The sequence below is a fragment of the Microchirus variegatus genome (assembly GCF_963457635.1).
Source record: "Microchirus variegatus genome assembly, chromosome: 4".
NCBI classification, from domain to species: domain Eukaryota; kingdom Metazoa; phylum Chordata; class Actinopteri; order Pleuronectiformes; family Soleidae; genus Microchirus; species Microchirus variegatus.
In genome coordinates this window covers 7,559,855-7,666,583 of record NC_139805.1, presented here as the reverse complement: position 1 = coordinate 7,666,583, position 106,729 = coordinate 7,559,855, and the positions used below count along the sequence as shown (strand labels likewise).

Genomic DNA, 106,729 nt, shown 5'->3' with positions numbered 1-106,729 from the left:
TAAGAGCAGCAGCTACTCCTTTAGGTCAAGGCAACAAAAATAAAAAATAAAAACTGCATGTTTATCTAGAGAGTAAAGCTACAATAGAATCCATGATATAATCCCATATTAGATCCAGGGTTAAGTGTTGGAAAGTTAATAATTTCACTCTTCAGGGAGCAAATTTTCACAGATGCACGGAGTTTGGAGACGACAGAGGTCCACAGATCCGGTGAGGGTCGGCTCTGGCCTTCCATGTATCATGTGTTTAGGTTCCAGTTCCTCGTTTAAGGTTGAGATGGAGATGTTGGCACAAAGCAACCGTGAGCGAAAAAATACCCACACAATCTGACACGGAGGTCCCAGTGTCTCAGCTGCAGTGTGGGTTTAAGTCCAGCTGTGGAATATCTCCTCCTCCCTCCTCCATCCTTAACAGTACCCACTGTGTAAACAAGCCCAACGCTCTTTTTTAAAAATAGTCTTTTTTTCGTAAAAAAATAATAAAAGTCCTGCCATGCCCCGGGGGGGGGGGGGGGGGGGATCAGCACTCTGCATCCACACTGTGCACGGTGACCGCGGCCTGTAGGTGGTGCGTGTGCAGGGGGTGGTGGTGCGAGTGCGTGTGTCGGTACGGGTGGAACTTGTGGCTGAGCAACGCAGCCGTTTGCGGGGGCGTGTCCAGGTCCAGGTCGTCGTCGTGGTTGCCGACGTCCACGCCGGCGGACAGCGGATCGTTGTTTCCCGGTGGATTCTCGCTGTCCTCCTGTGGACTCATGGTGCTATAACCTGGACACACACACACACACACACACACACACACACACACACACACAAAAACATTGTAAAAACCACAGAATACAGCCTCGGTTTAAACCACAGTGTGTCTCATTCTTGGGCTACATTCAGATTTCAAGCCACACTGTTCACATCTGACTCATCGCAGATCAGATTTGATTTTAAGTACCTTACAGTAACAACAGAAAATATCACATTTATGAAGCCACTCTGTATTAAAGCGGGACATTTTATAAGAAGAATGAGATATAGATCTAGAGAAAGCAAACACTCCACCACCATGTCAAATACAACAATGCTCATACAGCATATCTGACCTTGACCCACATTCTGTGGTGATCTGTGTCAGTTATAGTCCAAAACATTGGACATGAGTCACTTAAGCCTTGTAATCAAAAACAATCTTATAATCTATTTGACTAACTGATGAGACTCATTTGACTCATCATCAAGTCTAGTGTACAATCTTAAATTATATTATTCACAGTACAAATTGGGTCATGATATTTTTAAAGCATGAAAGTTGGGACATAATGCAGAAATTAGTTGAGAAACCCTTCCTTTTTGTATTCGTTTATGTATTTGTTTGTTATATTTTTTAAGAGAGGGTTACTGCATATTCAATCCAGGTTGTAAATAGCGACTAATGTATTTCCATTAGGGCTGTATCAATTAAATCGACAACTATTTTGACTAGTTTTCAGATTTTTTTAGCGTCTTAAATGTGATTATGTTCTGGTTTCTTTGCTCCATTTGACAAAGAAATCATTAAAACCGAAAGACGTCTGAGAACATCATCATTTCCAGGTATGTTTCAACATTTTCTGACATTTTCACGGGACCAAACTAAGAAACTACTCAACATATTAATCAATTCTCAAAATAATTGTTAGTTGCAGCTGTAATTTTCAACTGATCCATTTGTGTTCGATGGCAAATAAAGCTTTAATCCTTGCATTAAACTATAGTAGTTATTGTGTTGATGCTGTCATTTGGTAATCCACCTCCTTGTTTTTCAAATACAACACAGTAAATAAATAAACTGAAACAGTTTCAATAGGCCTATCTGTCAGAAAAACTACGATGAGTACGATGAGCCTGCTCTAGTTCATGGAAAACATGTCAGAAAAACAAACAGAAGGATACAATCGCGTTACTTCTATTCCTAGATGATGCATCAGAACATTTTTCTGAACAGTTAAGGAATGTAAATCAACAACACTGTGCATTGTAGTTTTTCAAGCAGGAGATAAAGACTATTTACAAATGTGCCAGTTTGTCACAGGCCTCAGTGCCAAGAAATGGGCGAAGACGAAGAAAAGGATCTACTTAGTGAAATAAAACCCTGGAGCCGTAGACGTTGAACACATCTGAAGCATCTGAATTCAAAGCTCACGCAGTGTTTCTAAAAGGTACTACATGAACACTGACAACTAAATATCCCCGCTGAGATTATCTTCTCCGTATGTTTTCGGCTTTCACGCTACTAATTTGAAAAGGACGCATTCCATATTTATGGCACTTTCCTACACATACGTGGAGCCTGGAGGAGGCAGCGTCAGAAGCCAACATGGCTGTTGGTGTCGCCTACATCGGCGTAAGTGGAGCTGAAGCTGCTGTCACGCATTAATTACTGGGTCAAAGAATAATTAAATGACAGATTGAGCATAAGGACACCGATATATCATGATTCTGCACTCAATCACTCCTTTAAACCAGGCTAATTAATAACCTCCAAACTTTATTTGATGACTGAGGTCACCCACGCTCCTCTGCTAACTGCATTAATTAACAAAGTTAGCTAGCGTTCAACAGCCCTGGTAGTTCATCTAATGGAGTATTAGAAAAGGGGAAATGTGTGGTTAGAAGCTCAGTAGTGAGTGCATTAATGTTTCAGTTCACGACGCCGTCACAGTACTGAGGCCAAAACAACTTAAAGGTGAAGTAAGTAGTTTATAGTGCCATCTAGAGGAGAGGCTGAAATTTACAACAAAGAACTGCTCCTCTGCTCACCCCCTCCCTTCCCTGAGCGCTACAGTATCCTCAGCTGGTCAAATGTCGTCCTCGTCGTCTTTCTCCGTGTCAGCAGATGAGGTTCGTGAGGCGAGGGAGAGGGCGAGCTACCGCGGCCGTAGCAGACGAAAGCGGAGAGAGAGGAGGCGGGACTTCCGCTACAAGTAAAGCGACGCTTGATTTGTTCTCTCGCGTTTGTCCTTACAGGCTCCGGTAGAAAAATGGCGTCTCGCTGCTAACAGTGGCTATGCAACCGCAGTCCGCGGTCATGTTATTTTACATGATTTTTAGAAACACTACGAAAATGAAACAAAAACTATTATACAGCGACTAGACAATGCAGGAGCACATAATATGTATAAAAGAGTGGATTTTGGGTTATATAAACCCATAAATACTACATTTTGTACCTTTAACTGTCGGTATCACCCAATTTTTCTGTGTTAGCCACAAAGCTAATATGCTAACTCCAGCTGACAACACGTCACCACTAGGGATGTGAATCTTTAGGTGGCTCACGATTCGATTCCGATTCTTAGAATCATGATTCGATTCAAAAACGGATACAATGCATAGTGTGTTAAGGCAAATTATGGCATCAAAACAATACAGTTTGTATTAGATATTGTGATAATGATATCACACAAAGGCAAACTTAAGACAAAAGTTAACATTTATTACTTCAAAGCAAATAAAAACTTACTTACTGGACAAAAATAATAATTTGAATAAATAAAAGCTTAGGCTAGCTGCCTTTTTCTCCCAGAAGTTACAAAAAAAACTGTACACAAATAACACAAATTGGTGTTTTGTGTGGTTTTTCAAAATAGAAAAAAAAATCAAAATTCAAAAATCAATTTTTGAATCGATTCAGAATCGTGGATGATTAGAATTGCGATTCCTATCTGAATCAATTTTTTCCCCACCACAGTCAACATTTGCTAATGGCTTAAATGTCCTTCTTCCACAGAGTAATTTATTGAGTTGGATTAATTACCGTGACCCGCAGGACCATGAAATAACCACCATTTGGTTATAAACAACAAGGAGGGGAAATGATTTTCCTTTATTTATTGCGGTTCAGCTTCTGAAGTGACACCAACAATGTATCTGTTAATAATGTTCCAGCGAATAATGATTTGCATGTGTGTATAGACTTAAAAAAAAACTTATTGACCATAGGAAGTACTAGACCACACAACTTTGAAAGTTCATTTCAGTGTTAAGACTTGGTTTTGGCTAAGTTAAGGGTAAGGGTTAGGCAGTGGATTGTGACGGCTAAGTTAAGGGTAAGGGGCTTAATGCATTATGTCTGTGAATGTGTATGTGGGGCATATTGAGTGAAGGTGATTACTGCATTTTTTGCCAAATTTGCCCAAACAACCTTACTATTTATCCTCCAGACAGAGCTTTGCATTGATATTTTAAAGTCAAAAAGCTTGCTTTTTATTGACGGTCCCCAGGCAAATACTCAGTAGAACCACGTTCCTGACACATTATAACGATGTTGCTGTTGTTAAAATGTTGTAAAAGAGTCAACCTGAGGCAGGTTCTGCAAAGACTAACCTGGGTTCAAAAGAATGGTTAAACAGAAAAATTAGAAAAGGGAAAAGAGCGAATGTGGGGACGAGGGAGGGATAGAGAGAGGAGGAGTGGAGGATTATAAGAAAGACAGGGAGACATACTTCAAAGATGTTTCAGACTTGGTAGATGCCAACTTTGGCAAAGTTTATCCTTCTTTTTTTTCCAGAAGCGAGAGCCAAGAGTTCAGGCTTATTTTTGTCCTGTTGACAACTTTCAGCAGCAGCAGCAGATAAGACAAGCAAATCCCTCTTAAAGTCGAGAGATAAAGAGACAGACAAACCAAAGGACTCCAAATGTCTCATTAGGACTGGACCTTTGAAATTTTTGAACACTAGAAGACTTTTAACAGCTGGAGACAGATATAAGGTAAAAGGTTCACTGACATTTGAGAGTTATTAGGTGAGAGAAACACTCTTATTCGTCTTCTTGCTGAGCTTTAGACAGGGTGATTTAAAACACACACACTGTATTTCTATGTCGGGCATGATACCAGCAGCTGGTTGGTTTAGCCTTAACAAAGTAAAATAACAATAACAGCTGTCCTGGCTCCGTCAAAATCCACTTACAAGCATCTGTAGTACTCAGCTGGTCAGGAGTTTTCAGAGTCCACAGGGTTACAGATACATGCTTCAGCTCCTATTATGCTATTATGCTATCTGACTCCAGATGTGAAAAAAAGTTACACTTGTTCACTCCTGTGTGGCTTAGATTTGCCATTTAAAAATGATATGCTCCATTTGTATGCAACTCTTACCGTTTTACTTGTGTTTGGTTAGAAGTAGCAGACTTCTAAAAAGAAATGCACAAAAGGACGTTTTTTTTCTACATGATACAATTGATACGTTTGAAATGATACATTTGGCATATGTGACGTGTGTTCTCACTGTGAACTAGGCCGTCGTCTCCTGGAGGCTAAAAGCCTCGAGTACACTCGCGCGTGAGGCCGTGGCACGGGGGGACGGAGTGCGACCATAGAACTACATAAGTGGGCGTTTATAAGGGGCCGCGTTCAGTGCATTGGTTGTTGCAGAATTCGCCGCAACACCCAAAATATTCAACTTGTACCGCCAGTAAACGTCAACTTTCCGCATATCACATACGTTGGTCAGTCTCTGTGTTTCACGTATTTCGACAAACATCCCATAATCCACCAGAATCACCGGCAGGGCTTTCCCCACCTGGGTCACCACTCTATGGGCTCGTCTTTTGCCCTTCACAAAACGATCTCCCTCTTTTTTTTTCACGTCCTACGGCAAAAAACATCGTCTTTTTGTAACGTGGTAAAAACCTCCTTCCATGAACATAAGGTCATGTGACTGTGTCAGTGCTCTCGGACAGAAGAGTCATACAAATGCGTGTACAAGCGGACCTGCTCGGCCAGCCTTCCATTGAAAATGAAGAGTTGGCGTGCGCCGTAGCGGCCAACTTTGGTGTAACCCACACTACGCCGAGTAAACTGAAGGCTTAACGCTGCTGAGCAGAGAAAGGATTCAACTCAGTTGCATCAATGTATAAATTGAATTTCATACCCAACTTTTTCCTCTCCACCCTTGTCCTCTTGCCCTTCCATTTCTACACGTTTACACCAGTATTCAAAGTTCTTTTTCTCTCCTGCCTCAGGTGACACATAGCATATTAGCCTTTGTCACTGATCTCTATTTTATGACACGAGAGAAATAATCCACACTTTTCTTGCACCGACCTCATGCAATCGTCCTTCATTTAAAAAGTGTAGCTCTTAGATATTTAGGATTAAATTGAATTACTGACTCTTGAATAGGGCTGAACGATATATCGTTATCGTATCGATATCGAAATATGAACATTCAAGATATTAATATCGAAAAAGCGACGATATAAACGATATAGATTTCCCCCGCGCTCGCCCTGCATGTACAGCTCCGGCAGTCGAAATAAACATCTTTTTTTACGATTGCCCTTGAATGCACCACTACGGCCAGCCAATCACAAACCTTATTTCATGCTTGCTGTGGATTGACAGCTGAAGCAAACCAATGACAAACATAGGAGGGCGGGGGGGAGACGGAGACTGAGACGCACACTCACACACACGACATACAGTGGGAAAATCAAAAAAGAAGAAAGAAAAGTGACATGAGTGCGGAAAATGTTGTGCCAAAACATAAATCATCGATCATTTCGCCACAACCACAGACCTGTGGTCAAGCCGGACAACCGTACCTTACATCAGTTTAACGATCCATTTTATTGGATCGTTAAACTGCTTTATTTATAAAGCACGAGTTTAAACAAACAAACCAGTACAAGTGCTGCACAGTAGGAAAAACAGAAATAAAATAGAAAGATAAAATCTTTCTATGACTGATAACGCATCTAACAATAAATAAAGCGGAGCTGCAGTAAAAAAATGTGATGATGAAAAATTATTTTTTATTTATTCTTTGGTAACTTTATGTTAATGTTGATGACTGGCAGTGATCAATAAAACTGCACTTTCCATGTGGAAAGTTTCCACAGTCTTTTGTATAATGTTTTCATTTTTCTGAAAAATGCTTGGTTTTCACCGAACCTGTAGTCATATCGTATCGTATCGATATCGAGATATCTGGCATGAATTTCGAGATATGAAATTTTGTCCATATCGTTCAGCCCTACTCTTGAATGAGACACAGAGAAAATAACACTAACCTCACAAATCAATGTTAAACTATTTCCCCCCGGCTTTATCGAACATTCACACATCTTTATCCCGTCGCGGGTTGAGTCAACGTGTCTCGCGTCCCTCTGTAGCCCACACTCTCCTCTCTTCACATTCATCCTCTCTTGTCACGTGCAGTTACGCAACAAGTAACAGAGACACTCGCTGCCAGGAGGTGGAGTGATGGCGTCCACATGTAGGTGGTGAGAGCCCGTGTGGGTGAAAACTATCCGCCCACGCCTCATCGAGTGTCAGACCTGCAAGTTCTACACATGACTGTTCTCCAAAATGATGTTCTGAGCTGTGATGAACAGAACACGCCAGGAGCTGAAACCTGGCAATAATATGCATTTCAAAAACTGAACTACAAGATGCAAATTTAGTTATTTGACAGTGCTATGATTATTAGTGTATTAAACCCCTGGTTGTATTCATATTAGATATTATATGTGGTGTCAAATACAACCTGATAATAATTACAGTCACCATGTTTATGCATATACTTGCATGTCCAACAGAGGATATTCAGAAACCTGCAGAACTGTTTAAAGAAACTTGAAAAGGAATACTATAATCTGTGATTTTGAAACCATGAAAATATCTGTACATAAAGTATTTATTGTGATGTCACTTTCTTTAAATAAATAAAGGTTCACTTCACACTTCACTCTCAGTTCTTTCCTTAAGAATCTCTGTGGACTCCACCTCCTAATCCAGGAGTTTAGCTGCTGCGTGCAGAGTGTGCTGCTGATCCCACATTTTAAAAATCACTATTGTAAATGCACATCTGCAGGTTTGTTTGTGACATCTCTGGCTTAAGGGAGTGTTTTTTTCACGCTTATTTTGTGGTTTTGTAAGAAATAAATGACTGAGACGATTCTTTTACGCTAAACTCTGTACACGGCTTTGTGACACCATGACTAAAGCGAGGAAATATTGCAAAGAGACAGAGATAATCATGAATCATGGGTGATTATGTGTATTTATGTTCGACCTTCACAGGGTGGAACACCTGTCAAAGTAACTGTTGGTGAATCTCAAGCTACACGACAACAGTAACTTGGTGAGTGGTTATTTTAGTGTGTTTCGTTCTGTTGGAGACAAATAGTCCAGAAAGAGACAATTTCACCGACTACCACGTTGCCATGGTTATTGTGGAGAACCGAGCATCTATTGGCTAGGAAAAATGACTCTACAAGCAGTTGCTTCTGCCATGACAGAGCATTACAAATCATTACGTGCAACCGACTCATTCCCTGCTCCAGAGCTAGAAGTTTGGATTGTTGTTTTGTTAATCGATAAATGCATGTGGCGCAGAAGAAAAACAAACGTCTTACCATGGTCACTCTCCGTCCCAGATCGTCCCCAGTACCGCCGTCTCCGTTCAGGAGTGTGCGTGTGTCTCTCAATCACCGCAGCTATAAATCGAGTATTACTGACTGGAAGAGAGAGAGAGAAGGGCACACGGGTCAGAACAAAGGCCGAGCTAAGTGGCACTCAAAATACGACAAAGTCGAGACCTGGCCAACTTGAAAAACTCTAATCACTTCAGAAAATAATGATAAAAAAAGCTTTCAAAGCCTCTGAAGCACAACTCACTGATTCCTCTGTCCTCGTGGCTGTCTTCATCCCTCTCGTCTCTTTCATTATCCAGGTTCGACATTCTCACTGACATTTCTGGAGCCAATGTGAAGGTTAAGAGAGCATGAGGAGAGAAGCACAGGAGGCTGAGATGAGATACAGTCGCTGCTACTATTCTGAAAACTGTGAAGTGTTTCACGCATGGTGAGTAGGCAGGACGTGTGGACAGGCTTTCTATATCCAAACAAAGCCAAAAAAACACATTTGGGAGTTGAATTACAGACACACTGTGAGGCAACATTTTAGCACCTTTGCTCCAGATAATAAACGGCATATTCAAGGATTAGCCAGAAGGAAGGCTAAGTGGTGTATGATTCTGTTGTCAGGACTTGCCAGGCTCTTTGTTATTCATGCTGCTTTAAAACGTTGTGTGTGGTGGTGAAATAATAACAATCATTTCAGGGAGGACATTTCAGAGTTCCTTTGTTGTTGTTTTTGGGCCATCACTAAAAGAAAAGTGAAGGATAATCCACTACAAACACCTCGTGTTCACCGTCTCCACGCAGCTGAAATGTGTATTTCACTGAATACAAGCTGCAATTTTACATTCATTTCAATGTCACTGACCAATAAGGTGCAAGGTTCAACATAAATACCTGTATAAATATGTATATAGCCCCTTTTCCGCTGCGGGGACTTCTCTCATTTAGCCAGGATTTTGAAAAAACCTTGGTGCGTTTCCACCAAAATCACCCAAACTTTCAATGAAAGAAAAACCCACGTGGGAGTTTTCAGATTATCAGGAACTCTACAGAGGCGGAGCCGTGTACTGACGAACGCTGATTGGTGGAACACATTTTGCAACCCACATTTAAACAAGACGAAAGAAGGAGAACAGGTGGTGTTATCTGTACGTACCCTGAGCTGCCAGTGGTGACATGTGCTGATGCGATCGCCTGTGGATTTGGTGTCTGTACGCATACACAGCCAGCACCAACACCATGATACATCCCATAATGCCCCCAGCAACTGGACCCACGGGGGCGCTCTTGATCATGTTCAGAGATGCAACCTCCTCATCTGAAGAAAAGAGACAATGAAAGGGTTAATATAGGGATAAGCAGAGATGCAAACCTGCATATGTCATTTTACCAAGACAAATTACTCAAATTGCTCTTTTTCACAATAATGCACTTTATGAATATGACATTCTCACATTTTGTGGACATTAAAGTGTTTGAAATTATTATTTCATGTTTTAACTCTGACTTAGTTTTGAATCATACATTTCCTTGAACATTATGGTCATGAACAGCCTTTTAATTATGATTTACAACTATCCAGGGCTGTCCATTTCAGATTATCAATGTCAATTTGAACGATTGCTTCACGTCTTTTAAGAGAATACAACAACACATTCTTATATATGGAAGTATAAAGTGTTATAGTAGCATAAAAAATCATAATAAAAGACTCTTGAATCTCACCGATGAGCCCAAGGCCGTCCGCGTATGGACTCTTTGCACCAACGATGCCTCCAAAACACTCTTTCTGCAGGGCACAGTAGGGCTTGTCCAGGTGAGTCTTTCCATCGCTGTCCACCATGCACCACTCACAGTCCAACACACCGAAACAGTCACTGAAACGAGGCACAGAACACAGCAATCAGAACATTTCTATACCAGCCACCTTGAAGAAGGCAAAAGCTCAATGTGTCGTCCCTCTGTTTGCTTTGTTTGTACATCCTTGTCCTATTGTTGATTTTGATGAGTTTAGACAGAAATAAACATAGTATCAATGATTTTGTAGTGAAAAAAGGGTGCTTTAGTTTCTTTTTTTGCCAGCACACTTGTGTGTATTAAGTACACCAGTCATTCTCAGAGACTGGATCGGGAAATGTAACAAACATATAAAGGTGTCACACAAATGACAGAAATGTTATATGATGACCAAATCTGCTCTTGTCAGAATTTATACTATAAATTGGATTGAAAGAGTAACACTGCCTTGGTAATACACACAAAAGCAACCTCGTACACTTCCAATTTATTACCACTGGGTGGCACTAATCTATACCAGTAATCCCCTCACCCTATAAGTCATTTTTATATACTGTACAGTCTGTGCTCATGGCAGATTTATGCGTCTCTGGTGCACGTGTTATATCTCTGTAGGCATACGCTTCATGCTGACTGTGCACGTGTGGAGTATAGTGTGTACCTGCTGGTGTATCTCTGGCTACAGCGCGTGTTGATGCACTGAGGCAGGGTTTCATGCAGACTGGGATCAATCACATTCAGACTGACCGGCTCCTGATGCACTTCACAACTGGGATTCCTTTGCAACACAAACACACACAGACACACACAGACAATCGTAAGAAAAACAAACAAGAAGCTACTGACTGGCAGAGAGGCAGTGCATATTGATCAAAAATCCCTATATGAAACATGATTAGGTTAGAGAACAAAAAGAGAATATATGAATAAAGGAAATCTTAAAAAAAAAAAACATCCACTACAGCCTTTGACAGCTCGTCAGCGTATGCAAATCAGCTCGGAGAAAAGGACAAACCTCTGCGCTGCCTGACACAAAACATAGAAAAGTCTGACAGCCAAACATGATAATTGCACGTTTCCCCTGAAATAAAAACAGGAATTGGCATTTTAAACATTGACATGCTGTCAAAAAAAAAAAGCTGCTGATGGTTGAGGAGGAGAGGAAGTGGTGAATGATGGACAGACGGAACGGCAGGAACAAGCAAACAAGAAAAAAAAAACAGCGAGAGTGTAGACGTTAATGTGAAGAAAATCCCACAAACACTTACAAAGCACTGACATTCTCTATTGTTTGAGGAAGAGGAATGTGACGCAGGACACATTCAGGTACACAGACGTACTGTAACACTCAATTCTATACGACAGTTTACATAATGGTAAAACAGTTTGTTGATATTTAACGAGACATTACAAAACCAGCATTTTAACCAATAACTACAAAGAAAGCAATACTGGTGATGGTTAAAGGAAAAATCAGATTAACAAGGATAAATAGAAGAAAGTGTAATGTAAAATGGGGCTGAATGATTTGAATTAATTAATTTATTAATCATCTAATTGTGATTATTTTGAAAATTTGAAATTGCGATTACAGTAGGATTGACAATATTAGAGGAAACAACTATTTTTTATTGCATAAACTCATTTAAAATGACTGTGTGTAACTCATAATGATAGAATATGATGTGGAAGTGAGGACAATATTTCATCTAAAATATTATTTTGACATGCGTTTTGCCTTAAACAAATGTTGCGCCGCTTGTGATTGGAAAATTGCAGGAGGCTGTAGTGATTTTATCTATATTTAATGTGAAATCGATATTTTTCTTCTGCTTTTCATTGGCCTCTGTTATTATGTAAACTGCTTTTACATGTTTTGAAAAATAACAACCACTGAACATCTCCATACACTTAAGAGACAAAGGAGAAATAACTACACACTCACACAGCCAGTTACATTACTGCTAAGCAATACATTTCATAATAAGAGGATCAAGATAATCAGAAAACTAAGTGCTCTCTGTAGCAGTGCTCATGAAATTTGTTTTTCCTTTTAGTTCTTTTTACTAACATAATTAGAAAGCACGGCAGAATGTGTGCACATGAATGTAGCAGCATGTGTCCGTGAGGCTCAGACAAAAACGTCCACTGACCTGTTTTCAGCATTGGTGAGGTTGCCCGTGCACTCGTTGACCTCTAGAGGGCACTCACATGGACACTCGCACTCATTCTGCTCCATTCTGAAAAACACTCATGATGGTTACCCATAATAATCTACAACAATGAGCTTCACTGACCATGTCCCTGGTGTGGATTGTTACTAAACCTCTCAGCTTTGCTGCACTGCACAGATGAAGCTTTTACCTGTGGCAGTTGAGGCAAAGTCGGTCCACGGTGCTGCAGGCGCAGAACGCCAGAGAGTCACACGTCTCATTGACGATGCCAGCGAAGGCGTTAGTGCCGGGGATTCGGATCAGGCGGTACTTTGAACAATGGCTACCATGGACCAGGTTAGTGAGATCGCCCTGAAAATAAAATATAACAGTGAGATTTCAGCCCAATGAGAATCTGGGAGTTTTTAATATATTCCTTTATTTTTAATGGTGCAAAAAACCTTTGATGCTACAGACTTTAAATTGCATTCTCAGGGTAGGTACTGTAAATAAATATAATAATACAGAATGGCAGAACCAATGATCACCACTAGATAGCAGCACTGTACTGACAAATATGAATAAGGTGCACTCTTCACTGATGCTTACCATGATGCTGGTGTTGAACTTGTAGAAGCGCTGCACAGTGCGGTCGCTGAAGCTGTTGCACAGGTTTTTCTTGACAAAATTGGGATGATTGAGGATGTCGTTGGCCACCAGCGGCTCCTGTTATAGGAACAATTGTGGAATGAAACACAAAAGGATCAGTTTTTGGATGAAAATGAGTGCGTTTTTGAGTATTTTCTCTACGTTGTACACAGCAATGAAATGCGATAATCCCAAAAATGAAGCATTTTTCCTCGAAAAGCATCCACACATTTGGTCAGGAGTTTTGATGTAACTGTGTGTGCATTGTTCGTATATGTATATGTCTGTTTTTTTTTTTACCTTGTGTGTGATGTGCTGTTGCTCAGCAGGGGCATGACCTTTTGGGTCAATGAGAGTGGGATGAGCTACCAAGTATCCTCTGTCCTCCATAATGAAACACCTGGAATGTGCCGACACAAATGAAAGAGGGTTAATAACAAAAACGGTTCATAACAGCAAGTTCAGTAACGTGATTAAATATCTATTGTATGATGATGTCCCTCTTTTTCCCCCCAGTGCTATGTTCGGCTTCATTCATCTGCATAATAGCGCTCCATTCTGCTTCCCTTTGTTCCTTCACCATTCCTCTGCGCCCCCACGTCTCCCCTTTGAGCTAATCCTGTTTTATATGACCTCTAAAACACCAACAGAGAGAGCGCGGAGGAAGTGCAGCGATAGAGGACGTAGTGGAGCGAGGTGGAAAAGAAAGGGGCTGAAAATTAAAGCTGAAGGAAGTATGTAGGACTGAGGCAGCGGCAACGCTGCATCGCTAACTGGAATGCTCTGATAATCAGCTTATCTCTTTTCCCTCATTTTTCTTTCCTTCTTGATCTCTCTGCATGTTTAATTTGGGCTCAGTACAACAGATAATTAGCTTCAGCAGGAGAAATTCAAGGGGAAAAGGGAACAGGATGAAAGTGATTTGCATAAAGGAAGCGGGGAAACAAATCACTCCTCCACATCTATCCTGCACTTACCTGAGCTTGTTGCCTTTGTCCTGGTTGCAGACGGGCAACAGGTCGAGCAGGACTTTGTAGAAGTAGCGGAGGGTGAAGTCGATGCCCATCACTGCTACGGCATAACCGGGCGCCGACAGTGAGCTGCAGAACAGAGAGGACACGGCACAAGATTAAGGAAAAAACAACAACAAAGCTTCCTGTTTAACTGTTGTTTTTGTGTGTGTGTGTGTGTGTGTGTGTGGTGAGCTTCACGCATGCACCTACACACACACACATCTGTTTACACAACACAGACTGTCTGATTATATGCTCACTGAGCCAGTGTACTACAGCCCACAGTGAATGTTTATGTGTACACTGAACATTTGCATGGACCAAAGTAAACACGTCTTATCACGCTGTTTAAACACTGATGCTCAGTCCATTTGCAGCTCACTGAACCACATGTAAATCTCACTAACAGTAACAGGCATTTTCAGTTCTCCAGCTCACACAGGCTGTGACAAAAACATTATGTAATTAACAGACCCAAGGCTTTTTTATTCCACTGAAGTCAGACCATGTGGTTTAGGATTATTATGTCACTCACTGCACAACCCACAACACAGAGAACAAAGCAAAACTGGTCAATGGTTTTCTTTAGTTTCCCTCAAACTATTTCCTGAAGTGACTCCCGGGCTGAGACATGAAGCGACCACAATAATGTCTGGGCTTGTAACATGAAGTGAGATTCTTGATGAACAACGTGGGGGCTAAAGTGAATGATCTGCACACAATTGCCAATCCTGAAAATCCTGACTTCTATTAAACAGAAACTGTAGGTCTGTAACTTGGGCCCTCTGGTGGTGAAGGAGCAAATGCCTGCATTTGATTATTTCATTTAAATTCCCTTTTTTCACAGCATTTAGTTTGAGAATGTGTGTGTCATGATACATGATCCTGTGGCAGGTGCTGCAGCCTAGTGGTGTGGCTGACCATGTGTCGTATTACAGAAGAACATCTGCACGTTCTTTCCTCTTTTTTTTTTTTATCTCAGTCATCCCAAGAGTGACTCACACAGCTGGACTAAAACTACAGGTGGATTTCAAACAATGACAGCGAAGGGTTTACATAGAGAGAACTATGTATTCTTTTTTTCTCACCTCGACGCATGGATGGTGTGGCTAATTGTGACGACATATCCTGCCCCGCCCACATCCAGGTATGGCCCCGTGAAGGTGATGAGGCCAGGGTTAGCCACGGCGTGCTGGTACCTGCACAACACAACGTACAAAAAGAGGGTTTTCTCATAGTTAGGGTCATTTCAGAACTTTTTATGTGTTGAATGAAGGGTTTGGCAAATGTTTGACCACACACTGAACTTTCACCGACGATCAAACCACCTACACTTTACTGTATTTTGAATAAAGTAATGTACTGTTGGCCAAACTTTGCACACAATGATGGATCACTACACAGGAAAATGCTGCACATACTTATTCCCCTTTAACAACTACTTCCACTGCTGCTGCTCCACACACTCACTCACACCTCCCCACCCGCCCTTCACTAAGCCTCACCATTGTCTGCGGGTCGGGTCGAAGGCTTTGTCCATCAGTGATCCTGGGTAAATCCGGAGCACCCCACTGGGGGTTGCTATGTAACGGCGCACAATGTAGCAGTTGAGGCTACTCATTTCCATTAGTGTCATCCACTCATCCGTGACATGACTGGTCGCCATAACCTCGTTCCTGACAGAGGACTGCAGAGGAGAACAGAAGAGACACGTGATGATGATGATGAAGATGAGGTAAAGATGGCGGAAAGAATTTAGAGAGTTTGGCAAATCTAACCGAAGGCAACATTAAATAAAAAAAAAACATTATCCCTGTTTTCAAGCAGACGGAAACCTGACTACAGCTTAATCTGAAACAACTCTGATTGGACTTGATGAGTCCCAAAGCCCTGAGAAACATCCTGACAAGCTTCTAAGTTTGAAAGAGGTGATGCGGTGACTGGAGGGGGGCCTTTAAGACGAGCCTGGGAATCAGAGCTGGGGACTGAGGCTTTAGAGTTCAAATTCTAACCCCATACTCCCCCTAGGACAGCAATGTGCACACAGGCTGCCAACAACCATGTGACGGTTTCTTAAAGATGCAGAACTTTTATTTTTAAAGTGAGACATGCTCGTCAGACCTTGTAAGAAACAATTTTTTGGGTAAAGTAAAAAAAAAAAAAAAAAAGCACTATCACAACTAATACAAACTCAGTCGTTTAGGACCTGTCAGCTAAAACAACATTAACCCTTGAGTTTCTTTCCATGAGCTGCAGTGTTAGTGTGCTTGTGTACCTTGAGGCCTGGGTTGGCTATGAGCCTGGTGTTATCACTCAGGTAGGCGGTGTAGTGCTCCACCATACGCTTCGTTTCAGGCTGACTGAGGTGCTCATAAGGAGAGGAGAAACTACCAGCTGCTAACATCACTGTGGGGGACTCTGGGAAAGACAGAGAGAGAAAGAAAGATACATCGAATATGTACAATCGTAGACAAATTGTATGCGATTGATAGGACATCAGTCTGTAGATTTGTTGCTTTTCTTACCGACAGTGGCGAGCTGCTTGAAGTGCAGGCAGGAACTGGGCTGACCCAGCAGGTCCAGGCGATGGTAGAGCAGCTTGGAGCTGGGAGCTGTGTTCAGGTTCTTCAGCTGCTTCACTGGGATCTCAGGCTGCACGTACACGATGCACAGGATGAACGATGTGTCCTGAACCTACAGCATGAAACAGAGGAGAGGAGGCTTTACACATGAACAGAAAATACATCGCAGGCACTGGGTTAGGTTAAGTGTGTGGAGTAAAAAAAAGAAAAAAAGGAGAAGGAAACTGATACGTAAATATTTACAACTTTTAGGGTCTCCTTCCCTTTTTTGCCAGCTCCTGAAATGTATATACTTTTACATCCTGCTCATAATTACTAATTGAACTTTAGAGACCAGTGTGAGCTCACAAACAAACTTCAGGGTGTTGATATAATTTACAGACTCCACTCCAAAGTAGACGCTAGGGAGACATTACATTACGCTCACTTGCTATCCTCATCAGTCATCTTTTAGCGTCAGACATCTCAGTCAGTGTTTTTACAGGCTGCAGGCGTCTTCCAGAGAAGATAAATGTCTGGTCCTACATTCAGAGACTCTGTTATTAAATCATGTGTCTAACGGTAAATGTCTTTCTGAGACACCCAGGAGCGTTTGATGAATGAATAGGAAACGGGAAAAATCTTTATTGCATCACGTGTTTTGTCTTAAAAGGTGTAGGTTTTCGAAAGTATAGAGCTGAAAAAACTAAATCAGACACGTGAAAGTAAATGCAATGCCGCCTCCAGAGCCACGCTTTCAAAACACATTAACACACCGAGCGACGCCAGACAGCTGGAGGAGTCCATCAGGAGAATCACTAACTGTATACTCTGTGGCTCATTCACCAGTAAGAAACATTAAACATTATGATGTATGTGTGTATGTGTCCAATTGTTTCATCCAGGACAAATCAAATGCTTGTTTGAGCTTTTTTTACAGCCTCATTGCTTCCACAGGTGAGAGTTAATTTTTGTTACCTTGTGTTGTAATTTATTCATTGCCATTGGGGCTGTGAAGAGGATTTTGACGAGACCTAACAAAACCAGCTTCTGAAATAGATCCATCTCCCCTGCATTTAATTATGGACAATATGAAACACTTAGAAGTGAATACTGTTGTATATGTGGTTGATGAAATGACAGAAGTCTTTTGAATGAATGCTTTTGAGGTCATTCTGCCATTTATTTGGCTTTGGAAAATTCATTTAACAAAAAAGAGCTGCCAAACTCACGGCAGAAGTAATGTGTTTGGGCTTGTGTGAAATAAAAGCAACAAAAAAAAAAACGTTAAATGCACAAAGTAAGTGTTAGATTTTTTTCTCCTGCCAAAGGTTTAACCATCAGAAATGAAAAAGACCCCATATGGCATGATGTTATTGCAATTTTTTTTTTCCCAAAAACAAAGCACTTAGAGGAGGGCCTGTGAGGAAAAGCAGATTGGTGGGATAGACAGTTTCTGGGTGTGGGAGCACTTGGTTTTTTATTACACTAACTAATGTAAGGTGGGGCAGCTTTAGTGGAGACACAAAGGCAGGGGAACATAAATCTCAATTTTGCGTTTAGAAAGTGGGTACTGTAATGATAAAGAGCTATAGACAGAAATGAAAGAGCTGGAGATAGAGTTGTATCGTCACTTCTTAATAATGTCATTCAGGCCTCGAGCACAAAGATGTGGTTCTGTAATGTGTGTGTGTGTGTGTGTGCAAATATTTGTTGTGCATTCACGCAACAACTCTCTGCTCAAACTGACTTAGAAAAACTCCCACTTTATCATTTCCATCTGCAAGTGTTTGGATGTGAGATTAATCTCCAGAAACAAACTGTAAAACTACAAATATAAACAACTACATCTTTCTTGTTTGTTTGTGTGTCACGAGTGACCTCGTAAAATACGTTTGTCACCTACCAGTTTCCAGGCGTAGCTGACATTATACGCTGCTTTGCTGTTGTCTCTGAGTCGGTTGGTGTGCCAAGACAGAGACGAGTTCACTGGAACAGCAATGACCTGACTTCCCAGAGGGAGGCTGCGAGAAACACACACACACACACACACACACACACACACACACACACACACACACACACACACACACACACACACACACACACAGATTTATAAATCATTGAATTATCCACAAGATGCATGCAGCTGCATGTCATTCTGCTGCAGAAGTTGTTCATTTTCCCCCTTTTATTCCTACCTGAGGATGTTCTGTCTGACCACGGGGAATCCTGGGATATTCTCGTAGTGGATGATGTCCGTGTGAAGGGGAGGTTCTGTCATCAGGTAGGGTCGAGTCAGCGACGGGTGCATCAGGGTGTAACCTGGGAATCAAAAAATAAAAGAGTCAGCAACGTTATTTATGATCACTGGTGGTGCTTATACAGTACATGTTGAGACAGATACAATCATACACCAAACTGTTTCAAAGACAAGCTGGATCTGCAACAACAAATTATTGAAGTGAATCTGTGTGAAAATGACAGATGACTGGTTATTAAAATGTAAATCATAGTCTTTTGCATAAACTGTGTAACGGCACAGAACTTAAGCCTCTGTTATACTGAACATGTCTGAAGCTGAAGGTAAAACTGTTCCAGTTGGATTCACGAAAAATCGGAATATCTTCGCACAAAAAAGGAAAAAAGAGAAAAGAAACTGCCTTACAGATAAGGACCCACACTTGAACTTAAAGGTCACATAGAGTGGTCCTGTTGCACATATATGTTAGTTATGGAGGTCTACTTACATATATTAACTTGTTTTTATGGTCAAAAACCTCCTAGTTTCTGTAAACTAGCCGATAGAAATCCTCTTTTCTGACAGTGTATTTCGGCCGCGATGTTTCAGAGTGAACTTTCACCCCCAGAAGACAGAGTCTTGTGATTGGCCAGTACTATCCAGCACATCCGTTCTCAGAAGCGCAGCGTCCCCCTCTGTAATGGCGTAGCACTGCTCCTCATTATCAAAACATTGTTTTAACAGTGTTTAAAAATAGCTTCGTCACGACTCCCCACCGCAGTCCCTTTTATGACTTTAAACCGGAGTCAGACCCAGAGTCAGAAGACACTGTCGCTCGTGAAACACCTCCACAACGGACGTTATTCTTCTTCTGCGGTTCAATGTACGTAACCGGATGTGCCCGGACTAGTGCCCGGAGCTGGACGATCGGTTGTTCAGGAGAACCGCTGCCTACGTAACTATTACGCGATTTTCAGTGATCTCGTTGAGCCCCAAGATTACAATAAAACACAACGTTCTCAGCAATGGCTGAACTGTTTGTTTCGAACCGTCAGGCTTCATAAACAAGGTAATGACGCAGATACACACCAAAAAAAACAGCGATAATAGGAACTTCCGGTCTAGTTCCGCTTTAACCCCTGATTACCTGCCATACTTGCTGTAGTCAAAAAAATACATGTGCATTGTGCCTTCATTTTCTCATAGCTAATTATGCGTATGGGTAACTGAATGTTACGATTCTTAGATATTTTGTCTTTTCACATTTTCTCTGTCAGTAAAACACATAATTGGGTGTAGTTTTTATAAAGCTGTTGATGCTACAAGGCCACGGCACCACTACTGCTCGTTATTTAATGTTGCTCTACTCTACTCTACTACCTAAAAATCGAAAAATCCCCCCCCTAACCAAACAGCAGCATTTGACGTTCTGCTGGTGCAGCGTGTCGTTTTGTGTCATGAACACAGCTCTGAACAGCAGCAGTAATCATTTTGGAAGCCTACAAGAAACTCAAGAAAGAGCCCATCTGTACTGAAGGGAGTAAACAAGCAGAGAATTTACACAGTTCTAATACAGAGCATAATATTTACTTAGGGGGGGGGGGAAAAGAAGGTGCGAGTCCCAGCAGGTGTGGTGTGTCACATTCTTTAAAGGGAAAGTCTCTCTGTTCTTTTTAAATATACCAACAAATACAACACACACTATATAGAAACCTTAGTGTTGTCCCATTCAGGTACAGATAATGAAAATCACCATCCAAGTTAATATTCACACTGAAATGAAAGGAACTCGAAGTCGATCGGACCACTTTGTGACGCTGTGACATCCTAGGCAACAAGTCGAAGACTGTGGTCTCTCATGACGGTTCAATAAGGACACATGTAAATAAACAAATAAATAAATAAATACAATTATGTCTGATACCATTTTCATCCTCAGGTCCTGAAGCCTCCAGTGAGCAGCTTATTTACCTAATTATATTTAGCTAAACTCTCATTGGCATCGGACAATTTAAATACCAGCTAATAACTGTAATGAGTCATTTGTCAATGTTTACCAAGTTGCTGTGCTAATAAGAACGGTGCAGTAATAAGCTGTAATTTGATGGCATAATGATCCTAATAACAAACATTTGAGAGAGGGAGAGAGGAGAAAAAATAAGAGAGACTCATTGAGCGGAGCAGGAGCCAAACTCTGCTGCACAGCTGCAAAAATTCACTCAGTGCAATCATAACAAATAATAATTGTGAACGATTCCGTTTGCTGAACACTTATTCCCACAATCTGGTGAAGTACGTCACTTATTCTGCTTGTTTTATGACTTTCCCGCACCGTACTTTCAACACCATTCCACTCTCAAATCCTTCCCCTCCAACTTTAAATGTTTCCCACCTGCTCTCCACTCTCCTCTCCTTAAGCTACTTAAAATGTGAGCTTTCATTTAACCTTCTCTACTTCCTACTCCTTCTTGTATTTAATCAGCATAGTGCAGGCTTTAAACTCTATCTGCACACGTAAACGGAACGAAATGTAAACATCTTTTTCTTGGTTCACTGATTTGCATTTAGCTTTGTATTATTAGTATAGGGGTATACTTTAAGATACAGTGTTTTTTTACATGCCCACCAGTGACACTTGGTCCCGTTAGCAAAGATGGCGGACACTGTTTACATTCTGGGAATGAGGCCCCCCGTCCCCCTACAGGTGGGACTAAAAAGTGCAGAATTAGTGTTGCAGTTTCAAGCCTTGGACTAAAGCCCAATTTATACTCCTGCGTAAAGTGCTCTGCGTAGGCTACGCAGAGTCCTCTGCGTCGACGCAGAACCTGTTGTAGAGCCTCTGCGTCAACTCCGACTGCACAAAATATTTTTTAAGTGTCCGTCACTCCGTCAAGGGACAACGGAGACGGCAAGAGCTGCGATTGGTCCTCAGGACAGGCCGAGATAAGCTGCTCTGTGCCGGCTCACAGTGAGCAGCGACCGTCCACAGAGGGCGGAGCTGATCCTGGCCGACTTCGTCGCTGCCGAACTATAAATACGTCATATCTTAACACACACAGCACATGTTTAGACTCTAAATGGCCAATTTCTCGCCTCAAATTATCTTAAAACTGCGTTCCGGGACACAGAAAAGTGAGAAACGGCCACTGTTTCAACAACAACAGTCTTTCTCTCTCAGACGCCATTGCTCACTGTAGCCAAAAGCACAACAACCTTGCGCAGCGACCCCTACTGATCGGGCGGGAAATTGCAGCGCCTATCCGTCACCACGACGCTGAAGTATAAAGGCTCGAGTGGTCTACGTGGTGACGCAGACGGATAACGCATTACGCAGTCGGAGAAGTATAATGTGGCCTTAAGGCTCAGACCATTGGCAAGTAACAAAAAAAATAATATTTCTTGACTATTCTAGTAATACAAAGCTAAATGCAAATCAGTGAAGTCTTCCTTTAAATAAAGCTTTATTCAAATCAGAACAATGTAAACGGAAAGAAACTTGAAGAGAATGAAGAAAGCCAGGGGGAATAAGGAGAGAAACTAAAGGACAACAACAAAGATAAGCGACAGCTAATGCAAGAGCAAGAGAGAGGTGGGATTATGACATCATTGTTTTCTCAAAGTAGCATATTAGTTGTCTACATATATTAAGTGGACTCATCTACACTCACGTTGGTTTCCTAAGTTATTTCCATTTCTGTGAAAACGGGCATAAAATAAGAGCTAATTTAAAAGAAATGAGTTGTGCAACAAAGGTGTGAAAATGAGAAAAACATGCCACCTCTCCACAAACACTAATCCTCATATTCCTGACATTCCAACACTGTCCACTTCCTTCTATGTTTTGGCAGCATGAGAAGAAAAACCCTGCAGCTGAAATATGAATTATTTTCTGAGCAAATCACAAATTAGCTGGAGGATACTGTGGGTCCACTTATGGCTATTAATCTCTTTATGTTTTAATTAAAAAGGGGCCATTAAAAGGCATTTGTGTTGCCAGTAAATGCATTAAACTCAAAGTTTTTTTTTAAAGGTTCAAAAGGTCATTTCCTCCACTTTTTATCCCAGGAACCGAACTGGAAGACAGCGTCACCAAAGCTTTATTTTGCAGCTAATGTAACTATGTGTCCATTAATAACACGTGTCCACATGCCCACAGAGCACACAACTCGATTGTTGTTTGGCACCAGTAGTTTGGTCAAGCCCCCTCTGCTGGAGCCAAGACAAACCAAGCCCGGACATGAGCTCTACCGCCCTGCGCTGCAGCAACGCACACACACTCACACACATGGCCATGGCTCAGCTGAGAATGAAACGCCAAAGAAGTGCCAGCGCTACGGAGAAGACATCAATTAAGTCTAATTTGAGATTAATGGCTGTGGAGGAAGACAAAATAAAGAGTAATTCCACTAAGTCCAATCAAGAACATGAAAATACACTCTAACATTGAGCATGTTTCTCTCAGACTTTGACAACTAAAGATTGATAATGCTGGAGTAAGTAGGACCAGTAGCCTGAAGAAGTTTACTTTTGTCACTGGATTAGCAATCTGTGCTGTAAGGCTGTAAGAATGTATTTCATAATACGCCAAAAAAACATTTGATGCTGCTGAAAACACATTGGTGAAAGGGCACCAGCAGATGGACCAGCTAGTTCTTCTGTGGGAGAACAACACACTAAGAAATCAAAGTATGAGACTCCAGTTGTACACTATCAGGGTACAAGCACTGTATCTTTCTCAGTGTGTACAAGTACATTTTTGTCACCATGGCTGCAGAAATGTTTCTTTAGAGGTACAAACGAGCAGGTACAAATTTTAAAGGTACAGTGCTTGTACCCCGATATGGTACAACTGGAGCGACAAAGCATTTGTACCTTTTTAGGTACAGTCTCGTACTTTGTTTTCTTAGTTTACTTTGATGAGACTGACCTTTGTTGTCAATGAGGAAGGTGTATGAAGCCAGTGAGTCTTGGTAGTAGGTGACATCCTCCAAGATGTAGGCCAGGTTCACATCCACCCCGACGACGCCCAGCAGCAGGTTACCGAAGTAGCACGGCCGACTTACAGTCATAATAAAACCTGGAAAAAGAACAGGAGGAGAGTTGATACAACAGTGTAACAAAAACAAAACCTTTGGTGAGTTTGGTGAGAGAGAAACGTGTACAACTCAATCACAGTCAGCTTCTCAAATTGCCAAGAATTAGGCCCTGAACAGTCAAAAATATTGACAAACATAAAAAGACTTAGGAGTCGTTCACATGCAGAGTCTACAAATGCTTGAAAAAACGCGTGGAGGAAGCCAGAGCTGTTTCTAACCGAGGCGGTAACGGGATTGCACCTTCACCTGTTGTTACTAAGCGACCAAAATAAAAAACCTCAGACATGCACAGTTTAATCAAGCTAAGGCCATAGTCTGACTAAGGCAGGCAACTGGACAACTTGCCGAGTATATATGCTGTGTATGTTTGACTCCGCCCTCCGCAGGTGGTGCTGTATCTCTCTATAAGCTAGCATGTTGCTGCGCGAATTGAATAAGTTTCACAGAAAAAAAACAAATAGCAAACTGTGAGTTGGGCAGTGAGATGGCTCGTGCTGTAGTTGGAGTAATCGGACTATGAATCACATTATTCGGGTCTATTGGTAACAGCTCGATTTTAGTCTGACTAACATGTTAACATGACATTTAGGAAACCAAATTATTGTCTTAGCTCAACTTATATTGGACTTTTAAGACGCGTGTAAACGCACTGAATGAATTGGTATCACCCTAAGAAAAAAAAAAGCGTTTTGTGATTTAGGAGTTTCATCTGGTCGACAGAGCTTAAAAACTTCAACAAAGACCAGTTTGACTTTGCCCCAAGCATCAAAAGACACGCTGAAAGCACTCACTGCATTCCCAAAATGCTGAGATGCTTTCATGTCGGTGCGATATGGATGCGGCCAGAAAAACAGGCGTCACAGCGGATGCACGATGTTGCTCTCATTCGTGTTTGTTTGTGCCCGCAAAACACAATCCATGTGATCGGCCCGTTAGAAGTCAAACATGATGCTTTGACTTCGGCATGTTTCGGTACAGCCACTGCACGTTCACCACAAGTTACATCGTGTTGCCAACTTCAAAATGAAAACAACTGAGCTAACCTCAATTGTGAACATACACACAGAGTCATAAAGAAGTGGGTCCAGACTACTCACCGTCTCCCATCGGATCAGTGTAGGGCAGACTGAAGCGGACCAGGTCGATCATGCGGTTGGGAAGGTTGATGTAGAAGCGACCAACTGTTGTCTCCAAGTTGCTCAGTTGGTTCAGGACCATCATGCTTCCCTTCACCACGGGAATCAAAGAAGCTCCTGAACCGGACGCTGAAGTCATGGAGGAGCGGTCGCGGCCTCCTGCTCTGTCGACGCCATACTTGACAGAATTCTGCTCTGCCAGGTCCCTCAGGAACGCCAACTCCTTCAGGCCAGTCACTCCCTCTGAGGAGAGAGTGAGTTGAGAGCAAAATGTGAGGGAAAAACCAGTAAACAGCTATTCAGTAAAGAGAACATGACTCAAATTCCTTTCAGAGAAGGCAACCAACAGTTTTCTTTCCTCTAAAGGTGTAAAAAAAAAAAACTCTTTCTAAAGGAGCTGGCGAACAAGAAATCACATTCCTGCTGCCGAATGGGATGAATTCATCGGAGTTGTATTTCAAGGAACAATTGACCTCATGCCGTTCACATGCTCCAAGCAGCCAGAGGCCTGTACGAACACACATGGTCACACATCGCTATGTTGATTCCTCACATTGATTTGGCATCGGCAGCAGAGATATTTCTTACGAGCAGGCCGTAACCTGTGAGCCTGTGTCATTATTTATCTCCCTGCATCTGTCGCTCAGAAATCACAAATTAATCCTCCGTGTAGTTGAGGAGCTAATGCACACACTTCAGACTTTATCTTTTCCGAGCTCCATAAGGTCATTCGAGGGAGAGCGGACGGCTACGGTTGGACCTTGCAGCTGTCACCTGGAACATTTGGCATCCCACAACCTATTAAGGAGGATAGGGACATAGAATGTCTGCCAGGAACCAATCATTCACTGGATTAAAGCAGAATCCCTGCTTTAATGCCAAGGCTCTGCTCTGCTGATGATCACGCTGGGCGGGTGACGGTCCGTGTCATCTTGGGTGGCAATGTCAAACAAACACAGAGGAGTGATTTGCTGACAGCACAATGTTTGGTTCACAATTGATTTCTTGGTAAATGGCCTTTCCCACTTTCTTTCAATGTGATGGTCCTGGCATTCTGAATGTTGAGTCAGTGTCAAGTCATTGCAGGCATCATCTATCATTATAATATTCATAATATATTAAATGTGTGCTCAGAAATCTGCTACTGCAGAGCCCCCTAATGTGATTAAAAATAACTTGTGCATACAAGATAATGTTTGTGTGAAACAAACGTCCCATATTATACCCTATTTCTCCAAGTTAAACTAGTTCCCTGGTGTCCTAATGAACATGTCTATAATATTATAACTAATAATAATAATAATAATAATAATAATAATAATGCATTATATTTGAAGGCACCTTTTAAGACACTCAAGGTCGCTGATATGTCTGTGACATGCTTTGGTCAAAATACCATAAGAATGAAGCACCACAGTTCAATCACCCTGCCAAAACAGCCCTGTTCAAAACACTCTGTTTAGGTCCACCTTAAAAAAAAAAGTAAAACAAAACTTAAGGGACAGGAAATGACATCAGCCACAGAGGCTACTGTGAGCTAACAGCCGTTTGCATTGGTAAAAGTGATCATTTGCAGGCTCTAGCAGGCACATTGCCGTCATATATAACATGCATCTACTGGACAGATAAATCATCTGAGGCTGGAAGTTTGTGTAGAACTCTGTGCTGCACTGTGGAGCCAAGAATAGAACTTTTCGTGGACTTCTGGTTTTCAATCCCAAATCGCGGTGAAACATTTGGAGTTATTTGGAGTTATTTTATCCAGACAAGAGATCATTTCAGTTTTTAAATCGTGAGCCTTGGCTGCTTTTGATCTGTTTTTCATGATTAGTAAATTCTGAATAGTATGCGTGTTGTTTCGGAAAATTGAATGACTGCATTATATTAACAGAATCTAGTGGGAAAAATGACTACAGTTGACAAGGCTGAATTTTAGTTTTTTGATGAATAATGGAGTATTTTTTTTATTAATATACATAACACACACACTTCACATTTGGCAGGGTATAAGCAGGGAAGAAGACAGACACAGTGTGGGCCTTTCAGCTGTGTGAGCAGCACAAATGTTTTTGTTTTTTTGGGATATATGCAATTCTAATAAACTCAGAGGATGAGAGATTTCAGCAGCCTTTTCATCACAGAGCTCTTTAAACAGCCAAGGCCTCTGTCAGTCGCACACAGTGAGAGGTACGCCCTTTGAAGTCTCACTCTCTCCTCTCTTAGATGTCCCTCATTTCCATTCTCCCATGCAAAAATGATTTGTATTGATGGTCGACTAATGCATGCACGGCAGAGGTGTGTGTGTGTGGGTGTGTGTGTGTGTTGCAAGGTGGGAATCAGATGCACTGACAAGGATACAATAAAAGGAGGGAGAGGAAGCATGTGCACCACACGCCAAACAAACAAACAAACAAATACACACACACACACACAGATGATGACAACAAAAAGCCTTTGAGGTTTCTGAGCACCTCTCTAAGCTTCAGTTTTCTCTTAAGCACATTGTACCCAAGAGAAAGGATGTCGAGTAAATAGAAGCAGCTCCCAGGAGAACCAGAGAGGAGACATTTGCAGAGAGAGAAATTAAATCAGCAAAACTGCTTATGGGACAAAATTCAATTGATAGTGAACCAACTATTAGCGAAATGTTAGGTCTCCTCAGTTTTCTGTTCAAACTGAACATCAATGTTGGATAGGACACAATAAGATTATGGGGAAAATGGGAAAAAGCAACAGTCCAGTAGGAGTGAGCGATATGAGCTTAAAATTATATAATAATAATACTATGCCATCATGAAATTGCAATAACAATATGTGTGGTTGTATTTCAGAGAAGGCCTTATTTTGTCTTTTATTTTATTATTATTTTTATTGTATTACTGTGTACAGCACTTTGGGCCACTGTGGTTGTTTTAAATTACTCTTAAATAATCTATTAATTAAAAAAAAACACAGGAATGACTCTTTATTTGATCGTGGACCACTGCATTAAGCATTATTTAATTTCATTCATTCTCCTGTGTAAAATCACCCTGATAGTGTTTTGTGATTTGAACAGGACACACATACCGTTCATGAGCGCGTAGGTGAGGATCATGACGGAGTTGTTCAGGTGTCGATTCTCCTCTCTGACCACGCTGAGCGTCGCCCTCTTCTCCTGCTCCGATGAATCTCGAGACGTGACGCCGGATGACAGGTAGATGATCACCATGTCTGTTGCTGATAAAGAACAGGAACATGCACAACACATACATATTTAGTTCCTGGTCAGAAAATCTGCCGTTCAAAGGAATGTTTTTTACCGCACAGGTTCTTACTGGTGCTGTGTTTGCTGAGGCTCGTGGTGTTTCGGAGCAGCTGGAAGGCCTTCTGGAAACCCGCTGCGTGGTGCGTGGCTCCATCTGAAGCCTTGATGTTGGAGATGAAGGTGCTCATCTTCCTCTTGGTCTCACTGGTGGCTGGTGACAGCAGACTCTTATAGCACTGGTCCAGGGAACAGGAGCGAACCGTCTCTGCCACCGACAGGATGGAGATCTGGAGAGGTGGGATATCAGTGGTTAACAGCGACGTCAGTAAAAGTTAGCTGCAAACTACAGATAATCTGATTCCCTCGCACCAACCTTGTCGTGCTCGTCTACGGCGTTAAGGATGACAAGGGCCGAGTCTCTGGCGATCTGAAGCTGCGTGTCAGTTATGGACGCTCCGTGGTCGACCATCACCACGATGTGTTTAGACTGGGGTCGCACTGCAGACACATACACGGGCCTGCAGGGAACACACACACATGGCCACATCAGATAAACACATCCATGATACATACATATAACAATACAGGGTTACTTCAGCTTAAATGCCACTTGGAGTGAAATTTAAAGGGGAAATAAGTAGTTTATAGTGCCATCTAGAGGAGAGGCTGAAATTTACAACAAAGACCTGCTGCTCTGCTCACCCCCTCCCTTCCCTGAGCGCTACGGTATCCGCAGCTGGTCAAATGTTGTCCTCGTCGTCTTTCTCCGTGTCAGCAGATGAGGTTCGTGAGGCGAGGGAGAGGGCGAGCTACCGCGGCCGTAGCAGACGAAGCGGAGAGAGAGGAGGCGGGACTTCCGCTACAAGTAAAGAGACGCTTGATTTGTTCTCTCGCGTTTGTCCTTACAGGCTCCGGTAGAAACATGGCGTCTCGCTGCTAACAGTGGCTATGCAACCCCGGTCCGCGGTCATGTTATTTTACATGACTTTTTGAAACACTACGAAAATGAAACAAAAACTATTATACAGCGACTAGACAATGCAGGAGCACATGATATGTATAAAAAAGTGGATTTTGGGTTATATAAACCCATAAATACTACATATTGTACCTTTAAGACCAACTTTACAATAAACAAAAACAACAAAGCTGCCCAACACACATTAGTTAGGGACAACTTAGCCCAAATCTTTATTTCAACATAAAAAATGACTTTTTGTCCAGTGCAAAAGTTAGAATATCTAATTCCTGGTGTTGCCATCGTAACGTCCTGGGCCTAAAACTGTTTTATTGGTTCCGCTGTCCTAATCTATGATATATGTTACTGCAAGACGAATTTCATTAAATAACTGTTACCAATAATTTTCACTTACAAAATATCATCATAAAAGCCTACTTCCTATGTGTTAATTCCTTTGAAAGAGGGATTTAACACATTTTAATACTACTCGTTTTTAGATTTATGAATTTCGGGAACCCTGCATTACACAATATAAAGCTGGAGAAGCATTGTGAACGTGCAGTTGTGATTGAAAAGCTAAGGATAATTGGTAAACAAAAGGGTTAATGCAGCCTTGAAGCTGTGAGCTCACTGCAAACAAGTGTCATATCTTCATAACTTTATTCTGGTTATGTGAAATCTTGTCATAATTACCAAGCATGTGAATTTTTTGAGCTGTGGACAAAACCCATGTCAAATCAGGCGACTGTGAGCTTTGACCAGTGAGCGACAAATCATTTCATCACTGAGCCAGTTTTCTAGCATTCCTCAGTCACAGTGACCGTGAACTGTGACATCTGACCACTAAATTCTAGTCCGTTCATCTTTGAAACAAGCACCGACTAGAATGATGAACTTCAATGTCGTGGCACACGATGAAAACTTGCCTGAAGTTCATATAAACAACATGTCGTTGGGCTGTGAAAACAGAATGATTTTGATTTAAGGTGACGCACAACATACTTATGGGTACAGTGTTTTTAATTTGTGCAAATAAACTAATAAAGAAGTTGTGCTCAAGAATGAATTTACGTTCTTTTTCTGAAACTTTGTGACAAAAGTTAACAGCACAACTGAATAACATAAAGCAGACCATGTCAGTCAGTATATTTATTTAGAGAAAAATCTAATTGTTGTGTTAGTCTGACTAAACCAGACTTCTAAAATACATGTTAACATGTTATTCGGGCAGCAATATTATATAAAGTTACTGAGACAATCAAAATGCAAAAATAGCGATGAGATACTACGATATTATTCCTTTTTTCCCCTATTTTTAAAGGTTGTTGTTTGTCACTGTATGTACATATGGCATATTACCCTATTATTAGGGTGTAGGACCTCATGGAGACCAAAACCTGGTCCTAATGAACCTCATTTCTGAGGAGCTGGTTGAGTTTAGGGCTGTCAGAATGAATGGAAGTGAGCTTGTGTGCGTGTATGTGTGTGTGTGTGCGTGTGCGCGTGTGTGTGCCTGTGTGTGTGTGTGTGTGTGTGTGTGTGTGTGTGTGTGTGTGTGTGTGTGTGTGTGTGTGTGTGTGTGTGTGTCTGTGTGTGTGTGTGTTTGTGTGTGTGTGTGTGTGTGTGTGTATGTGTGTGTGTGTGTGTGTGTGTGGTCTGCTGGACAAGGAGACACTAACACAGGGTGCAGAAGGCCAGTGATGTACTCACAAAGCCTCATTCACACTTGACGCAAGCCAGGCAGTGTAATTTCTATCATGGCCGTGTGCCAGCTCACTCACTCCAACAGTGAGGGGTAAAAAAAAGAAAAGAAGAAGAATTCCCAGTGGACATGATTAAAAAAAAGTAAAAGGCGAGAGCCAGCGCTAAATGCACTCGGGAGCAACGGAGAGACAAAGATAGTGAAATTAAAGACAAGAGAGAAAGAGACATCTTTAAGCCGTTGCTGCAAAAAAAAACACAACAAGACTGGAAGTGTGAAATTCCAGTGGGCTTTAGTGGTACAGGGCCACATTCCTGCCAGGGGCAGTGTGTGTGTGTGTGTCAGGGTGTGCGATGGCAGCACGCCATCATCATGCCCTCTGGGCCACCCCACAGCAACTGACAGAGGAGGAGGAGGAGGGAAGAGGGTGAAGACGAGGCAGGTTCATAATGCCTGTTTACAGATCGTTACCCAATCAAACAGCTAAGGAAATAATAAGAACTAAAGGAGAGGTGGTCGGGTACCTGCTGCGGTGCTCGTAGCTTCCTTTGCATTGGAACTTGTGAGCAGGGAAGACTGTGAAGATGCCCTCCTCTGAGCTGAAGTACTGCCATTTAATCCCAGGGTTGGACTTCAGGTTGTCAGCCAACACTGCAGGAGGAAAACAGGAAAATTAGATGACAATCGTGAATGAATGAGGTAAAAGGGGGGGAAGGAAGAGGCAGAAGAAAAGGAGAGGAAACAGATGAGTGACTGAGGAGTTGTTGGAGGTTTCATTGCCACAAACTTTCCCTGGCAGAGAAACCTTTAAAATTCAGCTGTGTGTGTGTGTGTGTGTGTGTGTGTGTGTGTGTGTACTTGTATTTGTTACCCGTTTAGGGCCTGGTATAAACAGTGACCGTGTCAGGACCAGCAGTCCTCATGGAGACCAAAACCTGGTCCTCGTGAAGCAGAACCTCATGTCTGAGGAACTGCTTTTCTTTCTGTTTTCGACTTCACAAATAAACCTGACTTTGGAAAACACAACATATATATATTACACTATTTATTTTGAAGAAAAGAAAAGTATACTTCACATTCTGAGATGACAGAAATGACTGATGTGGTCGCTAGAGGTATTGGACATAATGTCGGGTATGTTAGGTTTAAACACCAGGAGTGTGTTGAATGTAAGTACAGACTGTAGGCGTCTTTTTTTTTTCCTTTTTTTTTTCATGCTACGCTGTGATTCTCAGGAACATGTGAGAATTTAGAAAAAAGGGGGGAGCGTTCAAAAGTGTAAGAAATCCTTCATTCACCATTCACTGTTTCATTTGTTGTCAGTTTGATTGCAGTCACAGTGCAGAGATGTTTTTGTGCTGAATTAAAAAACCTGAATCCTGTTTGTGAGCTGCTGCACTTTTCACGCCTCACACAAGACTGAGACAGAGAGTGAGTGCATTCCTCTCTTCCATCGCAATTCCCAAAAAATCACGACCGGTGAAAAAAAATGAGTTTCCGAACTTTTCAACAACTGCTAAGTACACATTTCTTTTGTTTGTGTACCAGGTTTTGGGTCTGTGTGTTTCAGCAGTAACTGCAGGAAGGCTGAAACAACAGCCTTCTCACACCAACTCTCTGCTGCTGAGACACGGAGCTCAAGTATTTGCTCAGAACTAACAGGCAGTTTTTTTTTTGTTTTTTTTACTGGGTCACAGAGTAAACAATATCTTTGCAGAGATCTCATCACAAAGCCGGCAACTTCCTTTCCGCTCGCTGCAACACAAAACGGCCTTTCACAAAGAGATTCGGGGGGCGAGGGGACGAGGGACGAGGGGCGAGGGGACGAGGGGCGGCAGCAGCAGCAGCAGCAGCGCTGGGGACACACAAATAGAAACTCTGGCTCTTCAACCGGGTTGAAAATCGACACTGTAAGCTTCATTAAAACAAACAATGACGCAGCTGTTAAAATAATGTTTTTAAAACACAGGAATGCACACGGGCGATGGAAAATCCAAGTCATCACACAATATACCAATGTTAATAATTATAATTGTAATAATATTCCTGTAATACAAGTCTGTTTCATGTCATTACTTAAATCATTTAAAGGTTCCAGTTTATCCAAAATGAATCACCTCTATATGCTCATTAGTTTTCTGTTCTGCTGCAACAACTGACAACCTGATATTATTCAGATGTGTAATTTAATGATCTGGCGTAAAAGTCAAATATAATGTATTGTTAATTAGGTCTCGGTCTGCAGATAATCTCCACCAGAAACAAACCTGAACTGTTGTTTTTGGCTTATGATCACATGACACTTACATGACAAATTATTGTGATATTCCGCCATAATAATACCACATTTTCTGACACTAAATCTAATTTCTCAAAGTCAGATTATGCCATTGGGAGTTAAAATAATACTAATACTGTGCACCTTCAGACTCAAGCTGGTGTGGGCTCTCTGCACATTTGCCAGTTTCTACCCGCAGCTTGAACACAGAAACAATAGCAGCCAGTCGGCACAAAGAAGAATAAAAGAACGGAACAAAATCTAGGCCAACTGTTCAATAACAATAACTTAAAGAACAGCATCCAAAAGCACCTCTTCCTGCATGTATTTGGTGAAAAAGAAAATTGAGATGGCAGGTTCTTGAATACTACGCTCCTATAATTATAGATTATCCCTACCCCGGTCAGTCCATCCATCTCTGAGGCCGATATAAACAGGAACCACTCAGTTGTGTTGACAATAGAAGAAGGACTCTGTAAACATCTGTCAAGCAGCGCTGCTCCACTCTGCCACCACTGTTTAGATCTTCCCAGAAACAGATGGACAGGCCCAGAAACAGGCGTCACATTTCTGAAGGCTTTTTGCTCCAAACCGTGAAATGACCGACCTGATACGTCTCCATCTACTTCCATTCATAAACACGCTATATGCAGCACTTTCAGTAATGCACGCTCGTACAGAGCGATAAGAATAATAAGGAAACATAAGAAGACGGCGCTACGCTTGTAGCTCAACTACGCCGTACACTTTGAATCCTCTCCTCGTCCCACTTTATATTCAATGTTCAGTTCTACGGGAGCTCAGTGGTAGAGCGAGTCGTCTTTCAACTGGAAGGCTGTGGATTAGATTCCAGGCCGACGTGTCCTTGGGCAAAACTCTCAAACTTACGATGCTCCTGACGGCTGTGCCGGCAGCGTGTGAATGGTTATGAAAAACGTGCGATAGAAAATGTACTCCACGCAGATCATTAAGACTAGAAAAGTGCTATATAAAGACAGACCGTTTACCATTTAAGAGTTGTTGTTTACTACAGCTCCAACTGTAGTTAGGTTATAATATTTGCTGTTCTGCTTGGAACACAGAGTTTAGTAATAGGAATAGTCTCTTCACAGATATTTTATAGGAAAACTTAATACCTGAAATGGTCATGACAACGGTGCCACATGTAAGGTCAGGTGTTCACTTTGTTACAAATGTTATGCAATAACTGATTAAACCTATGTTTAGTATGAAGTCAAAATGTTGTTTCACATTACTATTAGAATCTAATTGTAATACGCAATAATATAGTGTTCACTTCCAGATACCTGTGACTAAATGTGTGAGCCTTTATAGATCCATCTAGTGATCTGTAGGTTGTGATGCACCATGTGTAAATGGTCAATTTAAGCATAATATTGTTGAAATTGCACTTATTCTTCTTAAAAAAAAAGTGAGGTTTTGTAAAAAAAAAACAGAAAAAAACACTTTACTTTATTAAAGTGTTGTTCTTGTTTTTTCTAGCTTTATTTTACTGGTCTGGCCCACTTCAGAGGAAATAAACTAAAATGAGTTTGACTCCGTTGATATATAGGCTTGTGTGTTTCACTGTAAGATATTTACAAAGTTGAATTTTATCTGCAAATGGCACAGGTCCTTTCTATCTTCCAGGACACTGTCGTAAAACTAACGCTAAATCACTCTACATATCAGGACATGTTTAAGGAGAAACGTGTGCATTATTAAAGGAGCTTGAATTCAAACTGTGGGGAGACTACGCAGCACTTACTTAATTACTTCAAGCTGTACAGTGAGCATCTGCATGTGTTCACTCTCATGTGGTTTTCAGAGAACCAGGTAGTAAGTAATCAAGTAGTAAGAGTGGGAGAAGATATAAAAATACCTAAATGATGATGACTGTGTTTACATGTGTGCTTATTTAGTTCAGCTGCTGAAGCGACGCATCCGTCAGGAACTATTCAGGGATTCATGTGATGAGTGAAATAAGATTGTAAGAGTGGAAAAAAAATGGAGGGAGAAGAGAAGATGGATTCAATGAGTGCTCTAATCAGGCAACACTCCATCCCAGCCATCTCTCAGTGGCCTGTCTTTTTCCTCCCATCTGCTGGTATCACTTTTGATGCCCCGGCCACATCCACTATCTTCTCGTCTTTCTTCTCCTTCCTCTTAAAAACGGCAACAAAAAATGGAAGATGAGAGGCGAGGAGATGGAGAGAACACAATGCGGTCTTGATACAATTACTCCAATTTAATCAGCTCTCACCCTTCCCCTTCCCCTTCATTCGTCACTCTCTCCCTCTCAATTATCCCTCGCTCTTTCACCCGCTCCCTCCCTCTGTTTCCGCGGCTGCTTGTTTAGACTGGGCTGAGACAAATGGAGAGAGAATGAATGCAGCGGGAGCACGGGGGTCAAGCAGGGCTGAGTGTGAGAGGTAGGGAGAGCAGAGTGGCAGACGAAAGGGGGGTAACTTGAACTCACTGTGACTGTGGCTCGCAAAAGGAAAATAAAAACCCCACCGACGGTGACGTCTCCCATGAATGGCAGTCATTATGAACGGTTCTGCAGAGAGACGGCCTGGTCGTGACATTTGGGGGGAAAAAAGCTGGAGGTGTACGGGGGCCGCGACAGGAACGACAGAGGAGCAACAAATTGTAGTAGTTGGAGGTTTCCCATAAAGAACAGAAATGGTGAGGGGGGAGCAGTGACAATGTTCACCATTCAAATGATTTAGCTGCAGTTCAGATGAAGCAGCTTATACACTGAATGCAAACACATGCCTAATAGTGGCAAAAGTAATGTCTAGTTTAAAGTAGGCAGAATAACTGGATATCAAACAGTCAGAATAAGTTTAGATTAAGCATAAATACAGTCTGTTCATTAAACTGGAGCACTCAAACTCTTCATCAAATAAATATTCAGGTTTTTTTTTTCACTTATTTCCAGATAAATAGATAAATGTGTTATTCTATCCTCAGTCAGTGGATCAGAGATACATGTGTCACTCCCACCACAACAGAGGAAGTTGGGATTGAAAAAAATAAATAAAATTGACGAAGTCAAAGTCACTCCCTTCAAAGAAAATAAAAGCCCTACGCTGTTTCTGTCAAGTTTTATGAGTAAAACATTCGAAAAAAACAGGTAAAATCCAATATTCTTCATTTGACCAAGTAGGGAAAAAAAATGGGTGAACCGCCCTTTAAGTTAGACCTCTGTTCTCTGCAGTGTGATTAAAAGGGAACGTGATAGTGGAGTTTGGAGCTTTTCCTCTATTTGGCTTCATGTGGTGCTTAGTAAATCACCATTCTTCCAAACTGACCGTTTTAAATATCATCAAAAATCATTCAAATATTGAATTCCTTTCACAACACAGACAAATATTTCCCAGAAACAAGTGTGCTGGACTCAAACTGTTAAGAAAGGGTTTGGATATTCTACTAAATACACGTCTGATCATGGTATAGTTTGATATTTGTACTGCAAACCAGCAGGGGGAAGTTGGCCTTTGACTAGTTTTCAGTCGTTTTGTTCCATTTTCCTCTTAATTAAATGCATACCATCATATGCAGTGCAGACACATGGGGTTTTTACAGGGGGAACATGCTGGAGTGGCTAATGCAACCTGGAGCCTCAATAAATGTCAAACATCAAACCGCTCTCTCCTGCTCTCACTTAGGTGTTTTCTTACAAGAAAGCTTGAGGTTATCTCTGTGACTGACGTGATTTCTACCGGGAGTATAGTAGTGAGGGGGGTAACAAAGACGTGACACGGGCCTATATGTCAGTAATAAAATAAATATAATACCTGAACACAACTGCAGACATGAGTTCAAAGTGGAACCATGAAGCGATTGAACTCGCGCTATAAAAAAAACTTTAAATTCAAAAGGTGAAAATACAGGAGGGGAAAGAAGAGACAGCGAGAGTGACAGAGCACAGGGGAGGCAAGGAAAAAAAACAACTCTCTGAATGTGTTGCAGCTCATTATTTCAACCTTAGATCAAGGTCTTTCTTTTCCTTTTTAACATTAAAGAAGGATGGAACTGATCTATCATTAATGGCTGGTTGTCATGGTGATAAAATCGCAGAAAAAAAAAATCTGTTTCTTCTGTGGGATGATTCCATTTCAATGTGTTGCGTGTGGGTCACAAACCTGAGTTGAGGTCTCGTCCGGGGTTGAAAGCTCGGCTGTTGACGGTGGGCGAAAGTCGATCGCAGCAGATGGTCTTGGAGACGTTGGTGTTGAAGTTCCCGTCAAACCTGAACACACACACACACACACACACACACACAAACAGACAACGTTTGGCTTAGTCACACGATGTCCGACTCATTTGTTGGTGGAAGCAGCTCTGGTCTTTCTCAACAGATTTACTGCTCCACATCTTTATTTCCTATAAAACCAAAGACACACGTGTTTGTGCATACCTATGACCTCATGCCTAATGCTCATGTTTTAAAACTGAAAGAAAAACAAGCTTTTGGCAGAGAGACCTGCGTGATTTACGCAAATCGTGAAGAAATCAAGTTAATCCAATTAGATGAAATGTTTCCTGAGACTAATAGACCGTGCTAGTTTCAGCTGAAACGCTGCATCGCTGACTATATCATCTGCTGCCCAGACTCATATTAAAGTCAAACTTATGGCTGGTGAATAACATTTTCCATGGAGAGTTGCCTGAATTCTGCCCTTTTCCCTGAATACATGCGAGTGTGATTGCAGTAAAAGCTGCCTGCGTTCATTCACTGATTGAAATCATCTGTCACTGAGCTCCAGCTTGTGTTTGTTGTCAGTCTCTGTAAATCTTTCCCTCCCTCATTCTGCCAGCGTCATTTTTCGACTAAAACTTTACACTGACAACAACCGATTTGGAGCAGAACAACTGATTGCTGATGAGTCATTGTTTGCCTTGGGTATGGTGATTATTAGTGAAGTTGGCAATCTTGGATTTAAGATTATTATTCCAGCTTTAGTTGTTCCGTGCCGAAAGCACTCAGAGATGGCAAAAGTCCACCGACTGCATCAAAATCTTCTCTTTGCTTTTTTTGAAGCACGGCTAAAAACATTGGACGTTAAGATCTTAAGTGATATCCTTCCAGGTTCAATGTGTAACAGGTTGATTTAATTATTTTATTTGGCAGAAATTTCAGATAAAATAATGATACTGTTTTTATTAACCCCTTGGTCCATAACATTTCAGAAAATGTGAAAAAGTGTTTTTCAAACCTGGAAATGATGATGTTTTCAAATGTCTCGTTTTAAGGATTTCTTTGTCACATGGAGCAAAGAAACGAAGAAAATATTCCCACAAATAAATCAACACTATTTGAAATTGTGGTAACAGAAGGAAACCTTTAACATAAGGGACAAGAAGCTCGTAGCAGCAGTTTTTGAAAGGCATCATTCATGACACAGGAAGTAACTGTATCATATAAAAGTGGAGAAACGTGAACAGTTAACTTAAGATTAATGTTCAAACCTGACAGCCGTAATTTTCTCCGGAAATATCCTTTAAAAAATACATTTCTCCGTATATGGTGGCGGTCTAACATTACAATGTTAAACAGCATTGCCTACATGTTGTAAAGCTGCCTAATGTTACCTTGTCATTTGTGATTTAACACTATATAAATGATTTTTTAGCTAAAACGGACTCACACTGCAATCACACTGTGGTTTGGTAACATAATATCCGTGTCCTATTGAGGATTATGGGTAATAATATATCGCTTTGGGTTTTTTTCCATGTATAAGATTACGATGAAGGGCCGCGTTATCAGTATCTCAGGCATACGATGTTGAGTATACGCAACACACGTGATTTCTTTTCTAAGTGTCAAATATATGCCAAAAAAGCGGTGTTATTTTAATGTGTGTCACTGCCGATGGTGAAGCACATTCTCCACAGCGTTTATCTTTGGGATTTAAGATGAAGTATGCAGAGGATGCAGCCTGTTCTGCACTGCACCAAGCCTGGCTGCTTTGATCCTTCCATTCCTCCCAACTAGACCCCCACTGCAACACTACACACACACACACAGTCTTTGGCACTGTGCGCGCTTGCAGACCTCGCTCTGGCACGGTTTTGATTGACAGGAGCTGTGATGTACAGGCTGTGTTTGAACTTCACTCATTTGGAGTCCCATAAGGCCAAAGTCATTACTATTCTCCTTCAACCCACTTTGCATAGACGGAACGGGCAGGGTGCTTGGCAAAATGTGTGCCAGATAAAAAATACATTTGCAGGCACTTTGAATTCCACATCAAAAAAACATATGAGAACGAGGGGAGGGAGGAGGGGGGAGAGACACGGGGAGGGAGGAGGGCCTTCTTCCAGTCTGAGCAGAAATCTTAATGAGGGTAGAAAAATCTGACTTGCGACGAGGTTGGCCTCACTGGACAGAAGAACTGACAGGAATCCAAACCATTAAAACACATTAAGAGTTTCTATTACTTCTATTAATTGTACTAACTAAATTCCTTATTCATGGATGTTACAAATAATAAAATAAGACAGTGTGCTTTAAATAATTCTCCTGTTGAATATGCATATTAATGATGTATTGTGCGAGGGGGCTTGCTTGATTATTATATTACCCAGGAGGGGAGCGTTTCTCCGAGCGGTAATTAGAAACGATCCTGAAAATAAAGTGAATATTGAGTGCGCCAGTGACAGACTGCGGGTGTGGCTTTAAGAAATATTTAAATGTATTGATGCTTTTTAAGCTGTTACTTCTACCAGAATTCAATAAAATATATACAGGGCGGCACACAAAAAAAGGTTTTTCCAATTCCGCTATCATAAATCTTCTATTAGAGTCAGAGTCAGAAAAGGCCTGTGTGTCTTGTAGCAGAGAGCAAAGCACCAGCCATGTTCGGGATTAGACATTTACGATTTTATAATATCCATTTTATTAAGCTGCAAACTAGAGGATGCACAATATTATTGACACAATATCAGTATATGCAGATATACAACATATCTGCTGATATGACTAATGACAACAGCAAAGGGAGCTAGCACCTTGATTTCTATGCTGGCATCTTTTTTTTCTTTTTCCTTTTTCTTTTTAAACGTTTATTTATTTTGCTCAATGAAGAAAATGTAGATCTTTCTTAGTTAGTGGGCAAATTATTTAATAATTTCACAACAGAAGAGACTAAATGACCAAAGTCCAATATCATGCATCATCCATACTGAACACTGCTGCAGGAGCCGTGCATATACACTGAGATGGCAATCACATACAGTTCATAAAGCCTAATTACCTTGGAGAGGCTTGCTGTTGTTCATGCTCCCCTGTCAAGAGTAGTAGCATTTCTAATGTGTTTGTAACGCCTGGGTGAACAGCAACAGCAAGGAGGCTTGTTCACACATCTGTCTTTGACACCAGCGCCATGAAAAGTGATTTTAATGTTATGTCAATGTGCAGAACAGATTTTTAGAAGACTGAGTGAGGTCCTTTCAAATGAACAGAAACACTGACCTCTATTTTCTGTGTTTTGATATTTCTCTTGGTCTTTGCACTTTCTGTTAACAGCCCTTGTAATTCAAAAATGCTCTGCTAAAAAAACGTGACAGCGGAGGAATTGCACAGGACTATGGTCTGGTGGCGAGACAATAGGCACAATATGTGAAATGAATCATTAACCCTCATGAACACAACAAAGGCTACAGAGTCCAAGAGTCCTTGCTTTGGTTGTTTTGTGTCTCCTTTGGTTTCGTTGCTTCTCTTTACAGTCATTGTTTGTCTCCGTGTGGTCGTGTACTGTCTGTGTGTGTGTGTGGTTTTGATTCTGCTTTTGGATGTTTTGTGTCTCTCTGTCGAAGTTGTTATGAGATGTGTGTTGTCTTGATGCATTTCTGTGGGTTAGGGAACATTAAATCAGAAAATGTGTGTATAAAAAAAATGCAGTTAAAAGATACTGGAGATCCGTCTCAGGAAAAAATGGGTGCATTGAAAACAAAAGGGAGAATATCAAGGATGGAATAAATACATGAATGGAAGCATGGAAGGAGAAATGTTTAAAGCGGACCTAGACCGGAAGTTCCAATTAACGCTGTTTTTTAGTGTGTATCTGCGTCATTACCTTGTTTAAGAAGCCCTGAAGGTTCAAAACAAACAGTTCAGCCACTGCTGAGAACGCTGTGTTTTATTGTAATCTTGGGCTCAGCGAGATCTCAGTCCGGTCAAGTAAACACCGGTACTCCGGAACAGCAGATCGTCCTGCTCCGGGCACTAGTCCAGGCACATCAGGTTGCGTACATTTAACCGCAGGAGAAGAATAATGTCCAGTGTGGAGGTTTTTCACGAGCGACAGTGTCTTCTGACTCTGGGTCTGACTCCGGGTCAAAGTCACAAAAGGGACTGCGGCGGGGAGTCGTGAAGAAGCTATTTTTAAACACCGTTAAAACAATGTTTTGATAATGAGTAGCAGTGCAACCACCGTTCCAGAGGGGGGAGCTGCGCTTCTGAGAGCTGGTGTGCTGAATATGTCACTTCCGGGTACTGGCCGATCACAAGACAGTTGGGAAGGTTCTACGCTGGCTGGCCAATCACAACACACTCTGTCTTCTGGGTGTGAGAGTTCAGTCTGAAATATCGCGGCTCAGGAGAGCGTCCGAAAAGACAGATTTCTATCGTACTCGTTTACAGCAACTAGGAGGTTTTTGACCATAAAAACAAGTTAATGTATGTAAGTAGACCTCCATAACTCACATATATGTGCAACAGGACCACTCTATGTGAGCTCTAAGGGAGGCAAAGAGAGAGGAACAAAGAAGAGGAGCGCGAAATAAGAAGAGGCTGACATTAACAGAGGCATGTGGAGAGAGAGTAAAAGAGGCAGCAGGGCTTACACCTGTTAAGGTCACTCCTACAAAACACCCGCCCCAACCTGCACAGCATGTTTCCTTCTCCCTCACTAACATGCAAACAGAGATATCATCATCGCGCTGACGACGACGATACCTGCAAACACCAGATCAGCTTGATCTGAAGGACCACGTCTGAGTCACTGCTGCCACTTATACGCTTGATCTAGACTGTAAATCTGCCAGCATCTCAGATAGTGAGAATTCATCTTGGGAAACAGGAGCTCCATGTTAGTGCTACCACTATATGTTACACGTATGAGTGAAGGTGCTGCAAATTCTTGGTGCAACATCATCCCCCGTATACACGATGTTACTATATATTCTATAGGAATGTTGTGATCAGTGGAGTTAAGTTGTGTGTTCAGCAACACTGGGCTGAGAAAGACGAGGCTGCAGCTCAGTGTGTGTGTGTGTGTGTGTGGAGGACTACCTTTAGAGGACGGACTGCTAGGCTGTGGATTAAAAATGTATGAAATTCACCAAAAACTGAGAGACACTATAAAGCAGGAAGCTGCTGAAGACGGCAAATAGAAAAATCTTAGTTTAAAGGATTTCTCTGCTTAACACCAAAAATATGACATAGAAAATGTCTTCGTTAAATCTCATTGGTCTCTAAACAAATTTATAAAAATAAAAGAAGTAAAGCACATAATTCAATAAGGTTAAAAACAAGACAAATGGAAGGTTTTGTACAGCATGATTCCACATATTTTTAGCTTGTCCAATAAAAACAAAATCAGGACCAAAAACAGATGTGTAGGAAAGTCTAAATCTGTCACAGATAAGAGCCGTGCAGCAAATTGTTGTAATGAAGGTAAAACCTGAACCATAAGTTCTTTTAAGTAAAATATCTCCACAACCACATGATGAATTGTCATGAAATATGGTGCCAGGGTTTGTGTTTCCCTCAGGATTAATAGCATATTTCATTAGTTCATAACACTGGTTATGAACTAATAGCCAGCAAGTATTGAAAATGCAAATGCTATTTGAGTCACATGTTATCTCGAGTTTACCCTCTTCGTCCACTTCCCCTATACCTTTATCTCCCATTTTCTTCTGATAGATGTTTGTTTTGCTCTAAAACAAACTCTTCAGGGTCACATTTTTTTATTTATTTTTTACTTTGAAGTCCTTTTGCAGCTTATCTTTTCCACTGGTGAAATGAGAGCGTCAGATGCCATCTGGGGCTGCTCCCAAGCACACTTCTCACTTTTACAACTGTTGAAATTCAAGCACCTTGAGTTTGCATTTTAAAAAAAACGTAGACACAAACACTCGCGCAATCGCCATGTATTCTATGTGTGACATTATACGTTTGCCATTTTCAGGTGCGGCCTGTTGTTGACACTGACCACTGATTAAAGCATACCAGTGAACACTTAGCACTGCCCTCTGTGGCCTCTCTGTGAAAGGATAGGTTCCTAGCCTGGTGGCTAACGGACATGAACACCCTGTGAATCACCTGATCTGCCTCTAAGCTGGCTGACCTGACGGAGGCAGCTGATGCGTGAGACTAAAGAAGGGCACAGGCAAATGAACTCGACAAAGATTAGTCCCATGTTAATTGAGGACTAATTCCAATTCTTTCACATGTACACCTACATGTGTGTTGTTGCAGTGAAGCACGTGGGCAGTTAAGGTTCATGCCAATCTTAACTCGGCATGGAAGAGGAAGACGCTAATCGACGTAAATCTCTATTGACGCTTTTCCACGATACCGTTCTAGCACGGCTCGGCTCGGTTTGGTACCAGTCATTACATTACAATAGTACCTCATCAGTGTGGGCAAAACTGCCATGGCGTCACACACACACTAGTGATGAGCAAAGCTGTTGTTTTACGGTGTACTGGATCCTTAGAATCAGTTCATTAAAAAGATCTGTTCAGTACTTCCTGCATGACCGGAGCACTGAATTAAAAGACACCTGAACGGGTTATGATTCGGCTCACGATTGCCAGCTTTCGGCAGTGCTGTCGCTAAATACACCAGACTCCTCTGTAGGTGCTAGGCGATATGGCTTCAAATCAATATCCCGATATATTGAGCAGTTCACCTCGATAAAGATAAATTAACGATAAGTTCGAAGTTGCTAAATGACATCATTGCAAAATTTGCATAATTTACCATTTGCCTGATGTAAGCATGTGCACCGTGACACAGATATCAGTACTGACGCATATCAAACATAACGCATATGTACAGCATGTTGCGACTACACATGCTGTACACGTCCGAGTGTCTTAAAGGGACGTGGACATACCGGTAGCCTGCCTACCTACACACACAGACAAAAATTACTTTTATTTTATTTTTTTTTAATTATCGAATATATCGATGACATTGAAATTTCGATAATTTTTCGATATATCGCCCTGCCCTACTCCTCTGTTAGATATTGAGATTTTAATTACTTTGTTAAATGTGGAAGATTAACACATGTTTTCTGGGATGTCTTTTTAACTGATCTACAGTTGGGCATTGTTCGGCTTGATTCTCGTGTCCGACGTTTCGTCTTCCAGTGACGACACTCTCTGACCAATCAGTGGCTGGCAGTCGTATGTTGATGTCATATGTTGATAAGATATTGGCTTAGAACCTCGCCAGAGCAGGTCTTAGAAAAAGCACCAGGTACCAGGTACTATCTCGAATGGAAAAGCAGAAAAAAAAAAGAGTCAAGCTAAGTTGAGCCAATTCGCGGTAAAACTGTGCGGTGGAAAATGTTGAAGTGCTGTGGTGGGATGAGCCTCAAACCATAAATAAGAGAGGATACATTTAAAGGGGTCACATTTCTGGATTGAGCAGCAAAATTCCAACACAAAACAACCGTGTGCATGTGTAGACAAATCTGTGCAAAATCATTATTTTTTTTAATGAATCAGATTTAACTGCTGATTTCATGTATTTTCAGTCCAAGTGACCATTTAAATTGAATAGATTAAGATCATCGTTGTTATTTCCAAATCTCTGATTGAAGGAGTTACCAAAATGGCTGCTCAGTGACCAGGTTTTCCTGCAGGGACGTTTAATATTTCACCGAATGGCAAACTGAATTTGAGCTTATCAAATCTTAGTTTCAATGGCAAAATAATCAACAGTCAACAAAACTAGAAACCAGAGAGAAACTTTTAGTTGGCTAAGCTTCCCTGATACAGATTGCAGAGAAAACTAAATAATTGCACTCGCAGTAAAAAAAAACAGCACAATCCCCTCATAAACCCCAAAAAATGAAACTGAGAGTGAGAGCTCTGTGCTTTTTCTCCTAGTGTGGAAGAGCCTTTGAAGTTCAGGGATCTATCAGAGGCTGCTCCAGTTTGGTATGTTCAACCCCACCACCAACTCCCTCTGCGTCATTCCATCTTTCCAACCAAGACCTTATATAATCATTTTCTCTGCAATTTCTCTCAAAGCTGTAAATCCGTGGATTCCAAACTGCACATGTCACAACATAAACACAGCTTGTTTGCATGTGAACAAAGCCTCTATGTATGTATGTACTGTATGTGCGAGTATGTCATGTGCATGGTTTGGCTACAGGTGGACAGTGGCCCTCAGCCAGGCAGCAACCCCTGCTCCCCCCCACTGCACAAGTAAAGGAAAGACAGGTGACCTTGCAGCCTGTGAAGTCTGCGCTGCAGAAACTTCAGAGAGCAGTAACTGGTTACATCTGCTGATAAAGGGGAGACAGACAGACAGAAATGGAGAGAGGGGATGACGGGTGGAGACAGCTGCTGCTCTGTAGATTAGGACTGAAAGCAGCTCTCTCACTTTCCCCCCCTCTCTCTCTCCCTCAGCTTTGAACTTTGTTTGCCTGCTGGAGTTTGTGACTGGATAAAAAGCAGAATCTACACAGTCAACTGGGGAAATATTAAAAATCCATCACAGCACAGGATTTAAATCTGAAATATAAAATTTCACATCCAGTTTAAAAATAAAAACAGACCAGCACCCTTTGGCTTGATTTGGTCCCTAAATGATGTTTGTCGGGAACGCGGTGAAACAGAGAAGTCGGACTGATGTTTGTTTTGCACAAGGTGAAGTGTTTTTTTTTACAGGAGAGAGCACAAACATCAGCCAAAGGACAGTTATTTTCCCAAACTGCATTGCAGTGTCATAGACTATTACAAGATTTGTTTTCAAAGCAATACTTTTTTAGTTTTAGTTTCAAATGCTGCTCGTGGACAGAAAGAAAAACATGGCAATAAAGATAATCTCCTCGAGGTTATTTGAATTTCTTTTCCGTCCATCCATTTTCGACCGCTTTATCCTCCACACGAGGGTCGCGGTTTAACTGTAATTTCCTTTGCCAAGTAGGTCATCTTTTTGACCATGTCTAGACTTTCAAAATGACTTGATTTACTTAGGAAAACCTAATATGTTCTAGTCAACATTTAATCAAAGGTCTAACTTTTGCACAATGTTGGATTTCAACCTTCAAATAATGTCTGAAAGATTATTTTGATGGCTGAGCATCGCCTGCATTGGCACGATGTAACTTCTGCTTTATGGCATATGTCTCGTGTTGGAGTTCTGAGGCACAAGTGCCAACAGTGGGAGGTGGATTTACACATATATATTCCCCCTGGAGAAATATTTATAAGAGCATGAAAGAGAAAGTACATTATTGAGTGTGTGCATATGCTAAGGAAAAAGTTACTCACTCCATCATTGAAGCTGGTATGGAGCAGCAGTCCTGTATTGCAGTGAGAGGAGAGGTAAGGTGAGCGGTGTATGAGGCTTCCACCACCTGTTTGTTCCTGTTCACTACATCCAGGTAGCGGTTGAACTTCTCCCGAATCTTCTTGGCCAACTGCGCACACAAAAAAAATGCAGACATTTATTATACACTCAGTTTGACCAAAAAAACATGCTGTATATATTTCCAAGCTCTATAAAAAAAGATCTGTTGCACAGTTCAAATAGTAAAACACTAAACCCAGAGGAACCTAAAACCATCAGAGTCCTTGCACAGTTTTGCACAAATAAGTTATTATTTAAAAGGTGTTAAATAACACCAAAGCGTGGCCAGTCTTCAGGCGGCACAGAGTGTGAAATACATCACTGTTGGACGCAGAGCAGCATGATGGATGTCTGAGGCTGGAGAACATTAACTGCTCTTTCCTTCCACGCAGGAACCCTTCATCATTTAAAAACGGTAAATTTACCCAGAACTACAACACAGGGACACAATATAGAAAAAGCTGGGGAAGGTGGACCTGAAGGTTCTAAACAAACAGTTCAGCCATTGCTGAGAACGCTGTGTTTTATTGTAATCTCGGGCACAGCAAAATCCCTGAAAAAACCCGGTCCGGTTACGTAAACACCGGTTCTCCGGAACAGCAGATCGTCCTGCTCCGGGCACTAGTCCGGGCACATCCAGTTGCGTACATTGAACCGCAGAAGAAGAATAACGTCCATTGTGGAGGTGTTTCACGAGCGACAGTGTCTTCTGACTCTGGGTCTGACTCCGGGTCAAAGTCATAAAAGAGACTGCGGCAGGGAGTCGTGAAGAAGCTAGTTTTAAACATTGTTAAAACAATGTTTTGATAATGAGTAGCAGTGCATCCAATGTTCCAGAGGAGGGAGCTGCACTTCTGAGAGCAGGTGTACTCCCGGGTACTGGCCAATCACAAGACTGTCTTCTGGGTGTGAGAGTTGAGTCTCAAATCTCGCGGCTGGGAAACACCGTCAGAAAAGACAGATTTCTATCGGCTCGTTTACAGCAACTAGGAGGTTTTTGACCATAAAAACAAGTTAATGTATGTAAGTAGACCTCCATAACTTACATATATGTGCAACAGGACCACTCTATGTGAGCTTTAAGGAGTTCAGCAAATTCCATGCAGTGACTTTAAGTGTAATTGTTTTGGTGATCATACCACACAAAGCTGTCGACTACCTGTCATGTTTGCAGGAACTGATGTCCATTTCATTAAAAGAGAGAAACCTTAAATCCAAGAAGACCAAATTCTGTCAGATATTCTATTTGAGACCTTTATGTGTCTTTAAGAGGCACAGAAACCAGGCAGCTGGAAGTTTCTAAACAAATGCAGTTGTATTTACTGGGACCAGACATGCATGCCCATGATGATCATTCATACATTATGCTTTGTCTTTTTCTTGCTGTGAAGAAATAGGTTCCGTTTGAGCACACATCTCACAGTGCTATTTCAAACTGGGGCTCCAGCTTCTCGGGGGAAAATAATAACCAGCACGGTTGTGGCCTCCTGAAGGACATTATTAACCAGTTCAAAAGCAACAGAAAACAGATGCGTGATCTTACACTGTTTGAATAAACAAAAACTAAAAACCATGCTAGATGGGACTGTGAGGAAACCAATCTAAGACATATGCAAAGATCCCTTCTTCTTTTCATTTGATCCACTATTTTACACAAAATCTGAAGTTATCATTTGCAGTTACGGGTGCAGCACACAGCACAATTCTTGGTGTTTTTGATCAATAATTCCACAATAACTGTTCAGCATAATGTAAATCAAGTGATTTGATGGTAGGATTTAACCAATCACATGGAAGTTCAGAGAGAGTGAGCATTCCCATTGGCTGTTCTATTCAAAATATACTGCATATAGGCCACTTGGGTAGAAAACTAAGTTCTCTAGCACCTGACAACAACTGCCTATGCTGCAAAGAAACCTAACAAATGAAAGAGCTAAAAAGACAGTTGGACAGTTGGAGTGAAAATGAGCGTAAATATCAACAGTTTTAGAGATGGAGATATTTGTGTGACGAGAGGAACAATAGGACTGAGATAACTGCAAACCAACATGTTAGTATTTCAAAAACCTGTGGATGAAACTCAACAATCAACCATTTTTCTACTAGGTCTACTTCTACTGAACTCCTACTGCAGCTTATAGTGTAGGTTAACACTATACTGTATGTCTTAAAGCAAATGCCATAATGAACACTGACACATTTTCAGAGAAACTGTAGAGGAATATGTTTTACAAAGCCATTTAAAGTCACCTACTTTAGCTGGTGAACACGGAAAAGCCTTATTTCCACAGTAACTGGAACCCCTTTGTTCACATCCCATAATTACCTATGCCTGTAAAGGGCTGTGATTCAAGCCAGGAACGGGGGAAATGTACCGCGACCCACTGACCACTTGTGCGCCTAATCAACCACTCGCTACTCCTATTAGGGGTTTTAACGGGGACATGAGACACACCCCACAATTACTGCACCACAAGGAACACACACTCACACATGGAGACACTGACATGTGCATTCTCTCACACAGACGTACACAAACAAATATTGTACACATCGCCCAGACACAGTACTACTCTCAACGCATAGCAGTATGGCAATTAGCTAGAATGAACTTTGGATTAAAGAGGGAGGAAAATGGGCCAGTGTTGAGCTGACGAGTGTTTCCACAGCGAGGAAGAAAAGACCCAAAAAAACCTTTAACACAGTGACTTCAGAGAAACCAGAAACCTTGAGCTATGCAAGTTAAAGCTTAGGTTACAGTCTGCTGCAGTGAAGCCAAAGCCAACCTGCGCTGTGGAGATTAACCACATTCTCCAACACACTGCGCTCCTCTCTCCACTCTCTGACCAATCCAACCAGCATGGAGGCTTTCTAACACCCAGTATAGTCGGCCTCGGCCGCAGAGCTGGAGTGAACAGAATGGGTGGAACCAGAGTTTTTTTTTTACGGTTCGTCAAGTCTTCCACCACAATCACTAGCAGTAATGTTAATGGTACGTCTGAGTTTGGATGGGGACAAACAACGCTCTGTGCTGCGGACTCAAGAAACTCTGGAAACCTGACAGTGCATACCTTGCTTCTACTTGGATAAACTAATCCATTGAGTGAGTTAGAGAAATTTCACTAGTTTGAAAAATGGAAAAGATTTTTTAAATGCCTGTGGACTAATGATTAACTAATTATGTATGATTTCATAAAGCAAGAAAATTTATTTTCCATGGGTTTTCCTTTCGCTTCAAGACTACAGAAAATGTTAATACCTCTTGCGACCCAGTTCTGATCTACATACAGGCGGTAACCGGATTTCCTTTCCGCTGAAACTGATGTCATCTTACCTTATGCAGATCAGTAGATGGATGTGTTTTATAAACACTTTTGGCTAATTATCCACAGTGGGTAAATGACCTTTAAGAGACATTATCTCATATTCCGCTTTTCCACTAAATGGTCCCGGCACGATTCAACTCGCCACAGCACCGCATGTTTGTTTATTGATGGTCCCTAATACTTTTTCAGGACCTGCTCTGGCAAAGGTTCCAAGTGGGCTGAGCCAATACTATGCATGACATCAATCCAAAATACTTAAAATCCTGAAAACCTGCGTCTAAAATCTCAATATGTAACAGAGGAGTCTGGTGTGTTTAGCGACAGCACTGCTGAAAGCTTGTGATCGCGAGTGGCGAGTCGCATCGCGACCCCTACCGGTCTCCGGTAGCAGGAAATACTGAACAAATTGTTATAACGAACTGATTCTAATGATGTAGTACATCTGAAACAACTGCTTCACAATTCACTAGTCACTGATTTGTGTGTGTCGCGTATAACGTCAGTTTCGGTTTTTCACGGCAGGTACTATATTGTAATGGAAAACCAACCAAATGTAGAGTTAAGCCTTGCCGCGCCGAGGCGAGGCGTGGCGTGGCGTAGTGGTTAAGCGGTAATAGAGACTTGTGTGAGCAGTGATATCAGTAATCCAAGTCTTATTCTTTATCTATAAATGTTCATGATGCACTGTAAAAACCAGAAAACAATGCACCGGCATGAATCCATGGATGCAGTCAGCAGTTTTAATTTATGATACCCACAGTGACAGCACATGCCAGTGAGCGAAACAAGGAGACGACATTCAGGGAAACACAAAGGGACTGACTCAGAGAGAGAAAAAGGCAAGGATGCCTGTGTCTGAATTATGAATTTCAAGAGGAGAAACTTGTCAGAGAAGCCAGTTCTACTCTACTCAGTAGCTCTTTGGCTGCTCTCCTCTCTCTCTCTCTCTCTCTCTTTCTCTTGCTCATCCAGCTCTGTCCCAGCTCTCTCTTCCACTGCAGATACCCTGGCTTTGGCTCGGGGACACAGCTACTCTGCCCAGAGAGAAAGAGCAAGCCAACTGTGCCAGAGCCGTCGTCTGAATTAATTGATGTTTGCCTCAGGAGGGCACTGGACAGAATGTATGGGCTGCCCACTGAGCTGTGTGTGAATAGAAAATAATGAATCTCCTTCAACAAGGACCTATAATGAATTAAGTCGGTGCTGCACTGGAATCAGGCCTCATTAAAACACACCAAATCCATGCGATTGCAGTACAAATCTTCAGACTTTATTCTTCTTAGGTTTCTGTGTAGCGTGGGGTTAAATCAACGTTGGACCTCTATATAATTGAGTCTTACATGATGATGGCTCTCATTCTATAGCCTGGACGTCCAAGTTAATGCAAGATAGTGAGGGGAAAAAAAGCAACAACAAAGCCAATTTGAGCTCCCTTCACTACATGTGTCACATGAGTGCATGCTGTGACTCACACAGTCACAGGAGCCACGCAAACAAACATCAACTTGTCTGTTCTTGCTCGTGGCTGTTTACCAGCCTGTTGTTTACCGTCACTCTGCCAATATCCATATTACACAAGTGCAAACACACACACACACACACACACACACAGATGCCAATGCGTAAACAAAATTCTAACTTGTTCGGTACACGTGATATTTTGGGGATTCGGGGTCATTTAAAACAAATCTAACAGTTCTGGCGCTGACATGTTTGTTTCCAAAAAAAGGAAAACCTTTGGGTCCTTCAAACCTTATTCTGTCTGACAGACTGCAACTCTGCAGTGAATGGAGAGTGAGAGTTGGAGTGCACAGAAGTGGGGGGGAAAAAAACTTCAAAGCTTATGAGACAGCAGCTTAGAATTTTAATAAACACACATTTTCCTATGATGGCGAATGTTCTTGTGTGTGTGCAGGATTATTGCTGCTGAATTGAAAGCCACATTCACACACACAGTAATATCACCACGACTACAACAACTACACACACACACACAGAAAGAAAGAGAGAGAGAGTGGAAGCCTTTGTAACTCACCTGCTGCACTTCCGTCTCGCCGTTTGATGTCTTCTCTGTGTACACGAACGAGTTGAAAATCCTCTGTAGAGAGACAGAGATGGGACAAAGCAGAGGCAGTGAGGTGAGATGAAAAGGAATGCTGGGGATTTACATCCTAGAAGTGAAATACATCACTAGAGGCACAGGCAGGATTGGCAGCTTGTTCCTGCAGGTGGATGTCGCTTTCAGGTGGTGTTGAGCCAAGAGCTGTTTTTTTAGAAAAATGATGAAATATTGTCCAACCGCTCATTTTATTTGGTGCATGTCACACATTTGGTACCATAGTTGTCATATTAGGTGAAAACTAAGACCTGTTTTCGTGGTTGTGTCCTGTGGATGTTTTTTTTTTTGTCCATAACAGAGAGATGTCAGGTTCTCCCGTTCCACATGCTGTATGTAAATGCGATCTCATCCATTGGCACAACCCACTAATAGCCTTCCAGGGTTATTCCATTATACTGTACTTGGCAGGGGCAGGAACAATCAAACTGTGAATCAATTTTGGACTCACCCAACCTCACCGAGATGGCTGGATCAAACTTATTTAAAGCGTAGTAGTGCAGACGATACAGTATGTGCTTAATAACTGCCTGAAGTCCTGAATGGAGAGTTATTGTTTTGATGCAGAAGTTTAACAAGCATTTTATACCACTGAGAAAATCCAGAGCTCCACCAAGTCAGCAAATGTTTTTGTTTACCATTACTGAATGTAAAACCAACATTACTACTACAAACCAAACCACATTTATAGCATTTTTATGAATCAAGCATCAGGGTACCCGATTAAAAGAACATGTCAGGAAACATGGCAGCGTTCAATTGTATTCATCAAGTGTCAAATCTAAATGTGAAGAAAGCACTTTGTACCGTTTTATGGGTGTCAATTAAAGATTATGTATGAGAATTTAACATCACACACATGGATATCACTGAATCCAAGTTACTGTCCTGACACAAGATCCCTGAGTAAAGGCAGACTTTGGCATCAGTCCTGGTGCATTTTACTATTCCTCCTGAGAGAATGATAAACCTGTATATCTTCTAAAACAACCGAGGCACGGACCCAGACAGTATCTTTCTGTCGTTTCCATCAGTGTGGAGAGGGTGGTGAGTCACTTGTCTGGAGTCTGGAGATCAGTATTAACTAAAAAAAAATAATGCTTTGCATGAGACTGGATCACAGTGATGCATTTTCCCCTCCTTCCACCTTCCAGACTGAAGCGTTTTATTACCCCTTGATTTATATTAAGAGAACAGGAAGCAACACAGTGCACTGAAATATGGAGAAAATTAGTCCTGGTGTGACCTCAGCGCTCTGAGAGCACTAGAAAACACACCAACATGCACACACACCTGCTCAAATGGTCTCTGGGGTTCCATCAGCAAAATATTCTTTCTCTTACACACACACACACACACACACACACACACACGCACACACACACACACACACACACAAACACACTATTTCCTTAACACAGGCAGCAGAGCCATGTGGCAGCTACAAACAGAGTAAAACTAATGTTTGTTTTGAGGCAGCAGGTAGGCCGCAGGTGTTTCACTTTAAGCTGCCCAACTACACACAAAGCCCTAAATTGCCAGGGTTCCCGCCACAACCGTTTCCTGCTGCCTGTCCTCACCCTTTGTTAGACACATTCCAGAGGTCACCATTTACCACATCCAAGTAACCCTGAGCTGATTCCTGAGAGCCGAGTCTCTCAAGTTGAATCAGTTTCAAATAATCAAAGGGCAACATGAGTGAGTCCTTCAAAAATACAACCTACAGCTGGAGAACCTGAGCTTTTACCAGCTCATAGCTGCATTGACAGTTACTGGATCTTTTTCATTGTAAATGTAAAATCTTAATATTCTTACGTTCCATAAGTCAACAGCAACCACAATAATATCCATCCAGGAGTCTGACCAACGGTCCCAATAGGTTTACATTAGGGGGGGGGGGAAATCGATTCTAATCATCCACAATTCTGAAACAATTCATAAACTTCAAAAATCTATTTTTGGAAAAATTATTATTATCATTATTTTTATTTTTTTTTAAGTTTCTATTTTGAAAAAACACACAAAACACCAGTCAGTGTTATTTGTGTACAGTTTATTTTTGTAATTTCTGGGAGAAAAAGGCAGCTAGCCTAAGCTTTTATTTATGCAAGTTAATTTTTTGTACAGTAAGTAAGTTTTTATTTGTTTTGAATGAATAAATGTTAACTTTTGTCTTAAGTTTGCCTTTGTGTGATCACATTATCACATTATCTTATACAAACTGTATTGTTTTGATGCCATAATTTGCCTTAACACACTATGCATTGTATGCATGTATCAATTTTTGAATCGAGAATCGTTTGAATCGAGAATCGTATGAATCGAAGAATTGGAATCGAATCGAATCGTGAGCCACCCAAAGATTCACATCCCTAGTTTACATTCATATTAAGACAGACTATTAATGACGATGAATAAAATATCACAAATACTGATCATTCAACGTCGCCGACAGGATTTGGCATGCATACTGCTCCTACACCGTTGACTGTGATATCAAGAAAATTCAAAAACTGTGGACTGTCAATCTGTCCGTCCTATGTCAGCTTAGATTGGCACAGCACCCCCAACGACCCCCATGTGGAGGATAAAGCAGTAGAAGATGGATGGATGGATGGATGGTTACTGGAAAGCGGAAAAATAGAGCATATACTTGTCATTACGGTAGCCCTGAGGACTTCCAGGGAATGAGCGTCCTTCTCAGTACTGTATTCCTAAACGGTTGAATAACTGCCAGATGTGGAAATTAAAAGTTATTTTGGAAAAACGGACAGAAGCACTCCCTCATTGAAACATTTTTTGAAAATTGTGCAGCCATAAAATCAAACTAAATGGCAGCCTATATATATATCCTGATGGTCATAAGGGGTTGTCTTTGCAGCTCCACTTGAAATAAATGTGTCAACAAAAGGAACACACAGACATGTACGGATAAAAAGTCGGGCAACGCCGCGACAGACAAACGTGCAACTGTTTGCAGAAATCTCTTCACAGTGGCCTCTTCTTGGCCAAAATGACAGTGTTTGGCCTACATTCTTGTAGATAAAGCATCAAATTTAATGTGATCATGTCTAATAAACAACAAACACAGTGCTGATTGTCAAACTGTCTCCAACAGAAAGTTGCCGGGTTTTAATCGTGATAGTGTGGAAGTCAAAGGGAAGTCTGTCCAGGCTGACAGCCTTGCTATTACTGTATACACTTGTTTTTATTTCACTGACTGAGTGCTACACAAACAGGTTTGTAATGCTGTTATTGCGCGCACACACACACACACACACACACACACACACACGTACAGTGTGCATATTTCACTGCAGAGTTATTTGCAAAGTGCAAAACCCAACCTAGACAGTCTACTGTTCCACACCCTTCTTAGTGGAAAAAACAGCAGGTCCAAGCTGTGGAACTGTCAAATAAACATGAAAACACACTCCCGTGCACACACGCGCACACACACTCCCGTGCACACACGCGCACACACACTCCCGTGCACACGCGCACACACACTCCCGTGCACACGCGCACACACACACACACACACACACACACACACACACACACACACACACACACACACACACACACACACACACACACACACACACACACACACACACACACACACACACACACACACACACACACACACACACACACACACACACACACACACACACACAAACAGAGCTGCCACTACTTAGCAGGAACCATGTGCTCTCCAAACACTGCCCAAACAAAGGAAAGGGAAAATGTGGGGAGAACTTGGCATGTAAATGGAGAAAGGGTCTCGTCTTCAGTCATGCGGCAATGCTATGGAAAAAGCGGGGAACAAATACTGAAGAGAGGAAAAAAAAAACACTCCTGTTGTTGATTAGCCACAGGTTAGCTGTCTATCCCCCAGTGCCTCAAGTGTTTGTTGTCGGAGCTGCTTTGCGGTTTTCACAGCTATGGAGCAGCCGGGGAGGAATGCTCTGCACTGAAACCTGAGAGGCCTGAGGCTGCCTGAGCCACTGTGGGCTCGTGGCCTCTCCTGACCCATAATCAAACAGTGAAACATACACAGACACAAACACAACAGTACAGAGACCAGGTAGAGAGTTACGCCGCTTGCGAAAAAGCACCCCAAAGTACTCCAAACACCAGAAGTTTCAAAAACTAAACATTTTGAGTTGTCCACCACGAGAATCGCAACGTGCTTTTACACATGGTTAACATAAAAAAGTTGGTATGATTCACAACTATAAAAGGAATAGGAAATATGTATATTATATATATTCTCCAGCTGTATAACTTATAAAAGCAGCAGGAAACACCCATATTTTCCTGAAGCAATGGCTTTATGAAGCCTTGGCTTCATTCATCATGCCGTAAAATAAAATCCTTTTGCAGCGACAGCTTGTCGGGGACACTCGTGTTGAATCACTGCACGCAGCTCTTTAATAATATCAAAAGTCTGTTTTGTTCCTGAAGCCGGGTCTAAGGCAACGCCATAAAACACACGTTTTACAGACTCTGGGAACAAACGCGCAGCTAAGAGCTGCGTTCAAACTCCTGTCCAACGATCATGAAGCACAAGCCTTCGTCTCATTGGCCCCTTTTACACCTGGCATTAAAATGCATTTCCTGTCATCAGATAACGATTCACCACATTATACATTTACACGTGGTATTAACATGCTTCTCCAGTGTCCGAATCAAGATCCGATTGCTATCCGATCACGGTCAACCTTCCCCTTACGTCACCTCCCCCTCGTCTTCTGCTGAGATTTCCAGCAACAAACTCATGCGTCACATCCTGTGAGTTGCCATATCAACAACAACAACAACAACAACGTTAGCTGCATGTAACGTCACTCCTCTTGAAGTCGACGAGGGTTAATCCTGACCACAGAGGAATAGTTCACAAGAATTGATCAAAAACACAGAGGGAGCTCCAACTGTTATGTGGTGTATTCTTTTTGATGAAGAAGACATTTGACTTGTATTTAATATTTTAGTTTAAACATTAAGCACTTTCTGGTCTCATTTGATACTAAACTGTTATATTGTATCACAAAGAAGTGGCATCGTGTATCGCTATCACCAGCCCCCGTCACAGGAAAACACAAATCAGTCAAACTTTAGTCGCTTTAATTGTTCAACGTTGTTAGTTAGTTCTCGTAGAATCTGGCTGTATATAATAGAAACCGCTTTATTATTTCAACTTTTTTCCCAGCTACATCCTGGCATACAACTTCACCTGCTCTTCCCTCAGTTATAAGAAAAAGATTTAAACGGGAGTATCTTTGCAATGCCGTCAGTTTCCCCCTGTTGCAGCATCGTACAGAAATGGCTCCATCAAAAAGGAACTTGCCATGCGTATATGTCGAACCATTTAATTGCGTCTGCCTCTTCAGCTCTTCTGCCAGGCTCTCTCGCAGATGCCATAAACTACCCCAAGAGGCTCTTCTCCTTTTTACGAGGCTCTTTTCTCAGTGAAGCATTACATAAAATCCAGAAGGGTAACTGATGATAGGAGCCCAAAGGCACAGTTACACGGGTATATTCTGAGGTGACACACATAAAAAATGTATATATATATATATATATATATATATATATATATGTATATATATATATACATAAAAAAAGGATTCAGCTCTGAGATTCAACATAAGAAAGACATAGAAGTAAACGTGAATAGGGAAAGAAGGAGAGAAGTGAGAAAACTGCAGTGGAAGAACTGACCTTGGAAATATGCTTATTAGCAATTCACCCATCTTCAAAAGGCTGAGTGGATAGATCAAAATGGGGCTGAAGTGCACGCACACACACACACACACACACACACACACACAGAACAACACATTCTCTTCTCAGCCTAAACTTAATCAGTTCCTCAGAAATTAGGTTCAATTAGGCCTAATTTGGACCAGGATTTGGTCCTTCACTACTGTTCCTGACAACATAGGAGGGTCAGTGTTTATGCCAGAAAAGGAGGAAAAGGAGGCAACACATACAAGAACACACACACACACACACACACACACACACACACACTAATCCTGTCTTTAGGGCTTGTTGAGCAGTGGTTCAAGGATTTATATGTGTAAACCCTGGAGGGTGTGAAAAGAGCATCACGAGGGTGGGGCACATCCTGAAAGTGTGTGTGTGCGTGTGTGTGTGTGTGTGTGTGTCATCCAAGTGTGTCTGCATGCAAACTATGAATCAATTACATATGTGGGCACATGTACTGTATGTATACACAAACTTACCTACCTTGTGTGTGTGTGTGTGTACAGTTAATATACTGCAAATGTCACTGAACGATGACAATTAAAGTGAAAATCTCACACACAGACACACTTCCCATCGACACATTAGTGTACAGTGTAGCTGTGTGCAGCTGTAGGGCCTCAGAGATTGGTTTCAAAACAACTGACAGATAAAAGCGTGAAGCCCAAGGGACAGTAACTACTGCATCCTCCATGCTGCTGGTATACAGCTCAGCCTCTCTGCTTCCTTCTTTACTTCATCCCCCCCCCCTCCTCTCTCATTGCACTACAAAGGGCTGAAGCCAAGCATATGGCATTAGAGCTACACACTTCTGATGTGTGTGTCTCTCTGTGTGTGTGTGTGTGTGTACCCTTAGCCATGTCTTCATTGCAAACCTTACGCTCCAATTTCGATTTTTTTCAGAAAGCTACAAAGCAGAGTCAGGAAACGGGCACGTGGGAGTGGAAAAACAAAAAGGACAAGGAGAGAGACAGACGGAGTGAGAGAATATAATGTTTCTGTATTTGTGGTGTGAAATAATTGCACCTGCAGCTTAGAGTTGCCATAACACACGAGCGAGGAGGAACGAGAGAAAAATACTGTGCAAATCAATGTTTCTGCTGGGATGAAGGTGGTGCATGAACACAAAACAAAGGTAACTTGGAAGGTTTCACTGTGTTTTCTATCAATTACAAAAAATGCTTCACCTCTGCTTTCACAAATAAACCAGAGGAACACGTGTGTGATGTCCTTCAGTCTTTTCACAGAGTCTGACGACAGATTGTTGTTTTTTATCAAATATATTTATGCCTGAAATTATTATCGTCATTAACGGTTGAAGATTGTGCTTCTGCTTCAATATGAGAAACACATGTATGAGAGCAAATGATCATGTAATAGTGTTGAATATTTGTCAAAATTGAAGCCAGCTGTGAGGTTGTGTCACAAAATTCAAAAAGATGTGTATTTAAAATAATTTAATGTTGTGTTTTTCCCACACGGGACATGATTTTGATGTTTTGGCTGTAAACATTCCATTTAGTACATGACCTTCTGTAAGTTAGGTTCAGTTCATTAAGTGATCAAAATACCTTCTTCTGTGTTAATTATTATCCATTTGGATCACAGCCCAAAATGAACCTAACATTCTGTGCCAAAAGCAAGTACTGTTGTGTTAAGTGGGGTCAAGATCATAGAAACTCTTATAAAAGTGCTAGGTAGAACCATATAAGGTTCTTCGGCTTGTCCTCATAGGAGAACCCTTTTTGGCTCCAGGTAGAACCTTTTTATAAAGGTTCCACCAAGAACCCTTTTAAAACCCTTTATTCAGGAAAGGGGTTTTAAAGGGTTCTCTGGATCAAAATGGTTCTTATTGGAACCATTGGTGTTACCAAGAACCCTCGAAAAATATTTTCTTTGGGAAAGGGTTTTTCAGAAGCAAATGGTTCCAGGTAGAACCTCAGCCCGTGTAGAAGGACCATTTTGGAACCCTTATTTCCAAGAAACTCCCCGAACTTGCTCTCATTTATAAAGATAAGCAAGTCAATGTCATGTGTATTCTAAAACTTGGCCAATTGTTGTAGATTTCCACAGCATACTTTGGCTCTGAGGAATAAATCAAGAGGTCATGACCACAGCTCCATAAAAGGCAGAAACAGAAGGGAGGGTTGAGCAGGAAGAGGCCATTCAAATTTGAAATATTAAATGTCACTATCCTAGTCATAGAGACGTCAAAGCACGGTTAATTAAGTGCGACTGTTTCAACCCAGTGGAGCAGAGTTGGCTAATTAAATGACTGACCGTCGCCAGCGTCTGCCAACTGTCTACTGCTGCATTTAGAGGATGATGGGGGGTCAATTTAATTTGCTTGACTCTAACTAACAGGCAACCTGAGGCATTGACTCCAAAGCCTCAGCCCACACACTGTGTAGGGGGAGATGTGTGTGTGTGTGTGTGTGATTGAGTACAGCCAACTAGTCAATGGACTGAAAACCCATTGTCAGCTCTGTTTCACTGTGGTCTATTTACAACTTTGATGCGTTTGTGGACATTAATACTTCTACTAGCTGCATTGACAACTCAGCTTTTATGTGACTTAACACTGAAATGGAAAAAAAATCAATCCAGAGTCCTTTTTCAGTAAAAGTAAAACAAAGACTATTTCAGTCATTGTGCCACTGGTTGGATTTCGTGTAGGTTATCACACAATCTGGTGCATTAATATCACACTTTCATGGATGTGTAAGCAGATTCTTTGATGCAGTCTATTTTTGTGTTTGGTACATTCAAATCAGAACACAAGACATACAGACTAAAAACTGAAAACTGGACATAGCTACACTCACAGCAGTTTAGTACTGCAGGACTTGATCCAGGCAGTAAGGGTGTGGTGGTTTTGGTGGTGGTTTCTGCCTGCTGTTATGGCATCCAGCCTCATGCCGTAAAAATCAAGCCTGGGACCCTGTTCAATATCCAACAAGTCCAAGTACAAATTGTGTCACACTGACCGCATATGATAGCTTTTCAATGTGGAGCAACTTGAACACATGAAAAAGCAACACTGAACAAACACCACAGTCCCTAAATCCAATTGTCATGACTTAAATTGGAATCATAACTCACTGAAAATAGCATAAAAAGAGAACCAGCAGCTTGTGTAGTTATACCAAAGCAAAGAGAGAGCAATTATATTTAATTGTAATTCAAAGCAGCGTGCTTGAAAACACAACAAATATTCTCAAACATAGTACGAGGTGATGATCATCTAAAAAAAGCTACACAGAATATCTGCTGCTGTGACTTGTCATCGATTATTGAAATGATTATTCAGCTAAAGGGTAATCTTCAAAATATACAGCCTAAAAGTGCAACAGACCGTTTGAAGCCATGTCCAAACTGTCCAGCAAAGGAGCAAAACATTAGAAAGTAGTTTGCTGTGACAAACTAAGCTGTCCTCCACAGCATGAAAAAGACATAAGTGGCAATTATCGACATTTAATTCGTCTGCAACTAATTTTGTCATGGGAAAAAATGTTGACTAATCAGGACCTCTATATCACACAACTCAAATATGCAATGGTAAGATATGAAAGACAAATAATAGACCAACACATCTACAGATGCTTTCGATCATCTTTCAGTCTAAATGTGCACGTACAAAGAGCTTTTTTAACTGTTTTTTAACCAATGTCTGTTTGAGTTTGACGAATTTAACTACTGCTGCTGTGATACTGAAAAAACAACAGAAGCCCCTTTTGTCCCGACAGCACTGGGGGCAGAGAGAGAGGGAGAGTCACCACCACTCGGATTGTAACAGCCTCCCCACTACTGCCCCCTACACCTACCCAAGCAAGCCCTCAGTCTCACGGCTGGGATGTTTGCTCTCCCTCTCCACCAGACAGGATATAATGCTTTCCACATGTGGGAGAAAAAGTGAGCGTATGGAGGGTGGAGGAGAGACGAAAGGGAGCGAAAGCAAGGGGGAAACAAGGGAAGCGTGGAAATGTGGGGAGGGTTCAGATGTGAGCAGTAAAGAGAAAAGGGAAGACAGCAGAGTTGTGGTTTGATAGCAACTCGAATCTGGGCTTTGTGTTAATGTGAGACTATGACTGTGAATAAATATGTTCAAATGGAATACTTTAAGAGTCTGTGGTGGAGATATCAAATGAACAAACGATCTATTGTGGAACGGATAACTGATTTATGCAAATATAGGTGGAGAACGATGTTTTGCTCCGTTTAGACACGGGTTAGAAAGACAAGAAGAAAGCACAAGAGACAGCGTGACAATGGAAAAGACATTTGGCGAGAGGTCTTTCATCAGAGTAATATGTTTAGCGTTACCCGAATTAGCCCTCATGCTGCAAAGGACAAAGGACAGTAATGATCCCTCTGAATCAAAAATGAAAGCAAACGAATAACATAATTCCGCAGATGAGTGAGAGTAAAATAAGTTTTGAACGTTTTAAGAAACAAGGGCAGAGCAATGTCTTATAAAAAAGACGTGGTTTTGTGCTCAAAATGAAAGCTTAAGATGCCGTGATGTCCCGGAACACACATCTGTATTATTATCCAGGTTCTGTGCTCGTAGCACATACTAAAAGATGTGAGTCTGCAGGAACGTGTGAAATAAATGTGGTAAAAGGTGTTGGGGCATAAAGGCCACATTATACTTCTCCGACTGCGTATGCGTTATCCGTCTGCGTCACCACGGAGACGCCTCGAGCATTTATACTTCTGCGTCGTGGTGACGGACACTCGCTGCAATTTCCCGCCCGATCAGTAGGGGTCGCTGCGCAAGGTTGTTGTGCTTCTGGCTACAGTGAGCAATGGCGTCCGAGAAAGAAAGAGAGAGAAAGACTGTTGTTGTTGAAAAAGTGGCCGTTTCTCACTTTTCTGTGTCACGGAACGCAGTTTTAAGATAATTTGAGGCGAGAAATTGGCCATTTAGAGTCTAAACATGTGCTGTGTGTGTTAAGATATGACGTATTTATAGTTCGGCAGCGGCGTTATCGGCGGGGATCAGCTCCGCCTCTGTCAGGACGCCCGGAGCGCACTGAGAGCCGGCACAGAGCAGCTTAGCTCGGCCTGTCCTGAGGACCAATCGCAGCTCTTGCCGTCTCCGTAGTCCCTTGACGGAGTGACGGACACTTAAAAAATATTCCGTGCACCCGGAGACGACGCAGAGGCTCTTCGACAGGTTCTGCGTCGACGCAGAGGACTCTGCGTAGCTACGCAGAGCACTTTACGCAGGAGTATAAATTGGGCTTAAGTCCTTACCTCAGTACACGGAGTCCTTTAATGTCAAAGCAGCTGAGTCATTAAAACAAAGCCACAGGCCACAGGAACATGTACTAATCCTTCTTGACTAATAAGACACATCATAATTTAGAAAAATAATTCTCGTTTTGGGGCATTCCACCATCCAAACCTTTTTAAGCTGCAAGCACATCTCATGATCTTAGCGACGGGAAACCACCGGTGAATACATTTAAACAACAGAACACAAGTTTAGACTGATTTTCTTGACATACACACACACGGTCTAATGCAACGGTGCCACAAGGGCAGCGATGCATCCTGGGAATAGCAACTGGCTGTTAAAGTGGAGCCGATGTGAAAACGTTCCAAAGACAGATCAAAGCCGCATACCTGAGCACCTCCATTAAGCTGATAAAATCTGAGAGTAAAAGAGGACGAAAAACAAAACCTCACACGCGGCAGTTAAATTAGTTCAACGAAAGAATGTGGGATAATGAGAAAATGCTGCACTTTTACTGGGGTTACTCCAAATCAAAAAGGGCTAATAAATTATGTTCACATGACTGAGACTGGCCAGAGAATGATCAACAACGTAAGCAAGGCATGCACAAAACTTCACTGATGAATAACAGGGTAATAATGAAATTAGTTGGGATCTGGACAAAAACAAAATATCACACAATATGCAGTCTTTCATCTTGATTCTCAAATTACTTGATGGATAATTGTGTTTCAGAGTCCCATGTCTGACATGAAGTCATATTTTGCCAGCAGGCTTCCATTCAACACACTGCAAAGCTCATGTTGGATGTGTTTTTACAACGCATCACACATGAAAGACAAGACACTCATAATTTAGCCAATCAGCACAGACATCTATTAAGCAATCACACCGTTAGTGTGTAAACATAGCGAGGAGTTTTGTTATTAGGCGGAAGATCAGTGTCATAAAATAAAACCACAAACCTATAATTCAACTTAGAGCATGTTAATGACTGTATTAAACTGTCCAACCACCGTGACAGCCGAGTTTGCTTACTTCACATGAGCAACTAAATGATGGGAATGCTTGTAAATTGTTGTAGGGTATGAGTAAGGGATTTACTTAACACTAAAATAAGAATCTCCTGGTTGGTTAATGTATGTCAAACATTCACAAACCTGTTGGGCCATAGGCCCGTTTGCAGTGGATACCCACTGGGAGTGGACACCAAAACATATGCCGTGTTTCCATTAGGAATAGCACCAAAATAAACGGCCCCAACCGTTCCATTTATCAGTACCGTGCCCTTAGCCGTACCAGAGTTATGGTACAGTATAGACGGGTGGAGCTAGACTGGCTGCAACCACAACAGTCAGCTGATTGAGCGACAGAAAGATGTAATTCCCTTGAAATTGGTGTTCCTTCAATGTCTATTCTTATTAGTGTTGTGTCGGTCATGAGTGATTCGTTCGAAAGTACGAATCATTTGAGTGAACGAACTGACTGGGATCACTTCATGAACTGATTCGTTCCTTTCTTAGTTCAGTTGAGCTCAGCAGCGAGCGTGGCGGCCGGGAGTGGAACGGCCAAGTTCTGTGAATCACTCGTGGAGTCGTACGCCGACGCCGTCACTCACTCGTGCATCTTCGGCAAACGACGCCAGCCGACGTGCGCCGAGCGGGGAGGGAGTGACTAGTAAGAAGAACTGTGTCTGCCGTGCTGCTGTGATTCGTTCGCGCTGTCAGTCACTGACTCACTCATGATTCGCGAGCGAATGAACTGAGACAGAGAGAACTGAACGTTCGCACTGTCACTCAGTCAATGACCCGCGGTGAACGAATCTTTTGAACGAATCATTTTAATGAACTGATTCAGTACACTCAAATGAACTGCCGATGCCATCACTAATTCTCATATGAAACTTAACGTTTGGCCACAAACTAAGCAGTAAAACAACGAGCTGCTGGATGTCTTCCATTGTTGTCCGTTGTGTCGCGTTCAATGTCATTGCACAGGTACGACGTCACACTATGTATCTCAATGATGCAGTCATCGAGCATGTGACAAGTAAAAGTACCGTCTCAGCTAAAGCCTGACCTAGGCGTTTACCGTTCCAAACCGAACTGTACCATTATGGAAACATGGCTTTAGCTTCAACTTAAAAATCTTGTTACTTCTTACCCAAAGAAAGCCATAACTGACTATAAATTTTAATTGCAGTGCAAAGAGAAACAAAAGTGCTTCTTAACATGCTGGGTTATGTCCACTCTCTGCCTCGTTTTACAGCTGGAGTTTATCACAAAATAAAAATAAACTCCTCACAATCCCCTTTTAGGACCAAGTGCTTATAGTGGAATGACAAATGGCTCGACTGAAGCACAAAGACCGGTGATGGAAGTCGGGCAAAATTCTCCAAATTACATTTAAGTATAGCCCCCTCAGTGTGTATTGCCCATATGACAGCAGCCTCTGTGGCCATAACTCTTAGGCACACCATTATTGTAATGCACACCCTGCCAAAGCAAAAACTCCATGCTTCTATATGCACTCTTCTTTAGCCAGACTTAGAGCTGTCAAAAGGATCAGAAAGAGTGCGTGGAAGAACAGAGACTGATCTGTAACTCAAGGTCAGAGAAAAGGCAAAGGAAGAGCCTCGCAATGCAGAATGCTCGTCAGTGCAGTGCCAATAAATTTTAAAGTTTGATATACGCTTCCTGCCAAGACAGCCCCTCTCTTAGCCAAGTGAAAAGATGTTGAGATGGGGCGCCTTCTCTGTCTGCACAAACTATCCTGGATTATCTTCACATTCCTATGCTGTGGACTCATCTGTCAGCCTTTTACTTAGCAGCATTACCAAGTGTCACCATACGTGTATATGAAGGCCACACTATAGATAACTCGTCACCATAATAAGAAGCATATTTTAAAGCGCTTAAAACTAACAAGTTATTAAAGGTGTGAAAGGAATGGTGCGAGAGAGCGAGAGGGGGGGAGGACAAAGATAAAGATGGTAAAAACATCAGGAGTGGTTTAACAACATCACATGAATACATATCATAGAGGAGAAAACACGAGGAAAAAGCGAAGGAAAACAACCACAGGCAGACAAACAGATCAGAGAGATGAGGAGGAGATAAAGAGGGGAAGGACATGGGACAAGAGAGAGGGGGGTTGTTTCTGGGGTGGTCTCCTTCTCAGGTTTCTGTGCACCATGTGAGATCATGTCTGGTCACTGTTGTAAAGTTTCTCTCAAGGGTGCTTTGTTCTTCATCTATGGACGTTTACAAGCACTGATTAATAGAGGCATGGGTTGCTCTGCACAGAGCCGCACGCTGTATGTTATACTGGTTTTCACATTACCAAGTTAACCAAGCTGGTTCTGTCAACCCTTGTGGACACACACACATAGTTTAGATATTATGTGGAATGAACAACAACAACACATGTTGGTCTTCAACCAGCAAGTTAAAAAAAAACGACTTTCTGAGATAAAGTGGCACTAGTTACAGATTCAACTGCACTAAACCAAAAACGATAGCTTTCTAAAGCCTGTCCCACACTAGAAAAATGTTCAAATCTGACTTGATTTTCAAAACGCGAGAGACCAAGATCACAGACACAACAAGCTTTGTAACAGATTCTCAAGGTTTTAATCCTGAAGAAGCACAGACTAGACGACTCGGTCAAGACGCAGGACCACACATTCAGGGAGGAGTTTCCAGGGAATTGGAGTCTCGGAGAAACTCGCATGATTTAACGTCATTTCAGAATGTAAGCGGACATGGTCATCGTCGTTATTATTTAATGTTTTCTGCTGAGAAACACATTAAACGTGTGGACTTGGCTGTTCATTTATTACTTTGATTTGAAATAACTTTATTTTACTGTTTTGCATGTGTTGTGCAGCACTTTGGTAACTTGCCGTTTTTAAAATGTGCTATACAGATGAAGTGGATTGGATTGGATAGAAATGAGGAAGACTGTGATGCATCCGGTAACGTTGAAATCCCTCACACGACACACGATAATCTGTTCAAATCTGCCTAAAATAGGAAAGCACCCGAGATTGTCAGAAGGACCAGATCAGGTCCGGAATCTGGCCAATTATCCTCTTGTGTGGGGCACACTCATAGCACTAAAGTCCATATTATACTTCTACAACTGCATAATGCGTTATCCAACTGTGTAACCACGGAGACCCCTAGAGCCTTCATAGTTCTCCGTCATGGTGCAGGATATGCACTGCAATTTCCTGCCCGATCAGTAGGGGTCACTACGCAAGGTTGTGGTTTTTCTTGCTACAGTGAGCAATGGCGTCCGAGAGAGAAAGACTGTTGTTGTTGTTGTTGCAGCTGAATAACATTGAAACAGTGGCCGATATCTCACCGGAAATAAATATTTTTCTGTCCCGGAACGCAGTTTTAGGATCTAATTTGAGGAGAGAAATTGGCCATTTAGAGTCTAAACATGTGGTTTGTGTATTAAGATATGACGTATTCATAGTTTGGCAGCGACGTTGTCAGCGGTGATCAGCTCCGCCTCTGTGAACCCTCGGTGCGCACTGTGGCCGGCGCAGAGCAGCATAATCTCGGCCTGTCCTGAGGACCAATCGCAGCCCTTGCCATCTTCGTTGTCCATTGACGGAGTGACGGGCACTTACAAAATATCTTCATTAGTTAGAGTGCACTGCATTTGCACTCAAGTCATCTCCTCTTGTATCACCTTCTTGAAATAGCGGCATGAGCGACCAAAGTTGAAAAATATTTAACTCCGAGAACCAAATGGCCTTTGCCACTGTGGCTTCTCCTTTGCTTTTTGAACAAACAAAACACAGAACTTTCCCCAGTTGGGTTTGGCATTGGGCGTCAATGCTGGTTGTTCCCTTCACGTTTTTAGTACCAGAAAATATGAATGAACATCAGGCTTTAACTGCCACATCTGAAGAAATACACACAATGGAGAATTTCCTGCCTCTAAATCAAAACGATAAGCAAAGGCAGAGTTTTATGATGTAATCGTAAAGTCGATCGTTGTTGTCACAGTGGGCTTTTCTCCCAGTCTGGATTTCTTCGGTGTTAACTGTTATTGCATGTTTTTTCAGCACAGGTCTCCTCCTCTCCAAAACAAACTAGTCTGGTGATTCAATTTGGTATAAAAAAATAAAAATAAAAACATTAAACCAAGCAGTTCCATGTTAAAAATCTGTGATTCTCTGACTCTTTTCAGCAGACGCTGGACATCTCAGAGGAGCCGAGAGCGGAGCTGTCGCAAAAGTTTGCTCAGCTTGTTACTTTATAACTTATGATCCAGACGTTCAGGAGGTTTTTACTGGGAGCTGAATTATCCGCAGAGGTCTCTTTCCCTCCAAAGCAAACGGACCCTCCGATTAAATCCGGGAGCTGTGGTGAGGGCAGAAAACATCAGCCCAGGCTTTGCTAAATGATAGAAATACATATACAAGTTATACGTCATACATAAATACTCACGCGGACTCTTATAAAAATGATGCATGGCACATGGGCAACTCGCAATTCACCCCGAGCTGCAACTTTTGACTGAGACACAAAAATCCACCCAAAACAAACTCATTTAAAAGAAGACGCCTTCACACAAGATTCTTCAAGTGTCCAAAGTCAAATAACACAAACTTGAGACACCACAATATGAAAAACATCTTCTCCAACACCTGATCCGTTGACATTGCCAGCATTCTACAACTGCTCTCTGACACACACACACACACAGACTCTCTTTCTCACATAAGTAAATTAAAAACGGAGGGCAGTTTATGAGTTGTGTGACCCTCACTTGCGGCAGGAAAACCACAATGCCAAAGTACACACATAAAATCACACATAACACACACATAAAAACAAATTCTCCATGCTACAAATGCATCGGAGTTGTGTAACTGACACATACAATCAGTATCTACAGTTACAGGCAGAGGTCGACAGACAAGCATAGGGGAGCAGGAGGCATGCGAAGGAGCACAACCGTGGGGAAGTGAAGAAGGATGGTGGAAAAAGACAGAAAGTCTTCATAACCCTACATTATTTGTTGTACATTACTGTACATAGGCTGTCGGCAGTGCTGTCCCGAAAATACACCAGACACCAGGGAAATGTCCTTGTTAAATGTTGGAGATGAACACATTTTCAGGATTTTCTATCTATCTATTCTCTCTGGCATTGTTCGGTTTGATTCCAGCATCGGATGTTGACGTCACATTTTAGTATGAGCTCAGCTCGCTTGGAACCTCGCCAGAGCAGGTACTAAAAAAAAAAGCACCAGGTACCAGGTAATATCACTAATGGAAAAACAAATACAGTAGAGCCGAGTGGAGTCGTGCTAGAACTGTGTAGTGGAGCTTGTAAGCTACCTGCTAACTGAAGTGTTGATCCCTTTAAATGGGACATATTGAAGGGGCTTTCCCTGGGGTAAGGGTGTGGTTTTAAATACATATAGGTCCCGTTTAGACCTGGTGTGAACAGAATGAGCCAATAATGGCCAAGTCATTTTTGGTCGGGCTGTTTTTGAATCAAAAGGAGTCCTGGACGCATCTCCGGTGACCACATTATGATTAGATCTGGGCACCATTGTCAGCTGAGGAAGCGGGTTCTTACCCAAGTGCATTCATGGATCCAAGGACGTGTTCAGGACACACTGGGGCCCTTCAGATCTGTACTTGATCAGATCCACGAGGACGGATGTTAATCCCAGGTCTGAATGCGGTCATGAAAGCACTTTTCAGGTCTCTTCAACAGGAAGTTTTGGTGTGAAGTGTCACACGTTTAAAATGAATACCTGGGGGATGGGTGGGGCTGTGCGAGCAAGAAACTGCCTGAAAGGCCTAACCCTATTCAAGGTAAAGAACAAAACAAAGACAGAGAGTTGTTTTCATGGCATTACAAGATGAGATGAGATTATTAGAGGCAGGCGCATACACCGCTTGCAAAATATCGCAAAAAAACAACGGTGAACCTGGTGAAGATCCAAATTTCCAATGTCAAATATGAACAAAAATATAGATTAAATATACATTTCAGTTGACATGTAATTACATCAGAGTAAACCACAAACACTGCTTGTGTTTCAGAGACGCGTCACATTGAGCTCTTAGGCGGGTCAGTGGGGGATGTCGGCTGAATATGCATTAGCCGTTTTTTTTTCTTCTTCATATGCTGTCTAAACATCGGAAACGTCTCCCATTCAGATTCATGAGTCGATCAGTGCTGCGTGCTGCGAGCTTTAAGGGCGAGTGACTCAAAAGCGAGAGACAAGGGAAGGAGAGAGAGAGAGCGAGCGAGCGTGTGTGTTCCCCAAGGACATTCACACGTTTCTGGTATGTAAATGTTGAGCGGCTCTGCTGTCGTGAATGTGAGGAGAGGTGATATGATGTGTGCAGGAGACACACGACACCTCCGCTCAAAGAAGAAGCCTCCGTTTGGCTTTCCAGCTACAACGGTCAATCAAAATGCCGACTTTGGGACCTCATTAAAAACCAAAATAATATGCATACGTACTCACGGTAGGAGAGGGGGGTACGACGACAACACACAAAATACTCAGAGCTCTATTTTTCGTATCAACTACGACGACTCAGCACAGTTCATTTCCAATTAAATGGCTGGAAAAATCCTGAAATACTTTGATGACGACCCAAAGCACTTTATACCGCAGATCTGTCATTCACATGCGCATTTACCTAATTCACACTTCATTCACACATTGCCAGCAGAGCCATTAGGAGCAACGTGGGGGTTAAGTATCTTGCTTAAGGACTCATCGATAGACTCAGGGAGCCAGGGATCAAACCATTGTCCTTGAAGTCTAAAGCCCAATTTATACTCCTGCGTAAAGTGCTCTGCGTAGCTACGCAGAGTCCTCTGCGTCGACGCAGAACCTGTCGAAGAGCCTCTGCGTCGTCTCCGGGTGCACGGAATATTTTTTAAGTGTCCGTCACTCCGTCAAGGGACTACGGAGACGGCAAGAGCTGCGATTGGTCCTCAGGACAGGCCGAGCTAAGCTGCTCTGTGCCGGCTCTCAGTGCGCTCCGGGCGTCCTGACAGAGGCGGAGCTGATCCCCGCCGATAACGCCGCTGCCGAACTATAAATACGTCATATCTTAACACACACAGCACATGTTTAGACTCTAAATGGCCAATTTCTCGCCTCAAATTATCTTAAAACTGCGTTCCGTGACACAGAAAAGTGAGAAACGGCCACTTTTTCAACAACAGCAGTCTTTCTCTCTCTTTCTTTCTCGGACGCCATTGCTCACTGTAGCCAGAAGCACAACAACCTTGCGCAGCGACCCCTACTGATCGGGCGGGAAATTGCAGCGAGTGTCCGTCACCACGACGCAGAAGTATAAATGCTCGAGGCGTCTCCGTGGTGACGCAGACGGATAACGCATACGCAGTCGGAGAAGTATAATGTGGCCTTAATTCCTGAACCACACAATCTCTGATATAGCTAATGTTTTTTGGAAATGATTTATGAAATGTATTGGCAGCCTATCAGGAGCAGCAGGATATTAAACGCTAACCACTTACACTATGAAGGAATAACCAGCAAGTTTACTAATATTAAATAAACAGGGTCATCCAATACATCTTTGTAGCTAATGTTCAATTTTACTACTTCAATTCCTAACTATTTCACTTCATCATGTACACAGTACCGTAACATTGCTCAACCCCTATACTAGTGTAAGTCAGCTTACAACTTACTTGTAGACAAACTGCATCAACACTCACACGTACACACACACACAACAAAAAATGCACACACTTTCACACAGGTTCATGTTCCCACAGAGCTCAGTAACAGTCTACGAGTCCTTTCACACACAGACCGAGTAACACTGACGGATTAACGTGTCCAAAAAAGGTAAGAGATCTGCTTTTGTTCACACGATCACCAGCTGCACCCTTAGACTGGCAGTCTTGAGAACAGAGCAGGTTAATGGCGGCTGCACGCTTCACTTCCAAGGACTGTTCAGAATGTGACAGAGTGTGAAATACCACCAGACTCACAACTCCTGCATCCAAACACAGCTGAAGTATTCTTAACCCTGGACCCCGAAGTTAAATGATTAATGATTAATGCTTTGCATGCCTTAAATATAGCATAATCCATTAACACAAAAATTATATTTGATTCAGTGAAAATTGAAGTGTTTTCTGCAAATCTGACTGTAAAAATGTCTTAAGCCCAATTTATACTCCTGCGTAAAGTGCTCTGCGTAGCTACGCAGAGTCCTCTGCGTCGACGCAGAACCTGTCGAAGAGCCTCTGCGTCGTCTCCGGGTGCACGGAATATTTTTTAAGTGTCCGTCACTCCGTCAAGGGACAACGGAGACGGCAAGAGCTGCGATTGGTCCTCAGGACAGGCCGAGCTAAGCTGCTCTTTGCCGGCTCACAGTGAACACCGAGCGCTACAGGGGGCGGAGCTGATCCCCGCCGACTTCGTCGCTGCCAAACTATAAATACGTCATATCTTAACACACACAGCACATGTTTAGACTCTAAATGGCCAATTTCTCGCCTCAAATTATCTTAAAACCGTTCCGGGACACAGAAAAGTGACAAACGGCCACTGTTTCAACAACAACAGTCTTTCTCCCTCGGACGCCATTGCTCACTGTAGCCAAAAGCACAACAACCTTGCGCAGCGACCCCTACTGATCGGGCGGGAAATTGCAGCGCCTATCCGTCATCACGACACAGAAGTATAAAGGCTCGAGTGGTCTACGTGGTGACGCAGACGGATAACGCATACGCAGTCGGAGAAGTATAATGTGGCCTTTACTTTAAAACCAAAAAAAATCCATAAAATGGGTTTGAGTTTGTGTCTTGAAAGACTGCCAATAGATCCCAGCGGGCAAACAGTGCCAACACCTGAGCTAGCCAGACGGAGGATAGCTGGCATCGTACCAACCAGCCCAAGATGGCAACAAGAAAGAAAGCCTTCTGGGAAGATAAAGAAAGTCAGATATGAGCTTACCGTACCATTGACTCAACTTTAGACCTGTCCACATACCCGCATACGCTACAACAGAAAACATCCAGAAATGAAGGTGATTATCATGTTGCTCACCATGATTAATTATACGTTTTTCCACATTTTCAAATAACTTTGAATGTAACTGTAACCATTTCAACCAGTCTGTCTAAAATATGACATGCTTTCTGCCCCAGTTGTCTTATAGTTAATATCAAAATGATGCTGCATCTGGAACATGAACAAAAACAAAACATAAACAAAACTCCTTGCTAAGGATTATTTAAAAATGTAAATGTCATTTTAAATTGCCATGTGATGCAAGCAAATTCATCTAAATATTAACAACTGGTTTGAGAGAAAGCACAGAGCCCAGTCTTTGAAACAGCAATGGCAGTCCACCCAGAGAACAGTTGATTAAATCTTATCTGTCCAAGTCAACAAACAACTCAGTGTTTGTTTGGTTTTTAAAGAACTCAGGAAACGGGAAATCTGAGCGCAAAGACATTCAGTGAAACTCGGAACACAGGCAGAGGAAAACAGTTAAGGCCACATTATACTTCTCCGACTGCCGATGCGTTATCCGTCTGCGTCACCACGGAGACGCCTCGCGCCTTTATACTTCTGCGTCGTGGTGACTGACGCGCTGCAATTTCCCGCCTGATCAGTAGGGGTCGCTGCGCAAGGTTGTTGTGCTTCTGGCTACAGTGAGCAAGGGCGTCGAGAGAGAAAGACTGTTGTTGTTGAAACAGTAGCCGTTTCTCACTTTTCTGTGTCACGGAACGCAGTTTTAAGATCATTTGAGGCGAGAAATTGGCCATTTAGAGTCTAAACATGTGCTGTGTGTGTTAAGATATGACGTATTTATAGTTCGGCAGCGAAGAAGTCGGCGGTGTTCAGCTCCGCCCTCTGTGTACGCTCACTGCTCACTGTGAGCCGGCACAGAGCAGCTTCGCTCGGCCTGTCCTGAGGACCAATCGCAGCTCTTGCCGTCTCTGTTGTCCCTTGACGGAGTGACGGACACTTAAAAAATATTCCGTGCACCCGGAGACGACGCAGAGGCTCTACGACAGGTTCTGCGTCGACGCAGAGCACTTTACGCAGGAGTATAAATTGGGCTTCACACCGAAATTTCACCCCCAGAAGAGAGAACTGTGTTTAAAATGTGCCAAAGATGATTTCAATTTCAATGCTTTTTGTGATCTAGTATGAGATAGTATACTTAACTTTTGGGTAGTGTGCTTGTTTATTGTGTCCGAAATCACAATGGCGAGGTAATCTCCACTTTAAAGCCCATAAGAAGAAAAACAATGTCCACAAAAGTGAAGTGCAGGTAAATATGCCTACGTCAAAATTAGACCGACAGCAGATTTTCTTCATTCTTCTTAGTAATCTGGGTTAATGTTGACACACCAGCAGGAGAAACAGTCGATATCCATGTTTAACAGAAAGACTGTTTGGTTTGCCTAACGCTGGTCTTCCATTTCTTGCGAGTGTGTCCAGATCAAATAAGCCACTCATTTGGCACAGGCGCGTCGCTGCGCTCAGAGACACCAATATCTAAACACAGCTGCCGTCGCCCTATGCTTGTAGGTTTGCTCCTGTATGTGGAGGCACAGTGGGTAAAGACGGAAATAGTCCAAGTCCTTTTCTCCATGACAATTAAAAAAAAAAAACTTATCTTTTCATCTTCTGTCCGCACTCATCTTAGAGAGATAGAGGTCAAAAGTCCAACTCATTAGTCCCGCTCGCTTCCAGAGTCATCATCAAAGGCGCAGGATACAGTTTCACAAAACCAACACACAATTACACCAAAGAACAGGTAAAGGAAGAAGATTAGGAACAGAGCAGACAGCGACTTGTTCGAGACAGGAATGGACCAGCAGTGTCTTTTGATCCCAGTGCTGAAACTCTTTTTCGCTGCATTTCCACATCATCTCTTTCACTTTGCAAAACCTGATCAAGGCGGCAGTGCTGAGCTTGTATTATGCCGTGCTGTTCGATATAAAAAAAGTATGAACATGGAATGGTTGGGGTCCTTTAAATTCAAGTCTGTGTAAATAACGGTGGGACAGATGCCAATGTTCTTATGTTATAAAAGTCTCCAGGCACGACCAGCTATGTTGTTTTTGTGTCTGTTTGGGTTCTGTGATCGTTGGCATTTGGATTGGAATGATGTGACTCAAGGTTTGCCTCATGCATTAACTCACACAACAACATGTGTATGTACTGCTCAGGCATATCTCGCATAATAAAGCTGGGGTGAAACTTTGTTCAGCAGATATTTGTCCACATAAAGTTGGAGGATAAACAAAGTGTTTCAACTTTTACATTAGGTGTATGAGAGCAAGGGTTGTGCTAAATACTTGACACTTTAACCTATAGAAGCTGTTTTTTTTTTTTGATAAAAGTGTTTCATTCTGTTTCAATGAAGCAATTGAGAAATAATTATACTTTATGGTGATTAAAGCATTGCTAAATCAACAAATCTAAGACGATGGCACAGTACAACACTGGAACTTTTGCCATCTAAAACTCACACAAGTGAGGCAGTGTTGTGCCAACTTGTTTGATTCAGTTTAAACACAAGAAAACACAAAGAGGTGTCATATCTTTAAATAGGGGTCTTTATTCCTACCTACCTGTTTCCTTCACCAGCCACTCTCTTGAAATAAGACCCCACCCCACAGCCTGGTGTTATATGCACAGCCACGTCTTCACCCAGAGAAACAACACATACACAATAACAAAAAAAAAAATCTGCAAACGGGCACAAAACACAGATGGAAATTTGAGGCAACTTTGGAGACAACACTTCACATAATCAACTCAAGTTTGTGTTTACCATGGGTTTATGTATGCAACACAGAGCACCAGGAGAGAGGTGTAACAGAGCGAGAGAGAGAGAGAGAAAAGAGGGATGAAAAACAGCCTGATCTACTTCTACACAGTAGGAGCTCCAATGCTCTGCTCATCGAGAATGCAAAGCCTCTTCTGCAAGAGTGTGTGTGCATACTGAGGGGGATGGGGCCTTACAAATTTTTATTGTCTGGGGGAGGGAGTTTGTCCCTCTTCTCTCCTTGCCCTCCCAAAAGGGTTTTCTTGCTCAGTAACCCCTTGCCTACACCACAAGTCCCCCACCCCTTCTCTCTTTCTCTTTCAGGGAAAGTTCATTTTGAGTCCTGCCCATTGTGGTGAGTGAAGGGACTGACTTGCTAAGGGGTGGCCTGGGGTCCCTTGGCTCACACCACCAGGTCAACCCAGTTGGAGCCAAGTAACACTGGCAGGAATCTGAAGGGAGGAGAAGAAAAAGAACACAAAGCCTGGATCACTGATAAAGATCCTGTTCTCTCTCTCTTTCATTGAGTGCATCTTAGCTGAAGTGACTGTGTGTGAGTGAGAGAGTAAGTCTCTACGTGAATAGGAAAGGGAGCTAAAGAGTGAAAGGAGGCGAAGGAGAAAAGTGGAGAATCATTTCAAAAAATGACAATGAGCTGATTAAACACAGCCAATTAATTGGACTACATCCATACTACTATGTTTACATTTGAAAGCATCTCGGATCCAAACAATCTGCATTCACGCGAGCGTTTCAGCCCGGAATCAGAAGTAAATCTGCATCTAAATCAAAATCCCACCCGTGTTGCTGGGCATTTTAAGTACCCATAATGTTTTCAACTTCCTCTGCAAGTCGGCAGATTTAGGCATCAACCATAGAAGATACTAGGGCCTTCTCAGAATCACTAAGAAACAATGCAACTATTCCTATATCTAAGATATCATTCTTTATTCTATTACACAGTAACCACTGAATTAAAGCTTTCAGTTGCTTCACAAATAAAATGACAAATATAAGTCAGAAAATCACAACTCAATATTTAACCCAGATCGTTCAGCCCTCAGATACAACTTTCATGGTGAAAGGTTGACATGAGCAGCATAGAGCAGGCAGATGGACCAAGGCTAGGAATAAAAAAGGTGCACATTCAAACTCAAGATGTCATTGTCTGACTGGAAGCCTCCATCTCAAAGATGTTTCAGTGGCAAAAAAAGGTTTCTTTGTTGCAGTATTTCACAAATAAAGACAACTATGATGGAAAACAGAAATGAGGACACGTGTGCATCCATGTGAGTGTCATCCTGATCTTTATCAGATAATGATAAGGACAGGATGTTTAAAGAGGGAAAAATGTTATTTTCCCTAATCAGACCATGTTTAACTATATTGCACTTGGACTGCAATGTTGTGTAGATTCTAAACAGGAGCTTGGCATTTGGGGGCAGGTCAGTGCGAGAGACAAGCAGACAGCGAGGTTAAGGTTGTGGGGAAACAAAACATGTAAAAAACATTTTCATTCAAGGCCAAACTGAGAGAAGCCTTCTTGAACTGAGAGATGTGGGAAAGGGATCAGAAAAGTGGTCTGATAAGTGATCTGGCCATGGCGGTACAGACAGAGATAAACCCACAACAGCTGGTGCAGCAGGAGAAGAACATCAGTTTCATGCTCCATCCTGACCGCACTCCCGCAGGAGCCAAGAGACAGTGCACTAGGCTGTACTTAACACAGGCAGAGAAATTAAAGGGATGCGATGTGAAATGAATGAGTCGCGTTGTCTGAGAGCTCTGAAGAAAAGATGAAAAAGCATCTCTCAGAAATATCTTTTTCCTCCTTTCATCCTGCACAAAGGTGAAGTGATGATGGGATGGCAAATGTTCAACATGGACATGTGAACACCTTCGAAAAAAAAAGAAAAAAAGAACTGCATGCACATTTCAACAATAAGTAGATAAATAATTTAAATAGATTAAAAGAAAAACAAACAACTGGAAAGACATCCATGTCGAAGGGTTCTTTAAGATTTTATCCATGTTTTCATCGACAACTGGTTTTCTGCAAAGCAGTTCAGGTCCATCTGTTGACTTCATAAGATCACAGCTCGGTGAAAACAAGACCTCTAAAACCAGCTTTACTTCCAAACGTCTAAAGTCTACCTTATTCACTGCAGTTATCCTATTGTAGAAGATTTGCCACAATGACACCACTGCCAGTGACACTTCCATGCAAGTATGGTTGTTTGTACTAAAATCTCAGGACAATCCATCCCATACTTTCAGTCTGGAACAAAATGGTGGAGCAGATGATGACTGCAATGGTAGTACAGATGGAATACAACAGAGCATGGAGTATTTCAATCACAATTACGCTTTATATAAACAAAGCCAAGAAAACAGACCAGCAAGCCTTAATGCAAGAATGTAAAAATTCAAACCTCCGACAGCAGCATTTAATTCACCATTTCATCCAACAAGTCTGAGGCCTTTACCATGTCTGGTGTTTGCTGGGTTTGAAGGCTGGAGACACTGCAGTGCCAGGCGGTTGGACAGAAGGGGCGCCTGAGCCTCTCAGTGCCTGGACCCAGGCCAAAACATACAAGCAGGCCAACGTTTAATAAAAACATGGCTCTTTTCTCCGTTCACTCCTGCATTGTGATGGAAGATAAAGGTAACAGTCGACAGAACTGGGCCGTTTCCCTGGGTTTTTAAGACAGGCCAAGAATTCTGAAGACTGATAGCAAATTCAAGCCAAGTTTAAAAACACTGCAGAGCTCGCTGTGGGACTTTGCAGCTGTTGGCTGCGAGAGGCCTGTTTTACATAATAAACTTAAAACCCTTCATTTCAATGGAACACTAACTTTAACAATCTAAAAAAAAGTTCAGTTTAGAAATAAGATCCTATAAAAAGGTGTACACAGCAGGTTTTCACCCTAGTTGTCATGTTGATTTTAAATTCAGCAGGGATAAATAATTGAAAATAAACTGGAGCATTGCACATAAACTCAGAATAATACATTTATGAATCAGCAGCAACTTGACACTGAGAATCCAATAACTGAGTGTCAAAATAACACCTCCCAGCATCATCAGTGTGGAGAAAAGTATCAGTAAAAATGGGGAAAAGGTAGAGGAGCCTCAAAGGTCGATGAAACACAAAGACATCACCATGAAATAAAAAAACTGACAAATGTAAACCGGTATGACTTCCCCCCTCCCCATTCACGGACTCAATATTTTGCTTCTATAATATTTTTATTTGAAATAGTGTTTCCCCTATATTCATGCGCACCATCCCCACTAAATTAGTGTCCACTGCTGCTAAAATTACACACAACCATTAATATGAATGCAATCATAACTTGCAGAGGTGAGCAATAAAAGCCAAATATTAAGATTATAAGGCCATTAGATTTAAAAAAAAAACTATTTTGAGTTCAAAAAAATATGAGCCATGCAGTCATGACATCCTCTTGGACAACGCACTGAAATATGTAAATGCATACACAATTTTGTGTAGAATTTCCTATTATTACACCAATATATGTTGATGGTAAAATGGACAACAACCAGATAAACATGGGGCCAAGAGGACACATCTGCAAAGAAGGAAAGCAACACAAAGAAAAACACAGAAGAGAGGCCTGCAAGGCTCACAGCAGCCTCGACTGTTGGAGAACACAGCCATGTAAGCAACGCAGTGAGAGGCGAGAAGGCTTTGAAGCTGCACTGCAGAGAACGTAGCAGGAATTCTGACGTCCCGCTGCATATCCTCACACCCTCCTCCACCCTGCTCGCCGCCGTCTGAAGACGGATCCGGCGAAAAAAAAGAGGAGACGCACAGCTCAGAGACATGCAAAATAGAAAGCAGAGGGCCAGGTAGGTGAGACAAACCTAATCAAATTGTCGTTTGCACTGAACAAAAAAAAAACAACAACAAAGCAGGAGTCTGGGCTCTGCTGCCTTTGGATCAAACCCAAAACCAGAAAATCACAGCCTAATTATAATACCAGAGCTGCCCCACTTTTTCGCTTTTCCTTCACAAACCACCACTGCCCTCAAATTACTATCAATATTCAATTAGGGGGCCGGGGATACTGGACGAGCCAACCTCAATAACAAACCACACTTCTCATGATTTAAGGCCCTTAAAACTAACAGTGACACTTCCTTCATAAATAATCAGCCAATACGGCGTTAATACCCTCTCAGTAAGAGCACTATAGAATTGGACTTGCGACCCAGCAATGGGTGATTTCTTTCTTTCCTCACAAACTCTGCACACCTCTAGGTTTTTTTTACATTTACATCCAATAGGGATTAAATGTCATATTGCTGTAGCTGTTGGTGGAAATCGGTACCGTGGCCCTGGCACCGGCTGCTTCCCACATGACGTGAGTGGCACCAGGCCCATGTTTAATAACACGGAAAAGGGAAGTGAGGTCAAATTTCATATTTAGACCAAAGCATGAGATCCAGTTCTACATGTAAGACATTCTGCTTCAAACCACAGAATGTCAGACCTCAACTGCTCATTAGTAAAACATCAGAGGCGCCCGTGTTCACAGCAACAGCCCAGAGTCGCTATATAACTGAAAGAGTTTCTCAGCACCAACAAACCAAAGACACCACGACACGTGACAGCACGACAAGGGTAATATTTTTCACATCCTCATGTCCACACAGGTCCACTGTGGTCCATGTGATGTCAATTTTGCCATCCAAACTCATCCACAGCAGTGCACCTGGAGCCTTCGTGGACTGAAGGCCACATTAAGCCCAATTTATACTCCTGCGTAAAGTGCTCTGCGTAGCTACGCAGAGTCCTCTGCGTCGACGCAGAACCTGTCGAAGAGCCTCTGCGTCGTCTCCGGGTGCACGGAATATTTTTTAAGTGTCCGTCACTCCGTCAAGGGACTACGGAGACGGCAAGAGCTGCGATTGGTCCTCAGGACAGGCCGAGCTAAGCTGCTCTGTGCCGGCTCTCAGTGCGCTCCGGGCGTCCTGACAGAGGCGGAGCTGATCCCCGCCGATAACGCCGCTGCCGAACGATAAATACGTCATATCTTAACACACACAGCACATGTTTAGACTCTAAATGGCCAATTTCTCGCCTCAAATTATCTTAAAACTGCGTTCCGTGACACAGAAAAGTGAGAAACGGCCACTTTTTCAACAACAACAGTCTTTCTCTCTCTTTCTTTCTCGGACGCCATTGCTCACTGTAGCCAGAAGCACAACAACCTTGCGCAGCGACCCCTACTGATCGGGCGGGAAATTGCAGCGAGTGTCCGTCACCACGACGCAGAAGTATAAATGCTCGAGGCGTCTCCGTGGTGACGCAGACGGATAACGCATACGCAGTCGGAGAAGTATAATGTGGCCTTTACACTTCTACAACTGCGTAATGCGGAGACCCCTAGAGCCTTCATAGTCCTCAATCATGGTGCAATTTTCCGACCGATCAGTAGGGGTCGCTACACGGGGTTGTTGTGCTTCTGGCTACAGTGAGCAATGGCGTCCGAGAGAGAAAGATTGTTGCTGTTGTTGCAGCTGAATAACATTGAAACACAGATACTTTTGATACAAAAATGGAGAAGTCAAGACGTGTCCGGAGATGATATGTACGTCCACTTAATGTACCAAGACTGATGGCAGGCGAATTTAACAGTCTTATTGGACCGACGAGGGACATAATAAGAATAATAATGCATTATATTTAAGGCGCCTTTCAAGACACTCAAGGTCACCGGACGAAGAAGCCTACTTCAGGTACTTCCGAATGTCGGCTGGCATTTAATGAACTTCTACGCTGTGTGCTACCTCATATTAATCATCAGGGCACCCACCGCATGACCGTCGATACCGCCCAGAGACTGGCTGAGGACCAATCGCAGCCCTTGCTGTCTCCGTTGTCCCTTTACAGAGTGACGGACACTTAAAAAATATTTAGTGCAGCCGGAGACGACGGAGAGGCTCTCAGCAAAGGCTCTCCGGCGACATAGAGGACTTTATGCAGGAGTATAAATTGGGCTTAATGTGATTTTGTGACTTGCATTGAAGGAACTAATCCCTGTTGAACAACACTTTCTACTTCTGCTTCATGACAAGCTGTTTTTTTGGTCAAAAGAGACAAGAAGAAGACTGTACCCATGGACACTTGCTTCGAGTTGTGCAAGGAGAACCAACGGTGCCCAACACCTAATCAGGGGAAATAAAATATGGGGTAAACATAGTGTTTGTGATTTTTTATAGACCGGGATATGAAAAACTGAATATGGCACAGCAAAACACTGTTTGAATGGGGGGGGGGGGGGTGCTTTTCACTGCTGCACCACCCATGATATGGGCTTAGCTGAAGAAGTAACTGTGGTAGTAATGGCAGCAATGTACAATTTACTCCACCGCCGTTGCAGAAAACATGTCTCAGAATACCAAGACCGTGTACCAGTTATGTTTTATACACACACTCAACTGTGCCGCTCCCTCTCTCTGGCTCGACCACTCACTCAATATGACAGGGCTGCAATTAACGATTATTATCACCATCAATTAATCTGTCAATTATTTTCTTTGGTTTGGTCCATAAAATGTTGAAAAATGATGATTGTCGTTTCCCAAACCTCAAAATGATGATACTCTCAAATGTCTTGTTTTGTCCACAAACCAAAATGACTCGTTTTAATGATTTCTGTGTTATATGGAGCAAAGAAACCCCGACAAAATATTCCCAAGCAGAAATGTGCACCAGTACTCTGCAGACACAGTAATCAGAAAGTGAGACATAGTTCTATTATATAAATGCTATGTTTAATTAATTAAGTCCTTAAAGTTTAGAAGTTGGAGCCAGGAAAAGTGTTTAGAATATTGAAATATCCATTGACGAATTTAGCTCTTTACTGCAGTGTGATTATGACGTTGCATGTGCAGTTAATTAATTGCAGGGATAAAGATTTAGTCAACAGCAGCAGAAAATAAAGTTTTTCAATACACTGTAAATCTGAGAAACTGTGCTGAAAACCTTCTTTAAAATGTTGTCCCATCAGCCCAAACAAAGTGTCAACTGTACCCCCCCCCCTCACGTCCCCTGACAATTGACTAACTCAATGACAGATTGAACAAGGTTGACCCAGTGACTCTGAAGCACAAGCAGGGCAAGCCTCAAATTACACATCTGCCGGAGAATGAGGGGTGGAGTGGAGAGGGTTAGGATTACAGTTTAAATGGCCACGCTGGGACGTTTGCTTGATAACAAAACCCTTCTGATGTCCCCGGAAAAAGAAGTGCTTCAACTTTGAACGTTGCCGCCTCGCTGTCGAATAAAGGAAAACACGAGAAAGTCGTGTTGGAGGTGATAAGCATCAGCTGTCACTGTTAGGAATTAAAATTAATTCACACGCAATCTGTAATATTAGATATATATATATATATATATATATATACACTCTGATATTTTAATATCAGAGTGTCTTGCACTGCTTAGGAAAAAAAACAGGAAACCTCTAATGAGGCAGAAAGATAAAGTGAAATCCATCTCAATCATCACACCTGCAGACGGAGAGTCAGGCCACATCTGAGCAGCAGAGCAGGTGTCCACACAGCCGGCACGGCTGACAGATTCCTGCAGTTGTTTTCCCTGGCAGATGCAGACTGTTTTTACTGGGTGCACATCTCTTACATCCCATCACAAATTCATGAATGTGCCGTTTCAATCAAAAACTCCCATTCGCTCCAAGTGCCAAGTCCTATTTTTTCACAGTTTGTGGAAACAACGCGTTCGTCTCGCAACTGGTTTCCCACGACGCGGGGAGAAAGCACGCCGAGTGCGTGTTCCCCGAGGAAATTTGTCAGTCAAACTGAAACGAGAGTGACAAACTGTGGCCAAATCTGCTCTGCTTAACTGCATCATTGCAGCAGGTAGAATAATAGTAAAATTAGAAGAGCAATTCATTCATTGTCTTCGAATGAAGAGAGGAAAAAATGGGAACGGGGGGGGGGGGGGAGACAAAGTGAAAGCTCGGGTAGAGACGAACGGTGACAAAGGCAGATCCGGGGGATCAGAGGAAGCCCTCAAAGCCGACTCCCAGAGCTAGGATGAAGGCAGCTCTGTGTGGAAGCAGAAAAGATGAAACACCATTTGGGGCCCGGGGCCCCCCGCTGCCTCACCACTGTGTTCAGGGCCTGCGAGCTCCTTTGCCTCTGAAGTGCTAAACAACCCCCTCTCACACCCAGCAGCAGCCCAGCTCTGCTGCAGCCTGCACCTCCTGCCATTTGGTGCAGCTCTGGTCTGCACATATGTACACAGACAAGCGACCAAGTGGTTCTCCTGCGTTTCCATTGTGTGTCGGGGCTGCAGCAATTAATCCATTAATTCATTAATGAACGGGCCTGTTTAAATACATTTTAGGCTCCTTAAATTACCACATTGTCCTGTTTCTTTGCTCTTATCAAATAAATAATAAAAAAAACCAGGATATATTTGTGATTTTTTGTGGAAAAATCACAGCAGATAAAAACAAAATAACTGTGGTACTGTTTTGGTCCATAAGTGACATTTTTGTGAAGCTTGTGGCTTAATGCGTCCACCAATACGTCTCCCCTCACAAAAATGCCAGTTGGAGGTGAAACAACTCACCTGTTGTTTGAAAGCACCAATTCTAAAAAGAGCGAGTCACGTTTTATGGCTCGTGGCAAGAAAGAAAAAGGTGCCACAGACTGAAAAAAGAACATCCGAGGAGCATTTTCACATATTCACTGACGTTATCTTCAACCCCAATAACTGACCGTGTGAAGCATTAGGATCCAACTGCAGCTGATGGAGTACAAACCTGATTCCTTGACTGCATTTTATCATGAAACGGTCTGTTACTAAAGGCTTTTTTCAAGGTACAGTCGACCCCAATAAAACAGATTCACTGTTGTTCATTGATGTAAAGGAGGCCAACAGTTTCTCATCTTTGCATTAAAAAAAAAAAAACCAGTGTCCATCTTTGTAACCAGGCTTGGAATCATAATGACAATCAAACCTGAGGACAAGGAGCTGCATGGCTTCAGTGTTGGTGACAGCTCCTCCGCTTTCATCAAAACACAGTAAATGTGCAAAAATACGTGTGACCTTTGTTGATTTTATGGAATAATGAGTGTGACAGAGAACCTGCAGAGTGATGATGATGATGATGATTATTATTATGGTGTGTCCCCCATTATAAACGCGTCGTAACTTCAAAGGACAGCCTGACTGAGCCAAGAACAACTGGCAACCACAAGCTTATTGTTTCGTAACACAAATATTTCTGATAAAGTTCCCCCCGGTTGGGATTATTTCTCTGTTAAAGGCCTTGCTCTGCAGTCATGTGGTGGGTTTAATGTTGTAAAAAAAAAAAAAAAAACCGCTGTGGCTCCGAGTGCAACATGAATCCCTCACAGTTTGACACACATTTACACTGATTTAACTTCATTCCTCTGTGTGTGTGTGTTACCTGCATGGTGAAGACTCCCAGCTCCTGCGAGGACAGCTTCTTCATTTGATCGGCCAAGACTTGCGCTTCTTCCAGGATGGAAAACTCACTTTCAGCCCCGCAGTATCCACAAGAAAGAGCCGAGCAGATTAAAACCAAGCTCCAGGAAAAGGACGACAAGCCTCGGTGAAACTCGAGCCGCTTCTGCCGCACGGCAGCGCGCGGACTCGGCGTCAAAGCCACGGATCCCCCCGCAGTCCGCCTCGCCATGATGGCCGTGGGTCTGTGGGCAGACCGGAGAAACACGGAGTCCCGACTGGTGGCGGAAAAATTAAAAGAAGAAGAAGAAGAAAAAAACCTTCAAGGAGGGAGAAACTACTTTTACAACTTTGCAGCGAAGAGTGTGTTTGCTGTTTCGCTCCCGAGCGAGACTCCGAAATCCCCGACCGAGCAGATCATCGCAGCTCCGTGAAAAAGCCGAAGAGAAGAAAACAAATCCATGCGGGAAGAAGAATATTGTGTTTCGTTCGTTTTCTTTCTTTAACGCCGAAGCAGTTCCGTCCTCGAACTCTGTCGCTACAACTCCTGGAAGTCTGGCAAAGTGTGTGTGAGTGAGTGTGAGCCGGAGAGTCTCCACAGTGGGGGTTAGTGACACAGGGAGGCGTGGAAACACCAAGTCCTACCGGCGCCTGGATCTCTGGATCAATGGATCAGGGTTTTATTGTGTCAGCTTCTCCAAAGAGAGAAAGAGAAAGAGAAAGAAACAACAGAGTTATTATGTTGGTGTTACTGAAGAAGATAAGGGCCAAATGTAAAACAAACAAAACAAAGATTGGAAAACAGCCCGTCTTAAATGAATAATTCTGACTTACTCGAATTCAGACTTTTTTATTTTAAATCAGAATTCTGACTCTTTTTTCCCCCATATAATTCTGAATTTTTTCAATTCAGATTTTTTCTCATATAATTCAGACTTTTTTCTTACAATTCATACATTTTTCATGGAATTCAGGCATTTTCTCATAGAATTCAGACTTTTTTCTTGGAATTCAGACTTTTTTCTTAGAATTCAGATATTTTTCATAGAATTCAGATATTTTTCATAGAATTCAGACTTTTTTTCTTAAAATTCAGACTTTTTTCATAGAATTCAGACTTTTTTCCTCATAGAATTCAGACTTGTTTCTTAGAATTCACACTATTTTTCATAGAATTCAGATATTTTTTCATAGAATTCTGTCTTTTTTCTTGGAATTCAGACTTTTTTCTTAGAATTCAGATATTTTTCATATAACTCAGACTTTTTTCCTCATAGAATTCAGACTTGTTTCTTAGAATTCAGACTATTTTTCATAGAATTCAGATATTTTTTCATAGAATTCAGATATTTTTTCATAGTATTCAGACTCTTTTCTCATAGAATTCAGACTTTTTTCTTAGAATTCAGATTATTTTTCACAGAATTCAGACTTTTTTTCATAGGATTCAGACTTTTCTTCAATTCTGACTTTTTTCTCAGAATTCTGAATTGTGACTCGGCTCTTTGTTTATTTCTGGGAGACGGGCATCAAACAAGGCCAGACGAGGTCAAACAATGACATTCAGAACCAGACCAAGCCACATAGTATAACTTGGTTTACCTAACTCATTGCATTTATGACGATATTTCACAGAAATGTTTATTGTTTTAATATATTTTATGATTTTCATATGTATTTTATTGCCTTGCATGATCTGTGAAACACCTCTTTGTTTATGCTGTCCACAAAATAAATGCATTCAAACATTCTTCAATCACCTGCATTTATGATGATAATTATCAATATGGTATCAATCATTCTATTTTAAATGTGTATTGTGATTTAGGAGAGGGACCTTGTTTTACAGAACCCACCATCTTGAGCTAATGTTTTTCTACAGAAGCCAGAACATTGAATTTTTAAGACGGAGCTTTCTATGCAAAAGACGTTGAACGCCTTCACACCTGTAAACCTGATGCATAAACAAAGAAACAACAGAGAGAGTTGTGAAAGGGTGTATACATCCTTTCACAACTCTCTCTGCACACAAAGGCCACCATAGTTCTCACCATGTCTCTAATTCTCACTAAATCTTACACATTAGATTTTTAAGCCTCAAGTCAATTGTCACCTGTATTTATATCATGGCCTACAGAACATGGCCATTTTGGTGACCTGGCACGATTTGACCTCACTGGTTTGAAAAGAAAGAACAAACTAAATTTGAAAGGTTACTCTAGTAAATTGCATTATTTTTCAAATTTACAAGTCCAATTTTCCCTGAAAATGGTACAAAACAGTGCACGATGAACATAATTGTTAAAAAAGTCAGATATGATGCGTTCCAGTTGTAGTTGGAAGTCGTGATTTCCGAGTTGGAAACCTCACAAACCCCAACCTAGAATTTCAAGATGCCACTTGTACAAGCACTGCTAGTTTTACTGTGAAATACACTTCTGCCTTCTTTTGTTACACAGTAAATTGGTTGAACACATACTTATTTAACTGTTGCTAAACTGTTTGTGTGTACAAAAAAACATGAAGAGCTTTGAATGCTATTGTTCACAATAACTAGTACAAAAGTATTTTAAGATAAAAGAAGACTAGCACCACCAACTGGTGAATTATAATGTTTTTTTACTTGGTATCAAGAAAGTGAAGATATATTTAAATAATAATAAAAAATTTATTGAAATCATAAGCTGATACTTTTCAAACGTTTACCCCTGATGTTGTGAAGTGAATTCATATTGTAACATAAATCTTTCACGTGAGCTAATTTCATTTTGTTCAGAGACTCTGAAGACATATTTCCACACTAACAACCAGTATGTACCATTTCTTTGATGCTTATATTCATGACTCATAATGAGCTGACATATATAAATGCATAGTTTTTTAGGGTTCAGTCGGCTAAAGTCGACCATGTTAAGTTGTGATTTTGATTTCAGCTCAGTATCTGTGTGCTACACGAGGATGTGTTCAAAACACATCAGAAAAATGCAGAATTCAATTGGGAAAAGTGACACTTCACGGTCTTCACGGTCAGAAGACAGAAGGTCCACACAGGCACATGTGGACCACATGTGAACTTCTTTCACATTTCAAAGAGACGACACATGGACAAAATTGCTACTTTGCCTTTCTGCAAAGGTTGTTTTTATGTGTCTAGAGTGAGTGTCGTATAGGAGGCCAGGTATTGCCCCCCGCAAACAACCATGAGACTCCACTTCTGTGAAAATCCATTTCTTGGTTTCACCATACCTTCAATTTATCCCACTGCTCAGCAGCTTTGAGAAAAAGCTAAATGCTTGTGTGTATTTTGGGCCCATTGAACATCTCTGCATCTTCAAAATAATAATAAAACCTCATACAATAGTTCACTTTTAATCAGTGCTCTCTCACCCTCTCACTCTGTGTGTGGGTTCTTGTATTTGCTGCTTTGTGTGGACCAAAAATGATATAAACGATGTGGAGTGAGGACACTATGGCTGGTCCTCACATTTTTAGAGGGCTTTTGGTGAGTTAAAACCTGATTTTAGGGTTACAATTGGGTTACCAGACTACTTAAAATACACGTTAACATGTTATTCAGACAGAAATATCATATAAAGTTACTGAGACAATCATAAGTCCAAAAATAGCAATGAGATACTACGATATTATTCCTTGTTTTATTTCTTTATTGTTATATTTTTGAAGGTTGTTGTTTGTCACTGAATGTACACATGGCATGTCTTTTGGTCAACCAAAACCTGGTCCTAATGAAACTCATTTCCGAGGAGGAGCCGGTTGAGTTTAGGGCAAAGTAAGAGTTTGTTTGTGTGTGTGTGTGTGTATGTGTGTGTGTGTGTGTGTGTGTGTGTGTGTGTGTGTGTGTGTGTGTGTGTGTGTGTGTGTGTGTGTGTGTGTGTGTGTGTGTGTGTGTGTGTGTGTGTGTATGATTTGCAACTGCACAACTGGTCTCTTCTCGTGCCTTGTAACCTTTTGGAGATTTCCTGGCAAACACAGAGGGTCTGTAGATATATATAGATATCAGAAGACATAATCAATGGGATCAGGTCAAAGACATTTTAATAAGCTGCAAACATTCTGCCTATGTGTAGGATTACATTTCACTGTCAGCTGTGTGACATCTCACACAGCGCTGGTTTGGCAACCCCGTGCATGTAAGACGGATGTGGCAACGGTATGAACTTCAGTTTAAGAGCCTGCAAAATGGAGCTGACATATGTAGTTTGTAAATCATGAACACTTCTCAAATGTTTATGCCCGATGTGTCGTGAAGTAACTGTGCTCATGTCTGTTCTGTAATAAGAAACTTTATTTATACAGCACTTTTCTGAACATTCAAACCTTACCTTTTGTCTGGTAGGGCAAAGGAAATGAGTTAGTAGTAGACATCAGCACAGAGAAAAGAAAAAACAGATTCAAAGATGTGCAGCCATCTGCCTCCGGCTTGTTGGGGAGAAGGAAAATAGGGGACAAGAAGAGAAGGAGCAACAGGGAGAGCTGAGGGACAGGGAGACAACACAGCAACATATCTCGGTCAGTACAAAAGAACACACAAGAACAACACAAGTTACAAGACAATAGAACAATTACATGAGCAAGCCACACCAGACCAAGTCTGCACAACAAAACCAGAAGGAGAAATAAAGAGAGAATCAGCAGAAGGGCAGAAACAGAGAGCGAGAATAGCCTGACTTCTGCGATTTTTAAAAAGAAAAAAAAAAGTTAAAATAAGAGAGCGGTAGAAAACAAGAGAGCCATAGTGCACAACAATACAAAATGATGGCACAACAAATGGACAAAACAATACCAATCTTGGTAAATGGTTATATATCGCTTTTCTAGTCTAGATGACCACTCGTTAAGACACTACAACTTCTGTCATTCACCCAGTCACTCACACGTTCATACAGCACTGCCACATCTTTCATATCCATTCACACACTGCCAGCACAGCTGTCAGGAGCAACGTGGGGTTAGGTATCAATTAAACTAGTGAAGCCAGGAATTTAGTGCACAACCTTCAAGTTGTAAGACAACCCGCCGCACCACCGATCCACCGTCAGCCCACGTGGAAGCTGTGTTTGTTACGGTAAGTTGAAAAATGTAACTTAAACATCAGTAACCTGTGTGTTGCTGCGAGCACTGATCATGTGATAAAACATTTTTTTATGCTTATATTCAAGATACACTGCAAGTTTATATGTTAGTTTATTTAGAATTCAGGGTTTAGTCAGTCAGTCAACAACAACTTAAGTTGTGATTTTGATCACGGTAAGAGTGGAGCATCCTGTTCACCAAGATCACTTCACATCACATTCGGAAGATATTATTATTGATCCCAGAAGGGCAAATTATTTGTAGCTTACCCCCAATTACAGTCACACAATCAGAGTTCAGTATCCTGACAAGAGAAGGAATGAAGAGTTTGTTGTAGAGTAACAACAAAGAACGAGTAAAATAAAGTTGTCCTGGAAGGTACGTGATAGTGGTGGCCTGAAGGCATCACCATGAAATCAGCAGATAAAACATGACTAGGTTGGTCACCTGTTTTTCCCAGATTGAACACAAGCAAAGCAACTCTACAAACAATTGTTGTATTCGAGAATAAGATAATGTCTGTTTGTTTTAAAATGGAAAACACTGATGTTAGTGTTACCAGTGGGGCTTTTTTTCCCTCGAGCTGTGCCGCTCATAATATGAACTACTTTTTAGTTCTGCGTTCAATTGTCCTCTTGTAACATAATACAAATGGAAAAAAAGCAAGTGTAATTGAGGCAGTTGGCAGACGCACAGCTTTGCAGGCCGTGGTCCACATCAGGGAAAAAGATCCCCACTTCAGATTTCACTCTGCTCTTGAATGGATGGTTTGTCTGAGTCTTTGGCCGCATGACTCCATCAGATGTTTGCATCCAAAGACCCAGATGACTTTAGACACTTCCAAACTCGAAGATGTTGCCTTGAAAATGTATTGTTTGACTTTCAACCATTTGCACACTGTGTTAAAAACCACTAAGATTAAAAAAATGAAAGGGAATATTTGAATTCCCTGAATTGGTTGCAATATTTGCACAAGGGAAAAATTAATAAGGAGACATGCATGAAAAATATGTATAAATTAACATAATTTGAAGCAGACCAAAAATAACTTGAAACACCATAACCTTATTTGAATCATGTGGTCCATTTCTCTCCTTCTCCTTTAAGCCACCAAACCAAAGCTGACCTCATCAAAGCTCAGCGACACAAGTGTTTACGAGTTTGGAGAATCTCACAACATTGTCAGCTCTCTCTGCGCCGCACCTGTTATACATGCCTGTGTGTGTGTGTGTGTGTTCTTGTACTTGCGGCATACTGAGGACCATTGAGGGTTTTTAACCAACAAAGTGAGGTCATTTTTACGGAGTGAGGACATTTTGGCCGGTCCTCACTGTGTTTTCATTGAAATCACTTCCTTAGGTTGCTATAACATGCTATACTCAATTTATTAAAAAAAATAAATAAATACATTTTGGACGACATAGTATAGTATTTTTGGACCAAATATTTTTTTTCAAATTTATTTTTCAACTTTTGGATGACATAGTATAGCATGACGTTTTTGTCAAATTTTTGACCAAAAATTTTAGGTCAAATTTTTTTTTTACATTTTCGGACGACATAGTATAGTATGACGTTTTTTTTTTTGGACCAGAAATTAAAAAATTAAAAAATTAATAATCGAAAAAGTTTTCCAGACCTTTTTGCTCCGGGGCTCCACCTGCAGACATTTTATGGTACTGCAACCAGTAGTTCTTTGTAGATGTAATTCATGAAGTAGATATTTGTAATTGTGTTGATTTATAAAGTGGAAATGCTGGTCCTCACTTTGTCAGCAACCCAGTCCTCAGTATGCAGCAAGTACAAGAATGTGTGTGTGTGTGTGTGTGTGTGTGTGTGTGTGTGTGTGTGTGTGTGTGTGTGTGTGTTCCAGGTATTACTCATGTTGTGGGGACCTACATCCATTCACACAGTCACATTATCGGGACTTGTCTTCCTTATAGACAAAACAAAGTCCCCACATTACATTGATGTGAAGACATGTGGAATGGTTAGGATGATGTTAGGGTTAGGATTAGGCCAATAGTTATGGTTAAGGTTAGAGTTACCCTCCAGAAAATGAATGCAAGTCAATGTAACGTCCTCTGAAATCATGGAAACCAGACTGTGTGTTTGTGTGTGTGCTGCAGCAGCAGCAGGTGTACACGAGTCACAGAACTGGCAAACCTGCGTCATTCCTCTGATGTTGTTCTATAAATATTGTTATGGTTATATCCAGTGATGCTATAGTTTCTACAGTTTTTGGTTTGGAAATGTGGCGATGATACAACACTGAATAGCATCCATTTCGCTGGTGTGTAATGGGCCCTGCCTTTGTGCAGCAGACATGTCACAGTAGGAAAATCACAGGTGTATATAATCAAATTAAAATGGCTGAATACCATTTAGCTTGGTGAGGTTAGAGTAGAGTAAACAAATGGGAGAGTATATACGTTTCATCTGACTAGGATTGTGTTTGTGTGAATTTCATGTCGTCTTCTCATCAAATCAAGTAAAAGCTCATAGTTGAACGTCGAGAGATTATTTTCCTTTATTTATTTTATTATTTATATGTTTATTTACCACTATAAAATAATAAGGTGTTAGATATGCCATTATTTATGGGCCATCACTGCTGCGTGTTTAACATCTTATCTTGTGGATCATTTTGTGAAAAGCTCAGTGAAAAGGGACACATCGTTGCGTAAAATAACTAATCCTGACTGGCATCCCTGTTGAAAGAGCATCGCTGAGCCAAAATACATCATCAACACAAATGATGGGACCTTCATTAGCGCAAACAAAAGGAATTTTGTTTTTACAGAATTACTTAAATGCCATCCAGACTCACAACCACCTGGTTTGCAAAGATAAAGAGCAGAGGAGGAGAAAGTGAAGCCGATTAGTTGGAGGATTTTGTGAATACATTAATGAGATCTGTGCTGAGATGCGCGGAGCTGCTCTTCAAAAGCACGACAGGAAGACTCCAGCATTCCACATCTGGCTTCAAAAAACAGCGACAGATTTTCATCCACACTGCAGACGATGACGTATTTGGCCCAGGAGCGAGTTATACTTGTTACCCGTGGAAGTTGTGACGCAGGAGCAGATTTTTATGATCGGCTGAGGTTAGGCAACTCCTTCATTAGTTCATTCATAATTATGTTTGTGGACGGGAAGCAAACAATGCTACTTGATTTTCTCATGTCACGTTAATCGATGTCACATACTTCAACAATGAGTAAACACAGGGTGTTGATAGTGACATGTGGAGGCTCGTAACACTCGTCTTGTAAAACAAGGACCTTGAAAAACATCTTTACAGAAAGATACACAACGAAAAGGCTGAATCAGACTCAATGACTTTTTGATAACTATGATCTGGATGAGGTCTGGCCAACCGGCCAGGGTGTGACCCCACGCCCGCGACCCTCATGTGGAGGATAAAAGCGGTAGAAGACGGATGGTTGGATGGATGATCTGGATGAATGAGAATCTACATGTGTTACACAGTGCTCTAATGGAGAGTTTTTCTTCTAAACTGGTAGTTGACTGGCTTTAAATCATGTTTATGGGACAGGCGCTCGAAGGAAAACAAAAAACACATTTGATCACATCAGAGAGGTCGCTCATGAACAAAGGATGGTTTGATTTTTACATGCTGTATATGCACATTTGACACATGTGAGCTAAAGCGATTCTTTTCTCGATATTAGCCTAGACGTATGGTGGCAAAGATTCTTTTGGTTGCTTATGTTTCTTTTTTGGTGTTGAGTGAATGTTTCCCCTCATGATTCTTAAAGCTCTTATTCAGCACCATCGTCAGGGAAAACAATTATGCAGCAGTTTGGTTTATTTTTATATTGATATATTGAATTAAAGATTGTATTTCCCAGAAAGTTAACAAAACAGTCTGTCATGTTTTCTTGATTAAACAAATTAAAACCAGTGTCTCTTCTTTTTTTTTGCTGTGGTGAACCAGATGTGACAATTTTAGTGAGTGAATTTAGCAGATTCTGTGGAAAAGAGAGAATTACAGCCTCACAAATGTCCCTTTGAGGAGAAGAGTCTGCTTATTTTTCACAAAAAGTGCCACAAGTTTAAAAAATAAGTACAACATTTTTTTCCCCCTTAATTATGGGTACAGTGATGATGTCATACGACACTGGTTATGACAGAGTGCACAAATGTCATCACCACAACTCCTTTTTCTCCAGCTGCTCAAGGGTCAGCCTCAAACCACTCAGGGGAAATGATCTCTGAGTTCAGCTGCTCCCGATACATTTCATCATCAAGTTGAGGAAAATCATCAGTCACTTTCTCTTTTCATGTCTAATCAGAACAAGAGACGAAGAGGTATAAAGAAAAGCCACCTATAAGCCGTATAATGCGTTTTTGGTGAGTATCGTTACGATAATGAACACATTAGGACGACAGAATAATTGTAAAAATATCACTATGTCGAGAATACAAATGTCAAACTCAAACATAACATGAGAGTTACAGAAGAAGTCCAAACTCTCTAATCAGATTTTCTGTCTTGGTGACCTTGTTGGTGATCCATGGTTAAAAAAAGCAACAAAAAAAAAGGAATTTAAAATGTGAATGTAAACAATATCTTGTTTCCCAGTTGACATAAACTCACTGGCGGCTTCAGAGCCTCGGCATCAGAGGAGTCTCTGGGCAGTCATCCATCTGCAAACAGGAAACGCTCCGGGGACAAAACCCGCTGGACCCAGTCCTTCTTAATGCATGACAGACCACTGTGGTTCACGTGGCTGTGAAAGAAGGTCAGAGAAAAAGGCAGACAAATTTTCAAAAACAGCAGAGAAGTGAATCAAAAACATTGTTGGACTAAATGCTATGACCTGCGTGACCCTTAACATTTTCATACCAGAGACTTTTCTGTAATAGTAAAATTTAAACACAAATGCATGCATCACTTCTGATTACTGGTCGTTTAAGTTGAAGTGAATACTTTTCTTATTTCACTGTCAGTTCACTACATTCATCTGAAAAAGATAAAGGTTTAACGGCAGAGCATTTATCTGCAAAAGAGGACTTTTCTACACCGTGTTCCCCTGAAGTAAAAGATAATAAAAAGCACTGTTTATCCTTGAAGGGACAAAAAGGTTTAGCTGGTGCTTAAAAAAAAACAATTTAAAAGTTAGTAATTGAGCATCAACACAGACTAAACGTAATCTTTTAAAAGGGGGGGAAAACAAACAGACAATGGAGCGACGGATGTGATTACAAACACATTTAAGATCCACTGGTGATGTGATTTCTTGTTATAATTACAGGGAACAAGCCCCTAAACATCAACATGGAAAAATCACGAAGAAGCAGCACCAGGGCTGCCAGATGAGACTAAAACCATTCATTTAACAGAAACAAACAAGAGCAATAGCTGCTAACCCGATCAGGATTAATTAGCTCTCTGTGGTTCCAATCGCTACACACATCGATATGATCTCAAGCCTCAAAAAAAACGAAGAAAAATGAGGTGGTGATGGAAAATCAACAGATTAGGGAGTAAACGTGAACCAACTTCTATTTTCTATGGATACATTTTGCCACATTGTACTGAATGTGTGTCTGAGTAAAGGTTTGGTGGAGGGTGGGTGGTGGTGGTGGTGTACTGGGGTTAGGGTTTTAAAGTCGGCACAATTCAGTTACCATGGCAACGTGAAGTCTTTGAAGTTTCTTGCCCCCCTTTTTACAGCTGGATATAACAACCAGATCTGCTCCATTCTCTCTGAACATATTTTTTCCCTCCATCTCCCTCTCACTCAAAACTGTTCTCTTTGAAGACTTAAGCCGATTCCAAGTCAAACCCAACGCTATTTCGGGCTCTATTCAACACTGGGGCTGTGGCTTTTGTTGCAGTTCTGTCTTTGACATCTGTGTGTGTGTGTGTGTGTGTGTGTGTGTGTGTGTGTGTGTGTGTGTGTGTGTGTGTGTGTGTGAGAGAGAGAAATATGACTCAGTGTGCTTGCGTGTGGAAGATGCGTGAAAAAACCAGATGAATCGGCAGTGAATGTGTGTGTGTGTGTGTGTGTGTGTGTTTGCATCATAACAAACGTAAACAGACAGCGTGATTGTAACACTGGCTGCCGGTTGAGGCCGATAATGAGAAATGTTGCTTCATATGTCGATGTGTGTGTGTGCGAGTGAATTTGTGTGCGTGTGCGCGACACACATGCAAGTACAGACACAGACCTTAAAAAACAAGATATCAAAGCAGAAGCAGTGGAGAGAGGATCAGATGAAAAGAGAGAGAGAGGGCAGGAGCAGAGGAAGAGAAGAGAAGAGACAGACAGCACAAGGGAGATTGGGAATAGGTAAAGAAAAATGTGAGTACTGCAGTGTGCCATGTTGCGTCATCATGCTTTCAACGTTATGTATCACACTATCAAGATGAAATATTAATTATAACGTCCACGCTCTGCTCACTCTGCTCACAGAGCGATGACTGGCTTTAAGCACAATCCTTGATACTTTGATGCATTTTCATATGGCAGAAACAGTGTGATGCAAACTGTAAAATTGATATTAAAATTTAAAGGGTCGGTGCTTTTAGGGTTCTCCCTTTTGATTGTGTAGTTGAAAGACTTTGATACGTGCAAGTAACACGCTACGTGTTAGAAGCAATGGTTCATAAAACTGCTTTAACTGTTCTCGTGTTGGCAGGGACATTTAAAGACACCTTAGGCGCCCCAGGGAAAAGGAACCTGGGTACCTATATTGAACTGAACCTAATAGTCTTTTCCACTATATAGTCCCGGGGCCCCGACACGACACGGAGCAGCTCTACTCTACATGATCTTGTTCATTTTCCATTACTATAGTACATTGGTTCTCAAAGTACGGCCCATGGGCCAATGGCGGCCCGCAGAAACATTTCTGGTGGCCCGCAATGAATTACAGTTGATAGTTTTAATCCAGGAGCTACTAAGCTTGTTAAATGTTTATTTGACATTACTGGATACAGACCAATACGTGTAAACTGTAGAACTGCAATCTGGTCATTAAAATTATTACAAATGGGATTTCTTTCTGTTTTTTTTTTCCTTTGGCGGCCCTCAGTCCAACGTTGGGTTCCTAAATTGGCCCTCAGGTATCAAAACTTTGAGAACCCCTGATATAGTACCTCCTCATGGTGGGCAGAGTCGTTGCATACACACGGCTGCATGAAACCGGCGTGACTCTCTTTTACTCCAACACACAAACTAATGACTTGTAAAGCAGTTTTTTTTTGGTGTACTGAATCATTAGAATCAGTTAAAGGTCACATAGAGTGGTCCTGTTGCACATATATGTTAGTTATGGAGGTCTACTTACATATATATCTTTTCTGACAGTGTTTTTCAGCCGCGATGTTTCAGAGTGAACTTTCACCCCCAGAAGACAGAGTCTTGTGATTGGCCAGTACTATCCAGCACATCCGTTCTCAGACGCGCAGCGCCCCCCTCTGGAACGGCGGATGCACTGCTCCTCATTATCAAAACATTGTTTTAACAGTGTTTAAAAATAGCTTCGTCACGACTCCCCGCCGCAGTCCCTTTTATGACTTTAAACCGGAGTCAGACCCAGAGTCAGAAGACACTGTCGCTCGTGAAACACCTCCACAACGGACGTTATTCTTCTTCTGCGGTTCAATGTACGCAACCGGATGTGCCCGGACTACCGCCGGAGCAGGACGATCGGTTGTTCAGGAGAACCGCTGCTTACGTAACTATTATGGGATTTTCAGTGATCTCGTTGAGCCCCAAGATTACAATAAAACACAACGTTGTCAGCAATGGCTGAACTGTTTGTTTCGAACCGTAAGGCTTCATAAACAAGGTAATGACGCAGATACACACCAAAAAAAACAGCGATAATAGGAACTTCCGGTCTAGTTCCGCTTTAATTAAAAAGCTTTGTTCACAGAATTGCTCAGTACTTCCCACATGACCGGAGCACACGCTGTCGGACATAGTCGCTGAACTGAAATACTGAGGAAGGGGTTGTGATGCAGTTCGCAGCTCGCGATCGCGGCAGTGTTGTCGCTAAATACACCAGACTCCGCAAATGTTAAATGTAAAATTTTAGACATTTTCCTTGCTAAATGGAGATTTACCACGTATTCAGGATTTTTAAGTCTTCCTAACTGATCTACAGTTCGGCATTGTTTCGCATTGTTTCTTGTGTCGGACGTTGCGCTCATAACTCTTCCAGTGATGACACTTTCTGCCAATCAATGGACGGCAGTATGTTGACATCACACATAATATCGGCTCAGCTCTCTTGGAACTTAAAAAAAAAAGTACCAGGTACTATTGCTAATAGAAAAGCAAAACAAATAAATTCTGGGTCACATCATCAAGTGGCACATACCTCTTGATGCACAAACATGGTATCATGTACTAAGCACACTGCCATTCTCAGAGACTTTACGACACACTCTCATAAGCCAAAGTCACACTACACAAGTGTCAGAGGTGAACGACCAGTGACACGATGTCTCACCAAGAGGAGCCCAACTGCCTGCTGACTTCATCTTCATAATTAAAGCGGACCTAGACTAGAAGTTCCAATTAACGCTGTTTTTTTAGTGTGTATCTGCATCATTACCTTGAAGCCCTGAAGGTTCAAAACAAACAGTTCAGTGCTGAATATGTCACTTCCGGGTACTGGCCAATCACAAGACTCTGTCTTCTGGGGGTGAGATTTATGTCTGAAATATCGCAGCAGGGGAACAGCGTCAGAAAAGAGGATTTCTATTGGCTCGTTTACAGCAACTAGGAGGTTTTTGACCATAAAAACAAGTTAATGTATGCAAGTAGACCTCCATAACTAACATATATGTGCAACAGGCACAAGACATTAGAGTCACATCAATTTTCTCAAGGCTTAGCAATTGTTGACCTATTCCTTTAAAATAGAATTTTTTTCTGGGATCACTAATTTAGCACTTCCTGTACATGTGTGTGTACGCTGCAAGCTGTTAATAGCCTTGCACAAAAAACAGACTCATCTCAAACTCGTCTTTTGGCTCCAACAGCTGGACTCACTCACTGCTTTTAATCCACATCAGGACATTTCTTCAGCAGCAACAGAACTCATCTCAAAGCACAGAGAAGAACGACCAGCATGAGGAATCATAAGGAATTTCCTCCTGGATGATGATTTGATTTTAAATTCTTAAAAAGCTGGAATCCAACAGTAGTTTCATCATAACATACTCAAATCTTGACTCATACGCTGGTGTTTTTTTTTTATATCGCAATCATATGAATCTGCCATAATTACAACAACATGCTCAAAATCCACCAAGCTCCCACAGTTTATGCTGCCCCCCCCCCCCCCCGTACTGTATACAGTTCTTCAAATGTCTTCAAATGTCAACATCCCTGTCAGTCCATGTGTAGTTTCACTAGGTGGTCTGCATCATAGCCGTATCGTGTTGTTGTACGCTGGGCGGCTGCGGCTCAGGAGGTAAAACATGTCGCCCACGCAATGGGTTTTATTCCCGGCTTCTCGTCGGAATATTAGGCAAAACATTTGATCGTTTTGAAAGGTTTACCGTGTTTACAAGATGAATAGATTTGATCGGCTTTTTTTGATTTAATTGATTGTTTAGAAAAACGCAGCTGTATAAAAATGTGGTGTTTTGGTGTGGGCAAACTTTAAAAAGGTACACGATTCATTGGCTCATACATTTCATCATGACCCAGAAATCTCAAGGATCCGAAGTTCACCGATTCACAGACTGACCACCCCCTGCTGCCCCCGGGCCAGGAGGGGCCCCAGCGTGAAGAGAGATCTCAGACTTCAGAGCTGAGTGGAACCAGACTCAGGGTTTTGTTGGAAAGGAGTTGAAGTGGAGAAGGGGGGGCGGGTGGGTGGGGGGAGTAAATAAAGAGTGGCAGGCCTTGCCCTTGGAGCCCCACCAGGAACACACACAGATGGAAAGCATTAGAGCTCCATTCCAGCACAAAGATGGATGGATTATTAGATAGAGAGTCTGAGTGGAGTGGGAGGAGAGGGAGAAAAGGAGAAAGGGGAAGGAGTGTATGGTATAGTATGAGAGGAGTGGATGGGGAAGGAGGAGGGGAAACGAGTGCGTGAATACATATTCTCCTCTATCAACTAAAAAAACGCATGTTAGGTAGAATATACTCTCCACAAGAATATTTATGAGGTGTTGAATCAAAGCTCCATTTCACTGCTTTTGTCTTCATCAATGACTATAAACAAACAATGGCTGAGGAAAACACTTCATTCGTGAACACATAACATGATAGACTGATCATATTGTTCACTTACAGTCTATAATCTATTTGGTATTTCTTTTTAAGTGAACAAACAGAACTGTCTGTCTGATCCTGGGGATCCAGGATCAGGGGCGGGGGGCAGATCCAGGGGCGATCTGCCCCCCGCCCCTGGAACTCCCTCCCCCCCGGCATCAGGAGCATTGTCTCATTTGCCATCTTCAAATCCCATCTGAAAACCCACATTTTTTAACAGGCCTACTCCCTCTAACTCTCTACCCGTTGCTCTTACCTTTTTGTTAATTTTTTTATTTTGTTGTTGTCTTGAAAGGCGCCTTAAATATCATGCATTATTATTATTATTACATGTTTTAGATATTTCCCTGCTCCAACACACCAGGATTGAGAAACCCTGATTGAAAAAAAAAATATGATTTTCCTCCACAGCTGTAATTGATGATGATTTTCATTGACTAAAAATATTCATATTCATTTTCTTCAATGAAAAGTCCTCAGAGTAACATCCTCTCATCTTTAAAAATTAAAGGTATTGACCAATTGTGACATTTTTAATTCCTGTGTAATCACTCAGGTCTGACCAGCTGACCAGTGTAAACACGCGTCTTTCTACGGGCATGAGTAAGTGCCATTGTTTCAATAAGTAATGCAAAAGATATTGTTAAAGGTGCATCATGTAATAAATCTAAATCAACTGGCCGTAAAATCCTCCTCACATGTCACAGAGACTCAGGAATAATGTTCATATAACAAACTGAACTCACCAACAACAACAGTACAGACAAAATATTTGCATTAAAAAAAAATATTTTGCAGACTGCAAATCATGTTTCGGCATGTGGCGCCACCTACCGCCGTCTACCAATCATTGCAGTCAGTAGAGTCTCAGCTGCAGAGCAACCACGGGGTTGCCAGTTACGTCAAAAAACGAAACCTAAAAGACCTCGGTATTTTGAATTTGAATGTAGTAACCGTTTTTGGCCACATTCTTACATATGGCGCCTTTAAATATATTGGTAAAATAAGCACACGTTGGCTTTTGCTGCTCTACTGTAGCCACTCCCCCTCTCACTCACACAGCACTGTGGGCTACCTGAGAGGATAAGCGGGCCTTTTGGCAGAATTAAATCTGCGGGTAAAATGTTAAGTGAGTGCAAGACGTGTGGGTGATTATTATGGCTGACCTCAACAATAAAGACTCCCTGAATGCAGTTTGCTTGCATTACAGTGAGTCAGTGGATTTTCCAACAAAATATATAATAACAAACACAGGTATGCAGAGGCTATTCAAAACTATGTAAAACATGATGTGCAATAAACTGACACTTCGAATAGCCCAGCCTACAGTTTTTAGACTCTGAAAAAAACAAACAACAATTCCAACTGCAAGGTCCCAAATTTAAAATGACAAAAAAAAAAAAAACACACAAAAACTGTTTTTTTGCAGGGGCACTGCATCCTTGATCCCAGAAACATGTATTTACAACCTCTTTCTAAAAAGGCACACCCACTTTAGTGACATAGCAGGAGGTTTGTAATTAACTACATTGAGAACATAATAATTGTCAGGAGAACGCCCGAAGAGAGGGCAGGGTATTTAGCGTCTGTTGACATCAGGAACCAGCACACAAAAACACATAGATTGGGAGACAGCATGTACCTGAGCAACCTTTTCTGAATTCTATCGGCCCAAATCCAGTTTATAGATAAATGTGGCGACAAAGAGTTTCAGTGCTGACAATGGCTAACAAGAACAGAAAGTTCAGACAGGTTGATGTACTTAGGCTCGTGAGGTGAAGTGTTGATGAGGAGTGGTATGGCTGAAAGGTAAGTTGGCAGGAATGGACCTCAATTGAATATATAAAATATATTTTAAAAAAAGACACAATTCTGAGTTTTACCTCAAGTATGACGACCACACTTCTGACAGAAAAGTGTCAGTTAAGCTGCTCTTCAGTACTTGTGTGTGTGTGTTGACAACTTGATGGAGTGATTCAAAGCAGGTGTGCAGAGCAGGTGGGGAGGAGCTACAGGTAACTGGAGGACACGCCCACTCAGGAACACACACATACACTGTCAAAGCACAGGACAAACAAAAACACACAATCGGGTATAATGTACAAGCAAAACTAGAACTAAGCACAGTAATCCACAACGCATCCATCTTCATAAAACACGTGCAAAACAGATGTTATCATTTGACAATAGGCTGCAATCCTAATCAACTCAGGGAACTGCAGTTACCCCTCTCCACCTAAATACAATTCATCTGGAGCTGCACGGCTTATTTCACCCATAAAATTAAGAATGTCATATGTTTTATATACATCCATATATATATATATGTGTGTGTGTAGATATATAAAAGACCTATAATGTGTTGCATTTATGACATTCAAGACCTGCAAACAGAAAACAACCTTGAAATAAACCACAGGACTTTGTAGATCTGTTTGAGTCCTTGTGGAAAATTGATCAAATAAAAAGTGACCCACTTTGAAGTAAATAAAAGAGTGTTTAGATTCTATGTAGTTCATGCTTGAGAAAATGTGTGTGTGTGTGTTTGTGTGTGCGTGTGTGTGTGTGCGTGTAGTATGTGTATGCAGGACTCCAAATGTGTACACATGACTTCATTTAAGTGTTGGGAATGACTTTCCATAATAATCTCAAACACAACAAGTTTGTCAGGGTTTTTAAGTACCACATTTGACGTGGACATACTATAGGATGTGACGATTGAACCTTACTGTGAATGTAAACCACATCCACTATACCTTCACAGAGAACAACTTAAATTCATACATTAATAATAATAAAAGCATCCACAAACATCCACATTCGAGTCAGTCAGCAGGAAATTCGATCGGATGTTTCCACTCACCACAGCTGTGCTGTCATGAGACGACAGCTCACATCCTGCAAGATTTATATTCAAGTTGAAGTGAAGTGGAAAATGCACATCGTATATGAGCCATATTATGAGTGGGGTCATGTGATCTCAGACCTGTGAGGCATCAGCAGAGAGGAGGAATGTGGGTCCAAGCTTTCCACTCTATTGTCCTCCTCCGGTCTCTCTTCTGACTCGGCCGCCGTGAGAGAGTATCTGTGTGACAATGAGGGGACTGTTAATGTTTAAAACAGCTGAATGCTTTTCCACCTGAACAATGAGTCTCAGCTGTCAAAGACACGGCCAGTACAAGGCTGCGCATCAGCACCTAAGCAGATAATGTTGCCGACAGGAAGTTCAGGGATTCAACGTAATGCATGCACATGCTTTGTGAGTGGTCCCATACTGGAGTTTTATTGGTGATCTTTGTTGAGGATCTGATTTCACTGATTAGGGTTGTTCACTTTTCTCATTCTAAAAGTGGCCCAGTACGCTTATATAGCTCTTTGAAGATCCATTTTTTTATATGCTATTGAGTTACCAGAAAGGTTCCACTATTAACCCTATCAATAAACATATTGATATATACCACATCCCTCGGGTTAAGCTAAAACACTACCTAGTGTTCCGCAAACAATATTATTAATATATATTAGGGCTGTCAAAAGATTAAAATATTTAATCAGATTAATCACAGGGTAGCTGTGGATTAATCACGATTAATCACGATTAATTACCATTCGTAAATATGCCAAAAAAAATCTAATTTTATCTTTATATTGTTGTAGGAACGGAGAGATAAATAAAGTATGTGAAAATATAAATGTAAAGAACAATAAAATACTGTAAATAACTTGTAAAAACCTATACAAACTTAGTAAAAAATAAACATTACATTGTAAAAAAACAACCACATTATAAGACAATATAAATAAATAGAAAAAATTAAATGCTGTAAATAACTTTTAAAAAACATATACATTGCACTGTAAATAACTCACATTATAAACAAAATATAAAGTATAGAAGTTAAATAGTTTTCTTACTAAACCCACAGCAGGAAATTCCTCATCAGCACTTTGAAGCACTGCTTCTACTAGTTAGCGTTAGCGTTAGCGTCAGCTAGCATTCTGACGCTAATGTTAGCTGCTGTCTGTGTCCCCGTTAGTTAGACAGTGACTGTTAATGTTATGATTCTATCATTATCTGCGCCAGTAGCGCCACTTACAACTGTGTGTCTTTCTTTCTTTTTTCTTCATCCTCTTTTTTCTTCCTCTTCTAACTTCCTGATTGATAACTCCTCTTCATTTTCCTTCAGTTTCACACAGGTTAGCGTGAGGAGACGTGGGGCCCCTTTAGGGAGGTTTCCGACCGAGATGTCATTGCTAATCAACCATTGTTGTTTAAGGGAGACGGGGATGCGGCTGCTCACTGATGCATTCAGGCTCCGAGTGTCGGGAGCTCCCCTATCGGCTCGGGGCCCCAAGCAGTTGCCCGCCGCCTTGCCTGTTCATAAACTGCACGTCTACCCGTAGCGCGATGAAAGTGCGTTAATGCGTTAAAAACACAAATTAATCAAACTGCGTTAACGGGTTAATTTTGACAGCCCTAATATATATGTGACGGGTCACTTTTCTCTGTTAATGCAGCTCCACGCTACCGCGGCTTCATACATGACAGACGACAGTCAGGTGGATTATAAGGGGTTTATTCTCCTGCAACACAGCAGGCAACACAGCATCGGCATGGGTTAGAGTCAGTCTCGGTCGGGACAATCAGAGTCATAGCAAGATCCTCTCTCCTCTGTGCTCAGCTCAGCAAACAAAAAAATAACCAATTCTGGTTATATAAAACAGAAACAAAAATAAATAAATATATATTACAGTGATCGTATAGTGTATTTTGGTCTATAAAACATACATTAAACCCCCACATAATCCATTATATGACTTTAAACTGAAGAACACATTCAACATTCAATATGAGACAAATAACACAAATCAGATGTGGCATACACACTAAATACAAGGCTAGTAAATGAATGTGCCATTTAGCTGGGCATGTGAAGAAGAACAGTTCACACAGGTATAATTTTCAATAAAACCCTCTTGAAAATAACACCAAAATATATATAATACATTACCTGCAACACAGCAGGCAACACAGCATCGGCATGGGTTAGAGTCAGTCTCGGTCGGGACAATCAGAGTCTGAACACGTAAAATGAAAACAACATTCAAGCTAGCTTAGCTTCACTAACTAAGTTTCCAAACTATGTGTTTTGGGTTACAAATTACAGAAATGCTCAACCCAGTTGGCATAAAACATAACTAAAGTCGTACACAGTAAAGTGTAAAGTATGAAACACTCCAGAAAATCAATAATTGTCTCGGACCGTGCGAGAGCACGTCTTACCATAGCAAGATCCTCTCTCCTCTGTGTTGTTCCCACGCCCCCCGCTATGTCAGTAGGTGGCGGTGTTGCGACTGTTTTGCCATAATTTAATATGGACACATCTACTCCGTTACATACACCCCCCTTAAATTATGCAAAATAGGGGCGACACTAAGAGAAAAAAATAAACAAACAAAAATACAGGCATACCAATAATGGATTCAGAGCAGATATGAGAAAAAAAAAAAATTGTGCATCTTGAGCAGTGATGTACATAAAAAAATGCCAATGTCAGAAATTCTTCATTAAGAAGTGTGCAAGCACAGGGTGGTACCAAAACCTGTACATATCACAGACAAACAGAGATGCCGTATACATCTCATAACCTTGTACATGTCTATGCTCTATGAGTGTAGGGAATTACACACATTTCAAACCACAATGAATCCATGAAATGAAAGAAAATAAATT

General features: G+C 41.7%; 1 protein-coding gene across 1 annotated transcript; it reads right to left on the bottom strand.

Moving 5' to 3' along the window:
* Positions 1-520: 520 nt before the first annotated feature.
* On the bottom strand, positions 521-85,859 carry cachd1 (cache domain containing 1; the record flags this gene model as incomplete). The annotated part of the gene is made up of 27 exons (XM_083888061.1): positions 521-765; positions 8,389-8,490; positions 8,651-8,728; positions 9,551-9,712; positions 10,120-10,271; positions 10,853-10,969; positions 12,345-12,431; positions 12,556-12,716; positions 12,954-13,070; positions 13,293-13,392; positions 13,970-14,092; positions 15,094-15,204; positions 15,511-15,692; positions 16,281-16,423; positions 16,531-16,699; positions 18,473-18,590; positions 18,768-18,891; positions 23,736-23,885; positions 25,002-25,283; positions 28,110-28,259; positions 28,358-28,574; positions 28,661-28,805; positions 31,475-31,601; positions 37,380-37,486; positions 46,768-46,916; positions 52,208-52,270; positions 85,611-85,859. 27 exons carry the CDS (start codon positions 85,857-85,859, stop codon positions 521-523), a joined length of 3,930 nt encoding a protein of 1,309 aa, XP_083744187.1.
* Positions 85,860-106,729: the final 20,870 nt, after the last annotated feature.